Source organism: Mesoplodon densirostris, chromosome 6 (assembly GCF_025265405.1).
Source record: "Mesoplodon densirostris isolate mMesDen1 chromosome 6, mMesDen1 primary haplotype, whole genome shotgun sequence".
Classification (NCBI taxonomy): Eukaryota; Metazoa; Chordata; class Mammalia; order Artiodactyla; family Ziphiidae; genus Mesoplodon; species Mesoplodon densirostris.
The window spans coordinates 79,654,785-79,798,963 of NC_082666.1; the positions used below are offsets into that span (position 1 = coordinate 79,654,785).

General features: G+C 40.3%; 1 protein-coding gene across 1 annotated transcript; it reads right to left on the minus strand.

The window, feature by feature from the left end:
- Window positions 1-9,106: 9,106 nt before the first annotated feature.
- Window positions 9,107-92,316, minus strand: CEMIP2 (cell migration inducing hyaluronidase 2). Its single transcript, XM_060102303.1, has 24 exons — window positions 91,811-92,316; window positions 75,332-75,674; window positions 70,624-70,764; window positions 69,458-70,019; window positions 64,923-65,092; window positions 60,659-60,847; window positions 58,821-58,990; window positions 57,542-57,751; window positions 57,027-57,232; window positions 56,817-56,886; window positions 53,083-53,211; window positions 50,554-50,642; window positions 38,779-38,910; window positions 37,293-37,328; window positions 35,653-35,808; window positions 33,184-33,361; window positions 30,762-30,977; window positions 26,717-26,925; window positions 23,246-23,428; window positions 20,050-20,269; window positions 17,011-17,109; window positions 13,371-13,525; window positions 11,708-11,811; window positions 9,107-11,350 (listed from the first exon to the last, which is right to left on the minus strand). Exons 2-24 carry the CDS (start codon window positions 75,660-75,662, stop codon window positions 11,154-11,156), a joined length of 4,152 nt encoding a protein of 1,383 aa, XP_059958286.1. The 5' UTR covers window positions 75,663-75,674; window positions 91,811-92,316; the 3' UTR covers window positions 9,107-11,153.
- Window positions 92,317-144,179: the final 51,863 nt, after the last annotated feature.

Genomic DNA, 144,179 nt, shown 5'->3' on the forward strand with positions numbered 1-144,179 from the left:
AATTTAACGTAGTACCCTAGATGGGATTCTAGAACAGATAAAGGAATTAGTTAAAAACTAAGATAATCTGAATAAAATATGAACTTTATTTAACATATTAGTTCATTAATTATAGCAGATATACCATACTCATAATGTAAGATGTTAATAATAGGGGAAACTAGATGTGGGATATATGGGAACTCTCTTCACAAATTTTCTATAAATCTAAACTATTCAAAAATTAAAAGTTCATTTTAAAAGATTTTTAAAAACCAATAAAAAAGGAAAAGATTGGATGAAATAATAAAGTATGAATGATAAAGCAATTTTAGCCTGAATATTCTGATACCAAAATATAAAATAAAAAATCTCCAAGGTTAGCAAGAGTAGAAAGAAAACCTCTTGTTAGAGATAGGAAATTGGGTGGTGCAACTTCAACAATGTTTGTATCCATAAATATTGTTATTGTTTCATATGTATCAATTTGTACCTTGTCTACCCAGCATTAGATGTACCTATACTGATACACTAAGACACAATTCATTCATTTTGACTGGAGTATGGTAGTCCAATGTATGAGTATACTATACTGTATTGATGCAGTCCCTCAATGATGAGCATTCACGTTCTTCCCAATTTTTCACCCATATAAGCACAGCAATAAATATTTCTGCACGCCTCCTTGCACATATGAACAAGAGATTCATAGGCATATATATAATTAGGATAGCATACACACAAAGCTATTAGATATTGCCAATTTGCTCTCCAGAGTGTTTGTACCTGTTTATATCCAGCCAACATGTCCAAAAGCTTCATTTTTCTGCGTATTCATGAACGCTTTGAATAGTATTTCACTTTTTAATTGTATTCCCCTTAAATAATAATAGTTAGACATCTTTTCATACATGTATTTGCCTCAGATTTCCTGTTCTATGAGTTGGATATGATTAAAAACTGCCCATTTTCCCCTTGGTTTGCTTTTATTTTTCTTAAATGATTTAGAGAAGTTCTTAGGTTTGTGATACTAATTCTTTGCTGGTTATACTTGTTAGAAATATCCTATCTCTTTACTGCTTATGGTATATTTTGTGGTGTGTCTCTTGACTGCTTATGGTATTTTTTGTCACACAAAATTAGTAAATTGTAATCTAGTAGAATTCTTTGGTTTTTTTAATGATTTGCATTTTTCATGTATTTAAGGTCATTCCAACGTCAAAATTATATTCTTCTATATTTTATCTAAAAGTTTTATTTATTTATTTATTTATTGGCCATGCCACACAACTTGTGGTATCGAACCCGGGCCCATGACAGTGAAAGCGCTGAGTCTCAACCACTGGACCACCAGGGAATTTCCACTCTCTAAAAGTTTTAACAGTACTATTTTCCACATTTAAATATTCAATCTACATGGACTCTTATTTTTCTTCATGGCATAAGGTAGGGATCTAACTGCATTTTTTTTCTATGTGGAAAATCAACTTTTCTCACATTATTTATTGAATAGTTTATTCTTCACTCATGGATTGTAATGCCATCTTTGTTACAAATTTATTTCTGGGTTCTGTGATACATTCCACTGGTTATGTCACTTATTTAAATGCAGACTTCTGGGTTTTAAGCAAAGATTCTAATTCAACCCATCCAGAATGGAACCCATGAATCCAGTTTTAACAGTAAACCCCGTGGTTCCGATGGAAACAGCCCACAAAATGCATTTTAAGAAGGATAATCCTGTACCTTGGGAAACAATAGAGAACGGCAGAATCCGGGACAGGGATTCCTTCCTCTTTATTTATTTATTTATTTATTTATTTATTTATCCCCACCCTGCTCCTTGGGTATAACTCCTCACTTTTCCTTGGTGTATTTGGAGTTGCACTCCATCTCACTCCCCTACTACAAAACTCCATTATAAAAGCCCCCTTGAATAAAGTCTGCCTTACCATCTTTAACAAGTGTCCTGAATATTTCTTCTTTAACACCACACTCACAAGTGTAATATTCTCTTTGTAGCTAGCCCTCACCAAAATAATGATATTGGTACAATGAATAAACTTTCAGACATATGAGAGCAACACACACACACACACACACACACACTAACAAGGAGGACAGGACTTGTTTAAAATAGTATTATCTCACTAAGCAAACTCAGAAATTCAATGACTAGATAGATTCTACTGGCTCTGACTTGCTAACTTAAATATGGAAATAGTTAATGTAAAAAGTTAAAGAAAGCCAGGGTGGAGTCATTCTTCTCCCTCCTCATCCTTTACTTCCAAAGTTACTAATCTTTAAGTCTTTCATTGGTTACCCTTATGCTTCATATTCATCATTTACCTTCTGTAAACAGATAAAATAAAGGACCAAATAAAATTTAAAGGAACTCTCAGGTTATTTCAATCAAATAGGAAGCAGCCATATAGGTATTAAGTTGATAAATTAGAAGTTGACTGTCTAAAATACCCAACAATTATACTTGTCAATAGATTTTAAATATAATATTTTAGATATCACATTAAAAATTTATAACTGAAATCAACAAATTAACTCATTGCAAGGAATTGGAAATAAGACACAGAAAGTATAGATCATCAGTATAATAAAATCATACTCCCACCAGCAAAAAAAAAATAATAATTTGGGGTTTGTAATTGACCTTTTTCCTCTGGATAAAACTGCACAGGAAGCCCCCCATCCTTATGATTCCTAATCTTGTTTATATATCATCTATCCACTTGGATTCTTACTTAACCTTGCTGGCATATGTTTTCAATATAAAGCTGCAACAAAGGAAAGCTATAATTACCAAATCTCTTCCTTTCAGCTATTGAAATAAGGTGATTTACAGAAATGCAGGACACCATAAACAAAAGGGATTTTCCAGTGCTCACAGAGCACAGCTTCCAGGAAGATGCTGGAACAAATACACGTTTTTTGCGGCCAAGACCCTGGGCCTGGAATCCAAATGGATTATGTTTCAGAGCCAGGTAGAGTTACTCATCTAGTCTCCATGTTCTGAGAACATTGCTTAAGCAGGAGGAAAATCACAGTATTAACCATAACCTTCCTGAAGATGGTCAAAAGGGACTCTATTCAAATACAGGTATTCATATCCTATAGATGGTAGTGACTCCATTACCCAGGGAATGATTATCCAGTTTGTTAATTTTCCAGATTCGTAACTTCCTCCAGGCTTCAATTGAATCAGCTTCATATGTAGGTGAAGTATGTAGGAGGGCAAAATTGCCTTAAAAACTAACCAAATCAGATAAACAAAACTTCCAGCAACATATTACTTTTAGCATTATGGGCACTGTGGGCAGATATTAAAGTGGCCTTGCTGCCTGAGAGGGAATATGTTTCAGACACGAGGACCAATCTGACTTTGAATTAGTTTACAAAGGGCTAGCTAAGGATGCTGAGGATTGGACATGGAACACATGAGCGATGATGGGGAATGAAAGGTACAAAGAGGGCTGGGAACATGGTCTTGCCCAGTGTGACAAGGCTGCAGCAGTGGACCCTGGGCAGTGACGAGGAGGTGGGGGTGTGACTAGAAAGAAATGGGGTGCAGAAACATAGGAAGATTTGTTGCGAAAGGCACTCATTTTCCAAGTCCTCTAACTCAGCTTCAGCTCATCATATAAACCTTCACTCTGAACCATTTCATTGCATGTTAGCATTTTTCCTACTTGGTAAGAAGGAAGAATGAAATGTGGGTAAAGTACTAAGAGAAAACCAGAAATGAGTTGTTTGCATTCCATGTTAGTTTATGCCAAAAGGGATTGGAAGAGGCAAACCATGAACTGCAGTTTTCCCTCACGAGAATGGAGAGCAGGAAACTGCACACACCAGCTGCAGAACAGGGTGCAGCCACATGTTTTCACTTCATAGTTGTCTTTCCACATTTCATAGCTTGAGTCCATACACAGCTGTTTGCTGAGTTACGGTGCTAGTGCAAGGAAGGGCCTAAATGCAAACCTCATTCTGGATGCTCAAACCAATTCACTAAACAAGCACTGCCTGGCCTGAGGGCCACTTTTCTAGATACAAACAACTTAGTACGGGAAGTGTGTTAAAACTAGGAAAACTAGGGCAGGGGCTTTCATAGGGCATTCTCAGTGGTTCCCAAATCTTGCACTATCTCTGAAGTTTGTTTAAAAGATACAGATTCCCCCCAAAAATAAAAATAAATAAATAAATAAATAAATAAAATAATAATAACAGATACAGATTCCCCACAGCAGAAACTAATACAACATTATAAATTACCTATAGGCCAATAAAAATTAATTAAAAAAATAGATTCCCTAATCCTTAGCCCTCAAAAAAAAAAAGACTAAATTAGAACACATGGTATAAGCAGATAAGGTAGGGGGTCCTGGAAGAAAGAGAACCAGGCATGGCTTTCTTGACATAAGAGAAGCAATTTTGGGCCTGTCATTTTGTGATCTGAGCCCGTCCACAAAGCTTGCCCTTGAACAGGTCTCAAAAATAATGAACTTAAGGGAACAAAAGAACTAACTGTTATCAGGCAAGAGAAGTAACAACAGCAAAGATAACAAATCAGTTGTAAAAACTCCCAGATTTGTTTCAATGATGAAGAGTGGCCTGAAGCACTTTCTTGAGTTGTTTTGCAGGAATTAAACCCCTCTCAGGCACTCAACCTAGGTCAACTGGAACCTACAGGACGATGATGTTGACCTTCTCTGACCTTTGTGACTTCAATCAATTAAAGCTGGGGACTCTGTCAGCCACCCAAGCCTCTTCATGAATATACGTGTACCCTTAGCTTAAAACTTCCCCTGTTTTGCTACTGGAGGAGACACTGCTTTGGGAAAGATCCCTGGTGTTCTCCTTACTTGACTCAAGTAATAAAGCTTCCTTCTCCCGATCTTTGGCTTGGTTGTGTCTTTTAGCTCAACACCCAGCAGGAAGCAAACCCAGTCTTCGGGTAACAAATTGTCTGGAAATCTGATTTTCTTTGTAAACAAAGCACCCAGGTTTGTTGGCTACTCTCATTTGATCCCTTTTGTAATTTTACAAAAGTATTAGTAGTCCCATTTTATATATGAGAAAGCTGAGGATCAGGAGTAGGAAACTGCTTGAAGTAACACTGCTAGTAAATAGCCTTAGGTGGCATCAGACCAAACACCCACCATACCTTCAGCAACGAACTGCATTAGACACTTCACTCTGTCTGGAATCTACTAACTACTCACTGAGCCATTTTCCTTAGAAGAAGACTGTTCACATGCACATCTTTGAAGGAAGCAACAAGTTCTGGCATGGTCTTTCCCTTGTGAGAACTCCCTCCTCCTCCCACCCATATTGGAGCTAATGATGTTCCTTTCCTCCTGAGTTTGTAGAGCCGACATTCCCCCACATCAGAAACCTATCTGGAAAAAAAAAAAAAAAAAAGAAACCTATCTGACCAAAGCCTTCCTCCCTCAGGAACTAGGTGTTCTGATCAGTGTAAGCTGGCGGGAGAAAGTGGAAAAAGATAAACCTCCCATGCCCTCCCAGAGTGTACCACCCTCTTTCCTGGCAAGGACCAATTTCATTATCCCCCTAAAATCCACCCAACCCCCTCCCACCCCCTCCAAGAAGCTCATGTATTAAAAAGCTTTTGTGTACAAAGCAAACTGCTTACATAAAATAATTCATTCTACCTTAAAAAAATAGACCTGCAATTGCCAATCAGTACTTCAATAAATGTGAAATAACTAGGGTGAATGCAGTTCCATCCAAAAGCAAAGAAACTTATGTTGTTAGTCTGTGCAGCCTATTGTACATTTTCCTTTAAATTCCTTAAAATAATAAAAAGAACTCACAAGGATGGATGGGATTTCATTGTAGGAATAATTGTAGCCAAAGGAGTAATTCAAACAGTGAGAATTTCAGACAGTGGAGAGACTTTATCACAGGCTCCAAACTTTTGCCCCAGAAACAGCCAGGTACTGTGTTGCACACCAGATCCACCCTGCATTAGTGACCAAAAGTTGTGGGGAAGACAGTGTAGATGGAGCTGTTCGAGTTAAAAAAAAATAACATTCACATTTGTTCAGATGTATTCTCTGTTAAGGAGGGAGAGAGATAACAGGGGCTTACTATGTGTTATGGGGTTCTCAAATGTTACTGCTCATAAGAAACACCCGGGGAGCTTGTTATACAATTATATTCCCAGCTGCAATTCCCAGAGATGCCAATTCTCTGGTCTGAGTTGGGGCTTGGGATTCTGCATCAAGTACCTCAGGTGATTCTGATGGAGGTTTTTCCCTTAATTTTTTATTTTAAAAATTCTCAAGCCTTAGGAAGGTTCCAAGAACAGTACAATGAACACCAGTATACCCTTCACCAAGATCAAGGGTCAGCAAAGTCTTTCAGTAAAGGAACACTGTTCAGGCATACATCAGAGATATTTCAGGTCTGGTTCCAGACCACTGTCATAAAGCAAATATCGCAATGAAGCAAGTCACACAGATTTTTGGTTTCCCAGTACGTGTTATGTTTACACTATACTGTAATCTATTAAGTGTGGAATAGCATTGTCTAAAAAAACAATGTACATTCCTTAATTTAGAAGCTTTATTGCTAAAAAATGCTAATCAACATCTGAGCCTTCGGTGAGTAATCCTTTTGCAGTGGTAACATCAAAGATCATTGATCACAGATCATGATAACAAATATAATAAAAAAGTTAGAAATATTGCAAGAATTACCAAAATGTGAGACACAAAGTGAGTAAACGCTATTAGAAAAATGGCACCAATAGATATGCTCCATGCAGCACTGCCCCAAACCTTCTTTTTGTAAAAAAAAACACCGTATCTGGGAAATGCAATAAAGTGAAGCACAATAAAACAAGATACGCCTGCAAATATTTTCAGCTTTGTAGGCCATATAGTCTCTGTGGCAACTACTTAAACCTGCCATTGCCATATGCAAGCCACAGTCAGTATGTAAGCAAATGAGCATGACTGTCCTCCAACAAGACTTTATTAATGGACACTGAAATTTAAATTTTGCATAATTTTCTCATAACATATTACTCTTCTTTTGACTTTTTCCAATGTTTTGCATTTGAAGATGTGAAACCACTCTTAGCTCAAAATTAGTACAAAACCAGTCTGGGGGACAGGTTTGTCCTACAGGTCAGTTTGCCAATTCCTGACTTATCAATTTTGATTATAAAGTCTAAGCTTTTCTGAGGATGAATTTTAAATCTGTTATTGCTTTTCATATCCAGACTAATCACAATGTCCATCTTAGAAAAAATTTTTAAATGTATCTGTGAAGTTGCCTTCTGACCCACTATTGGATTTTCAGACATAACATTTTCACATCTTGCTATGGCTGATATTTTTGAATGCCCTGTGGGGCACAGCTCCTCATTTAGAAATCATCATAGTTCAATCAGTCATTCTCTCATTTTATCACATAAAAATAAAGTGGTGTGTGCCCTTCCCTACAACACCAGTGCCTAATTAGCATCCTTTCTTCAGCTTCTCTCTCATACTGAAGATAAATATGAGTAAAAGACCCTCAATCTTCCAAATGATGCCAAGAGTCCAGCAAGATGTGAACAGCATTTTGCTATTTATGAACAAGGGACTGGAGATGCCTTTTCTTGATTTTTTTTCCTCCCTGAATTTTTGTTGAAAATGAGCTCCAATCCAGAGTGTGTGTTCATATTTCTAAAAGACTGGGTTATTACCAAGTTAAGACTAACTATAGTGATACAATCTGTTACCCAATTACTCCCATTCATGGTCTTTACTTCTAGGGGAATTTCTCAAGTTATTAAACATGATTTCATAAGTACCTGAAAGCCAAACAAGAATTCTGGAGGGTAAACTCCAACTCTGCATCATGAAATCAACAAACATTGTCACAATGGAATCTAAGTACTTACCTATTAGGGCCAAATGAAAAAAACAAACACAAATCAAGCACATTCCTGCTTATTGAAATGCCTTTCAACTGGACTTATCCAAACATTACTTCATCCCTTAAGGAATGAAAAGTTACCTGAAGCATTCAAGACTCTATCCATCACTTCATTGCCCACCCCTCCTCCCAAACCAAATACTCCATTTAATAGCATGAGGATATGTTCTCTTCTGATGGAGCCAGAGAACAGAGAAGTCATAAATACCTCCTCCCCACACCCAGGTCTAAACATCAGTTTAGCGGCTGCTTTGGAGTCATATTCTACAAGACCATGAGCCTGCCTTTCATCTTCTCACAAGCACTCTCTTCCAGCCTCTGAAGATAATATATGGCACACTGATTCAGGTGGAGAGGCAGAAATCTCACAGGAAAGACTTAAAACCCAGGTCTGTCGACATATGAGAAGGCCCTGCGTTTCTCATCAGCTGGCTGATTTGTGCACGGCCACATTTCTGGAGCTCAACCAATTGCCTCCCCTGATGGAAAATGCTTACGAACTTATAAATCATCTTTGAACACATTTTCTCAGTAGAAATAAAACAGACTGCTAGCTCCCAACTTCTGAAATGTGGCTATCAGCTTCGATAGCCAATTTAACAATTTGAGACAATTAAGGACTAAAAACTGTATTTGAAAGTTCGATTAAAAGGAGACCATAGCGAAATGCTTTGTTTAGGGCGGGGAATTCTGTAAGTAATATAGGAACTGCAAATAAAAAGAATAGATAATCTTAATTTTGTTTTCCTCACAAAAAAATTATAGACTGAAGTTAAACAGTGGGCCTATTATATGAATGCAGTGGTTCTTAAACCTGGCTACATGTTATTAGCATCACCCAGAGAGCTTTAAAAAAAATTCCAATGCCCAGGCTGCACCCCACACCAATTAAATATGAATGTAGGAGCTGGGGGGTGGGGCCCAGGACTTCACAGTTTTTAAAGCTCCCCAGGTGACTTCAATGTGCAGCCAACATTGAGAACCTCTCCATTGGCCTTATGAAGATTAGTTTTACAAAATCTACTTAGTGGAGGACAATTTCCCTTCCTTATGTCTGCCCATAGGTTCTTTACAGCTGGGATAGGGAATAAAAAATGACAGATTGACTGATTGCTGGCTAGATAAATAGAGTCACACACACATATAAAAAAATATACATGCACGCATATTTTTATTTATTTAACTTAGGTCCTGATCATTAGCACATAAATCAGAAAAACTGAGTGCCTTAGAACATACATATCCTCTCCAAATCTTTAAAGAGCCAAACTCTAAAAATCACATGTAAAAGATATTGGTCATAAAACACACACACACACACACAAACAAACTTTAATCACCTTGAGGAATGATGATTCAATAATATATTTAATAGGTAAGATTTCATTCATCGATATACAAAAAAAAAAAACCACCCCAAAACCTAAACTTTAAGACATGTGCCCTTAGCAAGAGCACTTACAGTTAGAAAGGTTTATCGGTAGCACTTTGAGGTAGCATATTTTATAAAGTAATAGAAGTCACAGAGCTGCTCTGCAGTTTCTCTTGGACATAAAAGGACAGGCCATCAGCTGTTGCTCTTGGTAGAGAAAAGTGAATTTGTCTGTACTCACTGCCAAAGTCAACCTGAACATACTCCCTCCCGTCTTGCCATGGCCATCCCTTCACTACACTTCATGCATTGTGGGTTTAGGAAAAGGTAAAGGCATTACAATGCTTCTTTCCTCTTGGTGTGGTGACATCCCAGGCTGTGGCGCCAATCTTTTGCCACATGCAGTGCTCACTGGCAGGAGATGCATGCACCTAGGGGGAAGAAAAATATGGCAACACAGTGTCTTTTTTTAATTGGCTCTAACAGTTTAGTTAAGAGTAACGGATTCCTCTAAGGCTAAAAAAAGGTTTCTGAATATTCCCTCCATGAGTCTGGCCCTTAAAAGGCTCTCCCTTTTTTCTCCCCCTGAGTACAATATTTTGGGGGTATCATTAAGCTTTCTGCAATTGTCCTGCCAGGTTGGTGAGCAGTAAAGCTTAAAAAAAAAAAACCCACACACAAAAACAACAACAACAAAAAACTGGGTGCAGGAGAAACTCCAAGAACAGACTTCCTTTGTGCAAGTTGAAACGACCCAAGTTTATTTTTGTTTTTTTTTTGTTTTTTTTGCGGTACGCGGGCTTCTCACTGTTGTGGCCTCTCCCGTTGCGGAGCACAGGCTCCGGACGTGCAGGCTCAGCGGCCATGGCTCACGGGCCCAGCTGCTCCGCGGCATGTGGGATCCTCCCGGACCGGGGCACGAACCTGTGTCCCCTGCATCGGCAGGCGGACTCTCAACCACTGCGCCACCAGGGAAGCCCGACCCAAGTTTATAGTTCAGGAAAATGGCCTGCTTCTTTTTTTAAAAAATGTAAATATTTAGCTCAGCTCTGCATTTTAAATACAAATATACAGTCAAAACAGGCTAAAGATTAAAGCTGCAAAAATGGTCCCACCAACATCAGACCATGGTGCAGGTCAAATTTTTGCCCAATGGTCACAGATTAAAGGGATGTCTAACTCCTAAAAGCCCTTTGTCCCAATATATTCCATACTTCTTGTTTGAAAGTTGAACCCTTAGAAGGAATCAATATACAAATGAATAAAAATAGCACATGTCCGGGCAAAAAAGGGCATGAGCTGGGCCTGAGTTGCCACTTAAAACTCTACCATTCAGTATCATACCAAATCCTCAAAGGCTGCCTGGAACCAGGGCCCAAGGCATTCCTGAACATGCCAGCCACGCAGGTCAACTGCTGACCCAAAGTCAACAACACAACTGAGCATTAGACTTCAAGTATCCAAGGTGCTACAAGAGCTGGTCCTCTCAAGGACTCAGGCTGACTCTCAGAAGCCCCCTCCCTACCCCAAGACATCCCATTGTACAAAAGGTGAAGCACTGCTTATGGTCACTACAAAACACAGGAGTGGGAGGTGAGGAATAAGAGAACTGATCTCTGAAACATACCAGCCTAACAAATACAAATAAATTCTTTATCATTTTGTACAACTAGAAGGTGCGTGAGCCCATATTCAAGCAATCACTTTAAATTCTTTCTTTTCTCCCCTTTCTGTATCAAACAGGAAAATAGTTCTGTTGGGTTAACAGTGTCATTTTAAAATGCCATAAATTAAATAAGTTAGTTCACATTTTTTCCCCCAGCTAAGTTACAGTTAGTCTCTAATGTGCTTTTGAAGTTTGCTTCAACAGCTCCAAGTCTCTTCGGCGGACCGTGCCAGCTCTGGGACAACCATATCCATCCAGCTGCAAAGGTACGAATTGTTCAAGCAGCCCAAGGCCCTCTTTAGCAGGACTAGTAAACAGCTTAGTCCATGATGGTTTAAAGTTTCCACTGAATCCCAAAAATATGGTACTCCCTTAAAAAAAAAAAAGACAAAGAAAAAGTTCAATTTGTACCTCTACTAGTTCCATGCAAGATAATGTGGGAGGTGAAGCGGAGGTGAGCAAAACAAAGATGGCTGTGAAACAAAAACAAAAAGAACTGTACTTCCTTACGTCAGAGAATGAACTCTTACCACCCACCTCTTGCCCCAAATAACAAGCCACGTCCCAACACACTTCCTCTAACACTGTCTCCTGATTTAGAAATTATCTTCGTGATACCCACCCCAGCCAAACAAGCTCATGAAAACAGTCTGGTAGCTATACTCCACCGTAAAAATGCATATGTTGCTGGCCTCCTAAGAACTCCACAGAAGAATACAAATACAAACCTTTGTTATAAAGATTGGCTGGTTTGGCTAATCCCAGAGATACTAATGAATCTGAAATATTCAACTGCTTTATCTCTCCTCTTGTGCTCAACAGGACAATTGACCTGTAAAAGTTAGAAAATCAGAGCAAATTTCAGTAATTCAGCATGTATTTATTGAGTACTGTTCTGAACTAAATACAGTATAGAAATACTAGATAAAAGCAGAACTCAAAAAACAAACAAGGGCTTCCATGGTGGCGCAGTGGTTGAGAGTCCGCCTGCCGATGCAGGGGACACGGGTTCGTGCCCCGATCCCAGAAGATCCCACATGCCGCGGAGCGGCTGGGCCCGCGAGCCATGGCCGCGGAGCCTGTGTGTCCGGAGCCTGTGCTCCGCAACGGGAGAGGCCACAGCAGTGAGAGGCCCGCGTACAGCAAAAAAAAAAAAAAAAAAAAAAAAAAAAACAAACAAAAAAACACCCCACATGCCTTTTCATCCTTGCTATTACAAGTGTCCCCTTCAATGTCCCACCTAGAACTTATGTTGCTATTACAAGGGGTCTATAAATGTAGGGAAAGCAAAAGTCATTTAGGTCAGTTGACCTAGTGGATGGCTTGGGACACAGCTCTGTCATGGAACAAACTATTTTAACAGAGGAGGTTAGTTTTGTTAGTTTCAGAATCTCTATATATCTACTTATGTTCTATTATCTATTTACTAAGTAAATGGATAAATGCCAATTCTAAAAAAAATGAAATAAAATCTGTTCTCCATGGTTTGGTTTAAATTGCTACTTTTATTGTGAGTACATCAACACACACATTCAGATCTTTCTGTGGATTCTCTCTTCTGATCTCTCTATCCTCTGCCACTACTACACCAGCTTAATTACTATGGTTTTACGGCTTATTTTAATACCTTTTGTGTCTGCCCAACACAAAAAAAGAAAGATTTCTCTCCTGTGTACCTTTGTTCAGAGACTAACAAAGAAAAATGAATCAGACTAGGGCTCTTAAAAGAGAGACCACACACTCATTCACTTAAAAATCAATTTACTCCTGGGGAATTCCCTGGCGGTCCAGTGGTTGGGACTCCACCCTTTCACTGCTGAAGGCGAGGGTTCGATCCCTGGTCAGGGAAATAAGATTCCGCAAGCCATGTGGGGCAGCCAAATTAAAAAAAAAAAAAAAAAAAAAAATCAATTTACTCCTTTCCAGTCACTTCCAAGTGACCCAGGTGACAACTTCCTATACCACAGTCATAGCACAATGCTGTCTGAGGGTTCATCAGTGGGACAGATGGCTGCAAAGGTAAAATTGTCTATAAAATTATCTATAAAATTGTTTTAAAATGATAATGAGCCTTCTGAGTGCATTGGGTACCATGTAGACTAACTTAATACTAAAAAGTGGGATAGGAATGATCCAAAATTTGGAGCCTTTCTCCTTCCAAGAGCCTTCCCATCATTTGCAAACTCTTCTAACATCCAAGTCCTCACTTATCAATGACAAGCAACTTGGATCACACAGGCATCAACCTGAGACTAGGAAGGAATGACTATCTTTCAAGAATCCTAAATACCCTAAAAGGGTAAAAGGGCAGGTAGACAAACCAAAGCTCAAAGTTAACGGGATGTCATCTTTAAGGTACCTTATCCCTCACACAGAGCAAGCTTCACCTACCTTGGAGGGATGCTTGTTTTTAAATACTCTTCCATGAGACTGACATCAGCAAAAGAGAAAACCTTTTTTTCCGTCAACCGGAAGGGAACACTGCAGGCATCCACAATCAGGAGGAGGACGCCCTCACTTCGGAAGGTAAAGTCAGTGCCGTTGATCTGAGAAAACAAAAACATCTGCGGTCATCACCATTTCAGCATTTCCAGGATGACTTGTCTTTCCAGCCCCTTTCCCTCTGTCTTCTAAACCCATGAATCAAATAATAATTCCCAAACTCAAACTGCATATTCCATTACTCTTCCTCTGCCAACATTTGAAATTGACCCTGTGTTCTCATAGATTTTTGCCTTGACTGGTCTTTTCTGACTGGCTAAGTTGCTACAAGCAAGGCATGGCAGCCCACACTCAGCTGAGCAGCGTGACTCTCTCTCTGCAGGCTCAGGGCCTTCATTCTTACACACGTAGTCTCTCATTGGGGTCAGAGCTTTCCAACTCAGTGATCGGGTGGCAGCCTCTATACTGCAGCTCAGATACTGTCACATTGGTTCAGGAAAAATACATGTATCTATATGAAATAGATATCTAGTCAGATAGATAGATAAATAGATAGCATGCTTTAACCCACATAACCCCCCCCCATTATAGTTTAGATTTAGAACATCAGAGGAGCCAGATTGCTTCATCTCCTTTGTTCCATATATAGCTCTCCTTTAAAATCAAAATGGAAAAATGGTAATTTTACCAGGATTTAAGCCACAGGGTATTACTATATCTTGTTCACCATTACTGTGAACTGAAATTTCCAGTTGTCCTCTTTAAATTAATGGTTTGAGACCTTTTCAAGAAAATGGAATTCCAGATACATCCAAATCTCATTAATTCCTCAACCAAAAAGGAAGGAAAAAAACTTATTAGACTGAAAAATTATTTAACACTAATTTAAGCCATAGGCACTGTTTCTCTTTAAAATGTGTGAAATTATAAACTATGTTAAAAGCTAACAAAGGAGAGATGCTCTCTTCATTACACCTGTCCTTGCTTGGAGAAGTTATACTTAAATTTTATTTCTAATCACTAATGATCTCATAGGAATCCAAAATGGCTTTCTGCCTGTATTTAAATAGCCCTAGTCTAGAGAATGATTCTAGAAGTGCTTGACATAAAGTGCCATTTTATATTTAGAAAGACTGAAAGTGACTCAGTTATTTTTAAAAATCTGAATACTTAGAACTGAGACACATTTGATAAAAAATATACATAATGATCCTCAATGCACCCAAACTGTCCCCTTGAAAAGTACCCCCCCCCCAAAACCTGTTACTTAAAGGAAACACAAAATTTTCCGTAAAAACTAAAGCAAGGCCATGTCCAGCAAAGACCCTTCAGGTAATGCATGTGAAAAGTATTGGAGCTAAGTGTGACAGAACACAGTCCTCTGTGATCTCTTTTAGGGTCCCAGGCACCCAGTGTGCAGCAATGGAATCAAACAATGTCTACAGACTCAGAGGAATACCCTACCTGAGATTGTGTGGGCAAAACAATATCTTCTTTAATTATCTAGTGAGCTAGTAGAGCAGAGAGACTCAGCACCAACTTGTTTCCCTTTGCAACTGACACCCACCAGATTCCATGCAAGTAGGCTGGGATGGGTTCTTCATGCAGCTGACTGCATTGAGATGTTGAGCTAACAAACTTCATACCAATAAAATTACATCATGAACATACTACAAAATGAAGAAATGCTAATGTAGGGCAATAGGTATATCTACTTGAGAAATCTTTGAGTTACATAGGGATCTTTCACTCTTTCTCTCTTTCTAATTGTGGTACGAACACTAACATGAGATCCATCGTCAAACTTTTTTTTTTTTTTTTAATTGTGGTACGCGGGCCTCTCACTGTTGTGGCCTCTCCCGTTGCGGAGCACAGGCTCCGGACGCGCAGGCTCAGCGGCCATGGCTCACGGGTCCAGCCACTCCACGGCATGTGGGATCTTCCCGGACCGGGGCACGAACCCGTGTCCCCTGCATCGGCAGGTGGACTCTCAACCACTGCGCCACCAGGGAAGCCCCAACGTCAAACATTTTAAGTGAACAATATATTATTACTGACTACAGGGACAATGTTGTACAGCAGATTTTGAGAGTTGATGCATTTTACTCAACTGAAACTTTATGCCTTTTGATGAATAACTCCCCATTTCACACCCCCCCTTAGGTAGCAGTATTTTTAATTCAGGGTTGTTAAAAAGTTCTTAATTCAGAGTTAAGTTCTAGAGATGGATGGATAATGGTGATGGTTGCACAACAATATGAATGTATTTCACACCACTGAACTATATACTTAAAAATGGTTAGGATGGTGAATTTTATGTTATGTGTATTTTAACACAATAAAAGAGACTGGGAAAGAAAAAAAAGAGTAAGATTTAATTTTGCTCACATATATGTGGATTTGTGAATGTGCTGTCCACCACTTAAAAAAAAACCGAGCTCCTAAGGAAACCACATGAGACTGAGCCCAGACCCTAGCTGGGTATCAGCTGGACGGCTAGATACCTCCTGCCCAAAGAGCTCTTTTTTTTTTTTTTTTTGTGGTACGCGGGCCTCTCACTGTTGTGGCCTCTCCCGTTGCAGAGCACAGGCTCTGGACGCGCAGGCTCAGCGGCCATGGCTCACGGGCCCAGCCGCTCCGCGGCATGTGGGATCTTCCCAGACCGGGACACGAACCTGTGTCCCCTGCATCAGCAGGCGGACTCTCAACCACTGCGCCACCAGGGAAGCCCAAAGAGCTCTTTATATAGATGCACTCAGGTCAACTCGATTTTGGACAGGCCACATGCCTAGAGCTGGTTACCTTGCGGGCTAGCTTGGCTCTTAGCCCAAATTCCAGTATTGATATGAGGCTAAGGCTTTTAACTCCCATTAACCTACTTAAAAAAGACAACTAACACTTTGCATCTTCACTTTCTTCATCTGGAAAAAATGGGAACCAGGCAACTTCAAAGTAAAATGCCGAGGAAAAAAATTCACTTCCCATATTTTAAACAAATAACTGGGGAACTTCTTTTAAGCTTCAAAATCCAAGGTTAAAATTTCTGCATATTGATTATCTATGACAATTTTTTTTTTTTTTTTGCGGTACGCGGGCCTCTCACTGTTGTGGCCTCTCCCGTTGTGGAGCACAGGCTCCGGACGCGCAGGCCCAGCGGCCATGGCTCACGGGCCCAGCTGCTCCATAGCATGCGGGACCCTCCCGGACCAGGGCACGAACCCGCGTTCCCTGAATCGGCAGGCGGACTCTCAACCACTGCGCCACCAGGGAAACCCCATGACAATTTTTTTAGACCAAAAACGCCTTGTCTCCTACAGAAAAGAAATCTGAATAATTACCTGAATAATTTTAACATTCGCCTAAAAGTAATCAATAAACATAATTGACTGAGAAACAAATTTTAATAAATTTATTTTATTTATTTAAAACGCAAATGTTTAGGAGGTATTTATACCTCTACTGTATTGCTCACCACTAATAATCAAAATGTGATTATAAACAAGTGAATGTTGCCAGAGATAATTCATGTTACCAGGATAAAATGTAAAACTGAGAAGCGGAGGCAATGTACACACCAGATGGTACTCACAGAAATAACAGACAGGTCTCCACGCTGAGTCTCTGCTTGACTGGGTGACTGGAATTGCACAGGGAGGTAGCTTTTATGAGGATCACTTGTAAACACCACCTAGACAGGGAAGAAGTTCCATATCTATGTCAACTGCGTCTTCCTCCAAAAAGATCCTTCAAAATAAACTAAACTATACCAAAGCCAGTGAGTGGGTTTTTGTTTTTATTTCTGTTTTCTCTGAACTTTCTGTACATATTTCATGACCTGGAATTCTATCTTTTTTTTTTTTTTTTTTTTTGCGGTATGCGGGCCTCTCACTGTTGTGGCCTCCCCCGTTGCGGAGCACAGGCTCCGGACGCGCAGGCTCCGGACGCGCAGGCTCAGCGGCCATGGCTCACGGGCCCAGCCGCTCCGCGGCATATGGGATCCTCCCAGACCGGGGCACGAACCCGTATCCCCTGCATCGGCAGGCGGACTCTCAACCACTTGCGCCACCAGGGAGGCCCTGGAATTCTATCTTTTGATACAGGCTTTATACGAGAAGGGTATGTTCCTAACTTTCTGGAGCAATCTCAGTTTCAAATCATTGTAATCTTGTTAATAAAATCAGTTCTACAAAGGACTACATAAATATGTTTTATATCTAAATCTTTGTAAACATTTCATGCAAAAACAGTCACAAATCTTTTCAAAGGTCCTTTTCAGACCAGTTATTCTGAACTGGGACTCAGTCACTCCAGGAGGGAAGAAGTGTAGATGACAAGGACTACCCTATTTAAAAACGTTCAGGGGCTTGTACATCACCAGGTCTAAATTCCTCCACCAGACCTGCAAAATGTTCCACAAATAGAGGAACACACCTTATACACACAGGACCCTATTTCCCACCATTCTATCACATTCAACATGCAGGGCAGTTCCCTCACTTTCCCACAAGCGCTTTACCTCCTCTTCTGCTACCCTGCCTTTTCAGATGCTATTCCCTTCCCAAGAACACCCTTCCCTTTTTCTTTCTACTCCAAATCACTGACAGTCTCCAAATCCCACCACCCACCTCCTCCCTAAAGGCTGTCTTTTCATTCAAAAGCACTCTTAACTCTTCACACAATTTAGCACTTAAAAGCATATGCCCTGGGGAATTCCCTGGTGGTCCAGTGGTTAGGTCCAGCGTTTTCACTACCATGGCCCAGGTTCAATCCCTGGTCAGGGAACTAAGATCCCGCAGGTCACGCAGCGTGGCCAAAAAAAAAAAAAAAAAAGTGTATGTCCTTATAAATCGATGCCAACAAGAGCAAATAATCATGGCAAGAGCAGATAATCATGATATTAAGCATTCAGAAGCTGGACATTGCTTTGAAGTCTCAGGTCTGAAGTCAAAAAATTCATGTGAATTTTCCTACTTATTTCTAATACACATGTGTTTTTGACATTCAAAACAAAAATTCCCCTCAAATTTCCAAGTAAAAGTGATGTCCCCAGATGCTTCAAATACTTCTCAACTGCCAAGTCACTAGTCGATACAGTTTTAAGAAATGAATTCTGATCAATGTTTTAAGCCCAAAGAATAAAGAATGCTAAACGTCAATGCATGGAACCATTTAACAAGATAGGCCCAGAATAGTTCTGAAGATGATTAAATTATTTTATAAATTGTAGTATTTCTTATAATAATTATAAATTATTTGAAGTCTTTTCAGTAATGAAGGACTTTCTTAACAAATTCAACTTAAGAATTAGGCTGGAAAACTTACTTCCCCACAAAGACTATCTGAAAATTTCACTTTAACAGTCAAAACATTACATAGGACAGGCAAGGATTCATATAAACATCTTCATGTACCTGGTTTATTTTTTTGTCTGTTTGTTGGTTGGTTGGTTTAGTTGAATTGGAGAATAGAGGTGGCTCAAGGGTATGAGCAACCAAGACTATGACAGTGAGTTGTCATCAGAAAAATACTTATCATATATCACGATAGGAAGCATAAATCCCCCTTCCTTTCCCTGTTCTTACTGCCTCCAATGGACAGAAACAAGAAAAATTAGAAATAAAGAACCTGTGCAATGGAAGAATTTTTGTTTTCTCAAATCACTTATAATGATAAGAAATAAAAATAAGGATTTAGAGGTTTTCTCCATATTAATAGCAAGCATTTCTGTGGCAATAAGGACTTTTTAAAAACTCCTCTAGGCCAGTGAAACTAAAATGTGAACATGTATCAGAATCACCTCCAGGGCTTGCTAAAGCACAGACTGCTAAGCCCCACCCCTGAAGTTTCTGATATAGTAGAACTGGGTGGGACCCAAGATTTAGAATTTTTCATAAGTTCCCAGGTGATGCTGATGCTGCTGGCCTGGGGACCACAAGTTGAGAACCATTCTTCTTGACCCATGTTTGTTTATATAAAGGTTAAAGATCAATTAGGGCAATATTAATTCTGTATTTCTTTTTCACCTGGAGTTAGTCTGACTTCCTTCGGAAACCCCATGCCTGATTTTAGCTCATACTTTGGATTTACTTTCATTGCCATGTTTTCTCAAGATCTAGAAGGAGACCATCTCATTAAGAATATGTCACAAGAAGCATTTCACTTCTAGCCAAAGTCAGTTTGTACTTTTAATTACAGGTAAACATAATAGCACATGCTTCAAATTAATGGCTTTTCATCCTGAAGGAAACAATTTTCATACGAGTGCCTTTCCTGAAGATAAATTTCACACTTCCAAGAAAACAAATTATTTTTTGATATCATTGACATGCAAACGTAATAGCGATACTGTAATGGAATCACATCTGAGAAAGAAACGATGACAACCAATAAATCCACAATCATCCAGGGCAAACTGATATATCACAGGGGGAAGGTAGTTTTATTATAAATTTGGACTGGTTTGCTTCTTATGAGCATCACATTCTAGAATGGGCCAAAATTCAGGAGAAACCATGCAATATTTATAAACTGGCAGCACAGATGTTTCAAAAAAAAAAAAATGTGCTGATTGCACAGAACCTTTTGACTTTTTCTCCTGGACCAGAGATTACTTTTATTCCCTGTTTACCTGATGGGTTCCGCAGCCTTGACAGAGTCCCTTGAGCATGGATGGCATCGGCTTGAGTGCTGATGGCTTTCTGTAATACTGGGGATACGCTTTGGCCATGCAGTTACTGACGTCTTTGGAGTCTGTTGCTGCCTGGATCTTGACTCTTTCGCATCCCTGAGATGAACAGTAACTGTGACCATCCCTGTGGCTTTTGGCTTTTAGATACAAAAACAGCAAGCTGCACAAAACAGAAACCAGTCCAACGGATGTTAGATTAACTTTCAAAAACCTACAAAAATTCCTCAAATAAACTAATGGCCAGAAGGGATATTCCTCCAATAAATTAAAATTTTTTTAAAGAAAAATAAACTACAAAACCAATAAAGTTGTTTCCCTTTCCTTTCTACCCTCCTAGGGTTCTAAGTCAAATGCAATACCACTTTAGAAAATATTTTGATAACCTGATTCAGTCATTATGGGCAGTATCAAAGTCGATTTCTGGTTTGAATTAGTTCAATTGGTAATTTAGGAGGATGGAATTTGGCTTGGCTCAAAAATTCCTTGGAAAACTTTACACTTGAGTTTAGGATTTGGTAAACTAGTGTGGTTTATTCTATTTTTTTTTCTTTTGGTTTACAAATTGTTTTGGTTTAAGGCACAAAACTGGAATAATTAAAACAGCAACTGTGAGACTTGTTTGGTTAAGGCCAAGATATGGTCTCAAATCAATTCCTGTGATGTTTACTAAGAGCAGATGGGCCTGGGGTCCTTCTGTCTGTACTTTGGCCAAAATCAAGTGAAATGAACAGTCCTACCCATTCCGAATTCTCCTCCTACTGCCAAGATGAATGGAAAAGCAACTTCCAGGCAGTAGTCCAATGTCTGTCAGCAAACCTAGGCCTTCTAAACCAAAGGAAGTCAAGATTCTAAAAAGGACTTGATCAAATGTGATTGATTATTGGAGTTCAAGAGTTCACATTTATTTATTTGTTTGTTTGTTTGTTTATTACAGTAAACATTTATTGAGGACCTTCAACATCCCAGGCCCTATGCTGAATGATTTGCATGAACTGTGTGCTCTTCAACCTCACAACAACCATATAATATAGCATTTTTATTATTCCCAAATAACAGATAAGGAAACAGGGGCACAGAAATATTCACTAAATTGCCCAAGATCACACAATTAAGTAAGGCAGAATATTATATAAAGTCAGGCAATCAACTGCAATTCTCCAATTGCAGTCATGAAGAACCTTCTATTTATAGACTCAGCTCTGCTTGGCAAAGTAAGAGCCAACAAAATAGAAGATCACCCTGGATCAGTAGAATTTCCTGGTAATACTTGCTTTCCCAGAGGGGGACCCACACTAGCTCAACTTTCAGAATTGAGGAAGGCAATGCAACATCTAAAGTGCCTGGTTTACTGAACCCTTACATGACAGCCCATAGCAGTCCTTTCTTTGGAGACGTCACTCTTCTTAAAGAGTTCACATTTTAATATGAGGTCAATGAACAACACAAAGTTGTGATGAGGTGAAAATCTGCCACTGTTCCAACATCCAGTAATTTTAACATATATATAAGGAATGACAGGGACTTGATTAGGCATGGGACTTTTGATATATAATTTAAATCATCAAAATGAATAGAATTAAAAAAGAATTTGGGGCTTCCCTGGTGGCACAGTGGTTGAGAGTCCGCCTGCCGATGCAGGGGAAACGGGTTCGTGCCCCGGTCTGGGAAGATCCCACATGCCGCGGAGCGGCTGGGCCCGTGAGCCATGGCTGCTGAGTCTGCGCGTCTGGAGCCTGTGCTCCGCAATGGGAGAGGCCACAACAGTGAGAGGCCCACATACCGCAAAAAAAAAAAAAAGAATTTGAACCCCAAAGGCTGAAGGATTCTAGAAATATCCAGATGAAGAAATACTTCCCATCTTTTTACATATCAATCATTAATTCGTAATCACCAGACTGTCCTTACAAATTTGGGCGTTCCATTTATTTTTGTGGAAAATCAACTGAGAATGTGTCAGTTCTATTGTCTATAGAATAAAAGCCCAACTAGGTTGCTGAAGTTGAAATCAGAGATAATGATGATAAAAAAAAGACTTAAGCTGATAACACTGGCTGCTGCACCAGCCCTGAAGGGCAAATGAGTTGCATCTTATTCAAAGGTTAACAAGACACTTGACTGAACCCTAACCTCATTCCCCCACAGTCAGTCTTGCCACCCTTCTTTCCAGTAGGAAATTTTGTCTTTCCCCAAACATGCCGTGCCATGTTCTTCATGCCTCCATGCATTTATCCACACTGTCCTTGGAACACCTTCCTTGTCTCCTCCTAGTCACTCCTCAAGAGTCAGCCCCAGTGTTATCTTCTTGGGTTGTCACTGGCCACTCAAGGCTGAACCTCTGGGTTACCTCAAAAGGCACACTATAGGACTTGCAGCATTTAAACCTTTTGCCCTCTGATTACTTGCTTTACATGCCCACATCCTTCAATGGACAGTGAATTTGCAGAAGAAATGTGCCTTATTTACATTAGTATCTTTATAGTACCTAGACAATGACATAGAGTAGAAATGCCAGCTTAAGCGATGGATATTGAAGGAGCATGCTACTTTCTGGAAGAGTACAGGAGAGAGCCTACCATAACCCAAAGGCTGAGAGACTGTAACTGGATAAAAGCAGACAAAGCCAACAGGACCCCAGGTGAACAGGATTAGAACTAAAAAGTGGAAAGATGCAGGCTAGAGAAAGTTGAAAGCAAATATGCCATGGTTACACAGTGATTTTTTTAAAACTCAAGGTCAACTTGAGAGATAGTCTTAAAGGAAGAGAAAAATGAGCTTTCACTAAAATATGAACTATATCATATGGAAATAATCATCTTTAGAGTCGTTATGGAAAACATTATTTTAATTTTCAATTGGGCCTACTGGTTCTTTATTGACAAGGATAATTTCTCTTTCTAAATCGCCTTAATAGGTAAACAGCAAACATCTCACTCGATTGCTACTGACAACTGTAATTATGAGTCATTCTAGTTCTCTTCTAAACCTCTAATGGTGATGAGCAGAGAATTACCCACATCAGCTGCTTTTCTAAGCAGCCGTCACATCACAATCTATTCTTAGTTACACTGAAGAACTAGTAATTTCACCACTAAAGAAAAACAGCAATAATTCTCATTCACTGGTTGCCCCGAATTACCCCGTGCTGGAGTCAAAATAGAATTTCCTCTCAGACTGTTTCCTCTGCAATTCCTCCAGCGAATGCAAGGGCTCATACTCTTCCATTTTGGATAATGAGCCATTATGCCGCTGTAGAAAGCCAAAGGTAACCTGAAAACTTGTGTTTGACGGATAGCAGAGTCCAACTCGAATCCAGTCATTCCTATAAAGGAGAGACAATAAAAACATGAATTCACATTTGAGCCAGTACATTTTAAGTATTACAGCATATGTAAATTTTAGCCATGGTCTTCTCCCTAAATCTCTGCTGTGTATGGAGCCACTAACAATGAAAGCCCTGAATCCTAACACACTAATGAATCATCGACTTTTACATGTTACCCAAATTTTTCTCCTCAATATAGGTACAACAATGATATGGCTTATAAAAAATTCTTGGTTTCAACAGGACTTCAGGGAATGTGAATAGAAGCTGGATAAAATGTACTTAGATACTGCAAGCAGATAATAAAATTGAGACAGTTGGGTATAGGTATACTAAAATGGAAGAAACACTAATAGCCTGATAGTGGAAGTGTACACTGGTAAAACCTTCCCAAAGAATCTTTTTATTCATAAATATATTTTTATCTTTTATAATTACATTAGGATAAATTGTTAGTGGTAAATTTGCTAGAGATAAAGGTGTATGCATTTTTAAAGTCTTTGATGAATATTACCAAATTGCCATAGTGTTGTTTCTTACCTAATGTTCTAAGATATAAAATTAATACTTTTTGAAAACCATTAAGAATATTTTCCCCTTTTTTATCATTTCTTTTTTTGGCATTCTTTAAGTTGTGGCAAAATATACATGTGGTAACATATAAAATTTACCATTTTAGACCTTTTTTCACTTTACAGTTTAGTGACATTAAGTACATTCACAAGGTTGTACAACCATCACCACTATCCATTTCCAGAACTTTTTAATCATTCAAAACAATTTTAAAACAATATGTAACAATGCCTTAAAATTGTTCACACAGATTTCATCCAGTAATCCCACTAAGAAATTAGAAATACAGGCCAAAAATGTATAAGAAAAGATGTTCTATCCAGTATCATTTGTAATACCAAAGGGGGGAAAGGGTCAGGAGAAAAACAATCTAAATGTTCATAGGGGAATGGAGTAGTTAAATAAATTTTGGCATATTTATATGCTCAGAGAACACTTGAGGGTGGAAAGACACGAGAACCCTATAAATGTTTATAATGCCTCAATTTGATTAGAAGAATTATAGGTTATTGTAATTTTTAAAATGTTTTTCTGTATTTCCTTATTTTGTTTAATGAATAAGTACAGCTTTTATAACTTTTAAACTGTTATTTTCAAAAGTGCCACTATGACAAAATCCATGACCTCTCTATAATTATATTAAATTTGGAAAAAAAATTATCCATCTCCTCCTCTTGCCTCTGCCCATGATGTAACTTTTACAAACTTTTAGATAATTAAACAAGGAAAGCTGGACTGAATTTCAAGCCCATATAGTTTTGAAACTTCTGGGCTCATCCTTTTTTTCACTTTAAAATCTTTTTACTTTCTTAGTATTTATTCAAAAGTTGTGCCTTGTATGTGCAGAACCCTGCATACCATTTGATTATAATACCTCACCTCAGATTCATAACCTGCCAGATATAACTTTTTGGATTGTGGATCACTATTTCACATATCTCCTCCACCCTCTCTGACAATCGTTTGTTCCTTCATTGACTTCTAGGCAGCTCACTGATGGGGGTGACAATATCAGATTGGCTTTTAGAACCCGCACCCTGGACACAATGTGGACCAAGGAGTGAAGGTGGAGGGAGGTGGGGAGACCGAGTAGGAGGCTGCTGCAGGGATCCAGGCAAGACAGGATAATGACCTAAACTCAGTCACAAGCAGTGACGGTGGAAAGAAGTGGAGAGATTTGAAAACATTAAGCAGATAGGATCAACAGGGCTTGGCCACTGATAGGATGGAGAAATGAGAGAAAAGAAAGAGGAAAGGATGAGTCCTGAGATTTTTTTGGCTTGGTTGACTCAGTAAGTGAAGGTGCAATTGTCCAGCAAAGGCATAGAGAAGGAGCAGCCAGTGTTACAGGAAAATAGTAATGGTTCAGTTTAGAGCATGTGCCAGAGGCCTATCATCTCAGAATAAGAGCATCTACCATGATGTTCAGCTATCCTTAGAGGGAAATTCCTACATGTTCTATGTCCATCTCTGTTCATTCCATTTGGGTATTTTAAGAGAGTTCTGACGAGTCAACCTTTATGACCAGTCAGGTGAACAAACCAATGTTTCAGGTACATATCTGAGCAGTTTCATGGAGTCCCATGGGTTAACCATCACATGTCTAGACAGTCCCAGCTCTTATTTCTAGTCTCATCTTCTGTCACTTCCCCGACTACGCTCCCATCACACTCAATCCATCAGTCCTTGAGCAGAACTAGCCCTTTCCCAACTCTGCTGCTTTTGTAACAAAACTGATCACTTGCTATCACTTCTCAGTGCAGCCTGGCCCAACTCCCTTAGGCAGAATAGTTGCTCTTATCTTTTGTCCTTTAAAAAATAGTACTGGTGGGCTTCCCTGGTGGCGCAGTGGTTGAGAGTCCGCCTGCCGATGCAGGGGACACGGGTTCGTGCCCCGGTCCAGGAAGATCCCACATGCCGCGGGGCGGCTGGGCCCGTGGAGCCATGGCGGCTGAGCCTGCGCGTCCGGAGCCTGTGCTCCACAACGGGAGAGGCCACAACAGTGAGAGGCCCGCGTACCGCAAAAAAAAAAAAAAAAGTACTGGTTTATTTACTTAAATTTTGTTCCACCTGTATACTGTGAGCTCCTGAAGGGCAAGTACTCCTCTCAGTCATCTTTATATCAACTGGCACACAGTAAACACTTAAATAATTTAATGTAAAAATAGAGCCCTTGATTGAAAGTAATATTATTAGAGCAGACAACTGAGAAATCAAGAAGGGATAGAAAGATGCTTTCACATTCTGGCAGGTACGGCAAATACCTGACATTATCCATGCCACAGTTCTTCCACTTCTTGCCCATTGCTGACATGAATAATCAGTCATACTACTCTCTTCTGTCAAGTCTAAACTTGGCCTCAAAAATTTTTTACTTTCTAGGTAGTGCTCAGTTGGAACACCAGATAAAATTTATTCCCATCCCAGCTACAGAGAATAAAGTATTCAGCAGACAGTATTAAAACCTACCGTTAAATGGCTTTCTGCCCACAATTCCTTGACCATAGAGAAAAAGACATGCTTTTAATAGGACAGAATTCAATTTATACAATCTCTTAATTCCATCAATATAACATATATAGCCTCCCCACAGGAGGAACAAAGTACATAAAGTTGGAGTTCTTTACTTGCTACAAAGGAGATAGGTTATTGTTTTTCTCCACTAAATTATTACTCGCCCAACTATTTGAAGTAACAGTAATAGAAGCATACTTGTTGAAGTTTATGAGGTATAGAAAAGCAGTCTTCGGTGCTGGCCCATTCCAATGGATGGTGTAGCCCTTCTCCAGCATGATCACAGGCTGGTACTGTGGAAAGGTGGCCTTCTGGTTAATTCCCCGGAGCACCATAGGGTAGGCTGGATACTCATCTCGTGTGATGGTCATAGTCAGATTCTGAGTGCTCCATGTCTGCACATAGACCTTCAAAAAATAATTAAGGATTAGGGCTTCCCTGGTGGCGCAGTGGTTGACAGTCCGCCTGCCGATGCAGGGGACACGGGTTCGTGCCCCGGTCCGGGAAGATCCCACATGCTGCGGAGCGGCTGGGCCCGTGAGCCGTGGCCGCTGGGCCTGCGCGTCCGGAGCCCGTGCTCCGCAACGGGAGAGGCCACAACAGTGGGAGGCCTGCGTACCGCCAAAAAAAAAAAAAAAAAAATAATAATAATAATTAAGGATTAAAGGGAAGAGAATGAAAATTTAAATAGCTAAAGAAAACATATCTAGCACAAAGTCAAATGTCTCTACTTTCAAGAGAGAGATTCTATGATCCGTGCCAGACTGACTGAGTAGTAGCCAACTTCATCCTAAGCTCCACTTACAATGAAGCCTGCTTAAACTGAAATAGTAAAAACAGACCATGTGTTCTGGTAGCCAGGATCTTCCATCATCTCTTCCACAACAGGCCAGCTTATTCGTTAGAATATAAAACTTTGTGGTTTACATAGCCTGTCAAAGAAATCCCTCAATCTGAAGTACACACATACAAAAAATTAGTAAATTAATGTGAAAACTGATACCCTCTAGTCAAATCTGAAAGACTTTCCTCTGAAATAAGAGATGGAAATTTAAAATATCTCAGAGCTTTGGCTTTCAATTTTCCATGACCTACATCAACCCAAGAAGTCATTTTCCACCCATTAAAAAAAAAAAGTTAGAAAGTGTTCTGCAAAAACTGGAAAAACATATTAAACTGAGGCAAATTTGAAAGCCCTGAATTTATTCCAGTGGCATTTGAGTTCCATACTGTGCCAAAACAAAATCTTCCCCAAATGCATCCTCCAAAGAACAAACCTCAGAACAATTTCCTAAAACAAATCAGTATCCTGTAACAGAATTCCCCAGAAGTATTAAAACATTTGCAGAATGTTGCATTTAATCCACGCTACTTCTCTGTTTTCTCTTTCTCTGATTTCTGCAGTTTTATCCATATTGATTCCTCAATTATAAATTCTTTGAGCCAGAAAGTCTTCTTAACTCTCATTCATGTTTGACTATAGTACTCTCTACTGACACCACTTAAAGATTAAAATAGAGATAGGAAATATATATTTTGAGACTACATTTAAATATATATGTTTAATATATTATATTTATTTATTCCTTATTTAAATGTTTATATTTGATCTGTATTTAATTATATAATAGGTTAAAATATAATAGAATACACCCTCCCCCCCCAACACACACATATATATATCCTGCCTTCTTCCAAATCCAAGAAGGATTTGAGGTGGCACATTCTCCTTATGTTCCACCTTTCTTCCCGAGCAGCTTTACCCTTGGGTCAGCAAAGAGTAGACATCCCATTAAAATATATTTACAAATAGCTAAAGAATAATTATTCTATCTTGAGATCCAGTTGCTTCTATCTTTTGTTAAAAAAATACAGTACTATACATCATCCAAGAAATAACAAATGGCTACATATCTGGGCTCCCAGCCCAAATTCCAAATTCTCAGGAGAAAATTTCTGTCCTACCATTCCCAGAGCCACCTGGGCAATATTAGACACTTTTTTCTTTCTTCATCTTCAAATAAAAATAGAATTACTACTTTGCTTTTTAAGACAGAAGTTATCAGGTTCACATTCTCAAATACCTTAGAAAATGCAAAGACTATATAGAGACATTTATAATAAAATATAAAGTTTTCATGAGTGAGCACATACCACTTTAAGACAGACAGATAATATGTACCTTTGAATACACATGGCTAGCAATTTAACTAAAACTGTAGCTACTAAAGAATTAAAAGCTTTTTATCTTTGTTTTAATTCTAGAATTTCTATATCTTCTTAGGCATTAATGAGTCAACTTAATTTTAGAGGGCAATTCTGGTTAAGAATAAAACGAATGGAAGAAGAAATCACATTTTCAACCACATTCTTTTCTTCTTTATTTTACTATAATTATTTCTCCATCCTTTCCTTGTCCTTCCCAGAACTTAGGCAAGTATGACTCCTCTCGCTCCCATGGGGATGAGAAATCCCACAACAAAGAAGCTAATACTCTATTAAAATAAACCAGAAAAAGCTCTCTAATCTTTACCCCTCTTAAGCCCTTTGTCTTGTCTATAAATGAGAATCTTTTTAAAGTTTTTTTTAAAATTTAAGAATCATAGCATTCTTTAACAGTCATGATTCAAAGTCTGAAGAGTAATAAAGAATTCTGCTCCAAGAAACTCCCACTATAGAAAGCTTAGATGGTAGAAACCACATACAACTCAGGGGGCTCAAGAAGTTGAAAAGCAGGAGCCAAAGTAGCCAGAGCTCAGTGAAGGGGCTCCGTCACAGAACTGGTCCTTCCCCAGGAAGAACCCACCCTGCAAATAAGAGCACTCAGCAGCACGTTAACAAGGGAGGCTTCTTTCCTGCCTTTCAGGCTATCAGAGAGTCCAGTCTGCCTTGGAAGATACTTTGCTCTTCCTCTAATTCTCCTCTCCATGCTCCAATTATCCTTTTCCTCTATTCTTTTTTTTTTTTTTTGCGGTATGTGGGCCTCTCACTGTTGTGGTCTCTTCCGTTGCGGAGCACAAGCTCCGGACGCGCAGGCTCAGAGGCCATGGCTCACGGGCCCAGCCGCTCCGCTGCATGTGGGATCCTCCCGGACCGGGGCACGAACCCGCATCCCCTGCATCGGCAGGCGGACTCTCCACCACTGCCCCACCAGGGAAGTCCCCCCTCTATTCTTTTATCTCTCTTAACATCTATTATTAAATATGACCATGTAATTGTCTAAAATATGGAAATAAAATTCTGCTCTCTTCAAAATTCTGGGCAACTGGTACCTCCATTCTGCAATCTTTCATCCATCAAATACCACTATTAAAATCATCTTTGCAACTTAGAGCCCTGCTCTTCAAATAATACTAATTGCAGCAAGCACTTCACTATGTGCTAGGCCACGGGTGAAATGCTTTACCAATACTCGTGCATTCTATCCTCACGACAGCCATGTATGAGAGGATCTAATATTATCCTCATTGAGCAGAGGCACAGAGCAATTAATTAACTTACCCACCTCATATTTAAGGAAATAACAAAGCCAGAATTCAAACCCATGCAATCTGGTTCCAGCATCTGTGCTCTTAACATACTACCTCCCTAATTATTCCATCTTCTTATACCAGGCATCCAGTTAATAAATGCACACTAGCTTAATGTTTTCAAAGAAGTGTTTCCCAATCTATATCGTCCCCTTCATATTTTCATAGACATTATATCATAATATAATTTACAGAATTTCCTTGGATTCCTTCCTTGTCCACTCATTCCAATTCCTAGCTCTGTTTCTGAGAACATCTCACTTTCCATGTGATCTACTGATATTCTGCCTCACAAGTCAGAGTCCCTAATTTAGAGATAAAATAGAGATAATAACCCTGAAAGCAAAGAGTGAAACACCCTCTCAGGGGACACATCTGTAGCACAGCAAAAAAACCTGGCCTAGGAACTCAGGAAATATGGGTTCTCACCCCAACTACATCCCAACCATATTTAACCAAGAGCAAGTTATCTTACTTCTCTTGGGCTCACTTTTTCACTTTTAAATTGGTTTGGAGTGGGGGAACTTTAAATAAAATTCTGTGAGTCTATGATTCCTAAAGAATTTTTTCCTTTTTTTTCCCTAAAAAAACCCCCAAAAAACCCATGCTTTGGAAAGTATCAATCATCCCGAAGAGCTGAAGAGCACTCCTCACAGAAGCAGTGCTGTCGGGAGCTGGTAAGGAATCAGGCATCACAATGTGTTCTGGCCTACCTGGGCATAGTTCCCACTGCACACCACTGCATTCCACTTGGTAACATTTACACAGCTTGGATGGCGGATCAGGTAGTTGTCAATTCTTCCCACGTAAGCATCCTTGTATCCTGTCACAGAGCCATCAATGTCATGGAATATGGAGTTCTTATCACCATCTAGCTCACAATCTTCAAACCAGGGACCAGGCTTTCCAAAGAAGACATTGAGAGACACCTGAAAGCAATGAAAAACAAGGACATCATAAAATGAGGGCTCCTGCCATGTTAGCCAGCATTCCCTGCAAGGACCCAACTTCATATCCATTACAATTACTTTAAGGTTAAAGCAGTTCTGAGTCACAGCATAACTGTCAACCAACATTTTTGATTAATTATGACATGCATGGGGAAAAAAATTTCCCAAAGCCTTGTAGAGTTCAAGCAGCAAGCATTCAACTTCATCTTTGGTATTTTCCCTTTTTTTAACTTAAAAATTATTACCTGTTCCCCAGATAAAACTAATCCATGGTAAGAGAAACTAGAATAGTTGTGGGAAGGGGAACTATGCAGTCATATGTATTTGTTAAAACTTATAAACTTTATACTTAAGATCTCTGCGTTTCCCTGTATGCAAACCACACCTCAATTAAATAAAAATCTATTATAAGTTCTATCTCCTGAGCTAATCATTTTATTTCACTCCAAATGCTTTAGTTAACTTGTTAATGACTCCTCCCACCAAAAAGTAAGTACAGTTCCAAACTAAAACACAATCTAAGTGTTGCCTTGGTATGGTTGCATGACCACTGGACTCACTACAACTTGTTGGAAAGTGTCTGTTATCTTCTCTCTCCTCAACATAGACCAAGTCCAGCTCAGTAATTTTCATGTCGGGTAATGTTAATTCAATGCCCTTATCGAACACATAGTACACAGCTACAAAGCAGGCTGCAGGTTACATGCTTTATAATCTTTAGCTGCTTCTTATTAGTGGTAAGTTACTAATGTTATTCAAGCCATGCAGATACACCTCTACAATGTTTTTATTGGGAAGTTTTAAAATCAGCTGAACATCTAAATGATAAGCAGCTCAATGGAAAATCAGTGATGTGTGGGACAAGTGGCTCTAAATTCTTAGTTCTAGGCTCTTTTCTCTTTTTCCTTATACCTCCTATGGTTAAATCTAAAAGACGTCTAGGGCATATTGTCCCCCTTTTTAGGAATAATAAATATGACAGAGCATTCCCTTTATGAATGGTTTCAGAGCATTGCCACCTTAGAGAATTACAGGCTGATGAAACACTAAACCTAAACAGCATGGATTCTCTTAGGCTGTTAGAACTCTAGAACTCTGCAACAAACGAAACATCTAAAAACTGTTTTTTCAGTATGACCATGTCAGTGATCACCAAATTCTGTGCATGGGGTGAGCCATGTGGGCAGTAAGCGAACATCTAACCTCTATACTGGAGAGGTAATCCAAGAACCACCTTATTTATTTATGTGGGACCCTATCCACAGTGTAGCTCTTCTTCTTCCCCTGGAGTTATGTGGCCTAGAAGAGAACCAGTCAACCAAGCTGACAACCCAGTCTGCACGTGTGCCTCTGGTTCCATGCCTCAGCTATTCACAAAAACCAGATATAGACTTTGGTAAACTATCTTAAGTTCTCTTTAAACTGGGCAACCACTGAGTTTGCCTGTGGATGTGAATGAGAGAACTATGAGCCACTTTCCAATTGTGGCTGCCTGTGGCAGCAGAAAGCAATACGGTCTGAGACTCAATCTCTACACCACTGTCATCTTAGAAGTGGAAAGATGGGGAGAGGCTGGGAGTATATAATCAGATTGTCCTGTGTATTAATGGTAAAGAGGGTACTGACAAAACTACTAAGAAAACTATTTCTGTGGCCTACGGCATTGTAAACAATTATTTCTAAGTCTTCTTTGCAATCTTCATAAAAACCTTCCAATAGTTCATATAAGAAATAACCTAATTTGTTTCATATCACACCCCTATTCCTCTTCTTTCCCAATCTTTTATCCTCTAGTTCCCCAGAAGAATAGACCCCAGAAAAGTAAAATACCAGGTAAAACCCAAATCTCTTCATGGATTATTATACTGAATTTCACCAAATTATATGTCCTCTTGTTCCTATGAAATTCTACAATTCCCATCCCCGTGTCATCACTTTAAGTCATTTTCCCTTTGAAGATATCACCAGAATATCAGAAATACCCCAGGTCACATGGGACTTCTGTTCTCACCTTGAACTCAGCAGGACAGAGTACATGGAATTAGGAGTTGCTCTTGCATAGATTTCTCCTCCCAATCATAAAAACTCAGTACGAACCCTTCGTTTGTGTTTTCATCTTTGGAAATGTGCCATCCCTCCTCTTCCCACCATACTCACTGTGTAGGAACCATGAGAACATACTTACATGTGGACCAAACTTCACAAGGGAGATGTTATTCCTGGGGGTTATCTGCCAAGAATTCTTCATGAGGAAGCCAATAGCACTGGTATGCCTATCTGGAGTTGGCACATATTGTTTGAAAGTGCACCTGGTGACATGAATGGGCCCATCATAGATCTGAAAGCCTCTAATTGGGAATGTCCTGTTGAAATACAAGATTTTGTTTAATGCATACGGGCCCGTCCCTTTAACAGCACTTCACTTGCGTACTTGTTTTATAAATACTGTTGAATATCCCATATACACTAAGCACAATTCTAGGATACAGTGGTAACCAAGCAAGATCTCCAATCAAATGAAACCTACACTGTAGTGAGAAAGGCAAACAGAAAAACAATGGACAATTTCAGATAATAAGTGCTTGAAGAAAGTAAAGACATAGTAATACAATAGACTGGGTAGAAGAGGGATGCTATTTTGGATAGAATGGAGGCTTGTCTGAAAAGGTGACTTGGCTTCCTTGAATCAACTCAGTTGAGATCTTTTCTTTGATAACGCATATACTTTAGCTTTAGTTCCCAAATCTCTAGCATAAGAACAAAAGACAAATCTGTGCTTAAACAGAGAGAACCTCCTTTCAAGCCACTAAATGACAGTAGTAAGGAGAAATGATATACTTAAAAGTACAAAAGTGTAAGTCTGCAAGGCTTACTATGCCAAAGGGGATGGCTAGATAGAGAAATTCGTTTTATTCATTTTACTCCTTTCTGTTCCAACACAAACTCCTTAACCTACTAATCATATATTATTAACCAAAATTAATGTACAAAACCCATAATATTCTGGATCCCTTAGGTTTTTCCCCTATTACGTTCTTAATGGCATTGCAGAGGACCTCTATAGCAACAAATTAGTTTACAACTTGGTGGTGTTTTACAATAAAAACATAGATGCTAGCAAGCAAATCAAATAGCCTACTTAAAAATCTATGCCTCTTGATGTTTTTCCAAGGATACATCACAAAACAGTCCTCTGCCATAGAAAAGGTTGTAAACATACAGTAAAATAAAAACTGGATCCATTGAGCAACTAGGAATCTTCATTTCGAAAACTCCTCCTTGGCAAAGAAGCAATAGCATTTCGAAATAAAACTAAAGGCCAGTGTAAAATAAAAATAATGGAATTGAATTGGCCACCATTTTTACTGCAGCCCATACCCAACTAAAACAGCCTTTTTTCTTAATTTACATATTAGAAGAGGCAGCTTTAGCCTAATTGTAAAGAGCAGAGCACTGAAGCCAAAGTAACAGGGTTCGAGTCCCATCTTAGCTATTTTTACTAAGTTACTCACTTAAAAAGCAGGATGATGACAGCACCTACCTCACTGGGCTTTGCAAGGATTAACTGAATAATAAAGTACTTTAGAACAGGGCCTGATACATCATAAGCATTTAATAAATGTTTGCCATTAAAAATCCATGAAGTTCCTTTCCTAGTGGCTTCCACGGTCTAACAGGAGTTCTACACATAGCGTAGCATATAGTAAAGATGTTCAATATTTCCCCAAAACAAACACAGGCGAGAGGAGCCAAGCATAGGCTGCCCTTTGCCAGAAGCTAGTTAAGCCCTTCAGCCAACACTCATTACCTGTCCCCCAAAGCCAACTATCTGTTTGCCCCATCCCCCTGACCTGTCCTAGCCCAATATCCAGACACAGGGTATAGCTTTAAGGGAATTGATGTTTGATAAATTCTGACGTTAGCTCCAACGTAAGGCCTTTAGAACACTAGTTTTTCTCTACCTGGTTTTCTTAGGAGTAAAATGACAACTCCAAACTGTGTCTCAGAACTGATGTACAGATTAATTAGGTAATAGTTCCCTAAAAGTCCTGAAGAATCTTTCTAGTAGTAAGTACTATTTTAATGACTGTGATTTTTTTGGCAGAAAACATGCCAAAAGTCTACCCCCATACCCTTTCAACATCTGAAACATTGTTAATTATACAGCTGTGGTTAGGTTTTGAGTCAGCTTTGGCATCTATCACCTCATTTTCTAGGACTCTTTTCAATAGGTAATTTCCTTTTTCCAGTGGCTATTTCTGAAAACTAACATCACATATTGAGGGAAAACTGACTCAATGTCCATAGTTTATGGTTTGGCAATTTTCTCAAGAAAGAAAGAAAAAAAGATTACCAGCTTATATAAGGCCTTATACAGGAAGGATAAACAAGATAGGTTCCTTCATTATAAAATTGATAATGAAATCTATAAAATGTTTAATAGTTAATGCTCCAGAATTCCAGAGCATACTACACACAATAGTAATAGCAATAATAACAACAAGAATAATAGTTTTAATAATAATAAGATAAGATGGGAAAAGTGTCACAGTGGGAACCAATCGATACAGGATTATTACAGAAACTTTTTTAAGGGGGTTAGGTTTTCATTTATTGTTTAAATTTAACACTCCTCTGATAAAGCAATGCTTACCTGTTCCTGGGTAACGTCCGAGGCTTCTGGTCTATTCCTCCAGTGCCTACATACTTGTTCTGACCACCCTGAAATCCGTAATTCCTGCTCTCCCCAATAAAGAGAGATTCAGATACCTCTTGGCTGGAACCTTCATCACTTGGGAAGCTTCCGTCACTGTTAAAATGAGAATAATCATTAACCACACATCTCTAGGAAATTTAAATTGAGCCTCAAATGAAGGCAAGCTATAACTTTAAAAACCTAAAAATTTTCAAAGTAGCCAGTAGCTTTTTCTGATACATATTAGTGAGTTATTAAAAGGTGCCTCAAAATTGAACATACCTCTTATAAATTAATATGTGCTTGGCAAATTAGATTTAAACAAATGAGATTTAATTTACAGTAACAACTAATTATTTCAGTCCCAAGCAACAATACTGCAAATGAGGAGAATAAACTTGCCTTGGACAATAATTAGAGGACAAGCATGTTTAAGACAGCAATGAGAATAACTGCTATTTGGAGAAAAATATATAACACAAAAAGTTTAGCTCTAAAAGACCACTGTGAAATTAGACCAACTTCTAAGAAAGAAAATATTTAATCTGCTCCCAACTTTTACTCCTTTCCTCTTTTTTTATCTTTTTTTTTTTTTGCTTTATAACAAATTTAATCAGTTATACATATACATATGTTCCCATATCCCCTCCCTTTTGCATCTCCCTCCCACCCTCCCTATCCCACCCCTCCAGGCGGTCACAAAGCATCGAGCTGATCTCCCTGTGCTATGCGGCTGCTTCCCACTAGCTATCTACCTTACGTTTGGTAGTGTATATATGTCCATGCCGCTCTTTCACTTTGTCACAGCTTACCCTTCCCCCTCCCCATATCCTCAAGTCCATTCTCTAGTAGGTCTGTGTCTTTATTCCTGTCTTACCCCTATGTTCTTCATGACATTTTTTTTTCTTAAATTCCATATATATGTGTCAGCATACAGTATTTGTCTTTCTCTTTCTGACTTACTTCACTCTGTATGACAGGCTCTAGGTCCATCCACCTCATTACAAATAGCTCAATTTTGTTTCTTTTTATGGCTGAGTAATATTCCATTGTATATATGTGCCACATCTTCTTTATCCATTCATCTGTCGATGGACCCTTAGGTTGTTTCCATCTCCGGGCTATTGTAAATAGGGCTGCTATGAACATTTTGGTACATGTCTCTTTTTGAATTATGGTTTTCTCAGGGTATATGCCCAGTAGTGGGATTGCTGGGTCATATGGTAGTCCTATTTGTAGTTTTTTAAGGAACCTCCATACCGTTCTCCATAGTGCCTGTACCAATTCCCTTCCTCTTTATTCCCCTACTTTTTAAGATCTTTAATCTAAAGCTCAAGTGTTTTCTTTTAAGCAAAAAATATGGTGGGCCTACCCTTCTGTGTAATTCCAGCTAGATTCATCTCCTACTTTGGTATAAATTCAATTAATCAATAAAAATGTATTTTTGGCCCTCAAGTGGCATCAGGAAGTGAGTGGTAATTTTTTTAATGTTAATAAATGATATAACATTCCTGTGTTATCAAAAAATATATATCAAGGTTATTTTACCTTACAGCTTTAAAATAATCAGATAAGTATTTTTAAAAGTAATTACAAACCTGGCAAAGGTCAGTCCTATTCCATTATCTGAAAATCTATAAGAAAAAAGAGAATGAGGGAACATTTTAATTTATCACATCATATAAGAAGAGGTAATTCTCTCAAAATATTTAATTGTCATAAAATCCAGGAAGTTCCAGTAATGTTTACTGTCCAAGACTACACAAAAATTTCACTTTCCAATAATGAAAAGCATAGCCTCTACAGTGAAGGCAACTGGTTCCAATCTCAGCTTTGCCAATTACTAGCTGTGTGACCTTGGACAAGTTATTCAACCTGTTTGCCCCTCAGTTTTCTCACCTAAAGGTTGAAATAATAATATAAGCTTCCTCATAGGATACTTGAAAGCATTAAAATGCTAATTAGGGTCAACTATTTAGAACAGTGTCTGGCACAGAGTAAGCAGCAGGTATTAGCTATAATTATAATTTTTATCATTATACTTGGTCCCCATATCTGTGGGTTCTGCACCCACAGATTCAACCAACTGTGGATCAGAAATATTTTTTAAAAACTTCTGGAAAATTCCAAAAAGCAAAACTTACATTTGTCCAGTGCTGGCAACTATTTACATAGCATTTACATTGCATTTACAACTATTTAGATAGCATTTACATTGTCTTGGATATAATAGGTTATAGAGATGATTTAAAGTATACAGGAGGATGTGTGTAGGTTATACGCAAATACTATGCCGTTTTACATAAGGAAGTTGAGCATCAGGATTTTGGTACCCATGGGGAGTCCTGGAACCAATCCCCCACGGATACCAAGGAATGACTAATTTTTAACAATTAGATCATGGTATTCTCTTCAAAACTTTTCAACATTAATACCCAAGCTATTTCTACAGATTGTATACAATATCCTTTTTTTTTGCATGATAAAAGTCAGAGATGATGGTAAAATGCCAAGCAGCTAATGTCAGTACCAGCCAGAAAAAAACATGTTTCTAGACTCCTGAACACCAAATCTTACCTCAACATACATCAGACTTCTCCTAAAATTATACAAATGGAAAAGAAGTGAGATGCTTACTGCTTCAAGTCATGTTAAGACATAAGTCAACAGACTTATTAAGGGAGAATTCAAAACTTTTGTTTTGAATGGCAGTGGAAGAGCATCAGGAAACTGAGTTTCCAAAAGGAAGAAAAAAAATGCAGGTAGTTTCAAAATCTTTATTTAGCTCTCTGACATAGACCATGTTTGTTACATAAAGTTAAAGTCCCAGTTTCTGTTTAATCTCATCAAAAATATCTCATGTCACCAGACAAGTTCAGTTCCAATAAAAGCAGCAGAATGAGACGATTCCAAACATTTGCAGCCAGTTAATGCTGGCATATTTCCTCAGAGCCTGTTCTATTAGTAATGATACTATGATTCCAGAAACCACCACTGTACTTTCAGTCTACTGGGTTTTTAAAAAACCCTTAAAAAATAAATACATCAGTGTCATCAGATAATAATTTCACAGAGAATACCCACGCTGAATTCTGAACGACAATGTCTCCCCCTCTGACCCAAGCTCCGTTATCATTATTTTTAAAAGCAATGAGCCTGTCAATTAAAGCAGCAACACGTGGCTTTTCAGGGTCTGCATCCTGATGAGGCCGAAACCTTGGGGTTAGGAGGGGAAAAAAAAAAAAAAAAAAGGACTTTTAAAAAGAGTAATGAAAAGGCAATGTAAATAAGTTCTTTACGATTATAAGCTTAAGTGTCAAAAAGCAGTATTTAACTTTGAACAAAACAAAACTAAAAAAAACCTCCTTAAGATACAACTTAATTATTTGCATTTCAAATATTGAAAAAAAATACAAATTTGCAGAGAACTACTTTCATATTTCATAGTTTATTTTTAATCAATTTATATTATAAAAGGGACATTACAGAACACTCTAAGCACTGAAACCATTTCAAAAATAAGCAGAAAAACCTCAGACCAGGAAATATAGTATGTTTCCACAAATTCGCAAGCTACATGATATTAATATAAACTTACTGAGTAAATTAATCATATATTTCAACATACATATATGTGAACCAGAGTATTATTTGAGTTGTGTGCTGGTGAAATGCTTTAGATAGAGAGAAAACTGGATTTAATATCTTTAAAAAGCCTAAATTTAAAATAGATTATATTTATGGAATATTACTCAGCCATAAAAGGAATGTAATTCTGCCATTTGCAACATGGATGGCCCTAAAGGGTATTCTACTTAGTGAAATAAGTCAGACAGAGAAAGACAAATATTCTATATTATCACTTACAAGTGTAACCTAAAAAATAAAACAAACAAATGAATATAACAAAACAGAAACAGACTCACAGACACAGAGAACAAACTAGTAGTTACCAGTGAGGAGAGAGTAGATGGGGGAGCAACATAAGGGTATGGGATTAAGACATACAAACTACTATGTATGAAATAAATAAGCAACAAGGATATATTATACAGCACAGGGAAATCTAGCTATTCTTTTATAATAATTTTAAAAGGAGTATAATCTATAAAAATATTGAATCACTATGTTGTACACCTGAAACTAATATTGTAAATCTACTATAATAAAAAATATAAAGAAAAAAAGTATCAGCACTTAAAAAAAGATTGTATCTCATTGACTTATTAATCATAAAGACTGAATGTTACTTTTGCTTTCTTGTCCCTGTAAAACATTTAGAAGGACCTTAATGAAAAGGCCAAAAAATATCGGTATCAAAAACTGTTAACCAGGGGCTTCCCTGGTGGCGCAGTGGTTGGAGTCCGCCTGACGATGCAGGGGACACGGGTTCGTGGCCCTGTCTGGGAAGATCCCACATGCCGTGGAGCGGCTCAGCCCATGAGCCATGGCTGCTGAGCCTGCGCGTCCGGAGCCTGTGCTCCGCAACGGGAGAGGCCACAACAGTGAGAGGCCCGCGTACAGCAAAACAAAAAACATAAAACAAAAAACTATTAACCAGGAAGATTGGTTCAAGATGGCGGAAGAGAAGGATGTGCGCTCACTCCCTCCTGTGAGAGCAACGGAAATCACAACTAACTGCTGAACAATCAATGACAGAAAGACAATGGAACTCACCAAAAAAGATACCCCACATCCAAAGACAAACGAGAGGCCACAATGAGACAGCAGGAGGGGCTCAATCACAAGAAAATCAAATCCTATAACTGCTGGGTGGTTGACTCAAAAACTGGAGAACACTTATACCACAGAAGTCCACCCACTGGAGTGAAGGTTCTGAGTCCCACGTCATGCTTCCCAAGCTGGGGGTCTGGCAACGGGAGGAGGAATTCCTAGAGAATCAGACTTTGAGGTCTAGCGAGATTTGACTACAGAACTTCGACAGGACTGGGAGAAACAGAGACTCCACTCGTGGCGGGCACACACAAAGTAGTGTGCACATCGGGACCCAGGAGAAGGAGCAGTGACCCCATAGCAGACTGAACCAGACCTACCTGCTAGGGTTGGAGGGTCTCCCGCAGAGGCAGGGGGTGGCTGTGGCTCACCGTGGGGACAAGGACACTGGCAGCAGAAGTTCTGGGAGGTACTCTTTGGCGTGAGCCCTCCCAGAGTCTGCCATTAGCCCCAGTAAAGTCCGGGTAGGGTTCAGTGTTGGGTCACCTCAGGCCAAACAATGAACAGGGAGGGAACCCAGCTCCACCCATCAGCAGACAAGCAGATTAAAGTTTTACTGAGCTCTGCCCACCAGAGCAACACCCAGCTCTACCCACCACCAGTCCCTCACATCAGGAAACTTGCACAAGCCTCTTAGATAGCCTCATCCACCAGAGGGCAGATAGCAGAAGCAAGAAGAGCTATAATTCTGTAGCCTGTGGAAGGAAAACCACATTAACAGAAACAGGGACGAAATGAAAAGGCAGAGGACTGTGTATCAGATGAAGGAACAAGATAAAACCCCAGAAAACAACTAAATGAAGTGGAGATAGGCAACCTTCCAGAAAAAGAATTCAGGGCTTCCCTGGTGGTGCAGTGGTTGAGAGTCCACCTGCCGATTCAGGGGACATGGGTTCGTGCCCCGGTCCGGGAAGATCCCACATGCCGCGGAGTGGCTGGGCCTGGGAGCCATGGCCGCTGAGCCTGCGCATCCAGAGCCTGTGCTCCGCAACGGGAGAGGTCACAACAGTGAGAGGCCCGTGTACTGGAAAAAAAAAAAAAAAAAAAAAAAGGCAAAATAAAAAGAATTCAGAATAATGATAGTGAAGATGATCCAGGACCTTGGAAAAAGAATGGAGGTAAAGATAGAGAAGATGCAACAAATGTTTAACAAAGACCTAGAAGAATTAAAGAACAAACAACTAGAAGAATTAAAGAACAAACAAACAGAGATGAACAATACAATAACTGAAATGAAAAATACACTAGAAGGAATCAATAGCAGAATAACTGAGGCAGAAGAACGCATAAGTGACCTGGAAGACAGAATGGTGGAATTCACTGCCATGGAACAGAATAAACAAAAAAGAATGAAAAGAAATGAAGACAGCCTAAGAGACCTCTGGGACAACATTAAACGCAACAACATTCACATAATACGGGTCCCAACAGGGCAAGACAGAGAGAAAGGACGTGAGAAAATATTTGAAGAGATTATAGTTGAAAACTTCCCTAACATGGGAAATCAAATAGCCACCCAAGTCCAGGAAACGCAGAGAACCCCACGCAGGATAAACCCAAGGAGAAACACATTGAGACACATAGTAATCAAATTCACAAAAATTAAATACAAAGAAAAATAATTGAAAGCAACAAGGGAGAAACAACAAATAACATACAAGGGAACTCCCATAAGGTTAACAGCTCATTTCTCAGCAGAAACTCTACAAGTCAGAAGGGAGTGGCATGATACATTTAAAGTGATGAAAGGGAAGAAACTACAACCAAGATTACTCTACCCGGCGAGGATCTCATTCAGATTCGACGGAGAAATCAAAAGCTTTACAGACAAGCAAAAGCTAAGAGAATTCAGCAATACCAAACCAGCTCTACAACAAATGCTAAAGGAACTTCTCTAAGTGGGAAACACAAGAGAAGAAAAGGACCTACAAAAACAAACCCAAAACAATTAGGAAAATGCTAATAGGAACATACATATCGATAATTACCTTAAACGTGACTGGATTAAATGTTCCAACCAAAAGACATAAGCTCGCTGAATGGATACAAAAACAAGACCCATATATATGCTGTCTACAAGAGACCCACTTCAGACCTAGGGTCACATACAGACTGAAAGTGAGGGGATGGAGGAAGATATTCCATGCAAATGGAAATCAAAAGAAAGCTGGAGTAGCAATACTCATATCAGATAAAATAGATTTTAAAATAAAGAATGTTGGGGCCTCCCTGGTGGCACAGTGGTTGAGAGTCCGCCTGCCGATGCAGTGGACACGGGTTTGTGCCCCGGTCCAGGAGGACCCCATATGCCACGGAGCAGCTGGGCCCGTGAGCCATGGCCGCTGAGCCTGGGCATCCGGAGCCTGTGCTCCGCAACGGGAGAGGCCACAACAGTGAGAGGCCCGCATACCACAAAAAAAATAAATACATAAAATAAAATAAAATAAAATAAAGAATGTTACAAGAGACAAGGAAGGACACTACATAATGATCAAGGGATCTATCCAAGAAGAAGATATAACAATTATAAATATGCATGCACCCAACATAGGAGCACCTCAATACATAAGGCAACTGCTAACAGCTATAAAAGAGGAAATCGACAGTAACACAATAATAGTGGGGGACATTAACACCTCACTTACACCAATGGATGGATCATCCAAACAGAAAATTAATAAGGAGACAGAAGCTTTAAATGACACAATAGACCAGATAGATTTAATTGATATTTATAGGACATTCCATCCAAAAACAACAGATCACACTTTCTTCTCAAGTGCACACGGAATATTCTCCAGGATAGATCACACCTTGGGTCACAAATCAAGCCTCAGTAAATTTAAGAAAACTGAAATCATATCAAGCACCTTTTCTGACCACAACACTATGAGATTAGAAATCAATTACAGGGAAAAAAATGTAAAAAACACAAACACATGGAGGCTAAACAATACGTTACTAAATAACCAAGAGATCACTGAAGAAATCAAAGAGGAAATTAAAAAATGCCTATAGACAAACTACAATGAAAACACGATGATCCAAAACTTATGGGATGCAGCAAAAGCAGTTCTAAGAGCGAAGTTTATAGCAATACAAGCCTACCTCAAGAAACAAGAAAAATCTCAAATAAACAATCTAACCTTACACCTAAAGGAACTAGAGAGAGAAGAACAAACAAAACCCAAAGTTTGTGGAAGGAAAGAAATCATAAAGATCAGAGCAGAAATAAATGAAATAGAAAAAAAGAAAACAATAGCAAGGATCAATAAAACTAGAACGTGGTTCTTTGAGAAGATGAACAAAATTGATAAACCATTAGCCAGACTCATCAAGAAAAAGAGGGAGAGGGCTCAAGTTAAAAAGTTTAGAAATGAAAAAGGAGAAGTTACAACAGACATCACAGAAATACAAAGCATCCTAAGAGACTACTACAAGCAACTCTATGCCAATAAAATGGATAACCTGGAAGAAATGGACAAATTCTTAGAAAAGTATAACCTTCCAAGAATGAACCAGGAAGAAATAGAAAATATGAACAGACCAATCACAAGTAATGAAATTGAAACTGTGATTAAAAATCTTCCAAAAAAAATATCTTCCAACAAACAAAAGTCCAGGACCAGATGGCTTCACAGGTGAATTCTATCAAACATTTAGAGAAGACATAACACCCATTCTTCTCAAACTCTTTCAAGAAATTGCAGAGGAAGGAACACTCCCAAACTCATTCCATGAGGCCACCATCACCCTGATACCAAAACCAGACAAAGATACTACAAGAAAAGAAAATGACAGACCAATATCACTGATGAATATAGATGCAAAAATCGTCAACAAAATACTAGCAAAGAGAATCCAATAACACATTAAAAGGATCATGCACCATGATCAACTGGGGTTTATCCCAGGGATGCGAGGATTCTTCAATATACGCAAATCAATCAATGTGATATACCATATTAACAAATTGAAGAATAAAAACCATATGATCATCTCAATAGATACAGAAAAAGCTTTTGACAAAATTCAGCACCCATTTATGATAAAAATTCTCCAGAAAGTGGGCATAGAGGGAACCTACCTCAACTAATAAAGGCCATATACGACAAACCCACGGCAAACATCATTCTCAATGGTGAAAAACTGAAAGCATCTCCTCTAAGATCAGGAACAAGACAAGGATGTCCACTCTCACCACTATTATTCAAAATAGCATGGTAATCAGAGAAGAAAAAGAAATAAAAGGAATATAATATGGAAAAGAAGAAGTAAAACTGTCACTGTTTGAAGATGACATGATACTATACATAGAGAATCCTAAAGATGCTAGCAGAAAACTACTAGAGCTAATCAATGAATTTGGTAAAGTAGCAGGATACAAAATTAATGCAGAAATCTCTTACTTTCCTATACACTAATGATGAAAAATCTGAAAGAGAAATTAAGGAAACACTCCCATTTACCATTGCAACAAAAAGAATAATATACCGAGGAATAAACCTACCTAGGGAGACAAAAGACCTGTATGCAGAAAACTATAAGTCACTGATGAAAAAAATTAAAGACGATACAAACAGATGAAGAGATATACCATGTTCTTGGATTGGAAGAATCAATATTGTGAAAATGACTATACTACTCAAAGCAATCTACAGATTCAATGCAATCCCTATCAAATTATCAATGGCATTTTTTTTTTTTTTTTTTTTGCGGTACGCGGGCCTCTCACTGTTGTGGCCTCTCCCGTTGCGGAGCACAGGCTCTGGACGCGCAGGCTCAGCAGCCATCATGGGCCCAGCTGCTCCGCCGCATGTGGGATCTTCCCGGACCGGGGCACGAACCCGCGTCCTCTGCATCGGCAGGCGGACTCTCAACCACTGCACCACCAGGGAAGCCCATCAATGGCATTTTTTTTTACAGAGCTAGAACAAAAAATCCTAAAATTTGTATGGAGACACAAAAGACCCCGAACAGCCATAGCAGTTTTGAGGGGAAAAAATGGAGCTGGAGGAATCAGACTCTCTGATTTCAGACTATACTACAAAGCTACAGTAATCAAGACAATATGGTACTGGCACAAAAACAGAAATACAGATCAATGGAACAGGATAGAAAGCCCAAAGATAAACCCACACACCTATGGTCAACTAATCTATGACAAAGGAGTCAAGGATATACAATGGAGAAAAGACAGTCTCTTTTCTGGGAAAATTGGACAGCTACATGTAAAAGAATGAAATTAGAATACTCCCTAACACCATACACAAAAATAAACTCAAAATGGATTAGAGACCTAAATGTAAGACTAGACACTATAAAACCCTTATTAGAGAAAAACATAGGAAGAACACTCTGACATAAATCACAGCAATATCTTTTCTGATCCACCTCCTAGAGTAATGGAAATAAAACCAAAAATAAACAAATTGGACCTAATGAAACTTAAAAGCTTTTGCAAAGCAAAGGAAACTACAAACAAGACGAAAAGACAACCTTCAGAATGGGAGAAAATATTTGCAAATGAATCTCCAAAGGATTAATCTCCAAAATATATAAACAGCTCATACAGCTCAATATTAAAAAAACAAACAACCCAAGCAAGAAATGGGCAGAAGACGTAAATAGACATTTCTCCAAAGAAGACATACAGATAGATGGCCAAGAAGCACATGAAAGACTGCTCAACATCACTATTAGAGAAATGCAAATGAAAACTACAATGAGGTATCACCTCACACCAGTTAGAATGGGCATCATCAGAAAATCTACAAACAACAAATGCTGGAGACGGTGTGGAGAAAAGGGAACACTCTTGCACTGTTGGTGGGAATGTTAATTGATACAGCCACTATGGAGAACAGTATGGAGGTTCCTTAAAAAACTAAAAATAGAATTACCATATGGCCCAGCAATCCCGCTACTGGACATACACCCAGAGAAAACCATAATTCAAAAAGACACATGCACCCCAATGTTCATCACAGCACTCTTTACAATAGCCAGGTCATGGAAGCAACCTAAAAGCCCATCAACAGACGAATGGATAAAGAAGATGTGGTACATATATACAATGGAATATTACTCAGCCACAAAAAGGAATGAAATTGGGTCATTTGTAGAGAGGTGGATGCATCTAGAGACTGTCATACAGAGTGAAGTGAGTCAGAAAGAGAAAAACAAATATTGTATATTAACGCATACATGTGGAACCTAGAAAAATGGTACAGGTGAACCGGTTTGCAGGGTAGAAACTGAGACACAGATGTAGAGAACAAACGTATGGACACCAAGGGGGAAAAGCAGTGGTGGGGGGTGGGGGTGGTGTGATGAATTGGGAGATTGGAATTGACATGTATACACTGATGTGCATAAAATGGATAACTAATAAGAACCTGCTGTATAAAAATATAAATAAAATAAAATTCAAATTTTCAAAAAAATTTTTTTTCTTAGAAAAAGAACAACAAAAACCCTGTTTACCGGAATTCCCTGGCGGTTCAGTGGTTAGCACTCCGCACTTCCACTGCAGGGGGCACAGGTTTGATCCCTGGTCGGGGAAGTAAGATCCCACATGCTATGCAGCATGGTCCCCCAACCAAAAAAAAATTTAAAAAAACTATGTCAACTGTAACAACTCAAATAATTCCATAAGGCCACCTAATTTTAAAAAAGATCATTTCCATCATAATCTTACAAAGCTGGGCAGGTGGGGAGAGAAAAACTACACAGCTTTACAAAAACCAATTCAGCAGGTTGAGATTTTCAATCATACGTTAAAGAAACATCATTTGTACAAATGTCACTATGAAAGTTGCTGGCACATGGTAGGTGCACATCAAATATGTATGATTTGAGAAGCAGCTATGCCCAGAAAACAGCAAGTGCAAAGGCCCTTAGGCATGAGTGAGCTTGGCATATTCAAGGACCAATAAGCAGATTGGCTGGTAAGTAAGAACCAAGAGGGAGAGGATAGACAGGAAGGCATGTGCCAGGCAAGGGTGTGGTTCTTTATTCTAAATGCAAAGGTAAAAGTAGAATGGTGGTTGCCAGGGGCTGAAGGGAGGAGGAAATGGGGAAGTGACAGTCAAAGGGCACAAAAGCTTTAGTTATGTAAGATAAATAAATTCTAGAGATCTACTCTACAGCATAGTGCCTATAGCTAAAAATACTGTATTGTATATTTAAAATTTGCTAAGAGAGTAGATCTTCAGGTAAGTGATCTTTCCACAAAAAATTTAATTTTTTTTTTTTTTTTTTTCTTTTTGCGGTATGTGGGCCTCTCACTGTTGTGGCCTCTCCCGTTGCGGAGCACAGGCTCCGGATGCGCAGGCCCAGCGGCCATGGCTCACGGGCCCAGCCGCTCCGCGGCATATGGGATCCTCCCAGACCGGGGCACGAACCCGTATCCCCTGCATCGGCAGGCGGACTCTTAACCACTGCGCCACCAGGGAGGCCCTAATTTTTTTTAATTAAAAAAATAATGACCATAAAGGAGGTAGAAGGAAACTTTGGCAGGTGATAGATAAGTCTATGCCCTTGATAGTTCATGGGTGTGTACTTATCTCCAAATTTACCGAGTTCTATACATTATACATGCACGACTTTTTACATGTCAATCATACCTCAATAAAGCAGGTGGATAAATAAATAAGTGTGATGGAAAGTCATCAGAAACATGGAGTCAGGGCAGTGATATAACCGGATTTCACTTTTTAACTGGTCACTAGCTGCTACTTGGTGAAAGGATAATGGAGAACGGATGGTAAGGAGACCAATCTAGAAAGCGCTACATCCACCCTTAGATTGTGTACATAAGCCCTTACACTAAATGGCTCTGACCTAAGGGGTAAAAAAGTCTGACTCTGAGCCATCACCCACTCTTCTGGCATTGTAGTTGCTGCCAAACAGCTTTGCAGTCATCACATAATATCAAGCAGATGGAAGAGTTCTGGTAAGGAAACTACACAGTGTTCTAAAAGAAAGCCAAAAAGAAAAAAAAATACAGTAAAGCAACATCTGATTTTCTGCTGTAGCTGTCTCATTTTTTCTGAAATTTCTATCCATATAAATCACTGACCACTTGCTCGGATAACCTATATTTTTCATCCTCTTTCCCACTTGGTATGTAGAAAATGCAGTTAATTTTCTATCACCTTCATGTATAAGCCTTCAGCACACTTCCCAACTCTCCCTTAACTGTCCTCTGCTTTAAATGCACTAGTTGGTTCTCATGCTCTTTTACCCTTTTAGATGAAATTTCCCAATCTTAAACTGGGAGCTTTCTGGATTTAAAATATCCCATCTCTGGATTCCTGTAATCTCATATCTTGAAGACACAAGGAAAGGCTCATCTGATTAACTATTAGGTCAACTTCCCCTTTGATGAACAGACTAAAAAATATCTTCTGGATCCCATGAGTCTGATGTTTAATTCATGGGCTGGCTTATTACTCATTTGTGTTTGAGTTTTATCATTTTTACTCATGTCTGAACTGCATGAATGCATGAGGGCATATCTTATACGTTAGTTTATGCAAAATTAAATGTATATACTAGCTCCCAAATGTCTTGTTACTCCTCTCCTATAATCAGTTCTTTTCAATAACAACTTCCAAGTGGAGTCTAATTCCTTACCAATATATATGTACTTATAAACTAGTAATAAAAGTAATAGAGAACAGAGGAAAGAATACCATTATCATAATCTCACACATGGTAAAGAACTTCTTAGGCCACTACGAACAAGTTGTTTTATTGTCAAGTATAATTAAAATATCAATAGATTCTGAAATATATTTTCTCATCCATCCATTTATACACACACATGTAATTTTTTAAGGCAGATAAGAGAGTGAATTGTGCTGTGTATAAAGATTTTTCTGTTAACACTAACTTAGCAAAGTACACATTATTAGTTCTACCAGTAATAACAAACTCTTTTAAAAAAGCAGAAGCAATCTTCTCGCAAAGATTTCTTTGTTTTGTCAGTTAATATTCTCTTTTTGGTTCATAATTTGTTGTCATCTGTATGCTCCTTTTTCATCTCAAGTTTATCTCCTCTTTTTCCATGTCATATCTTGCTCAGCTATTAGGTGTCCAGTACCTTCCTTGTGTTTTATTTAAACAATGCCCACAATTTCTCCACTTCTCAAATGTTTTCTGATCATTGCTTTAATATATTTCAGGCTCAACTTGACCTTTAACAATGATTAATTTTACCAACTTATTTGCCCAGTTTTCTCCTGACCTTTATTACTGTGTCACAAGGATTCTGCTTTACCAACCTCCAGTGTGACTCCTACTTTATTCCCTTGTGGACAATAGCACCTGTCATCCTTTTCTTAAATAACTGTCAACAGAGCCTATTAAATCTAGCACCCTTTCAGATCCTTTAGTTGGTCAATCAACTCGAAGTATAGAAAAATAACATGTACACAGCTTCTACTGAATATGACCTTAAGTTGCCATTTTTTCCAAAAAATTTCGTTTCCATTGGAGACATTTTATTTATTTTGGCTCATATACAGCATGTAAAAAAAAAACTTTGTTGAAATGCTGATCCATATCCTAACCACATTTTGTGGTTGTAAAAGAGAGTAACACATAGCCCAGCTATGATATGAATCTGAGACTACGAACAACTGAACCAGAACTAGCTTAATCATCAAGTTTGAGACTTTTCCCTTTGAAATAGATTTAACACAACATTCCACTTTGACCACTAACATTAAATTATATATGCCTTGGTTTTCAGGGATTATATTAAAACATCTTAGCTTAACTTGTTCTTCAATGAATCATATTCTACTTTTGGCCAAATTTTGAACCCTTTTTCAACATATCTCTCTTCTTTTTCTTTCTCTTTCTGCAACTCTCTCTAACATCAATTTACAACTGTCAAAAAGAGAAAAAGCATCAATTTCTTTGGCATCTCAATAAGATGAAAAGCCCAGCCACAGGACCTAGAACAGCAAAATAAATGTTTTTCCAAAACCCTCCTACAAACCCTGAAAACTTCAGTTTAAATATCTTACTGGAGAAAGAGCACAACAGCTTAACTCAGAAAGTTTTACTTTGGCAAGATATGGCTTGAGTGTGATTTAAAAGGACCAGTTCTACCTTGCACTGTTATCCAAACAGAGGTACTCCCTTGGGTCAGCAGCACTAGCATTGGTTGTTTTGACACCTTTGTCAATAAATAAGCCAGCCTGGAAAATATAATAATGGACTGAAATGAATATGAATCCCAAGTTATAACTATATATATAACGATTCATGAAATAAGTTTTAGCTTATCACATCTACCAAAAAAGGAGGGAGAAGGGAATAAACAGCAAAGCAAAGGTATTACAAAAAGAGTTACTTTACTGTATTTTTTTAATACTTTTACTCATTTGGTCATTCAGCAAACATTTATTTAGTGCCCACCTTAGGGTAGGCACCAAGCATTATACGTCAACCAGAAAACTATGGTCTTTGCTGTTACTGACACATAAACTAGCAGGAAGACATGCAATTAAATAATTACCATCCAATATGATAAGCATATAACAAAGGAAGTAGATGACGCTCTGGCAGCACATAAGAAAAGCACCAAGGGCTTCCCTGGTGGCGCAGTGGTTGAGAGTCCGCCTGCCGATGCAGCGGACACGGGTTCATGCCCGGGTCTGGGGAGATCCCACATGCCGTGGAGCAGCTAGGCCAGTGAGCCATGGCTGCTGAGCCTGCGCTTCCGGAGCCTGTGCTCCGCAACGGGAGAGACCACAACAGTGAGAGGCCCGCGTACCGCAAAAAAAAAAAAAAAAAAGAAAAGCACCAAGATAAGACCTTTTGTGAAGGTAAGAGAGAGAGAATTCAGGGAATGTCTCCAAAAAGAAGTGACATCCTAAAGCTGAAACTTGAAGGAACTAACCACACAGAACAGGTCAGGGATGAAGGGCAGGGAGTGGGTGGGAAACAGCTGAAGAACCCAGAGGAAAGTACTCAAGGGAATCATTTGTACAAAATGTCTGGGGATGAGAGAAAGCATGGCACATCTGAGGGAAAAATATCTTAGCTGGACTGACAGGAAATGTATGGAGGGAGGAAAGGTAAGGAAGAAGACTAAAGAGAAGCAAATGCCAGATGGTGCAGAGTTGATACGCTAAAGAATCAAGACAGTGAGACGTTTAATAAAGGCAATGCAATCAAGTGCATTTTAAGAAAGAATACTGTGGCTACAAGATGGATAATGAATTAGAAAGGGGCAAAAAGAGAGATAAGAGAAAAAATAGGAGCTGACTACAGTAATCCAGAAGAGAAATAAAGGCGATCTAGACTTGCGACAGTAGTAACAGGTAAAATAGAGTGAGAATTCTTTACTAGGTAGAAGTGATACCATTTAGTAATTAATAAAATGTCTAAGGATAAGGGAAAGGAAACAAACAATAAAGGTTCATATATCTCTAGTCTGGGCAATTAAGTGGCTAATGGTTTCATTCACTGAAACAGATACAGAAATGGGTCTGGGGACAAAAATAAGGATTTTCCTATTGAACACATTTTATTTATGTGTCCCTGAGACATCCAGGCAGGCTGGATGTCTGATATCACTCTGGATAGTCAGTCCCAAATTTAACAAGTTAGAACCTAATAATCCATTCATTATTTAGATCTAATACTTTTTATTTTAAATTGATACAGTAGATTACTACATGTCCTCATGGTATATGATATTTAAAAAATTAATTAGAATAAGGTGTTTTTTGTAATACCACTTATAATTAGAAAATTTTCAGGATTTCTGCTTTGAAGTGCTGCTTTCAACAATTACTAGCCTTAATCAACTATTCAGTTCATAAAAACCACAATTCTTTCTAAGCTTTTTCCTCTCTCAAGTCTTCGTCAAGTGATTCTAAGCTCTTCAAATTATATCACACTTAGGTTTTTAAAGGATCCTCTGCGTATCATAAATGGAAAGTATTAATTCAACTTTGATGGGCACATCAGAGTAAAGAATCTGGGCATTGTATCACATGATGAAAATATCAAGATGCCTTGCGAGCATAAAATGAACCAGATGCATTTATCACCAGGGAGGTGGGGACAAGTGCCAAATATCATGAAAGTTAGAATACTTGAATGGCCTTTCGTCTCCTTGACGAAATCATTCGAAATCAATCATATATATCATTTTAAATTAGGTCAAATATTCTTAAACAATATTTCACTATTTACATAACTAGTATTAAATGTCCAATAGGACACCCTATTAGCACTGAGAGAAGAGAGAAAATATGCTTTTTAAGCTCCAGAAGCAGATAATACACTAATGTGTACATCCTTAGAAACATGTAATGATATTAAAGATTGGAAAGAAGGCAAGGGGAGGGAAGGAAGAGGATGAGGATTCATAGGTCAAGTCCATTATTATAATTATTCAGATTGCAGGTACATGTGTGCCGTAGCATATATTCCTATGTGTGTATAAACAGAAAACTGTCTATACATCCTGAATGTGGCAAGGTTAGGAGTCTGCTTATTTAATCACAAATTACTTTCTCTGATGACAAGTTCTACCTAATATTAACACTTCTCAGTTGTAATCACAGTAGTCCATCCTTTACCCTGCAAATCGTATATACTGATTGTTAAAATTTAGGAACCTACCTTAAAACTTGAATGGACCCTGTTGTTATAAAATATTCCCAATGGAGTGAGTTCTGGTTTTGCTAAGAGCTGCAATCCACTGGATTCCCCCGTAGGCTCCTTGTGGAATAAATACCATATTCCAGCATCCTATAATTAAAAGGGCAAGATTATTAAAAAGCCTCCTTTTATAAAGCCACTCTATGAAATGCTCTCACATAACCTAAGCACTTCACAAACAAGTTTCATCTTTTTAACACTAATTATTCATTGGTTCAGGTTCAGAATTGACTCTATAAAGAGTTGTGCACTCATCTAGCACCCTCAAAGCAGTATATCAGGCTTTAAGAAAAAAGCATATTTAATTTTGCTTGTAAGATGGGACGAAAGATAGAATTGGTTGATACCAAAATTTATTTTCGAAGTAACTTTCCCATCATTATTTACTTTAAAAACTCATGCAGCCAGGACATGGAAGCAACCTAAATGTCCATCAACAGAGGAATGAATAAAGAAGATGTGGTGTGTATGTGTATGTATGTGTGTGTGTGTATATATATATACACACACACACACACATACATACACATACACACACACAATGGAATATTACTCAGCAATGAAACAGAACAAAATAATGCCATTTGTAGCAAGATGGCTGGACCTAGAGTTTGTTATACTGAGTGAAGTAAGTCAGACACAGAAAGACAAATATCATATGATATCACTTATATGTGGAACCTAAAAAAAAGGGTACAGGGGCCTCCCTGGTGGCGCAGTGGTTGAGAGTCCGCCTGCTGATGCAGGGGATACGGGTTCGTGCCCCGGTCTGGGAGGATCCCATATGCCGCGGAGCGGCTGGGCCCGTGAGCCATGGCCGCTGAGCCTGCGCGTCCGGAGCCTGTGCTCCGCAACGGGAGAGGCCACAACAGTGAGAGGCCCGCGTACAGCAAAAAAAAAAAAAAAAAAAAAAAAAGGGTACAAATGAAGTTATTTACAAAACTGAAGTAGAGTCACGGATGTATTTGATTGGCCAAAAAGTTCATTTGGCCAATCCAATAGAAAAGAAACTTTTGGTTACCAGGGGATAGCGGGGGGTGGAGTGGGAGGGAGGGATAAACTGGGAGATTGGGACTGATACATACACACTACTATATGTAAAATAGATAACAAATAAGAACCTGCTATATATCACAGGGAACTCTACTCAGTTCTCTGTAATGGCCTATATGGGAAAAGAATCTAAAAAAAAAAAGAGTGGTTATATGTACATGTATAACTGATTCACCTGAAATTAACAAAACATTGTAAATCAACTATACTCCAATAAAAAAATTTTTTAAATCAAAGTATTAAATAACAGCTGGGGAAAAAAAAAAAAGAGTCATACAGAACTAGAACCAAACAATCCACCCTTCCCTTCCATGTGACCAGGACAGCACAGCCTTTTAGCAATATGGGTTTTTTTCTGTTTACCTCCAAACCTGATCAATAGATTAGTCATGCCTATTAAACAACTATCCACCAACATGCAGAGATCACTGACTTCTTTCAAACAACTCCAGTGCCCTTCTTGTCCCGAGGCAAATCTTTGCCAAACAGAAAAAACCACCACACACATGAATCAGGATGCTGTCTCAGGCTGGGTCCTGTCTGTTCAACTTCAGTGTTACTTACCATAACCAAAGCAGCAAAACAGTGTGAAAATTTCTGACACTCAAAATGAGATATAAAAATCAAAATGAAATGTTCTTAATCTCTGTGATAATTTTTTATTTTACAATTTAATTAAAAATCAGCCCAATGTGAAGGACAACTTCACATTAAGGAACTTTGATTAAACAGATTGTTAAAACTCAAATATATAGTCCAAAAGTATGGTATCGATTCAAATTCAGCAAATATTTATTTAGTGCCAGGTCTCAAAGAATTCATACTTTAATGGGAAATACAGAGAGAACTAAAATATAATATATGTAATAAGTACTATATTAGTTGTAACGAAGTCCTTTAGGAGCATAGAGAGATGAATTGTGGAAAACATATCACCAAAACGAATGCAATATGTGGCATTTTTCCATGATAAAACTTTACAGATGGGTCTTAGTAAAACAAACTACTCTGAAAAATGTGTTTGCCACCTCTCTTCTTTTGGGCACAAAACAGACTTGGAGGGTTGTGAAGAAGGCTCCATACCATAGCCCTATAAACTGAGGGCAGAGTAAACCCTCCCAGGATGCAATGGAGTTTCAGGTTGGGAGATAGAAAAAGGGGGAAAAGGAGGTAGCAGCTGTTTCCTGTTAAAACTCTGTGGTGTCAAAACAGGTAAAGGGAGCTTTGTAAAAGGCAGTGGAAAGGTACCAAGAAGAAAGGTTTTGATTTACTTTGGGAAGAAAACCCTTGCCAAAACATGAGCTTTACCGGAACAATTTTTCTAGAGAGAAAAAAAGAACTCACAGAATGAAAAGGACGAAGAACATACGGGAGATGGAAAAGATAGAGACCTGCTTTCTTCTCTTCTCACATGAGGCCTAGTAAGGATGTCTGGCAACCTCACCTTACATTTTTCATGGACTTTTTGCAATTTGCTTTGATCTTCAACCCATGACTTCTGAAAACAGCTGAAAGGAAGCTCTGCTCTGACTGTTGATTTGTAATGTAACAGATCAGAAGATGATCCTGGGGTAAGACTGCACATCAAACCCTTGGTCACCTTTACCCAAAATCTCATCTTCCAATCAGAAACTCTCAACACAAATCCCATATGGGCTCAACAAATATTTGATGAAAAATGAATGAATAGAAGCCTGAAATGACTGAATGTCCAGGTCTCTGCTCTGTCAAATAAGAATTTTATGTTTTATGTTTTTAAGAAAAATCACAGATGTGAGTTCCACCATCACCCAGTGATACCTGTTTTCTGGTTATCTTGAAGAAATACTCCCTTCAACTAATTTTTTATTTCATCCTGGAAAACAATGCTAGGTATTTCTTTCCTTTTTAAAATGTTAATAGCCATGATGTATATATATGAATATTCAGGTTTTGCTGCAAAGCTCATATTTCTGTGCTATAGTTTTCAGCACAGATATACTCATAATAGTATCATGTCTTAAAGATTCATTTTTATGTTATAAATTAGCAGCTCTAAAAACACACAATTACAAATGTAAATTTCTCCAAGCTTATCCAGGAGACATTTCTGTCATCCAAAAACAATTCATTTATTCTCTTAAGTTATCCCTGTGTATGTGTATGTGAAACAATTTAAGGCACACAATTGAGTCCTTGCTTTACCAAGCAGATGAAATCCCTAAGTGTATATAATCCCTGTATTTAACCAAAGGATGTGCCCCTTTGACCAGAATGACCATTGTCATAATAGTCTACAGAATAATCCACTCTCATAAGGCTTTCTTTGCTCATTAATATATGACTGAAATAGGGAAGCCAGAAAGACCGTACATAATACACTAAAAATACACTCTGGAGATGGCATGATAACCCTAGATATGAGTCCACCTCTTTTCTGGCATTTAGCGCCTGTCTTACTACACTCATAAACACTAACTGGCACAAATGATTTAGAAGAAATAGAAGAACCGACTCAACTATAGCCTGCTCTCAGTGAAATAAGCTGTACCAGAAAGCAAGGTGCTTGAGTTAGATTACCACAAACTAGACTGCATATATATAAACCAGAATACTTACAAACTTAAATACAAAAAAAACTGAAGCACTTTAATATTATTTACCTGTGAGCCTGCAGCTGCATTATTAATCAGATTATTGTTGGGATGAGCAATCCAGAAAGTTGAAACAGCCCTGAAAGGCATTGTTTAAGGTGATTTAAACATTCATCAGGAAAAATCCCACCTATTAAAAACCTCCCCCAAAACATCTTCCCCAAAAGCCAACAGCCCTTGACCATCACAAGTGAGTTTTTCACTCTGCCAATTACTCACATACAGTCAGTGGCAGGCACGGGGATGTAATTTCCAAACACTTTTTCCCGCATGGTGGTACACATGGAGTTATTCCTATCGGTGGGAAGTAGGGTGCCTGGTTTGGTGAGGAGTCCCAGATTGTGGAACAAAGTGTTTCTCTGTTCAATACCATCTTCCAAAAAGAAACAATGACCTAGTGTGTCAAATCCGATGGTGTCTTTTATCTGCAGAAATACAAGTGTATGATATCATTGGTAACAAGATTGACTGCGGTTTAAGCGACAAGTGCTATTCATGAGGCATGCTCAGTACAAAAGCAAAAAGAAGTTTTCATCTTAGCTGATGGGGCAAAGTCAAATGTCAGGGTTCACTGATCTCTTAAAAGAACAGAGAAAAACAGCAAAACTCTCAGTAAAGCAGGATAGAGTAAGACGTGGTATAACAGCTTACTTATATAAAATTGAGAAGTCATGAGAATGAAGGAGAGTTAACTGTTTCCATAATATGCATCAACATAATGTGAGGCTACTTACCAGCAAGCCATTTGTCCCATGCACAGTGATGCACCTTGAGAAGCTGTGATGAATAGATAGGCCGTCCACAAATGTTGCATGTCTGTACCCTCCTTTATAATCCACGTCTCCACACAGGTGAAAATGAACAGGATACCGCCCCACGTGCTGCTGACCCATGTGCTTCAATTCCACATGAGAAAGATGGACTGAAGTAAAATTCTTCTTTATCTGTAAGACAAGATAACCAAAATCAAACTAATACGTAAGCAAAGTACCTTCAGCAAAGTAGCTCAGAATAGCAAAGTAGCAAAAAATATTGTTTTAATAGAAAATATCTGAAGCAGACTAGACTAGACTTTTTCTGGATCATAATTTAGCAAATGCTTCTTTACATAAGTGAATGCTTTAAAGAGCAATAAAAATAGCCTCTCATTAGGAATAAAGGAAATGTAACAAGGAAAATTACAGAAATGGTTTCTGTATATATGTTTGGGTTTGTTCAAATATTTTGGCCATTTCCAGTCTTATCTTCTTCTTTCATTTCTATAATCTCCACCAGAGTTTGATAAATAATTATTTCTAAATCCTCCCTCAACGTTTTAGTTAGCACATACTGTTGTTTACTTGAGTCCTTTTTAAAAACGCCTCTGTTGATCCACCACTTGAGCGACCTCAATATTCACAAACACTGGATTTTTTATCACACTACTAAAAACAAAGAAATGACACCAACCAACATTTTAGAAATCAGTGCAATAGAAACGTAGCCAACAATAATAGCCTACTCAATGCACAAAAACTGATTTTAAGACACATGTAGCCAAAATGCAGCCCAGAAGTCCAATACATTAGTACATAGAGCAATGCTTAGCACACAGTAAGTGTTCAGTACTTTTACAGAATAAAAATCTACATACAAAAAATATCTTTACAGAAATACATTTTGAATGTGTACTGCTTACCGTTTCATAATGTTTTTTTAAAAAAACAACTGATTCTTTCAGAGATTGCATGCATGATACTGAGATTGTTTCTTTGTCTGTATAATTGGTACTTCCCAATGTAAATTGATTTAATCCTTCATAGGACAATTCTTAAATGGTTTAACTATAGGTCCAGATCAACTAAATAAAGATATAACCTTATCTTTTAATCATCTAAAATCTCATTGTTATTGGATAAAGAAATAAAATATGATTTCAATAGCCATAAAGATCTCATTCCGAAACTTGAAAGTTTTTTCAACATGCACTTAGCAGCCAGGGTTTCAAAGAGTTCATTAAATCCTTTTGCCTACCATGACATGTCCCCCAAAGGTATCATAATCAAAGAATTGGCACTGGTTTTCAGCGTAGCATGAGTCTTCCATTTCTCCTCGGATTACAATATTCTGGGTAAGAATTCCAACCTCAGCTCTCATGTCTACACCATCTATAATCTCACCCATGTGCAGGAACTGAGGCGTTTCTGGTTGATGAGAGCAAAGCAAAAATAACATTAGAGCAATGAAAACATAAAACTTATGTCAAAAAGATAGTCCTCTTTATTCTGTAACTCCAAGACATTATTAAAATTTATTGTTTTCTTCCATTCTTCAATACCTCAGAACCACAGAATCCCAGGAAGTAAAGATTTTAAGGATTATCTAGTCTAATCCCCCACTCAACGCCTTAACCCTCACTACCAACTATCAAACCCACACACAGAGAGTTTACTCCTTCCTGAATAATTCAGTCCTCTCTTGAACAGCAATAATAATCCAGAATCTAACTAAGAATCCATACTGTCTCTCTCTCTCTCTCTGCTTCCTGTCCATGTGCTCTTGTTCTACTCCCTTGCGGACACATGAAGACCCAGATGCATGTTGGATCTAGGAAAACGAATGGTTTTGTACATGTTGATAACAGAGTGTCAAGTTGTTTTTGCTTCTACTTCAAAGCTAAAGTAATCTGCATTTGGACATTAACAGTACAGAAATAACCATCTTTCCTTTCCCACTTCTTAATGTAATATTATTATGCACTTTTAAATTCCCACCTTTATTGGAAGCTTAGAAACACTTTTTATAATGAGCTTTTATCTGATCTTTACTATATAAACTCAGGAAGGAAAAATACAAATAAATCAAGGAGTTGAGATTATGGAGACTCATTATCATGTAGACTTGTTAACAAGAGTGGGAATTTCCAAATGAAATTAATGCCAGATCGTATCATGGTTTTTTAGCTTTTTGTTTTCTGCTTATGCCCTGTATTGTCAAGAAAAGTACAACACTGAATGAAACAAGAAAAAACTGCTAAGTGGGCCAGTTCCATTTTTTTCTAAAGCAAAAAATTTTCCTTTGACCTTCAAAGCTCTAAATTACCCATTGAGTACTTATTAAATAGTTACTATAAATTATTTTGTTTTGTTTTTATTTTGTTTTGTGTCATAAATGTATAATTTTTATTACAGAAGCAAGGAAATATAATGAGTGAAATGCACAATGAATCCCATAATTGAGGCAATGAAGGAAGAAGCTTTGCTTATTACCAGGCTCAAAATAAGTACCTGGTAAATGTCAGTCATCCTTTATAAACACAGATTACAGTAAGAATTTTATTGTACATTGCTCTTTCTCAAAAAAAATATTATTCAAGATTATGATAGGAAATGTAGTTTTATGAAAACACCTTTTTGGTTCCATTTTAAACATATTAGTGAGATCTACTTTTTGCCAAGAAAGTAGACACTCAAAACCCATGAGTTTCATTTTTTTAATTAAAAAAATTAATTATCTATTAAAAAATGAATCTGGTTTACTATTATTTAATAGTGGAAAATTAATAAGAAAGAAGTTGGAAAGGATCTTGAAAAAAAATCAATCCATCTAGTCTGCATTTTTTTTTTTAACATAGAAACTGGCACAAAAACACCGATTTGCCTATAACACATCATTAACAGCAACATTATTGCTCAATGACTACTTTTATCTAACATCCTCTGGGACTCTAGTGTTCAAAGCACCCCACTACTAAGAACTTCAATATTGATGAAGATGATGATGATGATGACTACTGAAAGAAAAACAAAGAATTCCAGGAGTCATATCTCAAAAAGAGTGCTTTCCAAGAAGCCTTCTGAGCAGTCTGATACCTTTGACTTTGACCTGGAAGCGGTTGCACTTGGGACAGGGGAGAAGAGTGAACTCCTCTGCTTGGTACATGGAATAGTCCGTGCTTGCGACCACAATCTGATCTCCAGGTTTCCAGCTACTAACGTCATCCAGCAGATGAAGTTTCACTCCATCCACAACCTCTACCCGGAAACCTGAAAGAGAAACACCTAAACCAAAAAGCAAGAAAGAAAGTGATTTTTTTTTTCTAAAATCAACCCCCTCACTGATTCACAAATCAAAAGTTAAAATAAACACAAGCCAGCAATGCTTCAATTTGATCCGTGCACAGGATGAAACAGGACATTAGCACACACATAATCTTAATATTAAGAATAAAAGCTTGCCTTAGGCAATCTCTCATTTCTGTGCCTTTGCTCATCCTTTAGTCTTTATCTACAGTGTCCTTCCACTCTTAATTCATCAACCAAGATACTATTCATCTGATAAAGTTCAGGTGAACCTTTAAGTACTTCCCAAACATCCTTGCTGGAAGTAACCTTTATCTCCAGTATTCTCATTCTGATATTCTCTCTGGTATGATTCATATCATTCCAATGGGAAGACAGCTCACCTCCTTGGAAGCTACATCAGTAAAGGCAGAAAAGTACATGCATCTGTGTATTCACTGCTCTGTCTCATAGTGCAGACTCATAAATGTCTACTGAAGGGATGAGTATTCCCTATATTATCTGCAATGTGACCTGAAGGCCACATGATAGTGCCCCAGTCCAACTCAGCTCCTTCCCTGGGATAATGTCAGGCTTGCAATCCAGGAACTACTAATTACTGATCTCTCCTAATACCTCCTTTTGAAATTCAGAGTTGGTTCCCAACTAGGCAGATGAAAACTGAAAAGTTGATCCAGCATCTCCATTAACTTATACTCTTTAACATGGAACCAAGTGTAGAAGTGTTTCCTGCTTCTAAACTGTCCATGATATAATCTGTCATGGTTTAAAAACTGATTTAATGCAAATGAATATGGAATAAATGGAAGCTATGAAAAATATGGAAATGTGGGAAAACACCACATTTCAAAGATATCTGTTTACTAACTGTACTTCACTATCATCCTTCTAATTAACTGGCAAACTACTCTGGGGCTACTTTAAGACACTGACTCTAAAAGTCGATGATAGGAGTAAAAAAAAAAAGTCATTTACTCAAGTTAGGGAAATAAAAAAGAGGGAAATTTAGGCAAGACACAAAGAGTAACACAAATATCCTTACAGTCTTGAGGATATCCTGATAAACCCTAACCTGAGCAAGTCTTGAATTCTGCTCCTTTAGACTCTGATCCACCATGTTTTCCTGTTTCTACAAAGCACCAAAAAAAAAAAAAAAAAAGAAAGAAAAAAAAAAAAAAAGAACCTAATAAATGTAAAGTGTTTTCTTTTTTTATATGTTTCTTGCATATAAATACTAAAGCCTATAATGGAATTTTGTCTAAATAATAATAATAACTCTAACAATAACGATAGCTAACAGTTGTGGGATTTCACATACATAATAACTTTTCATCAAAACAACTTTGAGATATAGGAACTATTATATGCATTAAAAATAAAGAAAGCAGGGGCCTCCCTGGTGGCGCAGTGGTTAAGAGTCCCCCTGCCGATGCAGGGGATACGGGTTCGTGCCCCGGTCTGGGAGGATCCCATATGCCGCGGAGCGGCTGGGCCCGTGAGCCATGGCCGCTGGGCCTGCGCATCCGGAGCCTGTGCTCCGCAACGGGAGAGGCCACAACAGTGAGAGGCCCGCATATCGCAAAAAAAAAAAAGAAAAATAAATAAAGAAAGAAAGAAAGAAAGAAAGAAAGCAAAGGTCAAGGAGTCTGACTGACAGCTGAAAAATGATAGAGCCCACAAATGAATGCTAATTTAATTCGAGTCCAATTTCCTAAAGTCTATATCATTCTGCCTTCCCAAGAGTCAAAACAGGCAAGTTAAAAGCAAAGGTAAACAAAAACCTCATGGTAGCAATGACAATCACTACCCAAAATTTCATATTTTACCAAAAAGAATTATCTAAAAAAAGAGCAACTAAGAAACATTAATTTTTTCATATAAAATTTCAATAATGCTTTTACAAAAAGATTTCTAGGGCTTCCCTGGTGGCACAGTGGTTGAGAGTCCGCCTGCCGATGCAGGGGACACGGGTTCGTGCCCCGGTCCGGGAAGATCCCACATGCCGCGGAGTGGCTAGGCCCGTGAGCCATGGCTGCTGAGCCTGTGCGTCCGGAGCCTGTGCTCCGCAACAGGAGAGGCCACAACAGTGAGAGGCCTGCGTACCGCAAAAAAAAAAAAAAAAAAAAAAAAAAAGATAAATAAATTTTGGCTTAAAAGACCATCAGAATTTGTTTCTGTTTAAAAAAAAAAAAAAAACTAGGTTACATGGAAAAAATCTGTATTGTTCGATTATTCCTCACTTTTTTCTGGCTGTAGAAGAAAATCCTACCTGAGATATCTCCTATTAGCACTACTGAATTGGAAGTATGAAAGGATGTAAGTTTTATCCTCCTTGCTTCCTGGAGAGAATTTCTACCTCTTCCAGAAAATAGGAGCCACTGAGAACATAGAACACAAACAATATCCTACAGTAGATAGCTAGAATGCACCCTCTTCCAGAAGAGAGGAGTCATTGGCAATGTGGGAATGAAAGCAAAATTTCCCACAAAGGAAATGTTGACTCAAGGTTTGTCAGTGTTATCCCCTGCCTGGAGTCTTCCTGGAAGCAGTTCCACTAAACTCTTCATGCAGGTCCAAATTCCTGCTTAGAAATACTCCTCACCTACCTATGCTTTTTGCCAGAGGCAACCATGACGTGGTCAAAAGAGCAGTAGTCTTGGAGGCAGAAAGCTGAGGCTTGATTCCAGCTTCCTTATCCGTAATAGAAACCATCTGCTCACCTCAGACTCAGAAGGCTGCTTAGATGGAACATGTGAAAGTCCCTGTTACATACCAGGAACTCTGTTTTAAAGCAAAAGACTTTCTCTCTTTAATTACAAGGACACAAAATACACCCAGGTCATGTTTGCATTATTGTTAAAATAGCTAACCTTTATTTAGTGCTTACTATATACACTGTGCTAAAAAACTTCATATTCTTCACATTTGATACTCACAGCAGCTCTATGTGGTAGTTTCCATTATTATCCCCATTTTTCAGATGAGGAAACTGAGGGTTAGGAAGTTAAAGTCACATGCCCATCATCATATAGTAAGTAAAAGAGCTGGGATATGAACCCAGGCATTCTGTCTCCAGAAATCCATTTCAGTAAATACTTTGCTACAATGCTGCTCAAAACAGAGTTATAAGGTCAGTCTAAACTAAACCTTTCTGGCTAATTACAGATGTAAGAAAGCAATTTTAAATGACTCATTTCACATTAATTTTGGTATAATATTGGGTTGGAAAAGAAAGCTGGTGGGTAAGCACAGACAGAAGGCTGCCTATCTACCTGGAGCCAAAAAAATCGAGCAGCAAAGTCGGTAAGTACAGAAATTCTGCAGTGAACATCCTTAAGAGAAAAAATCAGAGCATCAGTGCTAGATATGATAGTTCTTCTGAAAGATGGATTATAATTTTTAAAATATGCTGAAGAAAAAGTAAAGACCTAAGGTAACTTTACAATACATTATTTAAGGAGAGGAAAGCAGGTTAAAATAAAATGAACACTAGGGGAGGCAACATAGATTGAAGAGTGCTAATTAACTCTGAATGATAGGGTTAAACATTAATTTTAACTGTACTTTTCTGTGTTTTCCAATTTGTCCATAAGATAAATGTAGTAGCTGGTTTATCAAGGAAAAATTGCTAAGAAAATGAGTAATTTGTTTATACAGCATGTGTTCAAAGGCAATATTTGCCGACACGTCTATATAACGAGAAAATCTAAAGTACAAGATCATTTCACTGTCACAGAACATAACCAAAGACAGCTCACCTGATCACATCCAGATTTGTTCAATTGGTACCAAATCCAGGAAGCAAATCCATTAACTACACCATATGACTCAAGAATGAAGAACAAAAGTCCAATTGGGGGGTGCCTAAACTAGATCATTTTCTAGTCCAGAAAAAACTCTTGAGTCTAAAAGATTATGTACAGTAGGGAAACTACAGGTTTCATCTTTAACCAGTTGAGAAATCTAAACAGACTGTCATTTGAATACACTTAAAAAAAAAATCTGTCACAATACTTACCAATGTCTTACAAGAATATAAACTGTACTCGCCTACCTTCAATCCATTCACTATAAGCTGTCACAGAGAACTTCTGACCATCCACAGTATAAAATTCTCTTTGGGCAAGAGCCTTTCCTCCACTACTATGATTCTCATAGTTTCTCACAGATTCATTGCAAGAAGTACTTCCACCATCAATGACACCAACCAAAGCCCAAGCTTGCCTAGAAGGAAAATAAGCAGGTGCATTTGATTATTTGTCATGGTACTGACCCAAAGCCCCAACACAGATGTTATGACAGGTGCTGTTAATTCATTTTTTCACTTTTGTCAATCCCTCCACCTCTTTTTCCATATGTGGTTGCAAGTCCAAACTTGACTGAAATAACTGACATCACAGAAGAAAATGCACCTGAATTTTAAATCCTTGTTTGTCCAGCTCTGTAACAGGTGAAACACTGATGACTATGACTTCAATTAATCACTGACTTCCTTCCTCAATGCATACCCACTTCATTCCTATATCTTTCTGGGCACAAACCCATTTCTTTTTAAATGATTATTACCTGCACTCTTTTCCGCTCTCCTCTCTGCTATGTTCTGAAATCTAGCTGCATAATAGAATCACATGGAGCTTTAGGAATATATCCATGCTTAGACCCAGCCCACACTGATCCAAACAACATCTCTACAGGCGGGGCCTGGCATTAGTCTGTTTTTAAAGTTCCCCAGATGCCACGATTGTGCAGCCACACTGGAGAACCACTGAGTTAGAGCAGTGGTTCTCAAACTTTGTAGGCATCAGAATCATCTGGAGGGCTTGTTAAATCAGATTGCTGGGCCCCACCTTCTGACTGTTTGAGGTGGGGGCCATAGAATTTGCATTTATGACAAGTTCCCAAGTGATGCTGATGCTTCTGGTCTGGGAACCACACTGAGAACCTCTGAGTCACAGGTCAGAGGTTAGAGCCGTAGGTATCAACCTTAACTGCACAAATTGCAGGGGGGCGTGTCCTAGCCTTCAGAGATCCTGAGGTAAATCATGTAGGGTGGGCCCTGGGCGTGGGATTTTTTTAAGATCTCATGTATGCAAACAAGGCTGAGCACCACTGTATTATTGGTTTCTTAATATTCTTAAATTAAAACTGTAGAATCACTATCCAATAGATTTAAAATTTTACATGCTTTATATCTATTTGTTGAAAGCAGTATGTTTGAAAAACACCATTTTGGGCTTCCCTGGTGGCACAGTGGTTGAGAATCTGCCTGCTAATGCAGGGGACACGGGTTCGAGCCCTGGTTCAGGAAGATCCCACTGCCGCGGAGCAACTAGGCCCGTGAGCCATGGCAGCTGAGCCTGCGCGTCTGGAGCCTGTGCTCCGCAACAAGAGAGGCCACGATAGTGAGAGGCCCGCGCACCGCGATGAAGAGTGACCCCCGCTTGCCACAACTAGAGAAAGCCCTTGCACAGAAACGTAGACCCAACACAGCCCTAAATAAATAAATAAATAAATAAATAAATAAATTTTTAAAAAAGAAAAACACCATTTTATTTCTGTGATACTGTGATAAACATCCCAGGGACTTTGTTCAAGCTTGTGGCAAAATCAATCAAAAAAAAAAAGAAAGAACAAAGATAAAAAGTCAGAAAATTTGCCTTAAGACTCCTGGTTTAAAACATGAAAAGAAAAATGTCAACTTCCTACTGTAGAAAAAAAAAATGCCAAATGTAATCTATGCTAGACAGATGGCTGGATATTCACGGATGAAAGTTAATCAAAGCATGCCTACAACCTTACAAATTCTACACCCACCCCTGCGTGGATTAGCTACTCTTTGGCTGACTGTGCTTTATAGCTCTATTTATATTCCTTGATACAGCAGAAAGAATCAAATGAAGAATGTCTCAATTTATTATCTCCTGTGTGAGAGGGAAGAGGAAGAATATCAGAGGCTTCCTTTATTTACCAGAACTGCCTCAGCAACTATAAAACAATGTTCTATTCTATTGATATTATCTCCAAAACACTCCTACTTCCCTCCTCCACTTGAGGAAAATTTCAGCGTGCCAGAACATTATCTTCAAAGGGGCATGTTTATGTACCCTGGAGATAATGTCAATGCAATGGAATGTTGGCAAAGGATCACAACTCTAATTCCTCCATCAAATCAGCAGCAATATTTCTAAATTCTAAAGGGAATTTAGAAACAGTAGGGAGAGGAACCCAAAAATAGTCAAACAAAATATTCATAGCTAATGAACACACAAAACCTAGAACAATAATGACAAAAAGAAACAAAAGTTGTAATCTCCGGTATTACTGGATAGTGAAACAAAGTAGGTGTCTGACTTTGAACAGACCACACTTCCATTCATAGGTCTATAAATTATAGAAATATGTGCACATGAGCATGAAGAGATGGATAAAAGAACACTCAGAGAAACACATTTTATGAGAGGTCTGAACTGGACAACCACCCAGATGTCCAGCAGTAAATACACTGTGCTATAGTCATACAATAGAAAATAAACAACGATGAAAATAAGCCACCCTGCATGCACCAACATAAACGACACAATAACGAGGTTGGGCAAAGAAGCCAGACACAAAATATAACATATTGTCTGCTTCCATTTATATGAAGTTCAAAGACAGGCAAAACTGGGGCTTCCCTGGTGGCACAGTGGTTGAGAGCCCGCCTGCCAATGCTAGGGGACACGGGTTCGTGCCCCGGTCCAGGAAGATCCCACATGCCGCGGAGTGGCTGGTCCCGTGAGCCATGGCCGCTGAGCCTGTGCGTCCGGAGCCTGTGCTCCGCAGCGGGAGAGGCCACAGCAGTGAGAGGCCCATGTACCACAAAAAAAAAAAAAAAAAAAGGCAAACCTGAACTTTAGTGTTCTCCACAAATCCAGGGGAGTGGTTTACCTTTGGTGAACAGAGGGAGTGGTCAGTGAACAGGATGGGATAGGATGGGGGTTTCCAGGACACTGGCAACGTTCTCTTTCGTGATCTGGGTGGTTGGTCGCTACCCCAATATCACATGGTGATAAGTCATTAAACTCTATATTATTGTTTTTAGCACTTTTCTGTATATGTATAATATTTAATTAAACAAACCACCACCACCACCACCCCAAAAAATAAACCACCTCTAAGCCCTCCTTCTCTACAGCCTACACAGTATACTCCTAAACTTCCTTTGGGCTTCTCACCTTTGGGAAGCCTCTACTGATTCCCCAAGGCTCCTTCTATTTGCACTCCCATCATACCCTGTAGCTGCACTAAGTGTCTCATTGTATGATCCCCTTCTACTTAGGTCTCTGTTTATGCACCAGATTAAAAGAGGACTCTGAGACAGTGTCCTTTCATCTAAGCATCTATGGGTACCCAGCGCTTAGAATCCCCTAAATATTCCCTGGGTGAGTAAAAAGCATTTTAGGAACATTACAGATGCTTTTTCTTCACTAATTTTTGTCTTCTTAACTTTCTCTACAATTCCTATAGCTAATATTCCATTCCAACACTGACCAAAGAAAAAATAATAACTAGATCATTTCAACATGGGAGTTTTGAAGTCCTCTTACGTTTTTTTTGTTTTGTTTTTTTTGCTGTAGGCGGGCCTCTCACTGTTGTGGCCTCTCCCGTTGCAGAGCACAGGCTCCGGACGCACAGGTCCAGCGGCCATGGCTCACGGGTCCAGCCGCTCCGCAGCATGTGGGATCCTCCTGAACCGGGTCATGAACCTGCGTCCCCTGCATTGGCAGGCAGACTCTCAACCACTGCGCCACCAGGGAAGCCTGTCCTCTTACTTTTCACTGCAGATATTCCCTGACTCTATTGTGAACAGTAAGCAGAATTAAAACTTATTTTTCTTTTTTTTTTTAAATTAAATGTTGAGCCAGCTGCTTCCCCAGAACCCAGAACTGCATTAGGAAATCATGATTAACTAGACTATGGCACAAAAACACAAGAATAAATTGTAGGAATGAATCCTACTATCTGGATGAACCTCGTAGCCCTCCAACTTGTGCTTCCTCACATGTGCCAGGGCCCCACAGGCCTGTGCCAATCAAACAAGCAGATTCAAATTAAAGGATTCAAAAAAAAAAAAAAAAAGAAAGAAAGAAAGAAAAAGAAAAAGAAAATTGTGCATGTTCCACCCCTCCTCAATCTTTTCAGACAACTTTTACACCTTAGCACGGAATTGGGCCCTAACCTTTCAACTCATAAGGCACCTCAATTAGCCTGAGTTTCATATGATCTTCAGAAGATAATAAAAGAAGGAAGTCAATCTCCTTAAACTGCCTGATTGCTTTCAGTACGTTTCTGTTCTTAATTTTTCACAAGCCCAATGCTAAGGTTCACAAAGTGCTTCCTAAACCAAAGCCAAGAAAAGAACTTTGTAAACAGTCTTCTGTCCTCCAGTTCAAAGCAAGAGGCAACGAGACTTCCGAATGTAGTGGCCATTCTGGCCCCTGAAGTCAGACTGTGAAGTGTTTTGTTTCTTTCTCCATCCCGCTCTCCTCTCACACAGACACAGACACTAATACATAGCAGGAAGGAAAGTAAAGAGATATGTATGCCCACCTGTAGCCCAGTCCTTGGATCAGCTTACTTCCCAGCCGGTCCTGGATCATTTGTATGGTTCCTTGTAAGAGGCTTTTGACTGCTGAATCTCCAACAGCTATGGCAACAATCCGTCCTGGATCCTGGTCTCTCAGGAATTTCTGAAGTCGCCTACTTTCATTGTGGTATTCGTGGGTATCAAACCTCTCAATTTCCAAAATTTTGGCTGTGTCTTGGTCAATGACCCTCACATTGAGGCCCCTGGAAAAGTCCTTTTCAAAGGCATGGGAGCCAAAGGTCAAGCCTGAGGAATTCAGAGTTCTCACCAACATCGTCCACGATGCTTTCTGTGCCCCATGTAATTCCAGTGTCCCGCCGGCTTCCACACCAATAAATTTTTTGCCAAATGTTGGCATACTTTCACCTTCATCCGACTTGCCATACAAGGCAATTGTCGCTTTGGATTTATAGCGGCAATTTTCTGCTCCAATATGAAGCGCCCCACCATCCTTGATCAGGATATAACGAGTCCTCAAAGTAATATTTCTGGATCCATCTTTATCGTCCCCAAATACAAGCAGTCCTGCAGGGAATAACACTAAGTAAGCCAACTTCTGAAACATCTTTCTGAGGTACAGAGAAATAAATTTCATCTTAAGAGGGGAAAAAAGAGCACTTCCGCAGTTAAGTTGGGAAAAAGAATTTACTAGAAGTCTGCTTAGAAAATTGAACCTGTTTTCAAAACATATTAAAGGAAGAAATGGAGAGTTCATATCTCAACACCCTAAAGATGCCCATGTGTATGAATTTCAATCCATTCACTTTAAAGATACATCATTTCTAGAAAAATATCTAAGACTCTACAAATCTGAATCTCATTTTCACATATGTTAACCCATATTAACTCTCGCATCACTGTCCATAGTTGTAACAAAGATTTAGCTATGAGAGATGACCTTCTGGAACTATTTCCTTTTCTATAAATCAAGGGTCTTGACTTGAGTGATTTCTAAGGCCCTTCCAGCTCCTGAATTCTACTGTTCTACCTTAGGAACTTTTCCTGTCTCCATGGTTAGAGTGACACCACATCCTAAAAGCTAAGAATAGTTTTCTACTAAAGAACATCAAACGTTGCCCTGTAGTAAAGAGCAACCTTGCTGTTCCCATAGACAGGGACCACTACTTACCTCCATCCTTAATGATTATAGAGTTCACCGTGGCATCTGAGGTCAGGCGTAACATATCTCCCTCCTTGATAACAACTTGTTTTGCAGAATCTTGTCCTGGATCCCAGTTCCTGAGACGGGGGTTTTGATCTGGGCAATTCTCTATAAAACAATACGTCGATATCCCATTAATCAACAATATGCACAAATACCTTTAGCCAAATCCAAGTACTACCATCATTTATTGCAACCTGCAAGTAATGGGCTGACATATTTTAATTTCCTTCCATAAGGATGGAAGTCCCATCCATCCCACCAAGCAGAGATGTGTCAAATCCTTTACTTCCTCAACGCATAAAAAAGGTTTCACCACAAAACCAAGTCGCTATCCTCTCGTTTGGGTCAGAGTCCACAAGGTGAAAACAGAGTTCGCCTGAACTATCTACTCTGGAAATAAATCAACAGTAAGAGGCAAAACTCTGAATTGTTCTTGGACCCACTCTAGAAAGCCGTTATAGAAAAGAAACTATGTTCACAACATACTGATAAATAAAAAATAGAAATTGCTAACCAATATGTATATTAGGTCTTCCCAGGTTCCTTCCTATGCACAGTGAATCATAAAGTAGGTGATAATAGCACTTCTTTCATTCCAAAGGCAGCCGCTGATAAACATCACTATCTTCAGACATGTACACTTTCCCAACAAAGCTGTAAGAGGCAAATGGCCAAAGACATGACTTCTCATTTTCAGAGACGAGGAAACGGCAGATTAGAGAAGCCAAACCCTAGATTACTCAGCAAGTTGAGTGATATGGAAGTTCCCCTTTAAGAAATGAGGTTTACTTGTTTCTTTACTAGAATTAGAATTTTCCTCTTGAGGGACTTCCCTGGTGGTATAGTGGGTAACACTTCGTGCTCCCAATGCAGGGGGACCGGGTTCGATCCCTGGTAGGGAAACTAGATCCCACAGGCGTGCCGCAACTTAAGAAGTCCGCATCCAACTAAGACCTGGAGCAGCCGAAATAAATAAATAAATAAATATTTTTTCAAAAAAGATGTGTATAGTGTACATGTTAGTAACGTGTAAGATATGTTAAAAAAAAAAAAAAAAAGGACTTCCCTGATGGCGCAGTGGTTAAGAATCCACCTGCCAATGTAGGGGACACGGGTTTGAGCCCTGGTCCAGGAAGATCCCACATGCCACGGAGCAACTAAGCCCGTGTGCCACAACTACTGAGCCTGCGCTCTAGAGCCTGTGAGCCACAACTACTGAGCCCATGCACCACAACTACTGAAGCTCGTGTGCTGCAACTACTGAAGCCCGCACGCCTAGAGACCGTGCTCCACAACAAAAGAAGCCACCGCAACGAGAAGCCTGCGCACCCCAACAAAGAGTGGCCCCGACTCGCCACAGCTAGAGAAAGCCCACATGCAGCAACAAAGACCCAACGCAGCCAAAAATAAATTAATGAATTAATTTTTAAAAATAAAATAAAGAATAAATGGAGTGTTTAAAAAAAAAGAATTTGCCTCTTGAATAGATGATGATGAAAACATAAAAGTATTTTGCATTGCCACAGCTATTTAATGCATGAGACATTTAGCTTCTGCTATAATTTGGAAGAAAAGAGAGGAAAAAAATCACACCAATTTTGACCAACTAATGACCAGGTAGTTACTGAGGATCAATTTGTCCACTCTGGACTAGAAAGTGTAAGATTTATAAAGTATATAATTTATAAAATTTAGAATGAGCTCACAGCCCTCAGAGCATATAACCTAGCTTGGGAGAAAAAGCCGCCATGTATGAAATAATACTGAAAAATGTGGTAGTTACTTTAGATGCAAAAGAGCTCAGAGAAAGGAGGGGTGGGGCTAGAGTAACTGAGGCAGCTTCAATGGAGCAGATGACACTAGACATAGATCCCCAAAGGGTGGATAGTATTTAAATAAGAGGAGCATGAAGGGGAGCTAAGAATACTAGTGATGCAAATATCCCTTACTATCCAAGTCCATTTGGTTGCTCATTTAGAATAGCAAGATACAGCCTACATTTAAACTAAGCAAAGATAAGAATGGACAGGATATGCTTGCAAATCATACGAAGGTGGAAGGTATATGTTGGGGGATAATATGAGAAAAAGTAGAGACACTGGGTACATCACAAAGATATAATTTTTTTTTTTTTTTTTTTTTTTGCGGTATGCGGGCCTCTCACTGTTGTGGCCTCCCCCGTTGCGGAGCACAGGCTCCGGACGCGCAGGCTCCGGACGCGCAGGCTCAGCGGCCATGGCTCACGGGCCCAGCCGCTCCGCGGCATATGGGATCCTCCCAGACCGGGGCACGAACCCGTATCCCCTGCATCGGCAGGCGGACTCTCAACCACTTGCGCCACCAGGGAGGCCCAAGATATAATTTTTTATAGGAAGAAAATTGTGATTCCTCATTTTGAACTTGCACACCACTAATGCAAGCATCTATTTCTAAGCATTCATGTTGGCTCACGCTTTCTCTTTGAGGTGATAATAACCACTACAGTTAAAATTAGTCCCACTAGTTAAGACCCTGGCAATTATTTCATGGAATTAGTTTTTCTCCTAGCAGTTTCATAATCATTGATATTTAATTCTGATAAATCAATGATCATCACTATTATACTAAGAATAAAGCTTAAACTTTTATTCCCATCGAAGAAACAAAAAACGTCTTGAATTCATTCTGACTTAATACTGAGGATTTCTTGAGCTTTTCTTCTACCTCCCTCTCTACCCATAAAACATTTAGCTGGAATGCTCCATGATATCATAAGCAAATGTAGGCCCCAGGTAACAAGCGCTGTACCCAGGTACAGAAGGAAATCCAGAAGGAATCTAAATCTCAAAAGATCTAGAGCCTACTATAATAGTTACATAATTCCTCTTAATTGTTTATAATTATTCCCCAGGAAAGCAAGCTTCATTAGAAATTTTTTATCACCAAAAATTCCAGTCTGTTTTTTCCAGTAAAGTACACTTAATGAGAAAATATATAGTCTGCAGAAAGCATCAAAAAAATAGCTTAGCTAGCCCCACCTTCTCAGCTACCCATTTGTTGAGCAGTGGATGCATTATCAAAGTTACGTAACAGGGGCTTCCCTGATGGCGCAGTGGTTGAGAGTCTGCCTGCCGATGCAGGGGACACGGGTTCGTGCCCTGGTCCGGGAAGATCCCACATGCCGCGGAGCGGCTGGGCCCGTGAGCCATGGCCGCTGAGCCTGCGCGTCCGGAGCCTGTGCCCGGCAACGAGAGAGGCCACAGCAGTGAGAGGCCCGCATACCAAAAAAAAAAAAAAAAAAAAAAAAAGTTACGTAACAGCAATAACCACAGTGAGGCTGATCCTGAAATACTTCAGCATACCAGATCTTTCCACTGATATTCTGCCCTTATGCTGCCAAAATGTGAAACTAAATGATGTTGATTCAAGGAACCACATCAGCAATTCAATGTCTTAGCTGGAATATGAAAACATCAATTAAAGCCACAGATTTCAGCTCTGATTTTCCATAATCTAGCAACCCTTTACTGCAGATTACTTGGAAAGAATGAATCAACAGCAGTGAATTTGGTTATTCATCTGGAGAAAAGGGGAAAGAAAGTCAATGCTATGTGCAATGGAAAGCAATGCTGCAAGTTCTTTACGTGCTCTACTGGCTTGGCCAACAAAGATGTTGAATGAACATCTCTCTTACTTTAGGTCTATTTTCTTAGAAGTATTGACATTACCTCCTCCCAAAACCTTAAAGTCTATAAGATCCCTAAATCACCCATTAAAACTAAATAAACTAATATTTCTAAGTCTTATAACTGGTAAAATCCTTCTCAGACATTATACCCATTTAAGGAGGCACTAATTCAACAAAAATCTGTTGCAGACTATAAAAAAAAAATGCAGACCAGTATGGTACCAATCCATTGGCCTGGTCTGCTTTTTCCACAGTGCTGAACCCTTTGATTTTCAGAGAGACGGATAGGTATTATGAGGCCATTCTTCACTGGTATTATATTGAGGCTGACTGACAATAAACTTTTCAAAATCATTCAAAGTACTGCTATATTACCAACTTGAAAAGCAAAGGTCATTTAAGAAATTAAAATCTCCCTAAATGATGTTTAACTATGAAGACAAGTGTATCAGAACTTATACCTACTAATGGATGTTTTTCTTTAAGGATATGCCTTGTTCCTCAAAAATATTGGAAGCTTCTCTTTTGGAACTGTCTCCCCGACTGGTTTCAAATGGCAGAACACAAATCTTATCACTTTCACTTTTTTTTTCAATTAAATATACTTTATCACTGCATTTAGTAATTTTTATTACTAAAAACTTGTGTCGGTCTGAAAATCATACCTATCACAAAAGATGAAATTGCGCTACCACAGGATTTCAAAAAAGACTCTTAAAATTACTATTTTGAAAAGAAATGCTCCAAGAAAGTCTTGAGCCCTGGGACAAAGTGGGAAAATGGAAAGGAAGAGCAATCCTTTAATTTTATCATTTCCAGTGGATTCCTTTAACAATTGCTCTCATTCATAAGAAGATACACCTCATATTATCTAATTATATATTAGTAAGCTAGAGCCAAGTTAAAATAACAAAAGATTTTTCAGAATTTATTCTACTATTTCCTTCCCTTCTTTCTTCTCCTAGAATGGGTTCTGTATGCACACATGCACACATAGGCACTTACCATCTGGAGCATATTTTGAGGATATTCCTAAAATGACTGCAAGTGCAACAAAAAATGAAAAACTAGTAATAGCAAAGCAAATGAAAGTATTTTTGTGCCTCTTCTGCTTTCGGCTTTCTCTCTGGGCTTGTTGTTCCTCAGATGAGAAAGCAAAGGTGGCCCGGGCTTCCGGTCTGGTAGAGGTAAATTTGGCTGAAGCTTGGCTCTTTGGAGGAGGAGGGGGACGCAGTGGGACAACCTTCCCTGGAACATAGCCAGATGAGCGATGGCTGTTTCCATTCTGAGGTTGCAGGAAAGCAGGGGAGTGGCCCCTGGAATTAGTGGCATGCATGATATACTGTCACTGTGGAAAGAAAAGAAAATTAAGGCTCAGAAATGTGAGAATTGTAATGGCTTTTTTTTAGTATTGTGGTAAAATATACATAACATGAAGCTTACCATTTTAACCGTTTTTAAACGTAAAATCAGTGGCATTAAGCACATTCACAATGTTGTACAACCATTACAACCATCCATTTCCACAACATTTGCATCATCACAAACAGAAACTCTATAGCCATTAAGCAATAACATTCTCCCCTTCGCCCCAGTCCCTAGTAACCACTGTAATGACTTTTTGAAAATATCAAGTCAGCTTACATCCTGGTATAATAAACTATGTCAACAATCACCTTCACTAATCGTCTTCTAATGCCATGGCTCTTGAACCCTGCACATTATAATCACCCACTAACGCTGATGCCCAGTGCCACACTCTCAAAATTAAGTCAGGAGCCAAGCATCTGTATCTTTTAAATGCCCCCCAAGTGACACTAATGAGCATCTAGTTTGAGAGCCACTGTTCTGTGGCAACTGTTCTCAATTGTGCATAAGAATCACCAGGGAATCTTGTAAAAAATGTAGATTCCCAGGCTTTCCACCCCATTGATTCTGGCTCAGTTGGTGGGAAGAGTGCCCTGGAGTTCACATTTTTAAAATGTACCTTGGTGACACTGAAGCAGGTGGTCACACCTTGAGTATCATTACTGTAAATCACTTCAAATTGAAGTTAGAGTCCATGTGTCATATGAGGACCATAAGGTGGCCCTAACAAGTTCCAGTAGGCAAGCATACATGTTTAGGTGTCTAATTTTTCCACAAAATTTATCTCCTTGTAAAGCAACTGAACTATTTTTAACCATGTTATCACTTAACAGACTGTGAATTCATTTAATGAGAAAGTCTATATTATTTCTTTAAATCCTCAAATTTTGTTTAAAAAATAGTAGCATTCAAAGGTTATGGTTAAGATGATTTTTAAAAATAGCTAACATTCATAGAGCACTTACTGCCAGGCCCTGTTCTAAACACCTTACGTGTGTTAACTCATCTAATACATTTAATTTGTCATATTCATCTAACACGACAAATCTATGAGTAGGTGCCATTATCCCCATTTTACATATGAGAAAACAGAGGACTAGAAAAGTTGATTCGCTAGTTTACAGAGAACCAGGACTTCAACCAAAGAATTTTGAATCTAGAGTTCAGGCTCTTAACAGTTACACTCATATGTCTTCCAAAACAATTGAGAGACAATAATTTCAAAGAATCAATTCTGCAAAGGTATAACTAGAACTGTGTTGAGTCTGAAAGGGCACCTTAATATTCTCAGAACTTCTTCATGCAGAAGTTTACTAGACTCTACATGATTCTTTCTTATCTAAGAGAAGCTGACATACACACAAAACGGCAGTCCTTTTTACTTTCTATATTCTTTATAGTAAGCATTTACCAGTTTTCGAATAAAAGAATAAGTTTTGAATGAAACCTTACTCTGTAACTTTGCCAAATTAAAGAAAGAGAGGGAGGCTAGGAGGTAGGGAGGGAGAAAAAGAGAAAGAATGGAAGGAGGGAAGGAAGGAAGGAAGGAAGGGAGGGAGGGAGGGAGGGAGGGAGGGAGGGAGAGAGGGAGGGAGGGAAAGAAGAGCTGTCATTTAATATTCTTATTGCAGCAACTTTGGATAAATAAGAAACATGATGTTCATTACTTCCCTTCCTTAACTGCAGCATCTCAGAGTCACCTGACTTCATTCAATACTCTTATAATTAATCCCCCTCACCTTCTGCCAAAACAACAAAAAAGGGTACTTCCAAACTACTCTAAATTACAGCAAATCCATTAAGCACAAAATGTGGCCATTAAAGAAGCCACAAATAAGTGTTCCCAGGACCCAAACGACCTGGAAATTAATGGGGACAGAAAGGGAATCTAATCAGGAATGGATGCTGATTTTACATGGGGCAAAGAACATTCTCAGAGTGTGTCTGTCAAAAACACTTGCTTTGTGGGGTTTGATTTCTGAACAAAAGCAATTATTTAGATGAAGCTTAAGCTCTATGACAAAGGGAGAACAACATGATCGAAGGTGCTGTTGAAGAAACTGCTGTATGTGTCAAGCAGCCGACCAAAATAATAGATACATCCTGCTGGAACAAATGAGAGAGTATGACAAAGACCCCTTTATGATCATCTGTTAAGGAAGAAAGGACTAAACTAGATACTCTTGAGTGCCAGGCTCACCAGGGTGAGAGGGGAATCAGAATATAATCTCCTCTGAAAGGGAGTGGAAATCTTTTGTTTGAAGCTGAAATCACTTGATACTTCATTGTTTCAGGGTGAGAAAGGTTGTTATTGCTTAACAGCCTGGAGGCCCCTTTTGTGGGAGATAATGTCTCCAGATGTACCCAAAACAACAGAAAAGGCAGTGAGAGCCTAAATGAAGTCACCAGCCCACTGGGAAAAATATTTGTCTTCACATTCACAAAATGGTATCCTAACATGAAAATTCAGATGGTGTCTGCCACAAACTAACATGATCAATAAATCAAAAATAATCATGGTATGTTTTCCCCAGGACCCTTCTGCAAAACTGTATATATATTTTTCTATATATTATGAGTCCATTAGCTCTATTTTACTGGAAAACATGTAAATACATAAGCAACAAACACAATCATTATTTTCCTAAGTAACACATTATTGAAACTATGTTAGAATAAATTTACAAGAAAATAATAATATGCAGATTTTCCTCGCAATTTATTACAATTTTTTATAAGACACAAATACATTGCTTTAGGATTTCACTTTACATTTAAGAGCTTGCTTTAGTAGTATTATAAATCAATTACTTTAAAATATATTGATTGCTAGCTAGATTTCAATTATTCATGGGGAAAAACTGTCATTTCACTCATTCAATAAGCAATTGCGAGCTCTTACTGTCATTAGAGAATTGTGGTAGGGACTATGGGGGATAAAGATAAAAGATATACAGCATCCCCAAGAAATGCAATTCCTAAATTCAATTTTATTATTTATTTATTTTTAATTATTCCAAGTATTTATTTTAACAGTATTTGTGTCAACGAAATAGTATAAAAAGTTAAACAATACTATACATAGAGTCCTAAATTCAATTTTAAATCACTTGCTTGAAGGAAAAGTGAAATTGACCAAGGAAGTATCATGAAATACTGTGATAGGTTCCCAAGCTGTTCAGTCCATAAGGTTGTTATTACTGGTAGCATTAGTTTGAACATTAGTTTATGTTCCCAAGAACAACAGAGAAACCTAATAGAGGAAAGAGGATGAAGAGTTTCCCCTGGCTTTCAAGCTTTATTCAAGGCTAGCATTAGGTGTCATTTTAAAATTTTTACTACAGATGGAAGTTTTTACTTAATATACTGTTAATTTGTTTATATCACCTGTCATTTTTAAAAGGGCTGTACTTCTAGTGGAAAGCACATAGTATATAGAAGGAACACACCAGTATTTTAAGATATATTTTAAGAGTTATTTTAGACTGTGCTAAACCCCTAAACACAGACAAACAATCCAAAATGAGGAATAACCCAAGTCATTCATATCAAATTTGGAAATACATTCTACAAAGCTTTTGGAGCATAATTTTTGGTATTTAGATGTTCCTTAGAAGAATTATCTTGTGAGTATTTATTTTCTGGATGATTAAAAACCTCGTAGCCCAAAAGGCTTGGTAATAATTAATTTGAAAATAAAATCACGCAATTAAAAATTTGCACCAGGAATTTAGGCAAAATTTAAAGTAGATAATGAAAGAAATAACTAAAAGTACGAAAAAATCATAACAACTTAAAGATATGCAAATACTGAAAAAAGGGGTAGCATTCAAAACCTAGTACTTTTGTCAAATTCTCAGTTGCCCTCACAAAAAAAAAAAAAATACCTTAAAAATTTGCGGTTATTTTAAATAAAATTCTTCTCTTGGATAAAAAGAGTGTATAAACTCAAACAGTAACTGTGGGAGAGGCTTACAGTTGGTAAGAGTATTCAACTAATTAATTTGATTATAAATTACAATAATCACAGAAAGTAATTTATTTTGAAATTTCAACAACATTAAAGGAGATCATAGTTGGGGTTTTTTGACCTATTAAAAAGGGGCATGATTTTAAGAAAATTGAGATAGTCTCCTATAAAGTTTTCAAATACTGTGCTATTTTATCCATGAAGGCTTCTCAGGATTCCACAATAAGTTCCCTGCCTGTTCTTCCCTGTACTCTGTTTAAAACTCTTATTGAATCACCTTGCTCTCTGCCTTATGTTTCAGTTAATGTAAGTACGTGTCCATCTCCTGCAGTTGACCAAAAGCCTCTTGAGAGCAGGGACAACACCTTACTCTTCTTGGTATTCTCACAGGAACTTACACCCAGTAGGAATTCAGTAAGTGCTTACTGAACTTAGAACATACTGTTTTCCTCTCTCTCTCTCTCTCTCTCTGTCACACACACACACACACACACACACACACAGATTGGAATTTCCCATTTACTCCTTTTTCAACATCCTTGAGGCTCTGGGAAATTTGTCTAATTTCTATATTAGTTACCCTAATTTGGGAAAAATTGAGAACATTTACTACTTCAAGCAAAAAAGTCAACGCATTAATTTTTACAAAATGCTAATATGCAATCTAGTGGGTGACTAAAAGGTATTAACAACTACAAAAAGAAATTCTAAAGATAAAGAACAGCAAACCATCTAGACAAACTCAACTTTTCACAATATTTGTAAGTTTTTTTTTTTTTTTTTTGCTGTACGCGGGCCTCTCACTGCTGTGGCCTCTCCCGTTGCGGAGCACAGGCTCCGGACACACAGGCCCCGCGGCCATGGCCCGCGGGCCCAGCCGCTCCGCGGCATGTGGGATCCTCCGGGATCGGGGCACGAACCCGTGTCCCCTGCATCGGCAGGCGGACTCTCAACCACTGCGCCACCAGGGAGGCCCAATATTTGTAAGTTTTAACCACACACCATGAAATGCAGTACGTACTTAGGAAAAAGGAGATGTTCCATTCCACTTTATATTGTTATGCTGACAGCAAATAAATGCTATGATCAAAGGAAAAGTCTTCTCAATACAGAGATAGCGGCAAATTAATTCAAAACTCCTAAGAACCCTTTAAAAGGGTTGAGTTTTCATTTTCTTTCTACTGCTGAGCTACTAATACAGAAGGCCAATTGCCTACCACAAGTGTTTATCACTTACACAGTGGTTGAGGACACTTGCCCTATAGTGCAAAATCATCCAGCCCCTCCAACCCAACGTAGGGGTGTCCCACAGCCCATTGCTATGCCATGCATATTGGCCCCATCATACTGACCACCTAATGAAAATGCAATACTTTTGACTCATTTAAGCTCTTTTAAATCCTGCCTACACTTGGTTTAAAAACTTATTTTTGAATGGAAAATTCAGGCTTGTAGGAACAGTCAAGAAACTGGCATGATCTCCTCAAGTTTATCTTTCTTTGATCAAGGACATAATTCTTGAAACAGTATCCAACCTAAAGGTCAGTTCTATAAATTAGTCTACTTTCTGAGAGTTTCAGTACAACTGGCCAAAACCTGACTAAGGAAACTTTTCCTTTTATTAAGATCTTAGTAGTTCTTTGTAACACACGGACTGGTATGCTCAGTCACAGCAAAAATAAAAGTAAATTATGCCAGGAAAGAGAGGTGTTCGCGAATTATCATGAAAACAAATGATAATTTTGTTTATAATTACTAGTAATCATGACCTAACAAAATTCTTAACTAGCTCCTAATGGCCTTGAACTTTCAATTAATGGTTCTAACTTCCAATCTCCTATTTTTAAGAGAAGGACAAGAGAGAATAACCACAAGGTGATTTTCAGGTTTGGGTATTTTTTGTTGGGGCGGGGGAGTAGGAGGTAGGATGTTTCATCTAGTTTTGTTTTAGATTCAGATTATGTCTGTAGTTGATAAACAATGAGCTCAACAACTCAATCAGACAAAACTATTCAGTAAAAAACAAACTTAGCAAAGTTGACTTTTAGGATCTTCAATTTCACAAACTGTCAAATATTTAAGCGCCATCAATATTCTCATATAAAGATTTTCAAAGGCAAAGGATAAAACAAAGAGAGTTTCAGAGAGGGGGAATTCTCTTATACATAGTTTAGCAGAATATACTTTATTACATATTCTATTCCCAGACCAAACAAGATAAAACACATTTTTCTACAACAATGACTGCAAAGGAATTCAGCATAAATGCTAGATCTATTCCTATAGCTATTTGAGAGAAAATAGACAGATGGTGGGGAAAAAAATAAGTTCACTTTCATTCAGAGATCTGCTTGGTTTTGTTTAAGCAGACTCCCAAAGAAATGAATACCCTGAGACTTCTAAACAGGACAGTGCCTTCACACTGTCACATTCACACATTCTCCATTATTACCCAGCACTTGTCATAGCCTTTCTGTCTTTGTCCTTCAACTCTCCAAATCGGGATGAGTCACTAGCACCTGCAATTGTCTGGCACATTCCCAAGAAATAAGACACTTTGCATAGTTAGTTTACCTGCCTTGATTCCTGCTCATTTCACTAAGCTGATCACACCGAGGCCAATGTTCAGAAATAGAAGGGGAATGCACCAACCTTGAACCATAAACAATTCCCTATGAAGTGAAAGGATAAGGTACTGAGACACTCTAATTCTAATCTTCTACCTTCTTTTCTCCACTTGGTCAATTTAGACACATATGATGAATGATATACTCAAAAGTTAACCTACTATTATATATAAATGTCAATATGCACCTGACTTCCAGTTTGGTACCATATATTGTTCACATTATCTCCCCCCTCAAAAGGAAATAATTCTCTCAATACACACTAACTCTAATTCAACCACAATACCAAGAAATCACAAGGAATATTTCAAACATATAGTCCTAAAAAGACTAAATTTACTAGAAAGAAATTTTTTCCCACTAAGCATTTGACTTGGAATAATTATTATTTAAAGTTAGAAGACATTTTTTTCCCTGCTTAGAAATTCACTTTTCATTTAATCTATACTCTCTTTGCTAGAAAACTATAGTCAGGAAACAGTAAATCCCTGGAAAACAAAAATTAACTACAAATACCAAGAGTTTGCTTTCGTGGAAAACAACGAAACAATATATGCTCATGGGTCTGTATTTAAGGATTTCAGATTAGCAAATTAGCTACAATTTCACTAAAGTGTATATATCCTTGGCAAATTCTATTGGAATCTCCTGTTAAAATATAGTCCCTCAAAACAGAGTCTTTATCTATAATATCTAATGCCCAAAGTAAACCTAGTGAACACTTTCCCACTTTAAAGTTAAGTAAGTGACCTTTAAGAAATAGTTTAATTCATTATTTTACTCCCCTCACTTAGGAGGCAGATGTCTGATTTTTCTGCCACCAAATATACTCATTAATCCTGTCTTTTTTCAGAACCATCCGTGAAAAGCAATGCTTGACCCTAAAGCCAAGATGGCTGATAGAGCGAAAAGGCTGGAGAACATTATCCCGGGAAACAAAAGAGAAACAAAAGGGGCAAAAATACAGATCTACAGACCAAGGCGGGTAGAAAGGGTGACAACTGAACAATATCTCACATTCCTCGTCCAATCAAAAATAAAATTTTTTAAAAAGAGCAAAGTACGTAGGCCTCTGGGTAGAAGTAAAGAACTAATGGATAAGCAAAACTAGAGCATGATTGTTCTTCAACTTGGAAAATTGGAGAGAGAAGGAGAGGGTCATTTTACCTACCAGTTCTCTGCTCTTCGCTTCTGTTTCCTTTCTTCCGACTATTATTCCTCAGATTCCTTTTTCTCCTTAATTCTTTCTACTGAAAGCTGTTCTTTTTTCTCCCCTCCCTCTCAAGGGTCTTTAGACCATCCCCCCTCGCCCTTTTTCCCCACTGGCTGGGAGGACACAGCAGAGAGACTCCCAACCTGCTGACAGTGATGGATGGCTGTGCAGAGGCACACAATGGCAGACGCAGGCATGTCATCAGCCTTGCAGCTGGCCTTCGAAAGAAAGAACCAAAGCCTAAGTCTGACCTGAGGAAGGCTGATTTAATTAAGGTCATAGCAAAGGGCAGAGCTGCCTGTGGGCTGCATTCTCTGCCGAGTGCCAGGGACAAAGCTTTAAGATGCTTCTCCAGAAGAAAAATTCAAGAAAGTCATGTTGGTAGAATGTTGAAAGGTGGGGAAAAAAGAAAAGACAACAGAGATGTGTTTGATAAATAAGTACAGGTGTACCAAAAGTTTATGATCCAGTGATATACAGACATCAAAATGCAATGACAGTAGGAAACATATACCAAGTATGTTTTGACATGCCTTTCAAACTAAGAAATATTCCAGATGAATAATGAGATGCCCAGACTGAAGTGATCCAGGCTACTCAATCCAACATCAAAGCAAAGTTTCTATTAATGGCAGGTGCAGGATCAGAATCCAAATGTATATATATTTTTTAACCTACAACACATAGCCTATTTTTCATACAGTATATTTAAGAGACAACCTTACCAAACAGGGAATGCGTTCAGGTTTGGGGATTGCTTATGAGACAGGATTTTGCTAGATGATTGGGACCCAGTGGTGCAAAAAATATACATGATCTCTACCTTCAAGAAGCGCATAGCCTAGCGTTTGCAGGGGGTGGGTGTCAGACGATGACACAGGTAAACAAGTAATTACAATATATGTTGAGGCAAAGACACTAGGCTGGTGTGTCTAAAGGGGTGATAGCCTGATTTTATTAAATCCCAAACTTACTTACCCAAATGTATACCATCAGACTACTACTAATACCTTCCTTTGCATGTGTGAACTAAAATCTACCACTGAACTCTGCCACTAAAATGACAACACACTGGGCTTCCCTGGTGGCGCAGTGGTTGAGAGTCCGCCTGCCGATGCAGGGGACGCGGGTTCGTGCCCCAGTCCGGGAAGATCCCACATGCCGTGGAGCGGCTGGGCCCGTGAGCCATGGCCGCTGAGCCTGCACGTCCGGAGCCTGTGCTCCACAACAGGAGAGGCCACAACAGTAAGAGGCCCACGTACCGCAAAAAAAAAAAAAAAAGACAACACACTGTCCAACAATAAGCAATATAGGGAGAAAACAACAAACTCATGATGTCTTTCGTGTGCTCCAGAAGGCTGGCTGGCAGGTGTCACCTGCAGATGAGTTCCTGAGTTCCTGGCCAAAATACAAAAAAATCACAGTCCCTGTCCTCCTAAGGCTTGTGAAACCTAGGCCTACCATAGGGACCATATTACACCCCTTCCACAGTCTCCTTGACATTTGTCAAATTCAGGGGTACCAGACAGTCAAAAGGCAGGACCCCCAGTGAACGAGCAATTACTCAGCACCAGAGCAGAGGCTGGACTTTGCATGGCTGAACAGGGATAGAATACTGCCAGCAGTAGCAGGACAGGTAAACAGGGGCTGAGTAATGAGCTCAAGTGATGAGGACAAGCACAAACAGGGAGCAAGAAGAAATACTTTAAGACTAAAGCCAAGTTCAGACAACATGGTAACCAGGCAGCTGGGGAAGGTTATCCATGAACTGACCATATATTGTGAAGGGGGGCCATATGGTAAGGACAGGCACTTGGGCAAGCAGCAACTAATATCCATCAAAAGATGTCATTAATCATGCGGATAAGACGATTTATCTCTCATTTGGCCTTTTCACCTATACCTTCATACACAGCCCACTTGCTACCAAACTGCTAGCTTCTCAACATTACCAGCACTTCATTCTGTCTGAGTATATGGCATTGGATGGTTGGGGAATGGCTATCACCAAGCATCTATTGAACAATTAAAGCCATATCTTTTGCATTAATGAAGTATAATATTTTTTAAATCCTCATACAACGTTGACTTTATAGTGGTGGCACTGGTGGTATTAAAAACAATGAATGGGGGCTTCCCTGGTGGCGCAGTGGTTGAGAGTCTGCCTGCCGATGCAGGGGACATGGGTTCGTGCCCCGGTCTGGGAGGATCCCACATGCCGCGGAGCGGCTGGGCCCGTGAGCCATGGCCGCTGAGCCTGCGTGTCCGGAGCCTGTGCTCCGCAACGGGAGAGGCCACGACAGTGAGAGGCCTGCGTACCGCAAAAAAAAAAAATAAAAATAAAAAAAATAAAAACAATGAATGGTATGTGTGTGGGGTTTTTTTGGGCCACAATTTTTAAAAAATGACTCATTTTTCTCATTTCTTCTGTAACCGGAATCAGGCATTTGTCCTTGTGCTAAACTTAATCTTTCCAATCTCTTAAATGTTAATAATGAATTTTCCAACCTCATTGTGTTAAAAAACAAGAAACAAAAAACCTCACTCATTCTTCAGGGAAGTGAGTTACCATTAGCAGAGACCATTATGATAAGAGAAAGCTTGCAGTCTCCAAGCACAAACCAGTAATTAGGCAAGAGCCCCCAGATCAATAATAATTTCACTCTTCGGAGAGACTTAGAAATCAGGCATGACATCTAGTTTGTGGTGAATATGCATATGTTTTAAGATACTAACATCAAACTCAGAGTCAATGAGGACAATTCTTTTCTCAGTTGCTCAATATGGATTGTCTTAAGCTGCAACCTTTTCAGGCAAAAACAATGTTCCAGTCGCACTTCTATGCAATGTTAAAGTCGTTTTTAAAATACATTAAAGCTAAGACCGCCACAAGCTCTCCTAGGCAAACTTTTCATAATATAAAATCTCATCGAACGCTGCCAAAGTTTTACTTATTGTCCAAACTAAGATGAAGCCCTGATAAAGTAAATAAAGTGAAAGGTTTATCACTTGTCACCATGTAATGAAAATAAATATCTTGTTACAAGTCTGGTTAGTCTAATAATAACAATTTCAGAGCAGATTTGCCTACTAGATCAAAGGACTGATTTGCTGGGAGATAGCAATTCTGAGTTTTAAGTCATACACAGCTTTGAGTCTGTTTCACTTTTTGCAAAGAGACATTTTAATAAAGACCCTATGCCTCACACATCTTTGTATCATTCACAGCAACTTGCACAGTGCCTTGCACATCTTGGGAATGTAACAAAATATTTGCTGGGCATAGTTTCTAACAACCAGCATTAAAGGCTTCCCAAAGCAAGTACAGGAAAAACAAAAGAACATGCAAACCTATTTCTAGTATGCTTTTATCATATGTTTCACAACACAAATCTGAGTAATGTTTCTTAGAAGAAGAACTTGCTTCTTTTAAAAAATGTGCACTTTGACAATATTTTAAATTAGTAGACTATTTATAGAAAATGCAAGTAAAGTTAACGTTACTTTTACACTTAGTTCCTTATCTGACAAATTTATTACAAGTAGCTTCACCCCACTCTGTGCACCATATCATATCTAGCTTCTCCCAAACAAAACAGAAGGTATAGTGTCTGCCTTAAACTTGGGCACAGTAGATTTCTAAGCCAGAATGCAAATTATTTCACTATTAAAACATTAAAATAACTAAATTGCTAACAAAACCAAAGAGTAACAAATTAGAGTATATTGTAGAAAAAAATATGCTGGCTGGAAATAGGGACAAAGGGGTTCTTGTCCCTGCTCAGCCATTAATTTACTACATGACCTTACCTAATTAGTTAGCCTCTCTGGGTCTCAACTTCCTCATTTTAATATTATTTTTGAGGCCCATTCAAACTGCATGCTAAGATTCAGCATGTGTAACTGTCCTGCGAACTGATTTATAGTCATACCACCCTTCCCCAAAAAAGTCACATTTAACATGGCAGTTTTAAATATCTGAGTATGGATTTCTATCAAAGGCAATTTATTAAAATGTCAGATGAGCTTAAGTCCATTTCAAGCGGAGAATTAAGGCAAGTATATTAAAGCAAGTACTGCTTACAGATTCAAGTTTCACCTAGACAGCAGCTGTTGCTATTGAGAGCACAGCCTTTCTTTAATAGTGTAGTTGAAAATTACACCTCTATACAAATGGAGAAAACTACTAAGGGTGATTTTCATGGTCTCAAAAATGTAGATGTATAGTTTTTCTTGTCCTTTCTTTTTCCTTTTCTATATTCATTTTGTTAGGATCAAGACAAACAGAAGGACTAGCCTAACTTGGGAGGGAGGGAGAAGAGTACGGAAGTTACAGTACAGACCCAGACAAGCCCCTCTCAATTGATGTACTGTATTAGACAGCCCATCCTTCTAATTAGTGTTCACAATCCAAACGCGATGAAAAGATTTCCTATGGCTGAGATGAAGATGCCTGAACAAGTGAGACTCACCATATGACAACAGCTGAAGACTTGCACTCAGGATGGGATTCAACACACTCAGGCAAGGGCCAATAAAATAGAAATCTGTGACTGAGACCAATTAGACTAAGTTATAAACTGTATCTATTTACAGCTTTTAAAAAGAACATATTTTGAAAGTACCAAACAGTATTAGCTTGTATGGTACTTTATCATATACACAGCAAATTAAATCAAAGTTAATCCTCAAAGAATTCCATAAAGTTATTTTACAGATGAAGAAACAATATGTGAAGAATTTGGGGATCTGCCCAATAAGTAAATGGTTAACAATTGTCAGAGCTTTGTTTTAAACTCAATTCTGACTTCAAGTCCTCCAATCTTTACATTTCAAAATGGTACCTCTAACACCAGTTTTCAGCCCCTACTATTATGTCTGATTTAGTAAATTTTATTTTTCACTAAATTGCTTCCCCCTCCCATTCCCAATCTGATCCTCCTCTGGGTTCTTAAAGCATTCTATGCATAATTCTCCAAACACTTATTGGGCTTTCTAATTGTTCATTTCCTTTCGTACCTGATAGACTCATTTCTTCAACAGCAAAGACTGTTTTATCTTTCTTTATAGATGGAAGCCACCAGGTTATCTTTGCTCCTTGTTTTTTGTGGGGTTTTTGTTTTTGGCCTCGAGGCATGTGGGACCTTAGTTCCCCGACCAGGGATTGAACTGGCGCCCCCAGCACTGGCAGCGAGGAGTCTTAACCACTGGACACCCAGGGAAGTCCCTATCTTTGCTCCTTGTGACCTCTCGAATTTCAACCAATTCATCCAACTCCCTCTCCCTACCAAAAAGAACACTCCACAAAGAGAGTGGGCAATCAGATTGCTTCCAGAAAGCCTGACACACAATAGGTGATTAATAATTGTTAGCTGAAGGGATGGTGGGTGGGTGGACGATGCAATACTCATAAATATTTTACAGCAGTTTACAAGGTACACATTTACATTCAGCATCTCATGTGAGTCTAAAACTGTTAATTTGACAATGATAATTTAAATTTTCTCTTTCTGACATGTGGTTCATCATTCTCAATTTCAGAAACTTGCCCAGAGGCACATAGCTAGTAAGTAGTAACTTTTCAAATTCAGAAATGGCCCACAAGACTACCTTACTCTCTGCTTTGTTTCCTCTTCATTTCCAAGATAGCTGTTTGAGAACAGGCTTGATTATGTCTATTAGAACATGAATGAGGTGTTGCCCCATTCTGGTTTCCTGTTGTGAAAGTTTCCTGACTTTTGAAAATTTGAGGGATTATAGGCCAAATCAAGAAAAGAGACTTTATGGGACTTCCCTGGTGGTGCAGTGGTTAAGAATCTGCCTACCAATGCAGGGGACACGGGTTCGAGCCCTGGTCCAGGAAGATCCCACATGCCGCAGAGCAACTAAGCCCGTGTGCCACAACTATTGAGCCTGTGCTCTACAGCAACTAAGCCCGTGTGCCACAACTACTGAGCCTGCGCTCTAGAGCCCACAAGCCACAACTACTGAGCTTGTGTTCTGTAACTACTGAAGCCTGAGCACCTAGAGCCCATGCTCCACAGCAAGAGAAGCCACCACAATGAGAAGCCCGTGCACCATAACGAAGAATAGCCCCCACTCGCCGCAACTAGAGAAAGCCCGCGTGCAGCAACCAAGACCCAATGCAGCCAAAATAAATAAATAAACAAACAAACAAAAAAACCCCAATAATCCTTAAAAAAAAAAGAGAGACTTTTACTCAATTAGCTGTGACAAAGGAAATCTAAACAAGTACCATGTAAGAATTCACTGATTCAATTTTCCTGTCCACACACACACACCCACAGTGCCCAGTCCTCACCTTGCTTGCTCATTCAGACTGTTAAAGGGAAACAGGTGATGACTCAGAATTCACTTCTAACCTACTTTTCTGGGCCTGTAAACACATTCAGATAAGACAGCATCAGGTGGAATGAACTGAAAACCACAAGACTTCCAGTTACACACACACACACAGATCCTGTAGTGCAGGTACACAGAAAATTGAGAGGAGTGGTTTTAATGTAAAGGATAAAGCACCAAAAGGTGCTACCCAATGTTTACTAAGCAGAGGAAGTGAAGGAGTTTGCCCAGAAATGCAAACTCAAAAGAACGCTTTGCATAGCTAATCGAAGACACAACCAAAGTATGATGCCCAGACCAATTGTGAAAATAGCAAGTTTCCTTCAAGGGTCAAACAAACATTAACAGCTCCTTTCTAGACAACCAAAGAACCATAAGGCTAAATATTTTAAATGTATTTGTTTTTATTTTATTTTTTAACATCTTTATTGGAGTATAATTGCTTTACAATGCTGTGTTAGTTTCTACTGTATAACAAAGTGAATCAGCTATATGTATACATATATCCCCATATCCCCTCCCTCTTGCGTCTCCCTCCCAACCTCCCTATCCCACCCTTCTAGGTGGTCACAAAGCACCGAGCTGATCTCCCAGTGCGAGGCAACGGCTTCCCACTAGCTATCTATTTTACATTTGGTAGCGTATATATGTCAATTCTACTCTCTCACTTCGTCCCAGCTTACCCTTCCCCCTCCCGGTGTCCTCAAGTGCATTCTCTACGTCTGCGTCTTTATTCCTGTCCTGCCCATAGGTTCATCAGAACCTAAATGTATTTGCTTTTAAAACAGAGACATTTCCAACAGGTAAGCCTGGCTTCTTTGAGGACTCAACTCAGCTCAGGTGAAACCTCCCTCCATTCCCCTTGCTCTAAATTCTTCTCACTTTGTACTGGGAAGAGCTCACGAAGATAGTATCTGCACACCCTCAACATGCGCAATTATGCAACATCGCATCACAGTCACACTGAAACAAGGGGAGTGAACACAAGCCAGTGAGTGTCTCCTGTGCGGAATGAAAGTTCTTAAAATTATTAAGCACTCTATCTTTAACCCTTACTGCTGATGAAAGGAGACATATATCAAAGTCTGTTTTCCTAACTTAATGCGGAGAATTTAAGTGAGCGGCTTCCGCTCCACGGGAAATCTGGGGACACAAATCAACCCTCAGCAGACAGCATCCAGGGACGTCAGAACCTTGGTTTTATTACAAGGGGTGTAGCAACCAGCATTAACCGCAGCACTTAGGGGTCCTCACAGAGCCGGACGCCCTTCCTTTGCCAAGACCTCCCAACTTTGCAGAGGAAAGCTGGAAGTGGGGGCCAGTGCTAAGCCTTTCCCCAGCTTTAAAGAAAGCTGCAGGAGATCTTAAAGAGTCGCCTTACCTTAACTAAAAGAAACTGGGGTAGGAGACGTGGGGGGGGGCACCAACCCAAGGTAATAAAGAGACAAAGATTACCACAAACGCGTACGCGCGCGCTCACTGAAGCCGAAACTCTGCAATGCACATTCCACCAACCTTTCACTGTAGTCGGCTTCCTGTGGGGTTTATTCCCCCAAGCCAGCCCTCTCCAGAAAGTTTAAGACTGTTCACACCGACTTTCAAAGGTCCATTGTTTGCTTCCCCGTAAAAGCAATGAAAAGAGCGAGGGAGAGAAAGAAATCAAGATGTGGTTCCCAAAGACCCTTTCTTATGGACAGGACTTACTCGGGGGAGTCTTGTTACTCCTAATCCAAAGAGGAGAAAGGCGGCGCGCGGGGGGAGGGCGGGAGGGTGCTGTGGGAGGCGGGAGGATTTTGCCATTTCAATAGAAATGCCCCAATGCCTGACTGCCGGGAGCCGGGAAGGAGCGGAGGACCATGGTCCGCGTCCTGGCAGTGGCCCCCAGCGGGCAGCAAGGGAGGCAGGGCGGGGGGGGGGGGGCTGGTGACCCCGTTGCTTCTTACCTTCCCCTCCCCCGCTTAGCGTCGGCTAATTCAGGTGCCTACACAGCAGTCCAAAGAGACAGAGCCGAGCTCCTGGCGTCCCAGGGTCTGGATCTTCCCTCCATTGCCAGGGAGCCCCTCCAGCCCCGGTCCGCCGCCGCTGCCGCTTTTACGCAACTGGCAGCCGCAGCCTCTGCCAGGAGGTGAAACACTCTCCTCTCGGGAATGACGCGCACTTCCCTCCGCCTCCGCCTCCTTCTCCTCCAGTCCCGAGCCTCAGGGGCAAGGGCCTCGACTTGCTCTCTCCGGAGCAGCTACTCCGCCGTCTCCGTTCCTTCCCCTCCGGGAGGAAGAGGAGGAGAATCGTGGCCCGGGCGGCTCGGGCCGAAGCGTCCGCGCGACAGTGAAGCGGGGGCGGCCGCGCTGAGCAAAGCGGGGTTCCGGGAGTCCCGCCTGTCCCTGGTCGGCGGGCGCCGCGGCTCGCTTCGGTCGCGCTCAGCCTCCGCCGCCCAGACAAGCAACCCGGCTCTGCGGGGCCGAGGGCTGTTGATTGGGCGCTCGGGCAGGCGAGACGAAGAAGGCGGGGGGAGAGGAGGAGCCTGTGGCCGGAGGAGGCGGTGACCGCGCAGGGCTCCTCCCGCTGCCCCAGCTCAGGGCGAGCTGCGAACGCCGGCGCTCAGCGCCTCTCGCTGCGGCGCCCAGGAACAGCACCTGACCGCCCGGTTGCCGGAGCAGGCCCCCCAAGCAGCGCCCCACGCTGCGGCACCCATCAACTCCAGGTTGAGCCTAACCCAGAGCCCCCATAACCTCCCAGCTGAGCTTGACTCTGCACCTTCATCACTTCCCGGCTGAGTCTGAGACTGCGCCCCCCATCACTCCAAGGCTGACCTGGACATTATACCCTTGTCACCTCCCGGGGGAGCCTGACTTTGCGCCCCAACATCTCACGGCTGAGCTGGACATGCCCCTTCATCGCTCCTGGCTGAGCCAAACTGCGCCCCATCAACCCCGAAGGGACTTCCACAACTCCCGAAATTTTTCTGTGCGTTCGGCCACCGCACCACGGCTGCCCCCACCTGGCCAATGACCGGCGCTGGTTTCTTAGCCTTTTCGGGAGAACAGTCTGCTCTCGACTCAGGACAGCTCCTCCGGCAGCGTAGAGCTGTCCCAGCATCCCGCTCTCACGCCAGAATAAATATACCTACGTCTCCCCACGCCCCCTGCCCGCGCCACTCTGGAGTGGCTGCCACTTGCAGGAGTGACGCTGCAGGCCACTCCCCCGCCCACCCCAACTCCGACGTACCTCTACCTCTCTATGGACACCCACACTAGGGCTGGAATAGCCTGGCCGCCACCACAGCTGGAGCTGCTCTCACCGAGGGAAAGCTTGGCTCCCGCTGAGGGCGCGGCCGGGGCTTTATCACTCAGACCTACGAGGTCCCAGGCTAGTGACAGCAGCAGGACTGCCGAATCCAGGCTGTCGCCATCCGCCACTTAATCCGGAATTGGAAGTTTTTCCGCTAGGGAACTCTTTCAGGGAATACTGTACAGATAGATTGTTCAATTTTCAGGGTTGCTCTTTTCTTTTTTCTCCACCCTTTAAAAAAAAAAAAACTCAGTCATGTAACCATGACACACCCAGCAGGTGGGAAGGGGAATTCCCTATTTCGAGGACTTTGCTGGAATCAATGTTTCTAAATCTTGGCTGATAAAATTCCTGTGGAGCACTTTGAAAATTTTAGATTCCCAAACCTCGCACCACCTACGGAATTAGAGGTGCTGGGAATATGCAAGTTTGAGAAACAGTGCTAGAGTGCATCCCGGAATTAAATAAAACCTTGGAAAGATGCCTCTAAAATAGCAACACGGTCTAGTGCTGAGACCTTAAAGACAATACCCAACTCTGGGACCCACTGTCCCCTCTGGGAGAGGGAGGAATGTTCTTAAAATAAGGCAGATGGTTTTGAACCACAAACTGGGGGGAACAAAGGACTATTTTAGTCATCTAAAGGTGAAGTGTCCAGGACCATGCCTTGTAAGGACAGGACAGGAACTGTGGGACCCTGTGTGGTAGGCTAAAAAATAGTCCCCCTAAGATATCAGATCTTCATCACTAGAACGTGGAAATGTCCCCTTACAGAGAAACAGGGCCTATGCAGATTAAATTAAGGATCTTGAGTTGAGGAGATTTTCCTGGGTTTTCAGGGTGGCCCTAGCTGCAATCACATGTACCCTTATAAAAGGAAGGCAGAGAGGAAAAGGCAATGTGTCCAGGAAGGCAGGGATTGGAGTGATGCAGTCAAGGAATGCCAGCAGCCACCAGAAGCTGGAAGAGGCAAGAAAAGATTCTCCCCTAGAGCCTCCAGAGGGACAGCAGCCCTGCTCACACCTTGATTTCAGACTTCTGGCCTCCAGGAGCCTCAGAGAATAAATTTCTCTTGTCTTAAGCCACCAAGTCTGTGGTAATGTGTTAGAGCAGCCACAGGAAACAAATATACCCTGTGACCTGTGCAGTGCCAACTTTATGTTAAAATGCCCATTTTCTGAAGCTTTATTTTGTGCCAGGCACTTTGCTTAGAGTTGGGACATCTCATTTAATCCTCCCAATAATTACTATTCCAATTTTAGAGATGAGGATACTGGGACTCAAAGTTTAAGGAGCCTGCCAAGTTCACACGGCAAGAGCCTATTGGAATAAAGTCAGCCAACAACTCAAACATCAAAAATAACAATGAAAAGTTCACATAAACTATTTTAATGAAAGTTTTGGTTTTAAAGACGTCTTACTTCCATAACCTATATCTATTGCCAAAACCAAAGCAAATGGATGTTGTTAGTAGGGGAGACTGTGCATGTGGGAGAAGGGCAGGGGATATAGGGGAACTCTCTGCACCTTCTGCTTTTTGTTGTGAACCTAACACAGCTCTAAATAAATTCAATTAACAACAACAATAACAACAAAAAAGTGGCGGAGGGAGATTGAATCTTTGGGTAAGCTACCTTTGAGAATTTTAAAACTTCTGTTCTTAGATATTTATCTGGAACATGGAAAATCAAAGGTCCTTTAAAAAAAAAAAAGGCACATGGTTTTGAAACTAACAGGAAAGGAAGTTACAAAGGAGACAAAGTGAGAGGTCACAGAATGGAATTGATGTTGTCACCAATTGGGTCCCCAGGGAAGCAGGCTCTGAGACAGAGTGGTGGGATGGTCATTAAGGAATGTCAACCCATGGGGTTGACACCTGCGGAGGGAGGGACAGGAAGCAGGATGGGACAGAAGGAGAAGTGGAGCTTCAGTGTAAACCCAACAACAGGCTCAGCAGACCTCCCCTAGAGGCCCTGCAGCTAGCCTGACTCATCAGAGTTTTGGGCCTACATGGCTGGACCTTTATATCGCTTCCTGAATTAGTCATTGGATGTGGTACATCCTGGGAAGTAGTACGACCTTGGGAAGGTGACTCAGCAACTGAGGCAGTCCCTGAGAGGGCCAGCTGTCGACAGCACTCAGAGCTGAGTAGCATGTCCTCCCTTGAAGGCAGATCTGGCTGGTGAACTCCATGTCACCCACTTACACCGTAGGTGACACCCTCACCCTCACCATTGTGCCGTCTTTTCCATATGAGGAGGGAAAGCCCCAGGCTGGGTGGGATGCTCATAGGATACTTTTTTTTTTTTTTTTTCTTTTTGCGGTATGCGGGCCTCTCACTGCCGCGGCCTCTCCCGTTGCGGAGCACAGGCTCCGGATGCGCAGGCCCAGCGGCCATGGCTCACGGGCCCAGCCGCTCCGCGGCATATGGGATCCTCCCAGACCGGGGCACGAACCCGTATCCCCTGCATCGGCAGGCGGACTCTCAACCACTGCGCCACCAGGGAGGCCCTTATAGGATACTTTTTGATTCCTGGTGGTGGGAGTGCTCACACTTTTGAGGCAGGATAGCACACTGACTAAGACCTGAGTCCCTTCGGTCAGATTTCCTGGGTTAGAAGCAGGGTGCATAGCTCACTTGCCATATAACTTCAAACAAGATGCCTCTAAGCCTTAGTCGTTTTATTTAAAAATGGGAATAATAATAGTACCTAGCCCACAGAGTCATTATGAGAATTAAATACGGTAATGCTGTAAGGCAGGGGTCCCCAACCCCAGGTCCACGGCCTGGTGGGAACCGGGCCGCACAGCAGGAGGTGAGTGGCAGGCTAGCGAGCGAAGCTTCACCTGCCGTTCTGCGCTGCTCCCGACCCCTCGCCTTACCGCGTGAACCATCCCCCCACACCGCCACCCCCCACTCCACTCTACCCACCTCGCCTGGAAAACTCGCCTTCCATGAAACCGGTCCCTGGTGCCGAAAACGTTGGGGACCGCTGCTCTAAGGTCTTAGCTGCACACCTCATAAGTGTTTAGCAAATTGTGTTACGGGTGCTTCAGGTCATCTCTTCTTTAGCCCTCCATAATTCACTAAATTGGAAAATATATCAGGTTACACTCACAACCTGGGGACAGGAAACTGAATACTCTTTGGATCCAGGTTGGAGGTGAAGGCCATGAGATACATACAATGAGCATTACCTAAAGGAAACTAGAATTTTCTTTTTAATGGTGAGAAACAACAGCCAGACTCCAAACATGTCTTATTCTTGCAAACCTCTCTGGTTCTGTATGTGCTTCCCTTTCCCAATCTCTCTGAAATGCCAGTTCTCCCATTCTGTACCTTGGCTGGCCCAACACTTTACCACACTTGCCACTGTCCTTTTCGTCCCCTGAGCTATATCAAATGTCACCCTCTCTGTGAACGTTCTAGGGTCACCATTTGGGGCTTCCCCTCAGCTTCAATGGCTCTGCACACACATCTGCTACAACCATTACCACACAGCACTGTGATTATTAAACAGGTCTTACCCCCAGCTATTCCCATCCTGCCCACTCCCTCACAGCTGATGAATTGGGGACCTGAAGATTCAGAGATTCATTCATTAAAAGTGAACTTCATTCATTTTTAAATCCTCAGGGCCTAGCACGGTTGTTGAGTGACACTGCTTACTGACTGGATGACAAAGGAGTTCACAGAGCCCTTCGAGAGAGGGCAGAGGACAAAATACCATGATTTGGAAAGAGTTTGTGCACCTCCGTGCTCGGCATTTTAGTGCCTCTGCTTGCTTTGCATTTTCCAGCTCCCCCTTTTAAGACAGAACCTTGCTTGACTATCACCCACTCTTTCCCTTCTGTTTTCCCCCAGGCTGTAGAAAGTAATTCCTATGGTATTTCATTCTATGAGGGTCTGAACAGATCATTTTTAAATCATGTTTTTCTATTCATACTTGCTCCCGGTTACATTTGGTAGAGGGTGTGGAAATGATTCTCCAGGTGATTAATGCTTCACCAGGAAGGTGTTGATATACTGTTTGCCATCCTCACATTAATTAAAAGTCTTAGAGGAACCTTCCCCCCAGTGACCCAGTGCAATAACATTACAGAATGTTAGTGTGAACTTTCTCTGCTGTGGTACAGCTGAGTGTCTACAAAACCATCTTTTCTTTCTTTATGTCCTTCCATCCAGCTAACCTCATTCTCACACTTCATCAGCTTGTTATGAGGACTGTACATATTTCCAGTTCAACTCTCTAGATACTTGCTTTAAAGTATGATGTAAGCAATTCTGATATAGCTAAAATTCTGACACAGTCATTTCAGAGAAAGGAAAAAAAATATTATTTTATTTTAAGCCTCTAAATTCTGTTAATTAAGTAGGAATTCATTGTCTTTTCTTTTTCCTGTTAAATAACTTGACATTTTACTCTGAAAAAAGTGATATCCCATCCTGATTTCTACCTTCAAATTTTGTACAAAACCCTCTTAAGTTATATACCCTTAGTATTTTTCTGTTTTAAGGACCTTTACAGGCATCTTTATTTTTTTTGTGGTACGTGGGCCTCTCACTGTTGTGGCCTCTCCCGTTGCGGAGCACAGGCTCCGGACGCGCAGGCTCAGTGGCCATGGCTCACGGGCTTAGCTGCTCCGCAGCATGTGGGAGCTTCCCGGACTGGAGCACGAACACATGACCCCTGCATCGGCAGGCGGACTCTCAACCTGCGCCGCCAGGGAAGCCCGACAGGCATCTTTATATAAGTTATATTGCTTTGCTGCTGGCACCCAAACCCAAGAACTAGAAGGGACATCTCCCCAGTCATCTTATTTCACAATTGAGGACACTATTCCTAATGTTCCTAAGAAGAGAAATGAGTAGCCTGAGGTCACTCAGCTAGAATGAAGTTGCTACTACAAGAGTTGCTACTGTCGGTTTTGATTAAGATTTTCTTATATGATGCCTAAGATATATACAATATTGCCACCACTATCTTATATTTGCTGTATGGGGATTGCAAAATATATGTAAACTGAAAAAACACATATGAGAAATGCAGCATCTTTTAATTATATTCACACATAGATGTGTACTGATAGATTTTAAAGAGTGAATTTGCATAAGAATTGAGAAAGCTGGTTAGGTACATAGATTTTAATTTGAAATAATGCCAGTATCCTGATATCATGCGTTATCTCCTGGGTTTTATCCCTTCTTTCCTGTTCCTTCCTTCCAGACAACCAGCAAAGAAGCATAAACCCACTCTATTTTGAAAGATTAAGAATCCTGTGAACTCTTCAAAGGAGCATAATTAGAAAGAAAAAGCAAGGTCAGGAGCACCTTATCTGCATAAATTTATAGCTGCCAAATTCCCCAAAGTATATTGCATAAAAGCTCTCTGCGGGCCTCCCTGGTGGCGCAAGTGGTTGAGAGTCCGCCTGCCGATGCAGGGGATACGGGTTCGTGCCCCGGTCTGGGAGGATCCCATATGCCGCGGAGCGGCTGGGCCCGTGAGCCATGGCCGCTGAGCCTGCGCGTCCGGAGCCTGCGCGTCCGGAGCCTGTGCTCCGCAACGGGGGAGGCCACAACAGTGAGAGGCCCGCATACCGCAAAAAAAAAAAAAAAAAGCTCTCTGCATTTTCCATAGTTATTATTAAAGACTAAGTAAACTACAAGAAAAAAAAAATCCCTGTAGTCTCAGGGCCACCTGGATGACAAAAGACTTCTTCAGGAAACTTGAAATCACCAGTGATTTGAAAATCCACAGTTAACAACTTACCAGAAGTTACCATCAGTCCAGCTCAATTCCACAAATCCCTTTTGTAACATTTCTACATTAGTCACTAAAGAAATGAATGAGACTATTTCGAAAGATAATCAAGATTACTTGAGGGCTTCCCTGGTGGCGCAGTGGTTAAGAATCTGCCTGCCAATGCTGGGGACACGGGTTTGAGCCCTGGTCTGGGAAGATCCCACATGCTGAGGAGCAACTAAGCCCGTGCGCCACCACTACTGAGCCTGCGCTCTAGAGCCCACAAGCCACAACTACCGAGCCCACGTGTCACAACTACTGAAGCCCGCGCGCCTAGAGCCCATGCTCCACAACAAGAGAAGCCACCGCAATGAGAAGCCCGCGCACCGCAATGAAGAGGGGTCCCCGCTTGATGCAACTAAAGTAAAGCCCGCGTGCAGAAACAAAGACCTAACGCAGCCAAAAATTAATTAATTAATTTTAAAAGATTACTTGAAATAGTATAAAGTAACAAAAGTCATCAAATATACCCCAAGTTTCTAAGAATACAATGGAAAAATGACGAAAATGACAGAAGTAGAAAAATCTGATTTTATGTTCCATTCAGATGTAAGAATTTACCACACTTAAAGGTGTGTCAGTTTAAAGACTGAGGCATTGTCTTCAGAAAACCACTGTTAAAATGTACAAGGTGCTTAAAAATGGAGGAAGGAATTTCAACCCACTCCCTGGTCACATCACCACAGGGTCTTTTGTAAAATGAGCTGAACATAGCTTAGAAAACTCAGAGCTCAGTTATTTATTCAACAAATACTTATTATTGGCCTGTGTGCTAAACACTGACAGATTCTGGAAGTGAACAAGGTATCAGACACCAATGCACTTCAGTACATATTCCTCTCACTAATAGAAGGAAACAGACAAGTAAATCAATAAGCAAATGATAATATAGGTTATGATAAACTCTCTAAAGGAGATAAACAAAATTATGAATAATGAGTGGTATAGAAGTTACATTGAAAGTCCTCAATGAACCACACCTCCCAGTATTCATGTCCTTGGAGGTCCCCTCGCATGATGACTCTGAACTTGGCCATGTGACTTGCTTTGGCCAACGCAACAATGGAAAAGTGATGTCAGAAGGGGCTTCAAAAGTGCTTCACAAGTTGTTGGAGGTGGGGTAGGGGAGGAGGTATTTAAGATAATACGGTCACAGAATACAGTGAACCTTGGAACGACACAGGTTTAAACTGCGTGGATCCAGTTATAGGTGGATTTTTTTTCAATAAATACATACTGCAGTACTACATGATCCAAGATTGGCTGAATCTACGGATGTGGAACCTTGGCATACTGAGGGTCAACTGCAAAGTTATACCAGAATTTTCAACTGTATGTAGGGTGAGCACCCCTAACCTCCAAATTGTTCAAGGGTCAACTGAACACAGGAAGTGATAGTTAAACTGAGATCTAAAGGATGTTAACCCTAAGAACAGAAATTTCAGAAGGAAGATGACTTATAATGGTGAAAAACGAAGGACCAGGACAGGCTTAGCCTTAAGGAGCAGGGAATCTAGGCTTGGAATATGATGGACTCAGGAGAGGCCAATGGCAAACATTTTGCATAATTTCTCCTTGGACTGGCCTTATCCAGATACGAAATAAATCAAAAGTAGTCATTAAGGGGCTTCCCTGGTGGCGCAGTGGTTGAAAGTCCGCCTGCCGATGCAGGGGACACGGGTTCATGCCCCGGTCCGGGAGGATCCCACATGCCGCGGAGCGGCTGGGCCCGTGAGCCATGGCCACTGAGCCTGTGCATCCGGAGCCTGTGCTCCGCAACAGGACAGGCCACAACAGTGAGAGGCCCGCGTACCACACACACACAAAAAAAGTAGTCATTAAGGTCCAAGAATTTTCTGGACAGATTCTTCACTCTATATAGAAATGCAGAAAACTGCTTAGCTGAACATAAGCAACAGTTTTAAGAAGGCCTGGCAGCTTTCACTTTTGTGTCCTTGGTATCCCTGAGCTGCCAAGTAAAAATCTGTCTACCCTGCTGGAGAAACCACATAGAGAGTGTTGTACCTTCACCTTCTCTTTATACCGAGAGACCACGTGTAGGGAAAGAGGACCAGAGATGATCTTAGAGAGAGAAGAGCCAGCCACCTCAGTATCCCAGCTGAGGTCAGCCCCACCTGCCACACCAAATACATGCAGCCATATGAGCGACCACTGGCAAGAACAGCAGAGGAACTGCCCAGCTGAGCGCAATCCAGATCTCAGAATCATGATCAAATCAAATAGTTGTTGTTTTAAGCCATTAAGTTTGTTGTTATGCAGTAATAAGAAAACCCTCAACCAGTGGTTCTTGACTAAGGGGAATTTTGTCCCCCATAGATATTTGGCAAAGTCTGGAAGCAATTTTGGTTGCCACACTGGAGGGAGAAGTACTACTACAGGCATCCCGTGGGTAGAGGCCAGGCCTGCTGCTAAACATCCTGCAATGCACAGAGTAAGAATTATCTGGCCCAACATGTCAATAATGCCCAAGTTGAGAAACTGTGACCTAAACAAGGGTACATGCACTTATGATTTCGATAGGTAATTGTCAAACAGTATTTCATAGAAGCTATGCCAAGAGCAATGTATGAGAATACCTATTTTCCTATGACCCCACCAGCAATATATATTACCAGATGTATGTAGATATAAATATAGACATAGACAGAAATATGTACCCATCTTTACCACAGGAAAAATGTCATAACTTTAACATATATTTACCTAATAATAACCAAGGATTAGTACACACATACAAGAGCCATTTGTAGTTCCTTTTCTGCAACTTCTCTGTTCATATCCTTTGCTCATTTTTCTCCTGGGCTGTTTTCCTTATTCTCATTAATTTGTAAAAGCTCTATAAGTATTAAGGAAATTATCCTTTTGTTTGTTATTTTTAGTTGAAACTATGGTTTCCCAGTTTAGCAGACTGATTTAGAAATGGTATATAGCTAAAAACCAAGCTATACCAAAAAAACACACTTAAGTGAAAAAGTACATTTGTAAGTTTCAATTTGAACCAGTGCAAGGAACTAACAAATGATGTGTTGAGGAAAGAAAAGTACCATTTGCTGCCAAGAACCACACAATGGGGTACAGAGGGAACCAGCACACGTGAGTAGGGGGCTGAATGGATGGATTGCTGCAATCAGGGAAGAAGGGAGCCTCCTTTGAGGCTAGACTGTGAACCCGAGGGACTGAATTTCAAACTGTAGGCAATTATTTAAAATACTAGATGATACCACAGGTCAAAAATCAGGCTCCAAGTTCAGTCTCAGCTCCACTTCACCTTCTGGACCATTCGACTCTTGTCCCTCTCTCAGTCCCTCCTGATATAAAAATGGCTACCAACCAGGGAGCCTTAAACAAAGGTCTGGAGTCACACTGTTCCAGATCCTTAGCAATATCACTTACTTGCTGTTTGACTTTGGACAAGTTACTTAAGCTCTCTCTGCCCATTTCCTTATCTGTAAAATAGGAATAATCTCCTACCCCCCCACCACAGAGCTGTTATGACAGTAAATGAGATAACAAATGTGAGGCATTTAGAAGAGTACCTGGTACATATAGGCATACAGTTAAAGTTATTTAATGCTATTAATAGGCACTAATACACATACATACTTACTCTATTTCAACAAGTAACACAATATCTCAAAATTTCAGTCACCTGCATTTCTCCAGAGAAGACATACAGATTGACAACAAACACATGAAAGGATGCTCAACATCACCAATCATTAGAGAAATGCAAATCAAAACTACAATGAGGGGGCTTCCCTGGTGGCGCAGTGGTTGGGAGTCCACCTGCCGATGCAGGGGACACGGGTTTGTTCCCCGGTCCGGGAGGATCCCACATGCCGCGGGGCGGCTGGGCCTGTGAGCCATGGCCGCTGAGCCTGCGCGTCCAGAGCCTGTGCTCCGCAACGGGAGAGGCCACAGCAGTGGGAGGCCCGCGTACCACACACACACACAAAAGAAACTACAATGAGGTATCACCTCACACCGGTCAGAATGGCCATCATCAAAAAAACCTACAAACGATAAACGCTGGAGACGGTGTGGAGAAAAGGGAACCTTCTTGCACTGTTGGTGGGAATGTAAATTGATACAGCCACTATGGAGAACAGTATGGAGGTTCCTTAAAAAACTAAATATAGAGCTACCATATGATCCAGCAATCCCACTACTGGGCATATATCCTGAGAAAACCATAATTCAAAAAGAGTCGTGTGGGCTTCTCTGGTGGCGCAGTGGTTAAGAATCTGCCTGCCAACTCAGGTGACACGGGTTCGAGCCCTGGTCCGGGAAAATCTCACATGCTGAGGCGCAACTAAGCCCGTGTGCCACAACTACTGAGCCTGAGCTCTAGAGCCCGCGAGCCACAACTACTGAGCCCATGTGCCACAACTACTTAAGCCCACGCACCTAGGGCCTATGCTCTGCAACAAGAGAAGCCACCGCAATTAGAAGCCCATGCACTTCAACAAAGAGTAGCCCCCGCTCGCCACAACTAGAGAGAAAGCCCACATGCAGCAACAAAGACCCAATGCAGCCAAAAATAAAGAAATAAATAAAAATTTGAAAAAGAATCAAGAGTCATGTACCACAATGTTCATTGCAGCTCTATTCACAATACCCAGGACATGGAACAACCTAAGTGTCCATCGAAAGATGAATGGATAAAGAAGATGTGGCACATATATACAATGGATTATTACTCAGCCATAAAAAGAAACGAAATTGAGTTATTTGTAATAAGGTGGATGGACCTGGAGGCTGTCATACAGAGTGAAGTAAGTCAGAAAGAGAAAAACAAATACCATATGCCAACATATATATATGGAATCTAAAAAAAAAAAAATGGTTCTGAAGAACCTAGGGGCAAGACAGGAATAAAGACGCAGATGTAGAGAACGGACTTGAGGACACGGGGAGTGGGAAGGGTAAGCTGGGATGACGTGAGAGAGTGGCATGGACACATATACACTACCAAATGTAAAATAGATAGCTAGTGGGAAGCAGCCACATAGCACAGGGAGATCAGCTCAGTGCTTTGTGACCACCTAGAGGGCTGGGATAGGGAGGGTGGGAGGCAGGCGCAAGAGGGAGGGGATATGGGGATATATGTATATGTACAGCTGATTCACTTTGTTATAAAGCAGAAACTAACACACCATTGTAAAGCAATTATACTCCAATAATGTTAAAAATAAATAAATAAATACTTTAAAAAAATTTCAGTCACCTGTTGTGGATATATTATCTTCATTTCACAAATAAGGAAACTGAGGCTAGGAGAAAGTAAATGAGACCCACTTTTTTCATCACCTTTAGGTCACCTGCCAATATTAAAGAAAGTAGTATCTTTACAAAGAAAGCTTGGAGAAAAAAATCTTAGTTACACAGGCAACTGGAAAACCATCTTCAAGTATATGAAGTATTACTGTGAGGACCAGAAATTAACTTTGTTCTGTTACTCCAGAGGGTAGAAGTGATATATCAATAGGTAGAAAGTCAAGGGATGCAGAATATGGTCCAGTCTTATAAAGAAATTGCTGTTTTTACTTTCCATTGTATCCCTAGTCCCTAGCTCAGTGGTTGGCAACAGCTCTCAGCTCTCAATAAGTATTTGTTGAATAAATAAATGAATTAAATAATAAGAGTTATCCAAAATGAAACAGGCTGCCTCAGGAGCACTCCATCCTGGCCATGTGTAAGAAGAGGCTACAGCTAAGCAGCTGATGGAGAGTTAGAATAAATGCCTATTGGTACCTAATTATTCTAGCTGAGTCTTCAGGAAGAAAAATGACCCTAGTGAAAATGCAGAAAGAGAAGTTCTTCTCAGAACTACTAGGGGACTGACTTCTGACCTTAAAACTTTCTGTACTACAGGAGAAGCTAACTTGAAAAGGGATTCTTGTCAAGTATTTCTCTACCTGGTGAGTCACTGTCTTTGTGAACGCAGGTGACTGGGGCAAGACTATGCTACTCATATTTTATACAGGTAAAACCTAGTAAAGAAGAATGTTGTAAGCAGCCTACCTCAGCAAGGAAAAAAAAAAGAGGGAAAGAATGGTTCAAACATATAAAGTATTAATAGAAATTAACAATAATAATCCCTATCATTTGAGAACTTACTATGTGCCAACCACTGTGAAAAACCAAAGTCTCAAAGGGAAAAGGGCAGTTACCTTCCAATAATTAAACATATTGGAGCCTAAGAGGCCCAAATTCAAATTCTGACAGGATCATTTAATCATTGTTTGACTCTGGGCAAATTTCTCAAATCCTCTGTGCTTCAGTTTTGTCACATGTAAATCAATAAAATGAGAATAAATAATACCACAGGGTAACAACACAATATATGCAAAAAATCTACCACAGGACCCAGTATATTTTTGGCACTCCCTTTCTCTTCCTCCTCCCACAATATAAGGAGCTTGTACATGATAGTTGGAATAGACCAATGATTAAATGGCTTGCTTCATGAGCTAGGGAGTTCTCCATCCCTGGAGCTGTTTATGCAGAGGCTGGACAGGTACATGAAAATTGCGACACATATAATGCTTCCTATGAGCCAGGAACTGCTGTGTGTGTTTTACGGATATAGATAGATATAGATAGATATAGATATAGATATAGATATAGATATAGATATAGATATAGATATAGATATAGAAATACGAAGACAGATATATAGATATAGATACATTCTGCTGATCTTCATACAAGAACCCTGGGTAAATACAATTATTATCCACACTTTATAGATGAGGGAACTAAGACAGAGCAGCTAAGTAATTTGTATGAGATTATACAACTAGTAAGTGCCAGGAGTTTGAACCCAGGGAGTCTTGCTCTTAACCACTTCACTGAGTGTACATAAGCAATAGTATGAAGGACATTTGACTATTAACTGAGTGGGTGCTGGCATCAATGACCTTGACGTTCCTTCCAGCACAGAGATCCCAAGAGCTCCTAATCTTAGTACGGTGTGAACAGCTAAAGGGATTCAACCTGGATAGACAGAAGAGACAAATTTAAAACAGGAAGCAGTATATGCCCACACGTGGTGCGGCCAAAGGCAGCCTCTATCTCCCAAGCTCGGAAGAGCACTTCATTCACTCTGGCTCAAGCCTAAGAAACACTTGGCTTTACAAGGCAGGACAGTGAACCAAGGATGTTTCCTAAAGCCAGACCCTAGGTGCTACCCGTGTGACAGGATGACCAGTCATCCTTGCATCCTTTTGCACTTTCATTCACACAGGAAATAACACTGTCAGCATTGCTGTGGTTCCGGCTTGCACTTAGGGGTGCTGACGCACGCAGAGCGGAAAGGGAGTAGGTGAGAAGGTGAGAGAGGAGGTGATTTGTGCCCACACGTTTCAGCTGGTCATGGAGCTCTGCCTGCCCCGGGCCTCGGGCCTTTCTTCCGGCCCCGGGCCTCGTCTGCTGGCTGCTTATACAAGGCTCAGGCTGTTTGGAGGGGGGCATATTTGAAACTATGGTTTGAAAAGTTATTTCCATGGACTTAGGTTTGGGGTTTGGATTCTGAAGGGAACAGGAGGATTAACTGGTCATAACAGAACTTTTCTCCCTTTGTTCCCCTCTGCCTGTGGCAGCGTTTAGACTTATGTCTCATGCTAACTCTCAAGTTAAAAAGCCATTCTTCTGGAGAAAATGACAGTAATAATGCTGACTTACATGTGCATGCTACTAGAAAGAATGCTTTCACAAACTCGATCTTGTTTGATCCTCATGACACACCTATGGAACAGACATGACAAGGATTATCATCCCCATTATATAGATGAGAAAAGTGAGGTTCAAGTAGCCTGTAAATACTACTCAAAACAGTATTCAGTTTGTCTCTAAGAAATAAAAACATCACCTATTTTTTTTTAATTAAATATTTCTGGGGATTTCCTGGTGGTCCAGTGGGTAAGACTCCACGCTCCCAGGGCAGGGGGCCCGGGTTTGATCCCTGGTGGGGGAACTAGGTCCCACATGCATGCAGCAACTGAGAGTCCACATGCCACAACTAAGACCCAGCGCAGCCTAAATTAATTAATTAATTAATTAATTTTAAAAATTCAATACTTTGGTATGATTAGCCCATATTGTATACAAAGACTCAGCCTTATTCAAACTCCTTATTTAACACCCCCCCCAAAGATTATATTTGCTGGACACAAGAGGAAAAAAGTAACAACACAGAGCAAGGAGGGAAACAGTTATAGATTAAAAGAGACTTAAAATACACAATAAGCAAGTATCATGTGTGGTCCTTGATTGGATTCTGATTTGAACGAATCAGTGAAAGACACATCTGGGAGTAAATGGGAAAATTTGAATATGGACTAGAAATTAGGTGACATTTATTGCTAATTTTCTTTTTTTTTTTTTTTTTTTTTTTTTTTTTTTAAATTAGTTTCTGCTTTATAACAAAGTGAATCAGTCATACATATACATCTGTTCCCACATCCCCTCCCTCATGCATCTCCCTCCCTCCCACCCTCCCTATCCCTCCCCTCCAGGCAGTCACAAAGCACCGAGCTGATCTCCCTGTGCTCTGCGGCTGCTTCCCACTGTCTATCTAGCCTACGTTTGGTAGTGTATATATGTCCATGCCTCTCTTTCGCTTTGTCACAGCTTACCCTTCCCCCTCCCCATATCCTCAAGTCCATTCTCAAGTAGGTCTGTGTCTTTATTCCCGTTTTACCCCTAGGTTCTTCATGACATTTTTTTTTCTTATATTCCATATATATGTGTTAGCATACGGTATTTGTCTTTCTCTTTCTGACTTACTTCACTCTGTATGACAGACTCTAGGTCTATCCACCTCATTACAAATAGCTCAGTTTCGTTTCTTTTTATGGCTGAGTAATATTCCATTGTATATATGTGCCACATCTTCTTTATCCATTCATCCGATGATGGACACTTAGGTTGTTTCCAGCTCCGGGCTATTGTGAATAGAGCTGCAATGAACATTTTGGTACATGTCTCTTTTTGAATTATGGTTTTCTCAGGGTATATGCCTAGTAGTGGGATTGCTGGATCATATGGTAGTTCTATTTTTAGTTTTTTAAGGAACCTCCATACTGTTCTCCATAGTGGCTGTACCAATTCACATTCCCACCAGCAGTGCAAGAGTGTTCCCTTTTCTCCACACCCTCTCCAGCATTTATTGTTTCTAGATTTCTTGATGGTGGCCATTCTGACTGGTGTGAGATGATATCTCATTGTAGTTTTGATTTGCATTTCTCTAATGATTAATGATGTTGAGCATTCTTTCATGTGTTTGTTGGCAGTCTGTATATCTTCTTTGGAGAAATGCCTATTTAAGTCTTCTGCCCATTTTTGGATTGGGTTGTTTGTTTTTTTGCTATTGAGCTGCATGAGCTGTTTATAAATTTTGGAGATTAATCCTTTGTCAGTTGCTTCATTTGCAAATATTTTCTCCCATTCTGAGGGTTGTCTTTTGGTCTTGTTTATGGTTTCCTTTGCTGTGCAAAAGCTTTTCAGTTTCATTAGGTCCCATTTGTTTATCTTTGTTTTTATTTCCATTTCTCTAGGAGGTGGGTCCAAAAGGATCTTGCTGTGATTTATGTCATAGAGTGTTCTACCTATGTTTTCCTCTAAGAGTTTGATAGTTTCTGGCCTTACATTTAAGTCTTTAATCCATTTTGAGCTTATTTTTGTGTATGGTGTTAGGGAATGATCTAATCTCATACTTTTACATGTCCCTGTCCAGTTTTCCCAGCACCACTTATTGAAGAGGCTGTCCTTTCTCCACTGTACATTCCTGCCTCCTTTATCAAAGATAAGTTGGCCATATGTGCGTGGGTTTATCTCTGGGCTTTCTATCCTGATCCACTGATCTATCTTTCTGTTTTTATGCCAGTACCACACTGTCTTAATTACTGTAGCTTTGTAGTATAGTCTGAAGTCAGGGAGCCTGATTCCTCCAGCTCCTTTTTTCGTTCTCAAGATTGCTTTGGCTATTCGGGGTCTTTTGTTTTTCCAAACAAATTTTGAAATTTTTTGTTCTAGTTCTGTGAAAAATGCCAGTGGTAGTTTGATAGGGATTGCATTGAATCTGTAGATTGCTTTGGGTAGTAGAGTCATTTTCACAATATTGATTCTTCCAATCCAGGAGCATGGTATATCTCTCCATCTGTTTGTATCATCTTTAATTTCTTTCATCAGTGTCTTATAATTTTCTGCATACAGGTCTTTTGTCTCCTTAGGTAGGTTTATTCCTAGATATTTTATTCTTTTTGTTGCAATGGTAAATGGGAGTGTTTTCTTGATTTCATTTTCAGATTTTTCATCATTAGTGTACAGGAATGCCAGAGATTTCTGTACATTAATTTTGTAACCTGCTACTTTACCAAATTCATTGATTAGCTCTAGTAGTTTTTCGGTAGCATCTTTAGGATTCTCTATGTATAGTATCATGTCATCTGCAAACAATGACAGCTTTACTTCTTCTTTTCCGATTTGGATTCCTTTTATTTCCTTTTCTTCTCTGATTGCTGTGGCTAAAACTTCCAAAACTAGGTTGAATAAGAGTGGTGAGAGTGGGCAACCTTGTCTTGTTCCTGATCTTAGTGGAAATGGTTTCAGTTTTTCACCATTGAGGACAATGTTGGCTGTGGGTTTGTCATATATGGCCTTTATTATGTTGAGGAAAGTTCCCTCTATGCCTACTTTCTGCAGGGTTTTTATCATAAATGGGTGTTGAATTTTGTCGAAAGCTTTCTCTGCATCTATTGAGATGATCATATGGTTTTTCTCCTTCAACTTGTTAATATGGTGTATCACATTGATTGATTTGCGTATATTGAAGAATCCTTGCATTCCTGGGATAAACCCCACTTGATCATGGTGTATGATCCTTTTAATGTGCTGTTGGATTCTGTTTGCTAGTATTTTGTTGAGGATTTTTGCATCTATGTTCATCAGTGATATTGGCCTGTAGTTTTCTTTCTTTGTGACATCCTTGCCTGGTTTTGGTATCAAGGTGATGGTGGTCTCGTAGAATGAGTTTGGGAGTGTTCCTTCCTCTGAAATTGTTTGGAAGAGTTTGAGAAGGATGGGTGTTAGCTCTTCTCTAAATGTTTGATAGAATTCGCCTGTGAAGCCATCTGGTCCTGGGCTTTTGTTTGATGGAAGATTTTTAATCACAGTTTCAATTTCAGTGCTTGTGATTGGTCTATTCATATTTTCTATTTCTTCCTGAGTCAGTCTTGGCAGGTTGTGCATTTCTAAGAATTTGTCCATTTCTTCCAGGTTGTCCATTTTATTGGCATAGAGTTGCTTGTAGTAATCTCTCATGATCTTTTGTATTTCTGCAGTGTCAGTTGTTACTTCTCCTTTTTCATTTCTAATTCTATTGATTTGAGTCTTCTCCCTTCTTTTCTTGATGAGTCTGGCTAATGGTTTGTCAATTTTGTTTATCTTCTCAAAGAACCAGCTTTTAGTTTGGTTGATCTTTGCTATCGTTTCCTTCATTTCTTTTTCATTTATTTCTGATCTGATCTTTATGATTTCTTTCCTTCTGCTAGCTTTGGGGGTTTTTTGTTCTTCTTTCTCTAATTGCTTTAGGTGCAGGGTCAGGTTGTTTACTCGAAATGTTTCCTGTTTCTTAAGGTGGGATTGTATTGCTATAAACTTCCCCCTTAGAACTGCTTTTGCTGCGTCCCATAGGTTTTGGGTTGTCGTGTCTCCATTGTCATTTGTTTCTAGGTATTTTTTAATTTCCTCTCTGATTTCTTCAGTGATCACTTCGTTATTGAGTAGTGTATTGTTTAGCCTCCATGTGTTTGTATTTTTTACAGATCTTTTCCTGTAATTGATGTCTAGTCTCATAGCATTGTGGTCGGAAAAGATACTTGATACAATTTCAATTTTCTTAAATTTACCAAGGCTTGATTTGTGACCCAAGATATGATCTATCCTGGAGTATGTTCCATGAGCACTTGAGAAAAATGTGTATTCTGTTGTTTTTGGATGAAATGTCCTATAAATATCAACTAAGTCCATCTTGTTTAATGTATCATTTAAAGCTTGTGTTTCCTTATTTATTTTCATTTTGGATGATCTGTCCATTGGTGAAAGTGGGGTGTTAAAGTCCCCTACTATGATTGTGTTACTGTCGATTTCCCCTTTTATGGCTGTTAGTATTTGCCTTATGTATTGAGGTGCTCCTATGTTGGGTGCATAAATATTTACAATTGTTATATCTTCTTCTTGGATCGATCCCTTGATCATTATGTAGTGTCCTTCTTTGTCTCTTCTAATAGTCTTTATTTTAAAGTCTATTTTGTCTGATATAAGAATTGCTACTCCAGCTTTCTTTTGATTTCCATTTGCATGGAATATCTTTTTCCATCTCCTTACTTTCAATCTGTATGTGTCTTTAGGTCTGAAGTGGGTCTCTTATAGACAGCATATATATGGGTCTTGTTTTTGTATCCATTCAGCCACTCTGTGTCTTTTGGTGGGAGCATTTAGTCCATTTACATTTAAGGTAATTATTGATATGTATGTTCCTATTCCCATTTCCTTAATTGCTTTGGGTTCGTTATTGTAGGTATATTTCTTCTGTTGTGTTTCTTGCCTAGAGAAGTTCCTTTAGCATTTGTTGTAAAGCTGGTTTGGTGGTGCTGAACTCTCTCAGCTTTTGCTTGTCTGTAAACGTTTTAATTTCTCCATCAAATCTGAATGAGATCCTTGCTGGGTAGAGTAATCTTGGCTGCAGGTTTCTCTCCTTCATCACTTTAATTATGTCCTGCCACTCCCTTCTGGCTTGTAGAGTTTCTGCTGAGAGATCAGCTGTTAACCTGATGGGGATTCCCTTGTGTGTTATTTGTTGTTTTTCCCTTGCTGCTTTTAATATGATTTCTTTGTGTTTAATTTTTGACAGTTTGATTAATATGTGCCTTGGTGTATTTCTCCTTGGATTTATTCTGTATGGGACTCTCTGTGCCTCCTGGACTTGATTAACTATTTCCTTTCCCATATTGGGGAAGTTTTCAACTATAATCTCTTCAAATATTTTCTCAGTCCCTTTCTTTTTCTCTTCTTCTTCTGGAACCCCTATAATTCGAATGTTGGTGCGTTTAATGTTGTCCCAGAGGTCTCTGAGACTGTCCTCTGTTCTTTTCAATCTTTTTTCTTTATTTTGCTCTGCATCAGTTATTTCCACTATTTTATCTTCCACCTCACTTATCCGTTCTTCTGCCTCAGTTATTCTGCTATTGATCCCATCTAGAGTATTTTTTATTTCATGTATTGTGTTTTTAATCGATGCTTGATTCATCTTTAGTTCTTCTAGGTCCTTGTTAACTGTTTCTTGCATTTTGTCTATTCTATTTCCAAGATTTTGGATCATCTTTACCATCATTATTCTGAATTCTTTTTCAGGTAGACTGCCTATTACCTCTTCATTTGTTAGGTCTGGTAGGTTTTTATCTTGCTCCTTCACCTGCTGTGTGTTTTTCTGTCTTCTCATTTTGCTTATGTTACTGTGTTTGGGGTCTCCTTTTTGCAGGCTGCAGATTCGTAGTTCCCGTTGTTTTTCGTGTCTGACCCCAGTGGCTAAGGTTGTTTCAGTAGGTTGTATAGACTTCCTGGTGGGGGGGACTAATGCCTGTGTTCTGGTGGTTGAGGCTCGATCTTGTCTTTCTGGTGGACAGGTCCACGTCTGGTGGTGTGTTTTGGGGTGCCTATGGCCTTATTATGTTTTTAGGTAGCTTCTCTGCTAATGGGTGGGGTTGTGTTCCTGCCTTGCTAGTTGCTTGGCATAGGGTGACCAGCACTGTAGCTTGCTGGTCGTTGACTGAAGCTGGGTGCTGGTGTTGGGATGGAGATCTCTGGGAGATTTTCGCTGCTTGATATTATGTGGAGCTGGGAGGTCTCTTGTGGACCCGTGTCCTGAAGTTGGCTCTCCCACTTCAGAGGCACAGCACTGGCTCCTGGCTGCAGCACCAAGAGCCTTTCATCCACCCAGCTCAGAATAACAGGGAGAAAAAGCAGAAAGAAAGAATTAGTAGAAGAGAGAAAGAGAGAGGGAAAGAAAGGAAGAAGGGAAGAAAGGAAGGAAGGAAGGAAGAAAGAAAGAAAGGAGGGAGGGAGGGAGGAAGGATGGAAAGAAAGAAGGAAAGAAAGGAGGGAGGGAGGGGGCAATGAAAGCAAAAGGAAGAGTGAATGGAAGAAGGGAGGGAGGGAGGGAGGAAGGGAAGAAAGAAAGAAAGACAGGAGGGAGGGAGGGAGGAAGGAAAGAAAAAGAAAGTGGAAAGAAGAAGGGTGGGAGGGAGGGAGGTAAGAAAAAGAAAGAAGGAAAGGAAGAGCGGAGGGAGGGAGGGAGGAAGGGAAGGTAGGAAAAAAAGAAAGAGCAGGTAAAGTAAAATAGAATAAAGTATGAAATATAGTAGCGTTATTAAAATTAGAAAGTAATTATTGAAAAAAAAAAAAAAAAAAAAAAAACGGACCGATACAACCCTGGGACATATGGTGGAAGCAAAGCTATACAGAGAGAATCTTACACAGAAGATTACACATACACATTCACAAAAAGAGAGCAGGGGGAAAAATCAAAAATCTTGCTCTCCAAGCCCACCTCCTCAATTTGGGATAATTCGTTGTAAAAAGAGGAAAAGGGCAAGAAGTCTGAAATCTTGCTCTCTAAGTCCACCTCCTTACTTTGGAATAATTCGTTGTAAAAAGAGGAAAAGGGGGGAAAGTCTTAAATCTTGTCCTCAAAGTCCACTTCCTCAATTTGGGATGATTCGCTGTCCATTCATGCACTCCACAGACGCAGGGCACATCAAATGGACCGTGGAGCTTTAATCCGCTGCCTCCGAGGCTGCACAGAGAGATTTCCCTGACTCTGCTCTCACAGCTCCCGGGTCTCAGCCTTGGACCTGGCCCCGCCTCTGTGCGTAGGTCGCCGGAGGGCGTCCGTTCTTCGCTCAGACAGGACGGGTTTAAAGGAGCCGCTGATTCGGGGGCTCTGGCTCACTCATGCAGAGGGGAGGGAGGGGCGCGCAGTGTGGGGCGGGCCTGCGGCGGCAGAGGCCGGCGTGACGTTGCAGCAGCCCGTGGCGCTCCGTGCGCTTTCCCGGGAAAGCCGTCCCCGGGTCTCGGGACCCCGGCAGTGGCGGGGTGCACAGGTCCCCCGGAAGGCGGGGCGGACAGTGACCCGCGCTCGCACACAGGCCCCGCGGCTGCGGCGGCGGCGGCGGGCGGCGGCAGGCGGCGGCGGTGGCGGGCGGCGGGGGGCGGCGGCGGCAGCGGGCCTCGGCGGCGGCGGCGGCGGGCCGCGGGGGCGGCGGCGGGCCGCGGCGGCGGTGGCGGCGGCGGCGGGCCGCGGGGGCGGCGGCGGCGGCGGGCCGCGGCGGCGGCGGCGGCGGGCCGCGTCGGGCGGCGGCGGCGGCGGCGGGCCGCGGCGGCGGCGGGCGGCGGCGGGCGGTGGGCGGCGGCGGGCCGCGACGGCGGCGGGCAGCGGCGGCCCACGCCCGTCTCCGAGGTCCACGCCTTACCCGCGGCTCGCGCCTGTCTCCGGCGCTTCCCTAAGCAGCCCTTTTAATGCCCTCTCCTCGCACACCAGGAAACGAAAGTGAAAGTGAAAAAAGACTCTTGCCTCTTCAGCAACTCCAGACCCTTTCCCCGGACTCCCTCCGGGCTAGCCGTGGTGCACTAACCCCTTCAGGCTCTCTTCCTGCCGCCAGCCCCAGTCCTCTCCCTGCGCTCCGACTGAAAGCCGATACCCAAGCCTCAGCTCCCAGCCCCGCCCGCCACGGCGGCCGAGCAGACAAGCCTCTCGGGCTGGTGTGTGCCTGAGGGCACCGATCCTCTGTGCCGGAATCTCTCCGCTTTGCCCTCCACACCCCTGTTGCTGTGCTCTCCTCCGCTACTCCGAAGCTTTCCCCCTCCGCCACCTGCAGTCTCCGCCCGCGAAGGGGCTTGCAGTGTGTAGAAACCTTCCCTCCTTCACGGCTCCCTCCCACTGGTGCAGGTCCCGTCCCTATCCTATTGTCTCTGTTTATTCTTTTTTTCTTTTGCCCTACCCAGGTATGTGGGGAGTTTCTTGCCTTTTAGGGGGTCTGAGGTCTTCTGTCGGCGTTCAGTAGGTGTTCTGTAGGAGTTGTTCCACGTGTAGATGAATTTCTGATGTATCTGTGGGGAGGAAGGTGATCTCCGCGTCTTACTCTTCCGCCATCTTCCTCCGGCCCCCTATTGCTAATTTTCTTAGGTGTGTTAATGGTGTTGTAGTTATAAAGAACATTTTTCTTATTTTTAGAGCTTCCCACTGAAGGATCAGGCATGAAATGTCATGACATCTTTCAAAAGTTAACAAAAAATAATAATGAAGCATATGTGACAGTATATTGACAACTGTCACTCTAGGTTATGGATTTATAGGTGTTTATCTCACTAATTCTATTTTTCTATGGACTTAAATTTTCACAGTAAGTTAAAGAAAAACTGTTGAGGAAAACAATGACTCATTCTTCCTTTTACATGTAAACATCTTTGTTTTTTTTTTTTTTTTTGTATTTTTACCTTTTCCTTGGCTCCCTTTCAGTGTATAAAAAATTTTGTGACACATAAATGGAGGAAGAGGCCTGACCTCACATTTGACTGAAATTTTACTGTCTTTGGTCACATTCCACCCTGCATCACTCCAGATTACAAATGGGAGCCCAATACATAGACTGTGAAAAAGACTTCTCAGAAAAGAAAAAAGAAAAGATGCTCTAAAGTTTTTTTGTTTTTTTTTTTTGCTTTTTGCTTTTCATTTTGAAATCATTTCAAACTTACAGGAGTTGCAAGAATATTAGGAACTCCTGTGTATTCTTCACTTACGTTCATCAACTGTTAACACTTTCCCACATTTGCTCATCTCTCTATCTACACAGTTAAATGTATTTTCTCTGAATCATTTGAAAATAAAGGAGACCTTCAAGATGGTGGAAGAGTAAGAAGTGGAGATCACCTTCCTCGCCACAAATACATCAAAAATACATCTACATGTGGAACAACTCCTACAGAACACCTACTGAACGCTGGCAGAAGACCTCAGACCTCCCAAAAGGCAAGAATATCCCCACGTACCTGGGTAGGGCAAAAGAAAAAAGAAAAAAACAGAGAAAAAAGAATAGGACTAGGACCTGCACCTCTGGGAGGGAGCTGTGATGGAGGAAAAGTTTCCACACACTAGGAAGCCCCTTCACTGGTGGAGACAGGGTGTGGGCCAAAGGGAAGCTTTGGAGCCATGGAGGAGAGCACAGCAACAGGGGTGCAGAGGGCAAAGCAGAGAGATTCCCGCACAGAGGATTGGTGCTGACCTGCACTCACCAGCCGGAGAGGCTTGTCTGCTCACCCGACGGGGCGGGCGGGGGCTGGGAGCTGAGGCTCGGGCTTCGGTCGGATCCCAGGGAGAGGACTGGGGTTGGCAGCGTGAACACAGCCTGAAGGGGGCTAGTGTGCCACACCTACCCTGGAGGAAGTCCGGGAAAAAGTCTGGACCTGCGTAAGAGTCAAGAGACCACTGTTTTGGGGTGCGCGAGGAGAGGGGATTCCTTTCCTGTGTGCCCACAGAAGGCAGAGCATCACCTAAGCAAGCTCCAGAGACAGGCGCAGGCCGTGCCTATCAGCTTGGACCCCAGGGACGGGCATGAAACGTTAACGCTGCTGCCGCTGCCACCAAGAATCCTGTGTGCAAGCACAGGTCACTATCCACGCACACACACACACACACACACACACACACACACACACACACCCTCCAGGAGCCTGTGCAGCCTGTCACTGCCAGGGTCCGGAGATCCAGGGACAACTTCCCCAGGAGAACACACGGTGTGCCTCAGGCTGTTACAATGTCACATCAGCCTCTGCCATCGCAGGCTCACCCCACATTCCAATTATGACTACCGTACCCTTCCCTCTCCCCGGCCTGAATGAGCAAGAGAGCCCAAATCAGCTGCTGCTTTAACCCCTTCCTGTCTGGGCAGGGAACAGACACCTGAGGGCAACCTACACGCAGAGGTGGGGCCAAAACCAAAGCTGAACCCCAGGAGCTGTGTGAACAAAGAAGAGAAATGGAAATCTCTCCCAGCAGCCTCAGAAGCAGTGGATTAAATCTCCACAATCAACGTGATGTACCCTGCATCTGTGGAATACCTGAATAGACAACGAATGCTCCCAAAATTGAGGCAGTGGACGTTGGGAGCAACTGTACACTTGGGGTTTGCTTTCTGCATCGGATTTGTTTCTGAGTTTTATGTTTATCTTAGTTTAGTTTTTACTGTTTGTTATCATTGGTGGATTTGTTTATTGGTTTGGTTGCTCTCTTCCTTTTTATTTTATTTTTTTATTTTATTATTTATTTATTTATTTATTTATTTATTTTTTATTTTTAATTTTTTTTTCCTTTTTTCTCTTTTTGTGAGTGTGTATGTGTATCTTTCTTTACGTGATTTTGTCTGTTTAGCTTTGCTTTTACCATTTGTCCAAGGTTCTGTTTGTTTTTTTGTTTGTTTTCTTTTTATGAGTGTGTGTGTGTATGTTTCTTTGTGTGATTTTGTCTGTTTAGTTTTGCTTTTACCATTTGGTTTGGGGTTCTATCCGTTCTTTTTTTTTTTTTTCTTCTTCCTTTTCTTCTGAGCCATGTGGCTGGCAGGGACTCTGTGCTCCAGCCCCAGCTGGAGGCTCAGGCCTGAGCCTCTTATGTGGGAGAACCAAGTCCATTGGAACACCAGACAACTCCTGGCCCCACGTAATATCAATCAGCAAGAGCTCTCCCAGAGATCTCCTTCTCAACACTAAGACCCAGCTCCACCCAACGGCCAGTAAGCTCTAATGCTGGATGCCCCATGCCAAACAACTAGCAAGACAGGAACACAACCCCACCCATTAGCAGAGAGGCTGCCTAAAGTCATACTAAGTTCACAGACACCTCAAAACATACCACAGGATGCAGCCCTGCCCACCAGAAGGACAAGATCCAGCTCCACCTACCAGAACACAGGCACCAGTCCCCTCCACCAGGAAGCCTACACAAGCCACTGAACTAACCTCACCTACTGGGGGCAGACACCAAAAACAACAGGAACTATGAACCTGCAGCCTGTGAAAAGCAGACCCCAAACACAGTAAATTAAACAAAGTGAGAACACAGAGAAATATGCAGCAGATGAAGGACCAAGGTAAAAACTCACCAGACCAAACAAATGAATAGGAAATAGGGAGTCTCGCTGAAAAAGAATTCAGAGTAATGATAGTAAAGATGATCCAAAATCTTGGAAACAGAATGGAGAAAATACAAGAAACATTCAACAAGGACCTAGAAGAACTAAAGAGCAAACAAACAATGATGAGCAACACAATAAATGAAATTTAAAATTCTCTAGGGAATTAATAGCAGAATAACTGAGGCAGAAGAACGGATAAGTGACCTGAAAGATAAAATAGTGGAAATAATTGCGGCAGAGCAGAATAAAAAAAAAAAGAGTGAAAAGAATTGAGGACAGTCTCAGAGACCTCTGGGAAAACACTAAACGCACCAACATTAAAATTATAGGGGTCCCAGAAGAAGAAGAGAAAAGGAAAGGGTTTGAGAAAATATTTGAAGAGATTATAGTTGAAAACTTCCCTAACATGGGAAAGAAAATAGTCAATCAAGTCCAGGAAGCCCAGAGAGTCCCATATAGGATAAATCCAAGGAGAAACATGCCAAGACACATATTAATCAAACCATCAAAAATTAAATACAAAGAAAAAATATAAAAAGGAGCAATGGAAGAGCAACAAATAACGCACACTGGAGTCCCCATAAAGTTAACAGGTAATCTTTCAGCAGAAACTCTGCAGGCCAGAAGGCAGTGGCAGGGCATATTTAAAGTGATGAAAGGGAAAAACCTACAACCAAGATTACTCTATGCAGCAAAGATTTCATTCAGATTCAATGAAAAACTTAAAAACTTTACAGACAAGCAAAAGTTAAGAAAATCCAGCACCATGAAGCCAGCTTTACAACAAATGCTAAAGGAACTTTTCTAGGCAGGAAACACAAGAGAAGGAAAAGATCTACAAAAACAAACACAAAACAATTAAGAAAATGGTAATAGGAACATACATATCGATAATTATCTTAAATGTAAATGGATTAAATGCTCCAGCCAAAAGACACAGAATGGCTGAACGGATACAAAAACAAGACCTGTATATATGCTGCCTACAAGAGACCCACGTCAGACCTAGGGACATATACAGACTGAAAGTGAGGGGATGGAAAAAGATAGTCCATGCAAATGGAAATCAAAAGAAAGCTGGAGTAGCAATATTCATATCAGACAAAAGAGACTTTAAAACAAAGACTGTTACAAGAGACAAGGACACTACATAATGATCAACGCATCAGTTCAAGAAGAAGATATAACAGGGCTTCCCTGGTGGCGCAGTGGTTAAGAATCTGCCTGCCAATGCAGGGGACACAGGTTCGAGCCCTGCTCCAGGAACATTCCACATGACATGGAGCAATTGGGCCCATGCACCACAACTACTGAGCCTGTGCTCTTGAGTCCATGAGCCACAACTACTGAGCTCTTGCACTGCAACTACTGAAGCCCGTGAGCCCTACAGCCCGTGCTCTGCAACAAGAGAAGCCACTGCATGGAGAGGTCCATGCACTGAAACAAGGAGTGGCCCCCACTCGCCTCAACTAGAGAAAGGCAATGCAGAGCAATGAAGACCCAGCGCAGCTAAAAATTAATTAATTAATTAATTAATTTTTTAAAAAAGAAGATATAATAATTGTAAATATTTATGCACCCCACATAGGAGCACCTCAATATACAAGGCAAATGCTAACAGCCATAAAAGTGGGAATTGATGGTAACACAATCATAGTACGGGACTTTAACACCCCACTTTCACCAATGGACAGGTCATCCAAAATGAAAATAAATAAGGAAACACAAGCTTTAAATGATACATTAAACAAGATGGACTTAATTGATATTTAAAGGACAGTCCATCCGTAAACAACAGAATACACTTTCTTCTCAAGTGCTCATGGAACATTCTTCAGAGTAGATCATAATGTGGGTCACAAATCAAGCCTTGGTAAATTTAAGAAAATTGAAATCATATCAAGTATCTTTTCTGACCACAACACTATGAGACCAGAAATCAATTATAGGAAAAAACCTGTAAAATATACAAACACAAGGAAGCTAAACAATACGCTACTAAATAACCAAGAGATCACTGAAGAAATCAAAGAGGAAATCAAAAAATACCTAGAAACAAACGACAATGAAAACATGACGGCCCAAAACCTATGGGATGCAGCAAAAGCAGTTCTAAGAGGGAAGTTTATATCAATACAATCCTACCTCATGAAACAAGAAAAATCTCAAATAAACAACCTAACCTTTCACCTAAAGCAATTAGAGAAAGAATAACAAAAAACCCCCAAAGTTAGCAGAAGGAAAGAAATCATAAAGATCAGATCAGAAATAAGTGAAAAAGAAATGAAGCAAATGATAGCAAAGATCAATAAAACTAAAAGCTGGTTTCTGAGAAGATAAACAAAATTGATAAACCATTCGAAAGACTCATTAAAAAAAAACGGAGGGCCTCCCTGGTGGCGCAGTGGTTGAGAGTCCGCCTGCCGATGCAGGGGATACGGGTTCGTGCCCCGGTCTGGGAGGATCCCATATGCCGCGGAGCAGCTGGGCCCGTGAGCCATGGCCGCTGGGCCTGCGCGTCCGGAGCCTGTGCTCCGCAACGGGAGAGGCCACAACAGTGAGAGGCCTGCATACCGCAAAAAAAAAAAAAAAAAAAAAAAAAACGGAGAAGACTCAAATCAACAGAATTAGAAATGAAAAAGGAAAAGTAACAACGGACACTGCAGAAATACAAAGGATCATGAGAGATTACTATAAGCAACTATATGCCAATAAAATGAATAGCCTGGAAGAAATGGACAAATTCTTAGAAATGTACAACCTTCCAAGACTGAACCAGGAAGAAATAGAAAATATGAACAGACCAATCACAGGTAATGAAATTGAAACTGTGACTAAAAATCTTCCGGGCTTCCCTGATGGCGCAGTGGTTGGGGTCCGCCTGCCGATGCAGGGGACATGGGTTCGTGCCCTAGTCCAGGAGGATCCCGCATGCCGCGGAGCGGCTGGGCCCATGAGCCATGGCAGCCTGCACGTCCGGAGCCTGTGCTACGCAACGGGAGAGGCCGCAGCGGTGAGAGGCCTGTGTACCTCAAAAAAATAAAAAATAAATAAAAATCTTCCAACAAACAAAAGCCCAGGATCAGATGGCTTCACAGGTGAATTCTATCAAACATTTAGAGAACAGCTAACACCTACCCTTCTCAAACTCTTCCAAAATATAGCAGAGGGAGGAACACTCCCAAACTCATTCTATGAGGCCACCATCACCCTGATACCAAAATCAGACAAAGATGTCACAAAGAAAGAAAACTACAGGACAATATCACTGATGAACATAGATACAAAAATCCTCAACAAAATACTAGCAAACAGAATCCAACACACATTAAAAGGATCTTACACCATGATCAAGTGGGGTTTATCCCACGAATGCAAAGAATCTCCAATATACACAAATCAATCAATGTGATACACCATATGAACAAGTTGAAGGATAAAAAACCATATGATAATCTCAATAGATGCAGAAAATAGATGTTTTGACAAAATTCAGCACCCATTTATGATAAAAACTCTCCAGAAAGTAGGCATAGAGGGAACCTACCTCAACATAATAAAGGCCATATATGACACACCTACAGCCAACATCGTTCTCAATGGTGAAAAACTGAAAGCATTTCCTCTAAGATCAGGCACAAGACAAGGTTGCCCACTCTCACCACTATTATTCAACATAGTTTTGGAAGTTTTAGCGTCAGAGAAGAAAAAGAAATAAAAGGAATCCAAATCGGAAAAGAAGAAGTAAAACTGTCACTGTTTGCAGAAGACATGACAGTGTATATAGAGAATCCTAAAGATGCTACCAGAAAACTACTAGAGCTAATCAATGAATTTGGTAAAGTCACAGGACACAAAATTAACACACAGAAATCTCTTGCATTCCTATGCACTACTGATGAAGCATCTGAAAGAGAAATTAAGGAAACACTCCCATTCACCATTGCAACAAAAAGAATAAAATACCTAGGAATAAACCTACCTAAGGAGACAAAAGACCTGTATGCAGAAAACTATAAGACACTGATGAAAGAATTTAAAGATGATACAAACAGATGAAAAGATATACCATGTTCTTGGATTGGAAGAATCAACGTTGTGAAAATGACTATACTACCCAAAGCAATCTACAGATTCAATGCAATCCCTATCAAACTACAAATCCCATTTTTCACAGAACTAGAACAAAAAATTTCACAATTTGTATGGAAACACAAAAGACCATGAATAGCCCAAGCAATCTTGGGAAAGAAAAACAGAGCTGGAGGAATCAGGCTCCCTGACTTCAAACTATACTACAAAGCTACAGTAATCAAGACAGTATGGTACTGGCACAAAAATAGAAATATAGATCCATGTGAACAGGATAGAAAGCCCAGAGGTAAACCCATGCACATATGGTCACCTTATCTTTGATAAAGGATGCAAGAATATATAGTGGAGAAAAGACAGCCACTTCAATAAGTGGTGCTGGGAAAACTGGACAGCTACATGTAAAAGAATGAAATTAGAACACTTCCTAACACCATACATAAAAATAAACTCAAAACGGATTAAAGACCTAAATGTAAGGCCAGACACTATAAAACTCTTAGAGGAAAACACAGGCATAACACTCCAAAACATAAATCACAGCAAGATTCTTTTTGACCCATCTCCTAGAGAAATGGAAATAAAAATAAACAAATGGGACCTAATGAAACTTAAAAGCTTTTGCACAGCAAAGGAAACCATAAACAAGATGAAAAGACAACCCTCAGAATGGAAGAAAGTATTTGCAAATGCAGCAACTGACAAAGGATTAATCTCCAAAATTTACAAGCAGCTCATGCAGCTCAATATCAAGAAAACAAACAACCCAATCCAGAAATGGGCAGAAGACCTAAATAAACATTTCTCCAAAGAAGATATACAGATTGCCAACAAACACACGAAAGGATGCTCAACATCACTAATCATTAGAGAAATGCAAAGCAAAACCACAATGCGGTATCACCTCACACCTGTCAGAATGGCCATCATCAAAAATCTACAAACAATAAATGCTGGAGAGAGCGTGGAGAGAAGGGGACCCTCTTGCACTGTTGGTGGGAATGTAAACTGATACAGCCACTCTGGAGAACAGTATGGAAGTTCCTTAAAAAGCTAAAAATAGAGCTACCATATGACCCAGCAATCCCACTCCTGGGCATATACCCTGAGAAAACCATAATTCAAAGAGAGACGTGTACCACAATTTTCATTGCAGGACTATTTACAATAGCCAGGACATGGAAGCAACCTAATTGTCCACTGACAGATGAATGGATAAAGAAGATGTGGCATGTATATACAATGGAATATTACTCAGCCATAAAAAAGGAACGAAATTGAGTTATTTGTAGTGAGGTGGACGGACCTAGAGTCTGTCATACACAGTGAAGTATGTCAGAAAGAGAAAAACAAATACCATATGCTAACACATATATATGGAATCTAAAAAAAATGGTTCTGATGAACCTAGGGGCAGGACAGGAATAAAGACGCAGACGTAGAGAATGGACTTGAGGACACGGGGAGGGGGAAGGGTAAGCTGGGACTAAGTGAGAGAGTAGCATTGACATATGTACACTACCAAATGTAAAACAGCTAGTGGGATGCAGCTGCATAGTACAGGGAGATCAGCTCAGCACTTTGTGACCACCTAGAGGGCTGGGATAGGGAGGGTGAGAGGGAGGCGCAAGAGGGAGGGGATATGGGGATATATGTATACACATAGCTGATTCACTTTGTTATACTGCAGAAACTAATACAACATTGTAAAGCAATTATAGTCCAATAGAGATGTTTTTAAAAAAAAGAAAAGAAATGGCAGACATCATTCCCTTTTACTCCTATCTACTTCATTGTGTATTTCATGGAAACAGAGACTTTTTTTTTTCATAACAACAACATAATGATCAAATTCAGAAATTTTAGCATACACAGTCTGTATTCTAACTTTGCCAGTTAGCCAAACAATGTCACGTACAGAATTTCCCCCCATCGGAATCCAGGATCCAAGCTAGGATCATCCATAGCCTTTGTTTGCCATGTTTCTTTAGTTTCTCCTATTCTGGAGCAGTCCCTTGCCTTTTTCTCTCTTTCAGGACGTGAACAATGAAGAGTATAGGCGAATTGTTTTGTATAATCTCCCTTTATTTAGGCAAAAAAAGTAATAACTCTCTTTAACTATAATAATGAGTATTTTATCAATTCAACCTCTCTCTTCCCCAAGAAAAGTTAGAATTATATTTACAGAAGAGAAAGTTTTAACTGTTAAACCTTGAAAGTATGTATAATGAGCATTATTCGCCAGGAGAAGGTTCAGAAGACTCCACTGGTGAATAAGATTAGTTAAATAGGGCCTCCCTGGTGGCGCAGTGGTTAAGAGTCCGCCTGCCGATGCAGGGGATACGGGTTCGTGCCCCGGTCTGGGAGGATCCCATATGCCGCGGAGCGGCTGGGCCCGTGAGCCATGGCGCTGGGCCTGTGCATCCGGAGCCTGTGCTCCGCAACGGGAGAGGCCACAACAGTGAGAGGCCCGCATACCGCAAAAAGAAAAAAAAAAAAAAAGATTAGTTAAATAAATTTACATGGCAATATCAGGTTTAAACTAGGCCAAAAGATACCTGGTGACTGTAACAATTCAGCACTAAAACACACTACTAAGTGAATCTCTAGTGATCTCTAAAGGTGTTTCTTTTCCTTTAATTGAATTAATTTTAATTGTTTTACTTTTAAAAATACCATAAATATTTCCTTATCTGGGATGTGTAAGAAATGTTTATAGAAAAGCAAGAAATCAAATTATAACTTAAGATAATCTTTCAGAATTTGAATTCTTAGAACCTTAGAGATCTTCAACTTCTTGTTTTACAGAAAAAGAGACCAAAACCCAAACTATATCCTACAGAAATAATCAGATAAGTGTACTTGGGTGTTTTACAAGGATGTTCACCCAGCACTGTTTTGAATAAGGAGAATGGGGAAAAGGAAATGATCTAAATGTCCATCAATAGGAGGTCATTTTTTAAAATTGTTTAGGCAATACATTAGATTCTCTGTAGCCATTAAATAATAATGGAAACATATATTTGATGAAAGATGGCCATCATATATGAAATGGAAAAGCAAACTGTAAAATAACATGTGTAGTATAATCTATTTTTGTAAAAGTAAACGTGTATATGTGTGTGTGAGAGTTGAAAAAGTCTGGAAGTAAATACACCAGAATATCACTAGCAATAGCCTTTAGGCAAGACTAGAATTGATTTCAACTGACTTTTTCATACTTAGTAAAGTGTGAATTTTTGTATCAATTATTACTTCACTAAACAGGAAAAATAAAGTTATTTTCATTGCAGGAGAAAGCAGGTATGTTTTTTTGATTTTCAGTTTTACTGGTGAACATTAACCACCCCCAAAAGTGTGTTGAACAATGTTATGAAATTGTTATTGGAGGCATTATTCTTAATGTCCAAGATCAGAATTGCAGTAAAGATAGCAGGGAAGAAAGCCATACCAACAGTGTATTTGAAAATGGAATTATGTCACTAGGTTTGAATCTGAAAACAGAATGTATTTCTCTCATTTGAGAATGACATGCTGTGGGGAATTTTTTGGAGGGATGGATAGAAGGAAGGAAGGATGGATGGATAGATGGAAGGATGATGGTTGGACGGACTTCAATATGTATAAATGTGCATGACCCATCATTCCATAAAAAACTGGGGGTGGCTGGGAGGAGAGATGGACTGCTAGATTTGATCTTAGGCTTTCATCCTTTAGTATTTACAGCCAACTTTTACAGTAACTATACTTTTTGTGTGTTATTATACTCTCTTATGGAAGAAAAGGGAGAAATTCAGGCCTCTGCTACTCCTCAAGCCCCTGCCCAATCAATAGTCCTATATTGGCAACAAAGGTGAATGAAGACACAGTGAATGGTGATAACTGTCATGATTTGAGGAGTTCTTAACCTCTGTAGGAGGTGTTGGGTCTCCTTTAAAATCCAGAAAAATGCACACATAATTCTGACTCAACTTCAGGAGATTCTTGAGTCCCCAGAATCTCATCCATTAACTTCACTGAGGCTCAGCAACTCCATATTAAGAACCGCTGAACTAAGTTGTAGCAGGAGATGACTAGACCTGATGATGACAGGCAGAACTGACTGTAAAAGCTTTGGAGGTCAAGCCCATGTGTTTCTATTTGGAATCTTGGCTGCTTTAAATGTAGCCAAAGCAACTGGAACTTAAAATTAGAAAGGAAGAAAATGGAAGTTTATATATTGTTTCTAATTAATATTTTGAGTTCAAACAATGGCTTTCAGAATAAATAATTCACCATAGTCCCAAGTGGTGAATTAAGGACAAGAGTTCATGATTCCTTACAGAGAAAAAGAAAGAAAGAAAACTGAGGATGCATTCATTTATTCAACAAATCTATATTGAGTTCCCACGATATGCCAGGCCTTGTTCCAGGAGCTGGAGACATAGCAAAATAGACAAAGTGCCTGCCACGTGGACTAGCTTTCTTGTTGAGGTGGGGGAGGGAGACAATAAACAAGCAAACAAATAATTACATGCTATAATGTCATACTGTAATAAGTGCCAGAAAGAAAAATGCAGCAAAAGAAAGCAAGCAATGGGGAGGCTGTTTGGCAGAGGGCAGTGAGGGAAGGCTGAGAAAGACACTTGAACAGGTGCCAGAATGGAGTGAAGGAGTGAGCCATGCAAGCATCTGGGGAGTTTTCCAGGAAAACAGAACAGGAAATGCAAAGGCCCTGAAGAAGGAATGTGCTCCATGTGTTTGAGAAACAGCTATGAGGCCACTGTAGTTGGAGGGAGGTGAAGAAGGGAGAGAGTGGTGGGAGGTTCGGGAGGCATCCTGGAGTCTGAGGCCACAGGAGGGACTCTGAGTTGTCTTCTAAGAATTGTGGGAAGCCACCAGAAGGTTTTCAGGAGGGCAGTATCATACCTGACTTATAGTTTATGATGGGTCATTCCAGCTGCTATGTGGAAAAAGACAGTAGGAGGATGAGTGTGAAAGCAGAGAAGAGGAAAGAGAATGCTTTCATCACATTCCCCCATGGTACCCAGCGTTTTTTGTTGGCCCTGGAAAGAGAACATAGATACAAAGATTATCAGTATCAAACTGCAGCCTTTATACCAGTTCATTCTACCCAATATGTCACCAGCATCCAGTTGGTGGGTCCTGGAAATGAGACAGCAATCACCTACCTAACATAGCTGTGATATTGAGACTTATAATAAGAAATAAATATTAGGTCTTTGTCCAGTTCCTGGCATAGGATTCCTAAAAACCCTTAGAATTTCGTAAGTGATGAGAATGAGTGTCTTTTTTTATGTTAATGGCTTTGGGGTAAAAAACCTAAGGGTGTGGGCTGCTAGCCTGGAGAACCAACCATGTGATTTAGAGGATTGAAACTTTAAATCCCACCCTCCCTGACTTGGGGAAGGGAAGAGGGGCTGCAGTTTGAATCAATCATCAATGGCCAATGCTTTAATCAACCAGGTCTATGGAATGAAGCCTCCATAAAAACAGAGAGGGTTCAGAGAGCTTCCAGGTTGGTGAACATATGGAGATATGGAGAGAGTGGTGAGCTCAGGGGAGAGCATGGCAGCTCCTCACACTTTCCCCACACCTCCCCTATGCATTCCTTCCATCTGGCTGCTCCTGACATATCCTTGTTTATAATAAACTAGTAACCTAGTAAAATGTTTCTCTGAGTTCTGTGAACCCCTCTAGCAAATTAATCCAAACTAAGATGGGGGTTGTGGGAACCTTCGATCTATAGCTGGCTGGTCAGAAGCCCAGGTGGCAAACTGGAGTTGCCAGCAGTTTGAAGTGGGGTGTCAGGGGCAGTCTTGTAGGACTGAGCCCTTAACCTGTGGGATATGACAGTATCTATAGGTAGATAGTGTCAGCATGAGTTGAATTGCAGGGTGCCCATGTCAGCACATCTGAAAAGTGCTTGGTGATATGTGGGAAACCACCCCCTGACACTGGTTTCCAGAATTGGTACCAGAATACTATTAGCGCTTATCTTCTTTATGCAAATAATTGCTTGTCTTTTCCTCAGTCTTCCCACTGGGAGGTAGATACGGTAGCTAAGACATAGTAGCCAAAGCCCCGGACTTGGGATCAAAAGACCTGGGTCCAACACTCCATAGGACCTGTATAGATTGGGTAAGTCACATAACCTCTCTAGCCCTCAGATTCTTCATCTGTAAGATGAGGATGATGCTAGCTTCTTCACAGAGTGGTTATGAGAAGTAAAATTCAAAAATGTTTTTGAAAGGGCTTTGTGACTCCTATGCAAATATAAGGAATTATTTTTAAAAACTTACTCCCCTCCAATTCAATCTTAACCCAGCTCAGACCTAGCAGCCACTAAAAGAAGGAAGTGACAAAACAAAGAAATGGTTCTCCCACTACTCTCTTGGACTCATCTCTTGGAGATGGGGGATGGGGTGGGGGAGGGGGTGTTGGAGGGCAGGCTAGGATTTTGCAGAGTAAGGACAAAGAGAGGAGAAAAGAGAAGTGAATGGAAGAGAGAGGGGTTTGGAGGCAGTGCATGAAGAAAAGTGAGTCTGTGTAGCAGACAAGCACTGCCCAAATCCTCCTTCAAGTCTTGCAATCAGCAGACAGCATCCAACTATCAGTCCCTCAGGGTCTGCCTTAGCTGCAGAGAGCCACCTCATCCAAGGGGTTCCTGGGGCAGGTTGCATCTGGTGACTGATAGACAAGTGTTATAAAGGCCTACCCATTTTGGCCCACTGATGGAAAAATATGACAGGCAAATTCACACCAACATTGCCAGCTGAGCTGCTGGAAACATTGTCAGGCCTACATCACAGATAAATTTCTCCCACTGCTTCTTCCTTACAAAAGTGTTGACTCCAACAAATATCTTGCATCCCAAACTCTATCTCAGCATCTGCTTCTGGAGGACCTGGACTGCACCAGGACGGGTCTGAAAGAGCAGATGATAAGATTGGGTTTACAGCCAGATCACTCTGCCCAGACTGGAAATAAGGACTCCATCAGTGAAGCACAGATAATCTCTGTCATAAACTTTCACTGGTGGTGAATTGAGAAAGTGGATCTGTGAAAGGGAATGCACTAGCAGGTGTGATGAATCAGGCATTTGAGACATACGGAGGAAATAGAAGCTATAAGGAAAACAATATTAGATAGCTATTGCTAAGGACCGCTGTTGTGCTACAGAAAGACAAGGAATAACTGAAGGTAAGAAACAAGGAATTGAAAGCCAGATGTGAAAGGAGGAGGGTCTTGGTCTCTTTGGTTGCAGAGAAGTTCTCATCTCCTGCAGCTGGAAAATAGAGAAAGTCAAGGTCCAAGCCTAGGTCTTAATGGAATGGCTGAACTTCAGAGATGATTAAAAGCCTAATCAAGGAAACTCTGTTATGCTAAGGTCAGAGCCCTGTTTGGGGAACTAGGGACTCTGACACATGGGCTGGGACATCTGGGCAAACACCCCCAAAGATTTTGATTCCTTAGATTTCTTTGAACTTTCTGAGGCTGCAGATGTTGTCCATATCTCCTTATTAAGAAACAAACAATATTGCATCTTAGGACCTAAAGGATTTAGGGATTGTGGTCCTTATCACATCTTCATTAATTCACTGGTCTGTCACCTGCAGAATGGATCTAGTAGGATGATTGTAGACTACTGATAGTAGTCTAATCACAGATGCCAGGCCAGATGTGATATTTTTGATAGAGGAGATTAATATGGCCTCAGGAATACAGACTGAAGAGGACCTATCAATAGATTTTGGTAGACACTTCTGTTGGACACATGTACCCAGCAACAACAGTTGTAAGCATAAATGATGATCTAGCTTGACTTCTGAGACAAGTCTTGACCTTTGAGGTCTAAACCAATAAAAACCCCACTTTGGGATAGTAACTGAGCCAGCAGCTTAAGTCTCTTTCTTCCTCCAGTCTGGAAGAATATCAAAATATCTTTGCATGGATCAAGCTTGTGTGCTTGATCGTTTTTATATTACTTTCATAAATACTCCTGTCTGCATTCTACTTCACATTTGGCTGTGGTTACCAAGTATCTGTAACTCTTAAATTTCTAGACAGTATCGTACTTTCCCTAGAAAGCCATATTCCAGCAAACTTGCTATAGTGTGTACCACCTGTACATACGTTGTATAGGCTATGTGTAAATATCCCCACAAAAACCCACTATTTTTAAGCACTTAGGAAACATTTCCATGTAAATTATTGTAAACTTTTTCAATAATTGGGACAATGGCAATTCAAAAATTGGCTTTGATTTTGCAAATATGTTCTTTTCTCTCAATCAGAAAAGATGAACCAGAAACAGTTTGAGTTCACATGTAGTAGACAAAAATATATATTTTCAGTTTCCCCCCATGGATATATTAATTCTCCTTCTGTCACAATATAGTCCAAAGAGATCTGGACCACCCGGACATCCCAAGAAACATCACATTGATCCATTACACTGGTAGCAATGTGTTGATTGGACTGGATGAGCAAGAAATGGCTAGCACTTCAGAGGCCTTGCTAAGATACATGTGTTACAGGGAATGAAAGAGAAACCCTGTGAAGATTCAGGGCTTGCCATATCTATAAAATTTAAAGGAGCCCAATAGAAAGGGGTATGCTAGGATACCCCTCCAAAGTAAAAGATTAATTATTGTGGGACTTCTCTGGTGGTCCAGTGGTAAAGACTCTGCCTCCCAATGCAGGGGACGTGGGTTTGATCCCTGGTCGGGGAACTAAGATCCCACATACTGTGGGGCAACTAAGCCCACACACCACAACTACTGAGCTCGTGCGCCTCAACTAGAGAGAGAAAACCCATACACCACAACTAGAGAGGAACATGGTGCTGCAACAAAGATCCCGCATGCCACAACTAAGACCCAACTCAGCCAAAATTAAAATTAAAATTAAAATTAAAATTAAAAAAATATTAATAATTGCATATTATCTCCTACCATGAAGAAGGCAGCACAATGCCTGCTGGGCCTCTTTGGGTTCTGAAGGCAACACATTCCACACCTAGAGGTATGGCTTTGGCCCATGTATAGGGTGACCCAATAGGCTGCCAGCCCTGAGTGAGGCCCAGAGCAGGAAAAAACCCTGCATCAAATCTGAGCGGTGGTGCTAGCAACCCTACTGCTGGGCCATGTGATTCATCAGACCCTAGGGTGTCAAAAATACAGGGATGAGTTTAGAGCAAGTCCCAGTGAAGAATCCCAGCACAGGCTATCCTCACAGAGTACAGAGTACAGTGCTGTGAAGCTGGTTGTCAAGCTGCGCCTTCAGCAGGCTATTCCAACACTGCCTCAGCGTAGCAGCTTCTGAGTGGCATGGTATGAGATAGGACGATGGTCAGGGATCCACTCCCACATCTCCTCTGCTATAACGTGAGTCCCTGGTCTGATAAAAAGTTACGTGTGATCCCATACCGGTGAGTTAAACACTTTGAAAGCCCTCAGAGAGTGGTTCCATCTGAGGCCCAGAATGCAGGAAAAGGCAAACCCATACCCAGAATATGTGTCTACTCCTGAGGATGAACTGCTGGCCCTTCCAGGATAAAAGGGGCCCAATATAGTCAATTTCTTCTTCAGTCTCTGTTGCTAGCAGGTGGACATTCAGCAGTGGCAGTCTTGGTAAATGGGAATCAACAATGCTTGTTCCCTACATGGTTTCCATCCCCACTACTACAGCCACTTGATTCATGTATCCATTATGGCAGCACTGAGGTAGCTGATGACAGGGGCTGGCTGTCAGTCAACTGGCCAGGTCATTTTGTCTATTTGGTTGTTTAGTGTCTCTTCTGTAGATTTTCTCTGGTAGATGTTAACATTTGATGCATTTCATGCCCACTCCTGTGTGTCTATCCACATGCCTCTACTCCAGACCTCCTTGTCTACAAACTTCCAATCTTATTTAACCTTCCATCCAGACCACTGGCCAACTGGCCATGCTATTTGCCACTGCCCATGAATTCATATATATTCTAAATTCAGGTTACTTCTCTTTCCATACAGAATGGATGACCAAGTGCACTACTCAACACTCTATACACTGGAGGATCTTCTGTGTCCATTGTCTTTCAAGGCCACCTCTGAGGGGACTGTAGAGAAGCCACAGTCCATTTCCAGCTTGCATTTGCATTCAGAATGGACCCATCTGCAAAGCAAACCCAGACTATTTTCTCCTCCTTCAGTTGGTCATGCACAATACCCCATACAGCTATGTGTGTGAGCTGAGGAGGGGCACTGGAGCGACAGTGGGAGGTACCATGTGTCTGGGGTACTGTTCATGCAGCTTAGTTGTGTCCTCTGGTCCTGCTTATGCTCAGTCCTGGATGTAGCACCTTTTAAAATCATGGATTGCTTATCTTATGACTTGGTTGATCGGCCGCAGCTCATGATGGGATGTTTCACTGCCTGGTCACTTGGTGACCACTGACAGGCTTTCTGTCTCTACTAGAGCCTTAAAGCATGGCAGGAGTATTTTTTCAAAGGGATGTGATTCTCTACTGCAGATAGCATGGCCTTGCTACCAATTCCCAAGGCCCTGAATTATGATTCTCACACTGGGACTTGCCACAAAAGCCATACAGCATCTTTTCTCACCACTGATACCTCCAACACCATGGGGTCTGCAGGATCATATGGCCCAAGTGACAGGGTTGCTCACACCTCAGCCTGGACCTGCTGTAAAGCGCTTTCTTGCACAAGGTCCCACACACACCTGGCAGTCTTTCATGTCACTGAGAATATGAGCTGCAGCAGTAACCAAAACATACATATGGCTTCAAGCTTTTATCTATTTTTGATAAACATGAGAGTAAAGGTGGTTGAAAGCCGGGGGACCCAGCAGAAGAACTTCAATTTGCATGTAGGGACCTAGCCAGAGTAAGTAAAAACTACAGAATACAACCCCAAAGCCACCTAGGACCTTTTCTTCCTGAGGCATGCAAAAATCAAACTTTCTAGTGGATTAGCCAGGTGTGAGAGTTCTACCTTGACAAGAAAAAAGTACATCCTGTTGTCTTCATTTCTTGATCTCAAAGGGGCTCTTGTCACACACTAATACATTACAATCCTTTAAACAGGGAAGTGGCTAGGACAAATTATTTTCTCAAAGGCTCAGAATGGTATAATGCTGTTCCTCCCCACTCCCCTTCCCCCAACACACAAAAGATATCTGAGAATATACCTGGTTGTTATGTGTAAGTTTTCATTGACTCAAGTCTAGTAGAAGGGCCTAAGCAGTATATAGCATTGTTCTATTATAAATAAAAGCTCAGTACTTATTTTTAATTATTTTAAGGGAATTCACTTTGAAAAGTGTTCAGAAAGTTCAAGCGTAGTTAGTGCCATTTTTCTGTCCCATGTCCTTTAGCATAAGACTCAAATCTACCAGGTTATCACAAGATAAATAATACTCCTAGCTATCATTTATTAGTATTTATTATTTATTACCATAATATTATGTTAAGTATAATTACATTTAATAATTGGAAAAATCTAGTAAAGGAGGATGTGTGAAGGGTTCACAAGGCCACTCCCAATTTCAGCAATTTGCTAGCAGGATTCACAAACTCAGCTTATAGTCATATTCATGGCTATGACTGATTATAGTAAAGAGATACAAGGAAAAATCAGCAAGGGAAAAGGTGCTTGGGGTGAAGTTTGGAGGAAACCACAAGCTTTCAAGAGTTCTCTCCTAGTAGAGTCACACAGGACTCCGGAATGAGTTGTGACAACACATGTAAGATGGTATACCAGGGCAGCTCATTAGAGACTTGGTGCCCAGAATTTTTACTGGGGCTATTCATACAGGCACTCTCTGCCCAGCATGTATTAAAATTCCAGACTCTGGAAGGAAAAGCGGTGTCCAGCATAAACCATATCATTTGCACAAACAGTTAAAGCAAAGTGAGCCACTGTTGGAAGAGAATGGTGGAAGCACCCTCCCCAAATCCAATTTCCCAGGTACCAACCAAGGGCCAGCCTTGCAAGCAGGCCTTTCAAAGGATAGATTTCTTGGGACTGCTATGTCTTTCTACACTACGCCTTTTAACTCTTTTCTGTATACCGGCACTATTATCTTTTTTTTTTTCTTTTCTTTTTTTCTTTTTTTTTTTTTTTTTTTTTTCGGTATGCGGGCCTCTCACCGCTGTGGCCTCCCCCGTTGCGGAGCACAGGCTCCGGACGCGCAGGCTCCGGACGCGCAGGCTCCGGACGCGCAGGCTCAGCGGCCATGGCTCATGGGCCAAGCCGCTCCGCGGCATATGGGATCCTCCCAGACCGGGGCACGAACCCGTATCCCCTGCATCGGCAGGCGGACTCTCAACCACTTGCGCCACCAGGGAGGCCCTCTTTTTTTCTTTTTGGCCACACCACACGGCACAAGGGATCTTAGTTCTGACCAGGGATTGAACCCACACCCCCTGCAGTGGAAGTGTGGAGTCTTAACCACTGGACCGCCAGGGAAGTCCCTATTATCCTTTTTAAAATATATTTTGTATTTTCAAACTTTATATTTTTATATGCTATTTTACTTATATATTTATTTAAAATATTTATATTTTATTTTATACTTACATATATTATCCATTTTTTAAAAGAATGCAAAACAAACTCAAATAGGTTAAATATCTTGCTCAAGACCATATAGGTCACATATGGCAAAGCCAATATTCAAACCACAGTATGTCTGCCTCCAAAAGCCATACAGTTCACTAGGTTGTAATATCTCAAATCATAGCATCCAACACGTAAACTGTGTGTCTTTTTACATAGTAAGATTAACTTACATACATACAGATTCTTCTATGAATAAATTATTTTTTTTAATTAATTAATTTATTTATTTTTGGCTGCATTGGGTCCTCGCCGCTGCGCATGGGCCCTCTCCAGTCACGGTGAAAGGGGGCCACCCTTCCCCGGTGGACGGGCTTCTCATTGCAGTGGCCTCTCCAGCCGCGGAGCACGGACTCTAGGCGCGCGGGCCCCAGCAGCCGTGGCTCGCGGGCTCCAGAGCTCAGGCTCAGCACCCGTGGCGCATGGGCCCAGCTGCTCCGCGGCACGCAGAATCCTCCCGGACCAGGGCTCAAAGCCACGTCCCCTGCACTGGCAGGCGGACTCCCCACCACTGCGCCATCAGGGAAGCCCCTAATAAATTCTTTCACTGATAATTATGGCTGCTACAAATTTATAGGTGGAAAGAAGAAAGGAAACAGGTTTTAATATCAGTATTTCTCATTTCTAAAAGATGTATGGGGACTTCTGGTTTCAGATCCTGCACGTAAGAAGCCTGTTAGTTGCTACTCTATCTTAACAAGTAAAAAAGCTAAACAAACTGTAAATCAACAACTCTTCTCAGATTCATTAGAGAAGTGAAGCCACAGGGCAAACCACTGCCTCCCAAATTGTAGAGACCAATAGGTGGATACAAAGAATTATAACTTACCAGAGCAGAAACCTCCGTGGGAACCAGTGCCAGGGTAGGGAAACCTGAACAGTAATTGACAAATTGCTGGAAGCTCAATGTGGACAAGTCTGAGAGATAAAAACTCCAGAGAACCTAGTCATCAGGAGGACACCACACTTTTATAAGTTTTACCTACTGGAACTCTACCAGGGTCTCCACTGGCAGGGGAGGGGAAAGGAACCCATTTTGAAATATACCACATCACTGTGTTCTTCTTAACAGGTCTGCCTTCAGGAGTGACTCTTTGACCAGACCCTAATCTCCTGGGATTTTATCAGAATAGAGGGCCCAGAAATAAACCCATATTAATCTATTGGGAAGGCCAAAAAGTTCATTCATTTAGTGAATACGTTGCTCAATAAAGTTCTTCATGAAAATGAAAAATGTCTTTTATTTTTACTTAAAAATCAAACAAACTTTTTGGCCAACCCAATAGTCATGGAACTATAAGGGATTAGCAGATACAAACTACTATGTATAAAATAGATAAATAACAAGGTCCGATTGTATAGCACAGGGAACTATATTCAATATCCTGTAATAAAGCATAATGGAAAAGACTATGAAAAAGAATATATATACATATGTATAACTGAATCATTTTGCTGTACACCAGAAACTAACACAACATTGTAAATCAACTATACTTCAATTAAAAAATATATATATAGATAGATACACACACATATAGCTCACAGATTTTTGACAAAGGGGCAAAAGCAGTACAATGGAGCAAAGATAGGCTTTTCAACAAATGGTGCTGAAAAAACTAGACATCCACATGCAAAAAAGTGAATCCAGATACAGACTTTATACCCATCACAAAAATAAACTAAAAATGGATCACAGACCTAAATGTAAAACACAAAACTATAAAACTCCTAGAAGATAACATAGGAGAAAACCTAGATGACCATGGATTTGGCAATGACTTTTTAATGCACATCAAAGACATGAATCATGAAAGAAATAATTGGTAAACTGGATTTCATTAAATTAAAAACTTCTGCTCTGTGAAAGATTCTATCAAGAGAATGAAGAGACAAGCCACAGACTGGGAGAAAATATTTGCAAAATATATATCTGATAAAGGACTATTATCCAAAATATACAAAGAATTCTTAAAGCTTAACAATAAATAATAAACCAATTAAAAAATGAGCCAAAGACCTTAACAGATACCTCACCAAAGAAAATATACAGATGGCAAATTAGAAAAAAAAGATCATATATCATCAGGGAAATGCAAATTAAAACAAAAACAATGAGATACCACTACATACCTATTAGAATGGCCAAAATCCAGAACACTGACAACACCAAATGCTGGGAAGGGTGCAGAGCAACAGGAACTCTCATTCATTGCTGGTGGGAATGAAAAATGGTGCAGCCACTTTGGAAGACAGTTTGATGGTTTTTTACAAAACTAAACATACTCTTACTATATGGTCCAGCAATTGTGTTACTTGGTATTTACCCAAAGGAGATGAAAATTTATGTCCACACAAAACCTACACTTGAATGTTCAGAGCAGCTTTACTTAGAATTGCCAAAGCTTGGAAGCAACCAAGATATCATTCAGTAGGTGGCTGGATAATTAAAACTGGTACATCCATATAATGGAACATTATTCAGTGATAAAAAGAAATGAGCTATCAAACCATAAAAAAATGGGGAAATCTTAAATGTATATTACTAAGTGGAAGAAGCCAATCTGAAACAGCTACATAGGTATGACTCCACTTATATGACATTCTGGAAAAGGCAAAACTATGGAAATAGTAAAAAGATTAGTGGTTGCCAGAGGTTGAGGGGTAGGAAGGGACGAATAGGCAGAGCACGTAGAATTTTTATGGCAGCGAAACTAATATGTACGATAATAAAAGGTGGATGGGTGTCATTATACATTTGTCTAGACTCATAGAATGTAAAGCAACAAGAGTGAACTCTAGTGTAAACCATGGACTTTGAGTGATAATGATGTATCAGTGTAGGTTCATCAATTGTAACAAACTCTGGTTGGGGATGTTGATAATGCTGGAGGCTATGAATGTGTGGGGCAGAGCGTGTATCAGAAATCCAGGTACCTTCCACTCAATTTGGTTGTGAACCTAAAACTGCTCTAAAAAATAAGGTCTATTATACATTCTAAAGAAAAGTCTGTGAGTGAACATATACTTAATGAATATGTTATATCAATAAACTAATTTTAAATTTTAAAAATGATATATGGGGGCTTCCCTGGTGGCGCAGTGGTTGGGAGTCTGCCTGCCAATGCAGGGGACACGGGTTCGAGCCCTGGTCTGGGAAGATCCCACATGCCGTGGAGCGACTGGGCCCGTGGGCCACAACTGCTGAGCCTGCGCATCTGGAGCCTGTGCTCCACAGCAAGAGAGGCCGCGACAGTGAGAGGCCCACGCACCGTGATGAAGAGTGGACCCCGCTTGCCACAACTAGAGAAAGCCCTCGCACAGAAACGAAGACCCAACACAGCCAAAAATAAAATAAATAAATAAATATATTTTTAAAAAATGATATATGAAGGAAAGGTAAGGAAATTCAGCTATGTAGTTTTGTTTATTAGTTTCTTTGTTTGATTATTTGTTTTATCTTCTATGAAAAAAAGCACCAAATAGAGGTACCCAAAAGCAAGTTCCCAGATTGGGTATCCTTTACTACTTTTCAGAAAACTGTCTTTGCTACTTTACAGCAGAGGAATAAGAGAGAGAGGTAATGCATCAAAGCTTGAGTGTGAGAGGCAACTCTTCCTTTTTCAATTTCTTCACAGGACTGGAGGATTCTCCCTCTGAGTCATAGCCCACTAAGTGTCTACAGGACCAACAGCTATTTCAACTTCAGTAGCTTCACATGGGAAAAATCCCTGACACAGCTCTCAAGTTGAAAGGAATGCAGAAATAATGTGTATTTGTGAGCCTTTTAGACACAAAAATAAGGCCACCTATGAAAACTGTTTCATGGGTATTAAAGCACAAATACAAAAGGATAAACATATTATCTAAAAAAAAAAACAACCTCAATGTACTCTTACCTGCTTTTACAGTGCAAAGAAGCTACTTTGTAGCACGGTCTAAACTGCATGTTTGTCCTGAAAGCTTCTTGCATTTGACTTGCATGGCAGATAAAGATGTTCTCATAGGGCATTATTTATATAACAGCACAACAAATATTTGATCTACCCAATCCTAATAAAATTAGGGCCCATTCATGATTCATCTCAGTCTCACTTGTTTCCCATCAAATCACAGAAGCTTTATATAAATGAAATCAGGTTTAGGTTTAAGGAAGTCAATGATTATTTCAACCACCCCTTGGCCCATATGTCCTTCCTTTTGTCTCCCCAAACGATGCTTTTATAACCAATATCCTGCTCTAAGTCTTGGTGAAAATTTCAGCTCCTTAATTTACAAGTGAAGTGAGTATTGGCAAGCTACTTTAACTTTCTGGGACTTAAGTTTCTTCATCTGTAAAATGGGGATAAGAGTAATACTTATTTCATGACATGGCTCTAAGGATTAAATAATATAATACATGTTAAGCTCTTAGCACACTCCCTGGCACATAAAAAATGCTCAATAAATTTTGTTTTTCATTATTACCATAAGGGCCATTCAGTGATAAACAGCAATCCTTTCTGAGCTGTGTGTAATCTATTATGACAGAAATCTTTTCCTTTACTTTTTTTTTTTTACCAGTAGCATTTATGCAATATTAGCATCATTCTTATCTATGGGGGCTGGATATTGAGAAAGTCACGAAAAAATCCATGTGAGACCTTTGTGCCAAATGTTGGGAGTATGAGGATCCATCTGGGACTTTTCCAGTGCTCATTGGTGAAAGCTGAATGTCACACGATGCCAGGAAGCAAAGAGATTGAGCACCAGCTGAGATCCTGGAAATAATTTTGGAACTAGGAATGGAGGTTCCATTTGCTGGTACTTTCTTGTAAGCTTTCCTGATAAACTTTTGCTTATTTGTCATATGGGGTTTCTATGGTGATGGGATGATGGGAAGGAATTGTACAACAGATGGTCCTAATCTATTTAAACTTTACTACAGTTTACTCCTTTGAGGTAAAACTGTGACAGCACATACCTAGCTGCCAAGATTCCAGTGAGCATCATGAGTTTAGACTTGCCTCTGTCTTTCCTTCTTTTCCTTGTGACCCAGGAAGGCCACCACTCAGGCCCAGTAGTAGGGTTTGGTGAGGGGTGAAGGGTACTGGCAGCAATAAGAGTTTGCTTATGAAAGACTCTAGCTTTTTATTGTGGGGATCATTTCATAATGTATACAAATATCAAATCATTATGTTATATGACTGAAGCTAATGTATGTTAATTATACCTCAATTTAAAAAAAGGAATCTAGGGCATTCCCTGGTAGTCCAGTGGTTAGGACTCCACGATTTCACTGTTGTGGCCCAGGTTCAATCCCTGGTCTGGGAACTAAGATCCCACAGGCTGCACAGCATGGCCCCAAAAAGAAGAAAAAGAAAAAAAAAAGGAATCTAGAACGTTTTACTCTAAGGTTATAAAAAGAGCTTGAGATTCACAAAATTAGGAGTTCAAAGTTTGCCTCTACCTCTTAATAGCTCTGTATCCTTACATATGTTAGTTTACCTCTGGAACCTTATAAAACAGGACAATTATGTCTATTTTCACTACTTTAGGGCTTTTAAGAGAATCAAATGAATTAACAAATGTGGAAACGTATTATAAACTGTCACACATTATAACAATATTACAGCACTATCTAAATGATAGCCTTGGAGTGAAGTTTCCTGCAGTCTTTTCGGAGAAAGGAGCTTCCTGCCTCCCAGAATGAGCTGAGTGAACTGAGTTAGAAGGTGACACTCCCCAACAATCCACAATTTAATGAGTACCCCAAATGAGAACTTTGGAAAAGTACTACATTCAGTATAATTTCTTTTAAACCTGTTATATACCTTCTATCAGAGTTTCTAGTAGGAAACATTACATTCGGAATTAAAACTCTAGAAATTAAAAGTTCACCTGATGTTTAAAATTATTCACAGCGTGGTCATTTATTTATTAAAAAAAAAAAGAGAGATGGAAATGAGTACAGGTCCCTTCATACATTACCTAAACAGAAAGACCCAAGCTGTGAAATTTAGTGACAGTTCGAAATAGGATTCGTAGGAATAAGGGTATGATATGTAAGCCACTTAGGCTTCCCTCTATGAAAGGGAAGTATGGGTAAGGTTACTAAGTATTTTTCAAGCTGAATTTTTAAAAAAGTTTGACAGGCTATGCCTCAGTTTCCTTGCAGTAGGTATTCCAACTTGTTACCAGACAAAGCTCAAGATTTTTGTACTTGGGCTTTCAAATTTTAATAACATGCCTCCAGTTTTGAGATTTTCTTCAAATGAGGATATTAAGACAGAGAGACTTTTATTTTTATTAATATTATTAATGGTTTGTCTTTGAATATTTATTTGACCATGTGAGATATATAAATGTTGTGAGGGCTTAAATTTGCCTGAGCCCTTTAACAAGAGCAGAGCAAGCCAAATTTCAGCATATGTGATGTTTGTAGTTGCCTCAGATCATTTTTTTAAACATATGCTTCCATTTTCTATCTGTTCTATCTTTGAAGATGTCACATTCTTTGTAAAGAGCATGAATAAAATATAAAGTGTGGCATACTTCCATCATTGTAGAATATTTTTTACTTCGTTGAAACCTAATACATAGACTTCTAAAATTATTAGTTTCTATATTGTTTTAATCTTTTTAAAATTGTTTTTCTCATTGAAAAGAAAACAATTTTTTTATTATATGCGGTATTTTACAAGGTTTGAAACATTTTATTTATTAAAAATGTTTTTGGGAGATCAAACCATTTTATTGAGGTGCTTTGGGGGAGGGTTGAAGGACTGGGAGAGCAATGAGATCTGAAAATGAGGACAATGAGATCCAAAAACCACAACAACATTTTTAAATGAATTTTCTTGTCAGCATGAATAGTCCTTTTTCTTCTTAACTATGCAGTACATAGAACTATGCAAAAGAAGCCATTGGTTTAAAAATACATGGCAGGGCTTCCCTTGTGGCGCAGTGGTTGGGAGTCTGCCTGCCGATGCAGGGGACACGGGTTCGTGCCCCAGTCCGGGAGGATCCCACATGCCGCGGAGCGGCTGGGCCCATGAGCCATGGCCGCTGAGCCTGTGCGTCCGGAGCCTGTGCTCCACAACGGGAGAGGCCACAACAGTGAGAGGCCCGCATACCGCAAAAGACAAACAAACAAACAAAAAAAAAACATGGCAATATAAAAGCCTTTTGCTTTCTTTTGCTTTAAGGAAATTCAATATAGTGTTTCACCAAGGTTGGCAGGTGTGCCAACAGAGAGAAAAGGAGGTCCTCTTGCCACAGTTCCGAGTGTTTGAAACCAAACTTGCTTTCTAGGCCATCTATTATTTGTGGCAGGTAGGCCCCCTTTTAAAAATAAATTTATTTATTCATTTATTTCTGGCTGCATTGGGTCTTCGTTGCTGCGCGCAGGCTTTCTCTAGTTGCAGCGAGCGGAGGCTACTCTTCATTGCGGTGCGAGGGCTTCTCATTGTGGTGGCTTCTCTTGTTGCGGAGCACTGGCTCTAGGCGCGCAGGCTTCAGTAGCTGTGGTACGTGGGCTCAGTAGTTGTGGTGCACGGGCTTAGTTGCTCTGCGGCATGTGGGATCTTCCCAGTCCAGGGCTCGAACCCATGTCCCCTGCATTGGCAGGCGGATTCTTTTTTTTTTTTTTTTTTTTTTTTTTTTTTGCGGTACGCGGGCCTCTCACTGTTGTGGCCTCTCCCGTTGCGGAGCACAGGCTCCGGACGCGCAGGCTCAGCAGCCATGGCTCACGGGCCTAGCCGCTCCGCGGCATATGGGATCTTCCCAGACCAGGCCACGAGCCCGTGTCCCCTGCATCGGCAGGCGGACTCTCAACCACTGCACCACCAGGGAAACCCCAGGAGGATTCTTAACCACTGAGCCACCAGGGAAGCCCAGTGGCAGATAGGCCCTTGAATTAGAATATTTTACATAGATAAAGAGAGCCCTTTTTCAAGGAAGTGTTTCATGATATGTATGGGAAATAAAAATAAGATGGAAGCAATTTGTACCACACAGTGATGTCAGGCTGCTTGTGGCAAACTCTTCATGTCTCAGAATGCCATAGTCCTCAGAGGCAGGCTGTGGGATGATGTTAGGCTTCTACTGGCAATGACACTATGAAAGGAAAATACAAAGTGAGTATCGTTATTTTGCTGCACTCTAGTAATAAATGGCATGCAGACTGCCTCTCCAAATCTGGTTCATTGTCAAATGAGTCCTCATCTTTGGCTATTATGATAATACATGTCTATACCAGCACAAAAGAGCTAGGTACTCATGATTAAGAAGAACAGAATAATTTAATTTTAAAAAAAAGGAAAGTGGCATCTATTTCTTTGTATAGAATGGAGTTTGGGATGTTGCATCTAAATTTGTAGCATCCCTCAAGCTACTCTGTGAATAATTGCAAGTTCAGAAGCTAGTGTTGTGTATGTGGTCAACTAATAACTCAAGATAAAACAGGGGACTTTTCTCTCTGAAAGAGTTATCTGGTGTTCCTATTGCTCCAGCATCAGAAGAGTCTGTCAGTCCACTGGGTGTACTAATATATATCATCAGTATTGTTGGGGAGGAAACTTTCCTCTCCCCTTCTAGGTTCTTCTGGCTGGTTTAAGAATTAATTAAATTGACATGAGACAGATTAACAGGAGAAAATAAAATTTAGTTTTGTACATATGGGAATCCCACATACATGACAGGGTCAGAGACCTCACATACATGAGAGGTTTCAAGACAGAAAAGTAAAATGAGGTATATATGCCATCCTGAGCTAAGGAATGGAATAGGGGCCTGGGGCTTCCAAAGACAGGAGGATCATTCACAGGATGATAAAAAGAGCAGATGTTTGGTAATTAGCTGTTCACCCTGCCATATAGATGGGGCCACTTAGATAAAATGTATCTCTGGTAGTGACTTTTTCTGGGAAAAATCCCCAATTAAATTAATCTAGGTAGTTAAGGGAGGGGCAGTAGTTTCTCTTGAGTTCACAGAGTCTTCATTGCTTTTCGCTCAAAATAATCCATATGCCAAGGTGGCACATCCTGGGGAGGCCTATTCCAAATGCCTACAAGTATCTTATAAAAAATCTAATAGAACATCACAAGAATGAAGACCTTTTTTTCAAATATGTAAAGATATCTAACATGCACGAAAGTATAGAATTTCCCAGCAATCATCCCAAAAGCTACCATTCTTTCTTTTTTTCTTTTTCTTTCTTTTTTTTTTTTTGGCCGCATGGCATGCAGGACCTTAGGT

Excerpts from the sequence above, each read along its gene's own strand:
- CEMIP2 (XM_060102303.1), bottom strand. The coding sequence starts at position 75,662 with ATGCATGCCACTAATTCCAGGGGCCACTCCCCTGCTTTCCTGCAACCT. Across the intron at positions 65,093-69,457 it reads ATCCAAGGACTGGGCTACAG|GCAAGCTTGGGCTTTGGTTG; the intron begins GTGGGCATACAT and ends TTTTCCTTCTAG. Across the intron at positions 17,110-20,049 it reads AAGGCTGCGGAACCCATCAG|GTGGTGTTTACAAGTGATCC; the intron begins GTAAACAGGGAA and ends TTCCCTGTCTAG.